The following is a 144,179-nucleotide window of genomic DNA, read 5'->3' as shown; positions in this document are numbered from 1 at the left end:
TGTTTCAGGAACATACAAACACACACATTAAAAACAAAACAAAACAGCATAAAACTTTATATTAAGAATATTTTAGCATGTATGCAAAATCAAATGAAACTTTGGCATCTTATGTAAATTGAACTCCATTTTCCTATTGCCATGACTAGTGAAACAAATAAAATCAAATAGCTGTTGAAAATCCAGTCCATCTTATACATATAATAGAATTTATACTAAATGCTCAAGTTGATTAGGGGAATTTCAGGGCAGACTCTGCTTCCATCTGCTGTAAACAAAGAAACAGATTGCCAACAAATGATTTAGCCCTAGGTTTCCCCTGATCTTGCTGTGTACTATATGAACTACTGTCCGCCTACCACAGTTGTGATGTGAGCAGAACCATCTCAATACACACACAATAACTGCCTTATCATTCAAGAAAGCCAGTCCCCTAAATATATACCTTTGTATTTGAAGGTAGCTTGTGAAACAGAAACATTAGGACACACACAGATAAAGAGTGCCCGGAAATTAGCTGCTCTTCATCATTTTGGATCTATTTGGTAGCGTCTGAGAAATGTGATGTCACTGTAAACTTTAGTGAAGACCAGTATCAACCAATTGCATAAAAGGCTGAATAAAATCGTATTTTTCTTCATTGCAACCCACTAACCAATTTCTGCAAATGAAGTAAGACTGTGCTTTAGATAAGTAAACCTTCTGTTATAGAATTGATACATTTCAAACTATTCTTTTTTTTTGAAAATGATTTCAGAATTGAAATAGATTAGTTTTTCCCTTAGACTCTTCAGGATAACAATCAGGGGTATACAGATATTTATAGTTTTCCTCATATAAAAGGGACTTGTATCAAATGATTTGCTGAATTTTCTTCCCTAGGCGTGTGTCTATAATGAAACCCAGGCATTCTGAATTACATTTCCTACAGCACATATGTTATTCTGTCAGTCTTTTCGGTTATTTTTGAGAAATATCTATATTTCTTTTCTCCAATTTATGAGCCTGTAAGCCTAGAAATGACTGGGTGTTTTGGGCAGATGACAACAGCCAAGGCCTTGAGTGACTAGGGGGTGGATTGCCATTGCTGGCTGAGCTCATGCCCAGGCATGAAACGGGAACAATATGCACAGATAGTGCTGCTAGAGGATAACTGAGTGGTAGCATCCGGACTGGGCCCACCAGTCATTCTTTCAAATGCTCTGGTGTACCCTTCCTTCCCAGTGACCACTTACAGTTTCATTATGATTGTATCATTTGTTTACTGTGACAATGACATGGTACCAAGTGATAGTATCCACACAAATTCTGGGGCCACAACAACACCATCTTTTTGGAGTATCCTCGGAAAGACATATTTTGAGCCTTTTCCATTTCCCTACTAATTTGGATTCCCTGTTCATGTTAAGACATAACAATGCTTTTGATAATTAATGTTAATGATTTTCTTCTCAAAGTCATTTATTTAACTGTGAGTTTTTGGCAAAGAGCTTTTTAGTAAATCTGAACGGCATTTTTAAACTTAGCAAACTGGCAGATGGCACATCATTTCTCCACCACCCACAACCACTCAAAAGCAAAACTAGTTTCAGTGCACAGTTGTTACGTACACAATATATCTGTACAATACAAGTAGCAATTTCAGTATAGCTCAAGGGATTCAACATGAATTCTTATGAAAGAATTGAGAGATCTCATTTGACCACAAAAACTCTAGCCAGACTTGTAGTTAACCCTATTTAAAACAAAAGGCAAATGAGACTCTAACATAATGTGGAGAAAACAAATGTTTCAAGGGACAATACACAATATAACATTATGAGTGAACTAACATTACAAAGATTAATTACACAATGTATATAAATGTTTCCTACTAATTTTCATATATATGTTTTATATGTATAAAGAGTGATCATTTATATTATTCTTGTCAGTAGTAGCAAAACAATTTGTTGATTTTTTTATTCACATAATTGAGCTGGCTAGAGATAATTTACACATTTTCTAAACAACTTCACCACTGAAAAATACGAAAAACATACATGAATTTTAAAGGCAAAATTCAGGCTTAATATCACTAATGGTTCAAAATCATCACATTGCTAACTTATCCTGATGTTCAAGCTTTTTCTCTCTTTCAAGAGTTAGTATAATAAAGTGGCACAAGCAACATCAAACCTGTGAGTTTCTCTACAACTCTGACCTCTCTGACCTGCCCATGAGACTTCCCTAACCTTATAGTTCAAACTGATAATTTGGAAGTTGACTAGAATCTGAGATATAGACATTTATATATTATTGGAAAAAGATATAATGGTAATTTTTTGGAGGTTGACAAGTTGGCACATATGTTGAAGTCTTTAACTGAATAAATATTTGACATAGAAATTCCACTTCTAGTAATGTCTAAAACAAAAATATTTGTAAGTGAACAGAAAGAAGTAAAGTGAAATATCTCCAGTATAGTATTGATAACAGCAGAAAACTGGTAATCATCATCCAGAGATGTGTGGTTTAATAATAAACATGGAATTTTAGTCCTAAGGAATACTAAATACCTCTTCAAAGGTAAGATGAGGCAGCTATATGTGTACTAGCCAAGAACATTCTCTAATACATATAATTAGTAGGAAAAAAAGAAGTCATAATACTGAATGTCAAACCATTCACTTCCAAATATTGCATAGATTAATTCATGGAGGAATTCATACATATACAACCCTCTATTAACAGTAATTAGTTTAGGGATGTAATTTTTAAATGAGATGAAAAAAGAATGTTTTTTGCTTTTACTGCATTCTCTATATAATTTCTTTAGATATATGTATATTTAAAAACATAATTCATGTGCTATTGTTTTTATGTCAACATAAGTAATGATATTAAATGAATATAAACCTTTCCTTTTTATCATATTGCAATTGGTGATGTGAAGAATACTGGCATTCTTTTTAACTAAAGTGGCACATGTCTGTAATCCCAGCTACTCAGGTGTCTAAGTCATGAGAATCACTTGAATCCAGGAGGCGGAGGTTGCAGTGAACAAATATCACACCATTGCACTCCAACCTGGGCGACGAAGCAAGACTCTGCCTCGGAAAAAAATAAATAAATAAAACAAATCTCTATGTCCACATACATTTTGTCTGATTCATTCATTGGCAGTTATTCACAGTATATTTCATTATTGCTTGTTTTTTACTTTTTTATTTTTTTTATCTTGGCTCTTAATATGAACTAGCTGTGTGAATGTACAAGTGCCCTTTAAAAGAATCTAGTTTTGGATAGAATGTTTTATTAATATAATATATTTAAGTACATTGTGGTTTATAGCATAATTCAGGTTTTCTATATTCTACTAATATTTTAAATTTGCTCTGTATGTCTTTTCAGTTCTATCAATTTTTGCTTCAAGAAGTTTGACACTCTTTTGGCAGATGTGTACACATTTATGATTTTGTGTTCTCATGGAGAATTGACTCCTTGATGATAATGTAATTTAGTGCTTTTTTTCTGGCAATATTGCTTATTCTCAATATACACTGTCCTGATATAATGACTCAAGGTTTCCTTTGGATAAGTGCTTGCAATGAATACCTTTGACATCCATTTACTTTATGTATAAATTTTAAATGCATTTTTGAAGAGAGTATATTGTTTGTTTATTTTTAATTTTGTTTTATATCCAGATAATATGTGCCTTGAAATTTGAGGGTTTAGACAATCTACATTACATGTGATTATTCATATGGCTGGATTAAATTCTAAACCTTACTAGCTGGTTTGTGTATGTTTCATTTGATTTTTTGCTGTTTTTCTACTTTATTTCAGGCTAAATAAGCTATTATGATTCAATTTTATCCTCATTGTTTATTTATTACTTACACCACCTTTGTAATGGTTTATTGTTTCCCTAACAATTGCAATGCACACTTTCACTTAAACAGATTTTGCTTTTAAATAATATTATACTGCTTTATGTGTAGAATAGCTACACAAAAACATATTCCCAATTTCTTGCTCTCAATCTTTGCACTATTGCTGGACACAATAGTGCTGTTTATACTTACATATTCTAAAAAAACATGCAAGTCATATGTACTACTTTTTTTCATTGGACAGTAGTCTTTTAGAGCCATTAAATTTTTTTTATTTTATTTTTACTTTCATTTATTCATTCCATTCTAGCACTCTTTCGTTATACATATATATATACACACACATTATACATATATCATTTCTATCTCGCATTATAGTCTTTGTATTTATAAAAACAATTCTTTAAAATGTATGTGCTATGGCTCTGGTAGAATGAATTTTTAAAATTTTTAGTTTTCTGAGAAAGTTGTTACATGTTCCTTGTGTTTGGAAGATATTTTCACTATGTAGAAATATCTACATTGGTGGAATTTAAACAATACACTATTTAAAGTTATTGTTTCATTGTCTTTTACATATTTCTGATGAAAAGGCTGATATATTTCTTTTATCTGTTCCTATCTGTATTATAATGTTTTCTTTCATTCCAGCTGACTTAAGTTTTTTCATCTTTCTTTGCTTCTTAGAATTTTCAGTATAATATATATGTCTCTGTGTGTGTGTGTGTGTGTGTGTGTGTGTGTGTACATCTCTGACATTATGTCAGTTGACATTCTGTGAGCTTTGTGAATCATGTCTGCCATTAATTTTAGAAAATTTGTATTTCCTTTCTTCAAATATTAATTTTTTCTCACTCTCCTTCAGGAATCCCAGTTATATGTACTGGGATCATCATTTGCTCCCCATTCCTAAGCCCCACTCACCACCTATTTGTGTTTCAGATTGAGTATTATTTTACCAACTTTTTCCAAGTTCACAGATTATTTCCTTGCTGAATTCGTTGAAGTAATTATTTCTGATGTTTGTATTTTCTTTTTTAACATTTCCTTATAATTCTCACTTGTCTGCCACCATTACCCATTTACCCTTTTATGTCATCCACCTTTTCCAGTAGAGCTGTTAACAAAATATTCGTAGGCATTTTAACTTTCATAACATCTGTGAATTTTTTAAAATCTGGTTCTGTTAATTTATTTGTCTGTTATCCATGCGTTTTTGTTTTACTGTTTATTTTTATCTCACTCTTTTGCATATCTTGCAATTTGGTGTCTTTTTTAGGACAGTAGATACTGAGGTAAGTAGATTTTATGTCTGAAATTTTGTACATCTTTTCTCCTGATAGATTTTAGATGTGAGGTTCAGAGGGATTCGTATTTGAGCTTAGTTTTGGTCTATTGTTAGTTCTTCTCTATGCACTGTGCCTAAGAGGATATCTCTCCATAGTGTGTTAATATTCTCAGGAGTGTTTCACTGTTTCTATATGTTTGAAGTCTGTTAGCATGCTGGTGAGAAGTCAATGCTCTTTCCATATCTGCACCTGCCAAGTGGACACCAGATGTCTCAACAGCTCACTTGAAACGTGTACCATCATATCACACTAATGCCTCTATAAATAAGGCCCACTTTTTTGTTTGTTTGTTTTGTTTTTGTTTTTTGTTTTCTGGGAAATGCTTTGAGTTTATAAGTGTGGATTTGGATAGATGCAGTTTTGCAAAAGAAGTAGATACTATGAATGTCTGGAGCACATGATCATGTAGTTTCTCAACTCTTCTGGACCTGTTCAGGTGCATCATCACGGAAATACATTAATCAAAAAACGGTCTGCAGCTACATAAACCTCACCATTTGACTCAGGCAACTTAAGTTGTATAGCCATGTAAGAACAATTTGTGAATATTCTGCTTCTACCAAGACTCAATAACAAGCCGTCATTTTTGTTGATGTTGTTCCCCAAACAGAATGAATTTCTTGGAACTGGTTACTCCAGAATCATAATGGAGTTTTTCTCAAATTCCAGTTTGACTTGGTAGAAATTCTGGCCACATCTTTCCTCATTACCGTTACTTCTAACTCATCTTATCCAGGGAATCATATGGCCCAGTGGCAGAGCACTTTCCATCCGACCTTTAATGCAGAGCTCTTAGCCTCTGGTATGCATATAAAACCGTCAGCCTTTAAATATATCATTGGTAGTAAGACAGTTTCCCTACTCTATATTTTATCCTTAAATGTAGTTACACAACTGAGCATATTTACATTTTATTAGTGGAGGAGATATGAAATGCAACAGTGTGTTCTTTAGCTCAAAGCAGATGTTCATAATGCTGCAAAGCATTATACCTTTAAAATCTTTGCTAACATAAAAGTAGCCTGAGTGTTCATGGGGTTTATCTCCAATCCTCCAATATGCATGCGCCTTATGAAGACATTTATATCACTTGTCATGCACTGAAATCTGTTTCAATATGCTGTCCTGCCCTGTTGACTCTTTTATGACAGAGCACAGGAGAATTTAAAGAGTAATAAAGTAAAACAGGAAATATGTATAATTATCACTGTTCTTCCTGTGTAAGGAAGCCATACTTTTCTTCTTTCTTATTGATTGAAGATTGAGAAGAAAGCTTTCATAAAAGCATTGGCAAGTGATAATTCCCAGAGGCTAGGATAATCTTACCGTTTAAACATACCATATTGAGAAGAGTGGCTACTGTTGGGGCAAAATATGATTAAATATATGACAGTGTACTGGCATCTGCCATAGGCATGGCAGATGTCCTTCTGGTTTTTGCAGAGAACAGATAAGGTGAGTTGAATGCAGATATAGTGAGGCCACTCCTACTGCATTCTTCAGATGTATGATAGTGGTGTTTATATTTACAGTTTTTCATAAAGGCAGTGGATGTTTTTGATCCTGATTAATTTTCTTAGCTAGACTTGAAGGAGAAATTTTATGGGCTCCCACTTAACACTATCACAATACTCATACTGGGTTTTGGGAAATCAATGTGAAACTTCTGGCACATGCTCAGTCATCTAAAATTGCTATATGTACTTGCAATTCATCAAAATTCCTATAGATACGTTCTTTTGTTTGAAAACCTAAGGCTCTCTGCTATGATTAGCAGTTCATGACTTTGTGTGGCTCCATTGCATGTTACAATCTGTTACACACACTTTGAAAATCATCAGAACCTCTCACACATGATGGCCAAGTTATTACTTTCACTGAGGCTTGAATGAATCAGAAGAAAACTTCTTTGCTTTATTTAAAATTTTGAGTCTGTTGAGAGTCAGAGTAGCATAGCCAAATTTGTTATGCATTTTCACAGTATTAGTCAAAGCTTAAAGAACATTTTACATTTTTCTTAGAAGCACTGAGTGCAAGGCAGGGCAATGCAGCTTTTATTTTGCAGGGGATACACTGATATACCTCCAAACCTTGGGTCAGCAAAAGCTTCACTAGAGATAGAGCCCCCATATTTTGGAGCACATTATCTCTTGTCTCATGCCACAGATATGTCTCAACAAATCATCTTGAGTGACTGTAACTTCCTGCTCCCCAGTACCCATGATCCACCCGCCTCAGCCTCCCAAAGGCTTTTTTTGGCCTCCCCAAAAAAGCCAATCAGTAGCCTATTGTTTAACTTGTTGATATCAATAGGCTGGAACAGTGTGATGTCCACTAGGATAGTGAGACAGACAAGTTTGTTGCAGACTGATTTGTGGCATAGAGCAGATGAAGGCAACTAGCCTTGAAAAAGACTCTTTCATTGTGGTATTCAGTTTTTATCAGAACAGAAAAAAAATAGTTGAGAAATCAACAACTACACAGCAGCATGGAAGATGCTGATATTTTTTAGGAAACAGACCATAAAGGATGTGGCATCAATCAATATACTAATTGATTGTAATTCTCTAAGATTAATCTATCTTTACAAGCAGGTGAGTTAAATGTGGATATTATGGGACTCACTATATTTTTACATCATTGAGAGTGCCATTGATCTCTGTAATTCTTCTTGAAGATGTGATTTTCTTTTTATTTGTGTTTTTAGAATGCCATACTGGCTAGGTTGTCTGCTTGCTATCCTACAATATTAGTTTATTTTTTAAATATATATTTTTTCAAGAGCCAGTTCTGGAATTTCTTTTGTTCTATGCTATCTGTTTCAATTATACACTGAGTCTAAATTTTCATGTGTAAACTCAAATCAATGGTTGTATTGATCATACAACAGCCAAAAGACTGCCCTTTGACCAGAAGACCAGAGTAACCCCTGAGCAGAAGACCAGAGAGACGTCCTTCCTATGAGTTATCTTTAGTTTAAGGTCAGTGTTCATTAATCTCTCAGATACTTAGGACATTTGCATTTTCTGTTGTACAGTTTCCATACTAACAGCCAAGATATTGGCATCTAGTTACTCAGCCAATGCTGAGTAAACAATGCTCTTTATCTTTGGGATTGACTGAAGTTATAATTTTAAGAATACAACTCTTCCTTACTTTTATTTAGGTCAATCTGGTAACCAGATAGTTTTTTGTTTTGATATGCTATTACATGTAAGTAGAACTTGACAGCCTGTCTATACATTTCCATGCTGGAGACATGGATGACTAACCCTAGATAACCTTTAATTCAAATCACCTCATTCATACTATGGCTGAACGACCTATGTGGAAAGCATGACCATACGACCGTAATAGTGGATGCTGCTACTCGGCCTGTTTCTTAGCAGTCTTACAGATACAATCTAAAGTCAAACAGATTTATTCTTAAGCAAGAGACTTGGAAGGAGATGGTATTCCAAAAGGAATTAAGTTTAACTTTTTTCGGGTAGAATATATTACTCCTTATGTTATTTAAAAATTTAGTAAATAAATTTGGTACAGGTTCTAGGTTTTACATGTGAAAATGAAGAGTTGACAAACATATAGGCCATATTTACAGTCTTCATTATAATCATTATTTAGTACAGGTAAATTACTTTGTATTTATGAATGTGTGATGTGGTGGTAAATTCTAGTGCTCAGTGTCTGGTTTCTCTCTTCTTTCAGGCACTTGAGAGTCCAATGTCTAGCCCCTTTGAGTTAAGTGGGACTTTGGAGTCCAGTTCTGGCCTTTGGGCTTTGAGTAACACAGACAATTTCCTGAAGTACTTGATTTTGGGAGACTTCTTGCCCCACCTGGACAATCCCCGAAGCCTTTTATTGAAATAGTGGCATTTTAAGAAGGTAGAGCCTTCATTAGCTTATGATCTTTTGTCATGAGCAGAAGCCCTGCTCTGCCTTGAAACATAATATGCACCAGACAGAAAAGTTTCTGAAATTTTCTATACATTTTATCACAGCATAGCCTGACCACCCTAGTTAATCAAAAATTGAGGTTAATTGGTAGCCATCTGCAGAAAATCATGCTAGATATATAAGGTAAAATTGGATTTTAAATGAATTAATGGAAGGCCAGGTAACAGGATCAAGAAAGGGTATGAATTGTAAAAATTCCAGAGGGCACTGAACATAGAAGCAAAAACACCTTATAGCACTAATAGGCTGAATGTGCATTATCTTAAAAGTAATAAAGTATTGTTTCTTTATTTCTTAAAATATTCTTTCACAATGCTTTTCACGGAGTTTGGAATAAAATATCCCACTATTTTATCTTTCTTGGCTTCTTGAAGGTGGCAGGACTTACTTTCCCAACAAGACAAAAATTGGAACGAGGTGGATGATTATGTAAAAAAAAATAACATGTTATTAGAAAGAAAGAACTGACAGATGCTTGAGGGGTGGGGGTGGGTGGAATTTAACAGAAGTCCACAATATACAGTCTGTATTTGGAAATTGGGAATAGGTGACTCCAAAGCCATCAGCACAGAATGGTGCACATATGGCATTAGACATGAACTTGCTAAACTCAATGTAAAGTAAAGAGACTTTTCTGATATATTTACAAGTTTTTTCTTCAGTACATAATATTGTTAAAATATTTATGACATTTTTTAAATGGTATTAATTAGATTAGCAGGACAATAAACTACTTCCAAGACAATTTCTTTTAAAAATGATTCGAATTATATAGGTTTATTTTCTCTTCAAGATTTGTTATTTTTGCAAGCATTTGTATTTTTCATTGGTAAATTGACTAAAATTAAATATCAATTTTAGAATTTATGGGTGCAATAATATCAAAGTACACAGTGGTGTACTTTGATAAGGCCCAAATATTGAGTGCCATCATTATTAAAATATTTTTTGTAATGGTTTTCTCTGTATTATATTTCAAGAGGGTTAGTGTTCTTGCTAATCATTATGAATTGAGGTTGTTTGCATTGTCTTATGTACTTCTCACCATTTTTATGTCCCTCACTTTTTTAAGAGTTTACAATATGAAAAATGGAAATACTGAAAGTAGATGTAATAAATTGTTAAAAAAATATTCTAGGTTTATGTTTTCAACATTTAATACCCAAAGTATAATACAAACAACCTAATAAAACTTTGAGCATACTGCATCAGAAATAAAGTAACTTAACTGAGTGGATTAACTTATTCCTTAGATAAATTTACATTTAGTCTCACTGTGACTCCTTAACTGCCCATCCTCTCTGTTTAAAAGGTATCTGAATAGACAAGTCACTCTTTTTCATAATGTATGTGGAGTTTTATTCTGTTCCATGGTGGAGGGGACCCTTATTCTAGTGTAATTTCTAAAGTCATTTAGACTTTACCAAAATGTTGCCTGAATTTAAAAATCTGTAAGATGACCCCTAGTTTTTCTAATTTTCCATTTATGGTTTAGAGTTATAGGTGTTATTTATTTATAGTGAATTTGATTACTTATTGCCCATTGTGAAAACGAGATGACAAATAATTAGAAAAATTGCACGATAGATCTTGTTCCTGAAGGAAGCTGATAAATACAAAGTAAAAGGATTGTAATAATACATGATTGGACTAATGGAGAAAAATGTATTTCATATAGCCTTAAAATTATACTGCTGCATTTTGTTCTGGCATCTAGAACACTATACGAAGTTTACACTACCAATAAGAATCTACTGACCGTAAGAGACAACTATAGGAAAATTATATTGTAGGTTTCTTTGAAGCCTATGAAGTTGCCTGGAAATGGATCTTGTCTTAGACTTACAGGTTACTCACTTAGGCTTACACATTAGAGACATTGTTTACGTTAATCCCGTATGGCAAGGCATGTTATAAAATAGGTGCCACCTCTCTGTGGTAGCTAAATATAAAATGTGCTGATTTCTACAGTAATGTACTTATTTTTACAACTATTACTTAGCCTTAATTTACATTCTATTCAATAACATTTCTTGAGAATATAGAATATTGCACCATTGTTATTTTCTAGCTGTCATTTTGTTCCCTACAGTTTTGGTCTTATCCAAAATATTGCATTAGATTTACGATTTCAAACTAATACTTCATTGTCCATACACTAAGTTGCCAACAACAGTAAAATTGTTGTTTTCAGGTCTGAATTACTGGTTATCTCCTGAAATATGTTTTTTTTTTAATTTAATTTTAAGTATATAGCATGTTGCTTGTCTACCTATTTTCTAGTTTTTCTCTCAATCCCTTCAAATTTCACTTTAACCTGTTTGTGATCAGGGCAAAATAATATCTTTAGTATATGCTTTGATGTTATATACAAATGCTACCATCATAGTTTCTCATTCTACTTTTCACAAATCTGTTATTTGGCATTGTTTGTGTAGCCCTTCTTTGTAGTTATGCGAACATGCACACACATAGGCAAACACACATTCATACATACTCACATAGATACACATATACACAAACATAATCTAAACCCTCATATTTCTTAAACAAATATTTATTCCCTAAAGTCACACATTTGGTTACTTCCTTTTTTTTTTTTTTTTTTTTTTTTTAGTTTGTTTTAGTTTTAGGGTTTTTTTAGTTTTTTTTTTTTTTTTTTTAGCTAGATAGAGTCTTGCTGTGTTGCCCAGGCTGGAGTGCAGTAGTGCAATCAAAGCTTTCTTTAATCTCTATCTTTGGAGCCCAAGTGATCCTCTCACTTCAATCTCCAAATTAGCTATGACTACAAGTGCAGGCCACGAGGCCTGGAAAATTTTTTTGTAGATATAGGGTCTCTCCCTGTAGTGCTCAGGTTGTTTTCAAACTCTTGGCCTCAAGCGATCCTCCCACTTTGACTTCTCAAAGTGAGGTAATATTTTTTTCTTAGGTAATAGGCAAAGTTGAGCAATATAGCCAGTGATTTGGCTGAAATAGACTTTCCAACCATGGCCTACTAAGTTTTCAAAAAACATACAACATCTTCCAACCACGCATGCTCAAATTGTATTGCATTTTATACTCTGTGAAAGATTGTCAATACCACCTTAAATGTGATTTTTTTTCTATGTATAGTGAGAATAATCAGATTTTTTAAAATTTCAGTTATGAGTTTGCTATTTCCCCATTGAACAAAGTATTCCTTATTCCTTAGATAAATTTGTATTTAGGTTCACTATGACTACTTAGCTTCCCATCCTCTCTGTTGAAATACTTCAACAAATATTGAATAAATAGGCTTACCATGAAAACCAATTGCTATTCTATGTGTTATTACGCTGGGCAATAAATACACATATAAATGTATGTTGAGAGGGTATATATGCCATGTAAACAAATAGAGCAGATTAAGGGGTATTAGAAAGGCAGAGGTCTTGCTGGGTAAAAGTTTAATTCAAGTGGTCAGAGTTGGACTTAGTAAAAAGGTAAAATCTGAATAAGGACTTGAAGTGAGAGCCACTAGTAAAGCAGTGTTTTTCTATAGCAAATTCGACAATGTTATTTACCTTAGTATTTCAAGCCTTTTATGACAAATTTCCAATTATTTTGACTGGCACAAAAAATTGTTTATGACCAGGTTCATGTGTAGCCCATCTTTTGTCATTTCTGTGCAATGCCCCTATTGACTGTGACTTGGATGTCAAATCCTATTGTAAACCTCTGTACCTGGCTAGATGCTTTCTCATTTGTTCGGGAACATTTTCCACTCTCACCAAGTTTTCATTATGAGAACTCCTGTACAACTGTGCATGCACTCAGGTCTTTGGAAAGACATCCTACATCTGACAATCTAAATTTTCTTCTGAACTATCATGTGAGTCAATCCAACTCTTCATCTTGAAGCTTATGATATGACATAGTAATTACAAATAATTTAAACACTTATCTTGAACTTGTAAGTTCATTTAAGGCAAAGGCTAAGTTTTCATTTTCATAGTTCCAGTATTTTTTCGTAAATTTCTCAAAAAAAGCCCAACTACATTCTTTGGTATGTCTTTCACATCCAAAATTTTTTAATGTTTCCATGATATTTTATTTCTTTACATGGTTTGACAATCATCTCAGGTATGGTACACAATATAATATTGCTGGTAGTCACATTAACTCTCTGAATTTTGCCTTGTTTCCACTCACTCAAATTACTTTTCAGTCAAATTATTTTAATAATCTGTTGACTACTAACTGGTCAGCTGACTTACAAATAATGCCCATTTTTTTTCCAGTATTTAAAATCACACCCTCAAACTGGCATATGTTGTCAAAATTCTATTTTTTTTTCCTATTTCTACATAAGAAAACACTTAACTCAAACTCCATTAAGTTAATGCATAAGTCGATCAGTAAATTTATACTCTATGTTCAGATGATCATCCTTATTGGGTATCCCATGTACGTCTCCATCTACTTTTATTCCCACTATATTACAAAATATCATGACATTCCTTCCTGAAAACTTTTTTGAGTCCTGTAGTAGAGGATTATATTATCCATGAAAAGCTAGTAGAGAAAAAAATGCCTCGATATCATATGTGTATATGTGTGTGCATATTGCAGAGATTTTAAATTGAGTTTGTAGGACATTCAGAGTGAATCTTGCATATGTCATTCAATAGGTCATTTATTGTACAAATCCAAAGTCAGTTCAACTGAAATCCTATGTAGTTATCTTTGTGATTGCAGTTATAAGCTCAGGTTACTGCCTTTGTTTGCAACTAAAATCCTATGTAGTTCTCTCTGTAAGTCCCGTTATAAGCTCAGTTTCATAACTTTGTCTGCAATGCTCATGGAAATTATCACTGAAGTAAATATTTAGATTTGAGTTCAAAAATTATGTTACCTTGTCATCCTGCTTGAAGCATTTAATACACACACACACACACACACACACACACACACACAGTATTTAGAAGTATCATTATTTATCATTGATATTTAAATTATTTTCTAAAACCAATACTTTGATCACCTTTCTGCTCTCCTCCATCTCTCCTGTCAGGATATCGGTTTCTAGTTTGGATATATAAATGGTTAAAATTCATATGGACTGCTCCAAAGTGTCACATTACCATGTAGAGTTGGACCAATTGCTACCACTTCCATAATTAATATAGCAATGTGATGTAGAGTTGCTTTTTTATACTTTTTGTAAAAGCCCATTTTGAAGAGATTTATAGTTTCGTACTGGAAGTGAATTTATTTCCATAGATGCAAGAGTTCTGCTGCTGCTTTTGACAGTAAATATAGATGACTCTCATCCAACTTACTAACCCAGTGCAAGCTTGCTTATATGTCACAGATGACATTACTGTTCAAAGATGAAAGCAAAATTGATGGCTGGGTACTAAGTGATGAGGTACATAATCCACTTACCAAGAAAGATATTTAAATTTGAAACATTAAATGGATTTTACTTCAAAGCCATCAATTGTGTATATATTAATTCAATTTTGGAGCATCACTTCTGAAACTAACAGCTTTTTTTTCCCAAAACAATAAGCTTTAACACTATGTTATTATATAAACAGCCCAAACTGGGTTATTGAAAACCCAGAACTCTAAAGAGTTCTTGAAACTTAGAAAAAAAAAGAAAAGGAGAAACTAATTATATTCCATATCAAGTACAACTTTAGTTAAAAAATATCTAAAATAAATATTTATTTTTAGTTCTAAGGTTAGATACAAAGTTCGAATATAGAATTGTGATATTCTTAGCATTAAAATTACTTCTATAGTTCTACGAAAGGAGGACTGTCATGTAGAGAGAATTTCATAATTAATGTTTTTTATTCTTTTGAAAAAGAAATACTACACTAATGTATGATTAGAGGCTAATAGATTTTATTTATAATAGAAAATATCTTGGAAGTTAGTACACAACAGTGTTCTAATAAAGGCAAGAGTCTTGATAGATCAAAAACCATGAAGGAAACTTTGCCAATTTAAAACAAGATGGCATCAGATCAAAAAAGAAAAACAAACTTCAGGACAAATGAGAGGACTGCCATCAAATGTGGGAGAAATACAGAGAAGACATCAATCCCGGGGGAGGTGAAAGTCAGGGGCAAATGAATGGTAAGAGTGGAAGTGATACTTTAAAATAAAAAGAATGTATATTTGCAGAAAGCTAGGTGAAATACACCTATAAAACAAAAATAAGTTGATATTGACAGGTAGATAGAAATTTTATTTTAAAATAAAATTTCATCAGTTCTCTGGATAGCAATATGAAGATTTTATAGGAAAAACCAGTGAACTGGTAAATGGTGGTTCAAGAATATCCACCAAAATATAAACAAATAATTTATAGTATAAAAAAAAGTAAGCATAGGGAGTAAAGGGAGAAATCCCCAATTTGTATAAAAGAATTTCCGGAAATAAGGTTCAGAGAGATTGTGTGGGATGTAAAATTTGGAAAATTTAGAACTGTTATTGTGATTTCTCAATATTACAGTACACTGACTTCTGAATCAGAAACTTGGTTTAACAGCAGCATCTATACACATGGCATTGGAATTTCTGCACATTAGGGAAAAAATATAAAATTCCAAAAGTAGCAGAGAAAGAAGAAAATAAGGAAGAAAACAGATTGAGAAAAATAAATAAAAATATTTATATTGGCACAATATTTTCTATAAGCAACATTAGATGCAAGAGAACATCAGAGCAATAGCTACAGAATACTAAGAAAAACTCTTGTACTGAGAATATAAAAATAACATATTTCAACTCTAATTGTGTTATGAAAATGAAGATATTTTCAGTCATATAATATTTAAATATTGTAGGCATTAAACTCATAAGAGCTATAAATATTTACTTCTATAAAAACAGTTCTTTTTAAGTAATGGGATGCAGAAAGCAGTGGAAAACAGACATCACTGTATCTTTATGTTTGATCAAAAAAAATCAAAGTAAAGTTTATTATAACTAGATAGCTAAAATTGCAGATGTTAGAACCATGATAGTTGTTTAGTCTTAGTAAAACAGATTAAGGATCTGCTTATTATGGATGTATAGTTGACACTATACTTTTTTTTTAAACAAAAGCTAAATACAAAATTCTAATATTAAGGGAACCACTAAACAAATATGAATAGAAGATATTATTCTCCAACTAATAAAGGTAAAAAGCAACAAACAAATGACTAAACAAAACAATCAAACCAAAAACCAAAAAGCAGTATATGAGACAAATAAATGCAAGGCAAATTGAAGAAGTAAAAAACATTGTAAATATATATCATATAATTACAATATTAATGGTAATCATAATTCAAAGATAGAAATTAAGAAAGTATAAGAAAAATATATATTCTATACAAAAGAAAAAAATTAAATAATATAGAAATGTGGGAATAAAATGATAGAATAAATAAATAAAAATAAAGGAGACAATTTGCAAATGATCATGTAACAGGTAACATATCTTGTGAAAGAACTTGAAAAGATGAAATAATGTTGATGAAAAGAAAAATTCACCAAGAAGACATAGCAGTCCCAAATTTGTATTAACCCAGTATAATAGCTTTAAATATGTAATAGAAAGCACCAAAAAATTAAAGTATTTGTTGAAGATTGGCATTATACTACTAGAAATCAAGATACAAGCTGGAAAAAAGATTTCCAAATCTTTACTAGATAAAAGATTAAAACTAAATGAACATAGCTTTTCACTGAAGTGATCACAAATGATATTATTAACATAAATAAAATGTAAGGTATAAAATGTTACAGAATAATCAGAAATTTAGTAACACCAAAATAGTCCATCAAATAAGACAGGAACCATAATTAGAGTGAACTAAATTAAAAATAATACAGTAGTATGAAATAATAGATTCAAATGTACACAATTATGTGACTAAAATGGAAAAATTTTTGAAAGCTTATCAAAAAACAAAATTGGCTCCAGGAATTACAGAAAAATCTTAATAAACCAAAAATAAGATGAAACACTAAGGATGAAGAATGTAGGTATTGTAAAAATTGTTCAAAGTACAGAAAACCTGGCAAGCTACCTAATCTAATGCATTTGAACCTGTTTATGTAACTCAGTTATGTAACTCAAAATGAGACAAGGCCAGACCAAGAAAATTTATACACACATACACACACATTCATACACTTTCACTAATTTAATATCATTAATAGTATCAATTTAAAATAATACTATTTTCTAATAAGCAATCACAATATGTCAATGACAAAAAGCAATAAACCTTTATTTCCAATAAATCTGTAAGTTGTCTGGTCAATTCTTCTGAACTGGCAAAGGCTTTTAAGCTCAGCTTTTTCAATTAGTTGATGAGGCTCATTTGTAAAGATAGCCTTACCTGAGCATGCTTGGGCACTGTAGGTGGCCTCAAATTCCAGCAGGCTACTTCAAGGATGTCCCTGTATTAGTCTTTTTTTCACATTATGGATAAAAGCATACCCAAGAGCAGGCAATTTACAAAAGAAAAAGGTTTAGTAGACTCATAGTTCTGCATGGCTGGGGAAACCTCATGATTATGGCGGAAGGTGAAAGGCACATCTCACATGGCGGCAGACAAGAGAGCTTGTGCAAGGAAACTTCCCTTTATAAAACTATCAGATCTTGTGAGACTTATTCACTTTCACAAGGATAGCACAGGAAAGACCTGCCCCATGATTCAATTACTTCTCACTGGGTCCCTCCCACAACACATGGGAATTGTGGGAGCTACAACTGAAGAGGAAATTTGGGTGGGAACACAGCCAAACCATATTGGTACCCATGATGAAAATCCTAACAGGAAGAAAAAAAGATAGTATAATACCTTTTTATAGTGTTTTATTAAAATACATCAAAATATCATATAAAATATAATATTATATAATATTTTATAGTACTTTATTAAAATACATCAAAGATTTTACCAATTAAATGTTGTCCTTCCTATGGGTTTTGTCTTAGTTATGGGTTTTGTCCATTGATAGGAAAAAATTTAATAGGTAAAATCTTTAATGTATTTTAATAAAAAGCAGATAGGATTTATTTATGTTGTTAATGCAAGATATCAGGGAAAATATAAATGAAAGTTTAATCTCAAGCTTTTGGCTTCAGAAAACAGATATTGACAAACTTGCAGAAGAGTAGGAGAAAAACAACTTTGGTGATGGCAAAAGTGAGATTTCTATTTTACAAATGTTAAGTGAATATATTAATAAGCCAGTTCATTATATGATACTAGAAATCAAAGTTAATCTTTAATGAATTCGTGTGAGAATCAGTCTATTTTCATATTAAATAGAAACTAAAATTTAAATAAAAAGTTTAATTTTTGGTCAGTTTCTTTAGATTTGTAAAATAAGAAATTTGCAAAAATTCAAAGTAAAAGGAGGTGTCACTACATTCTTATTGTCATCATAGTTTTGAAGATAGAAATAATTACTGAATGTGAGTGGAAAATAACTATAAAACTATGTTAACACAAAAGTTATTTCTCCAGTTGAGTTCAATTGAATTGGATCTCTATAGTATTCATATAAGAATTCATATTTATTGAAACCTTGAAACACAAAGAATCTTAACAAAAAGCAAGAGTTTATTTTTAATTTTATTATTTTATTTTTTTAGAGACAGAGTATCACTCTGTTGCCCAGGCTGGAGTAAAATGGTGCAGTCTTGGCTCACTGCAACCTCCATCTCCTGGGTTCAAGTGATTCTCCTGTCTCAGTTATCAAGTAGCTGGGACTACAGGTTTGCACCATCCACCCCACTAATTTTTGTATTTTTTAGTAGAGATGGGGTTTCACTATTGAAACCCCAGGCTGGTCTGAAACTCTTAACCTCAGGTGATCCACCTGCCTTGGCATCCCAAAGTGCTGGTTACAGGCATGAACCACAGCACCTGGCCAAGAGTTGGTTTTTAGAGAAAGCCTAAGTGCTGGTCTAGTCTAGAACTAATACAGTAATCACAAATAATATTATGCTTGAAATAATAAGTGCCCAAACAGCATTAAATGGCATCCTTAGACAACTAAAAATATTCTGGATCACATCAACCTATGCCAGCAAAGAATTTTTGCCTTTCTTATAGGCAGTGTGATATATTGGGAAAAATAATTACCATGTAGAGTTATATAGCAGTGACATTTTTAAACTTAGGCTTCACAGCTTTGAGCATGTTACTGAATTTTTCTGAACATCAATTAAAGCATGCACATTGCTAACACTGGGAGAAACAATAGTTGTTTAACCTATTAAGGTTTTTTTTTTAGCTGCTTAATGTTTTAATCTTCCATATTGTAATATAAAAGCACCTAGAGAAAATAAACACACAACAATATCTAACAAAAACATAAGATTCTTTCCAATTAGAATTACAAGGCTTAAACTTCTTTAAGACAACTAGCTAGAGAAGAATTTATTCAGTTATTAGGGCAACTCAATTGCAAAAATATGCTTGATTTGGTCTCCTTCTGGCAACTAGATTCTGTGGGTTTGTTCTCCTGTTTTGCAAGAATAAAGTAGAATACTGAATACAGAAAACACTAAGAAAAAACATTTAAAAATATTCTGCAACTTTATCCATAAGGGTTATAGACAGAACTGAGTTACAGAATGTAGAAGGTTACTCTAAACCAATGAGAGCTGTAATCAAGAAACAATTTCCAGGTATCTGCAGCAAGGATGACACAATAATCTTTCCACCATGTTTTTGTAAATAAAATATGATCACTATCCCTGGAAGTGAAAAACAGTTTGGGGGAGGAAGTAGACTAAATTATATTTTGAAAAAAAGCATGGGCATATTTTTTAATGATTTATTGCCACCATACAGATGGTCTGAGATGAATCATGGTTAAAAAAAATTATAGGATACTCCTGAAGTCTCAGCTATTTTCTCCCATTTTGATAATTAATTGTTCATGTTCTTCATAAAAAATAAATACAAAAATTCAAATAATATTTCCATCAATAGCATGAAAATCTTTACAATATTGTTATATTTGTTTCAATTGCCTTTGTCTGAAAGTCAAAGTGAATAAAAATAAAGCATGCTTAATAAAAAAATTAAAATTGGCGTTTTAGTATTGTATAAATAATATTTCAAATGAAATGATATTAAATAAATATATTCACAATATTAAATAAATAATAAATACTTGTAGAAACAAACATAGGTGTCTATATGTATAAGCACATATAGGCTTATATACATACATAAGCATGTGTGTTTACTGTATATATACACATATACACACATATATAAAATTTCCAACTAACTTTATACAAACTGAGAGCAAGGGATATAGACAGAACTGATTCACAATATGTGTGAAGGTTACTCTAAACCAATGAGTGCTGTCATCAAGAAACCATTTCCAGGTATCTGCTTTCTTTCTTTTTTTTTTTTTTTTTTTTTTGATGGAGGGAGGGGGATGTAGTAATGTTGGTACTATAATTAGTGTTTTCTTTTCAAAAAAAAATAAAGCTAAGAATAATGTAAATTACTAAGATAACAGAAATAAGTGGCTATATAACTTATCCTAAACATTTTCTTCTGAAACTGAGGCAGGAGAATGGAGCATGGAGGCAGGGAACAGAGGATGATCCATGCTGACTTCCTGGAACTAAATCAAATGAAAGCACTTCAGCAATGACAGGAATGTGAATGGCTTTGTAACTTCCCATTCGTCCTCTCTATTGACATAGATCACATACACCAAGTAACGCTCTCCTTTTACAATAGGGTGCATTCCGAGTAAATGGCTCTGTGGCTTCACTTCATTCTCTTCATTTATGTAGAATATATGCCAAGTAACCAATGGGATATTTCTAGAGTATTGAAAGCCCAGAAAATTCTGTCAGCGGGGCTCTTGAGACCTTCACTTGGGACAGCTCCCACATTGTAGTGTGTACTTTCATTCTCAATTAATATCTGCTTTTATTTCCTCGCTTTGTTTGCGAATTTGTCCATTTTTTTGTTCAAGATGCCAAGAACCTGGAAACCTTCTACTGGTAACAAAACTACTAATGAGAACAGAAAAGTGTTATATTGGTTTTTACTATAAATACAGAATATATTAAATTGAAGTGAATAAACTCTTGTGTAAATAAACCAGTATGAATGGTAAAGAGGTAGTTTCTTAAATAATATTGTTTTAATGGCGAGAGTTATATTACTGGGATTCCTTTGTAAATTAGTGACTTAAAATTTGTATGACTCTCATATTTTTAGAGAAAATAATTAATGGACATTATCTTAATTTTCTTCTGGATACTTTCCGCTTGATAGTTTTTATATACGCTCTCTTGGTCTTGTCACAAAGTGATGTGTCTAATATTTTCTAATTTCTTTAATTTTTTTTCTTTTTTTTTTAAATGGAGTTTCACTCTTGTTACCCAGGCTGGAGTGCAATGGTGCAATCTTGGCTCACCACAACCTCCGCCTCCTGGGTTCAAGCAATTCTCTTGCCTCAGCCTCCCAAGTAGCTGGGACTACAGGTGTGCTCCGCCATGCCCAGCTAATTTTAATATTTTTAGTAGAGACAGGGTTTCACCATGTTGACCAGTATGGTCTCGATCTCTTGACCTCGTGATTCATGCGCGTCGGCCTCCCAAAGTGCTGGGATTATAGGCGTGAGCCATCATGCTCGGCCTTCTTTAATTTTTTATTGAAATTTTATTGTCTCATATATGCATGCATTTTTAGCACAAAATCATGTTGAAAAGATGCTTTGTCATATGGTCCTGAATGTTCTAGTTCAGGGATTCCCAAAACCCAGGCCACAGACTGGACTGGTATGGGTCTGTGGCCTGTTGGTAACCAGGCTGCATGGCAGGATGTGAGCTGTGGGTCAGTGAGCAAAGCTTTGTCTGTATTTAAGACTGCTTCCCATCACTCACCTTACTGCCTGAGCTCCTCTCCCATCGGATCAGCCGTGACGTTAGATAATTAATCGTAGCAGCACAAACCCTACTGTAAAATGCACATGCAAGGGATCGGGTTTGCTTGCTTCTTATGAGAATCTAATGCCTGATGATCTGCACCCCCAGATGGGATATTCTACTTAAAATTGTAAATCCTAAAAATCTGAGACAGGTCTCAGTTAATTTAGAAAGTTTATTTTGCTAAGGCTCAGCATACACACCGGTGACACAGCCTCAGGAGGTACTGACAATATGTGCCCAAGATGGTCAGAGCACAGTTTGGTTTTATGCATTCTAGGGAGACAGGAGACATCAATCAACATATGAAGATAAACACTGGTTCAGTCTTGAAAGGTGAGACAACTGAAAAGAAAGGTGGGGAGAATTGAAGCAGGGCAGGGGCTTACAGGTCATACATAGACAAGAGACAAATGGTTGCATTCTCTTGAGTTTCTTATTAGTCTCTCCAAATGAGGCAATCAGATACGCATTTATCTCAGTGAACAGAGAGGTGACTTTGAATAGAATGAGAGGCAGGTTTGTTCTAAGCAATTCCCAGCTTACTTTTCCCTTTAGCTAAGTGATTTGGGGGCCCCAAAATTCATTTTCCTTTCACACAGAAAAACATGCTCAGAACTCTCATTGATTCTAAGTTATAGAGAGTCATATAATTGTTTATTTATTGCAATGTAATAACAATAGAAATAAAGTACACAATAAACATAATGTACTTAAATAATCCTGAGTCTTCTCCAACCAAGTTCTATGGAAAAACTGTCTTCCATGAAACTGGTCCCTGCTGCCAAAATGTTTAGGAAATGCTGTTTTCATTAAATAAAATGACTTATTCTAACTAACTCATTTAAGTAATATTTTTAATTACAAAAAAAGGGTAAAAACCTTGAAATCATGTCAATTGGTTGAGAAGCCAATTCCTTGAGGGAAAATCAAGGTAATAGAGGCTGTGCTAGTACTGAAATGCACAGCTAACCACTCTCTGTTTTCATCCAGCTACACACAGGAAACAACACAAGGCACAGAAGCAGGAAGGCTAAGTCATGTCGAAGCTTAAATTAATGACGTATACCCTTAAGCTTCTTTCACAAGACAGAATTAAAGTTGTTTGTTGTACAACTAATAAGGATGCATAAAAAAATTAATCTTAAATGAATCAATTATAACACTTTTGGACATTTTGAAGAGTAATGATAAGAACTATTCATTATCCAATTTTCCCCTCATTTTATGTTATATATTTTTTTGGAGTGGTAGAAACTGTGTTTTTATTGTGTTATAATACAAATAACATAAAATTGACCATTTAATCATGTTTAAATATACAGTTCTGTGACGTAAGTATAATCATATTGTTTTTTTTAATTGCATTTTAGGTTTTGGGGTACATGTGAAGAACATGTAAGATTGTTGCATAGGTACACACATGTCAGTGTGGTTTGCTGCTTTCCTCCCCATCACCTATATCTGGCATTTCTCCCCATGCTTTCTCTCCCCAACTCCCCACTCCCCACTGTTCCTCCCCTATTTACCCCCTACAGACCCCAGTGTGTGATGCTCCCCTCCCTGTGTCCATGTGTTCTCATTGCTCAACACTCGCCTGTGAGTGAGAACATGTGGTGTTTGATTTTCTGTTCTTATGTCAGTTTGCTGAGAATGATGGTTTCCAGGTTCATTCATGTCCCTACAAAGGACATAAACTCATTGTTTTTGATGGCTGCATAATATTACAGGGAGTATATGTGCCACATTTTCCCAGTCCAGTCTATCATAAATGGACATTTGGGTTGGTTCCAGGTCTTTGCTATTGTAAACAGTGCTACAGTGAACATTTGGGTACATGTATCCTTATAGTAGAATGATATATAGTCCTCTGGATATATACCCAGTAATGGGATTGCCGGGTAAAATGGAATTTCTATTTCTAGGTCCTTGAGGAATCTCCACACTGTCTTCCACAATGGTTGAACTAATTTACACTCCCATCAACAGTGTAAAAGTGTTCCTATTTCTCCACATTCTCTCCAGCATCTGTTGTCTCCAGATTTTTTAATGATCGCCGTTCTAACCAGCATGAGATGGTATCTCAATGTAGTTTTGATTTGTATTTCTCTAATGACCAGTGATAATGAGCATTTTTTTCATATGTTTGTTGGCCTCATGTATGTCTTCTTTTGTAAAATGTCTGTTCATATCCTACGCCCACTTTTGAATGGGCTTGTTTGTTTTTTTTCTCGTAAATCTGTTTGAGTTCTTTGAAAATTCTGGATATTAGCCCTTTGTCAGATGGGTAAACTGCAAAAATTTTTTCCCATTCTGTTGGTTGCCGATTCACTCTAATGACTGTTTGTTTTGCCGTGCAGAATCTGTGGAGTTTGATTAGGTCCCCTTTGTCTATTTTGGCTTTTGTTGCCAATGCTTTTGGTGTTTTGGTCATGAAGTCCTTGCCTACGCTTATGTCCTGAATGGTTTTGCCTAGATTTTCTTCTAGGATTTTTATGGCAGTAGGTCTTATGTTTAAGTCTTTAATCCATCTGGAGTTAATTTTAGTGAAAGGTGTCAGGAAGGGGTCCAGCTTCTGCTTTCTGCACATGGCTAGCCAGTTTTCCCAACATCATTTATTAAATAGGGAATCCTTTCCCCATTGCTTGTTTTTGTCAGGATTGTCAAAGACCGAATGGTTGTAGATACGTTGTGTTGCCTCTGAGGCCTCTGTTTGTTATGTAACCATCACCAGAGTCCATCTCCATATCTTTTATATCCCAAACTAAAACTTGTACATATTAAACATCAACTCCCCATTTGCCTCTGTTCATCCCCTGGAAACTATTATTTTACTTCCTTCTAATACAGCAATCTTATTATGTATACATCACCTACAAAGATAAACACACACACAGATACACACATTCCTACATAGATGCATAAATCTATTGTTTTCCTGCACCTCTGCTTTAATTTTCCATAAGCTATTCAACCACAACATATTTGAATGAATTTTATTATCCATGCTGTTTATCTTATATATGTATTTCTTGTCTTGGAAAAGTACATTGATACCTAATTAGGTGTCGAAACATTGTTCTTGATGTCTTCTGAGCTTCACACATATAGACAGACTCCTTCTCCCTCCCCAAATAATATGTTAAAAGCCTAACTTCTAGAATCTCAGAATATGACTATTTTTGAAGGAAGGACCTTTAAAGTGGTGACTAAGTTAAAAAGGACCTTTAGGGTGTGACCAAATCCAGTCTGACTGGTGATCTTATATGAAGACAAACTTTGTATGCTAAAAGTGACATTAGTGTTGTGCATGCATACAGAGAAAAGGTCATCTGAGCACACGGCAAGAATGTGGCTATCTGTAAGCCAAAGAGAGAGGCCTAAGAAGATACCAAACCAGTTGATAGCCTGATCTTGAATTTTCAGCCTCCAGGACTAGGAGACAATAAACTTCTGTTATTTAAGCCATACAGTCCATGGTATTTTGTTATGGCAGCTCTAGCAATCCAATACAGTAGATTACTTTTATCCCTAATAATCAGCAAGTAAGGCTATTTCCTCATGCCTTTCAATCTATCTTCCTGTGAAGGTGCCACAATAACTGCACTACTAAAGGATTATTCACTGAACATCTGAAAAACAGGTGCCATTTGTTGGCTTTCTTGCCTCTAGTATCGACCACCATTTGTCACATTGCTGCAAGAGTTCTCTTTCAAATGGTACATGTTTGCTCATTCATGTCTAATAGAATATTTCAACAATTCTTTGTCTACCGTGGAAACTAAGTATCTTAGCATGGCAGGAGAGCCTCTTACACTTATTGTCAGTCAGGAGGCACCTCTAACCTTGAATTAAGCTTCAACTATAATCATCTGATTATACCAATTACACCAATCATCTGAGATGCTTATTAAAAACAGAATTCCCATGCCTCTTCCCTGGAGATTCAGCTTCATTAAATCTGAGTTGTGTATTGGGAATCTGTATTATTAGCTAACTTCCCAGTTGATTTGTATTATCAGTCAAGTTTATAAGCCATAAAGTATAATATATTCTTGTAGTACATTTCAAAATATATTATTTCACTGAGAATTATGTAACTTTACATTTTCTAAATCTGATTGGCCCTTATTGAGGAATGAAATATTTTCTTTTTTGAAAACCAAAGATAACTTAATACACTTACCTAGATATAACATAAATAACATTAATAAGACACAAGCAAACTACATTAAAATTGCTAAATATTAGAGTTGATGTGTAAATGGCCTGTTCAATTTGATTTGAAGGGCTCTGCTTAGTAAGATGATTAGTTAGCACGGGCACTGCATACAAGTCAAATAAAAAGAGAATGGAGAGTTCTCTAGACTCTATTACAATAGTAAAACTCTTTAAGATTAAAATATTTCAAAAACTCTTAAGTGTAAGTAGTGTTTTCTCCAGTTAAAATTGAAATATGGCTGAAGGAAATGAGTGTGTGTGTGTGCATGCCTTGTATTAAGGTGAAACTTAGATGTTTTCCAATTCTATCAAATCAAATTAAATTCAAAATACAAACTACATTCTGAGTAAGTATTTTCCAATATTATAAATTGGTGAAACTTGTTTTAAATCTATTGCAAAGTAATAAACTCATATTTATGAGACTGCCTGTTATTTTATCTTATCTTTAAAAAATAATAAAAAGAGGATAATATAGTAAAAGTTTCTCTACTATAGATTCTTCTTTTCGAAGGGAATATTGGTTACATTTTATCTTCTTATATTAAACCTAGAAAAGTTATTGTCACACCTAAAATGTTAGAAAAGTTTCAGGAAATGCAATGATTATATTAATATCTTAAAAAGTCACAGAAATCCAATTCATTAAGAAAATTAAAATGAAATGCACATTCTCAAACTACAAAAAGTAATGATACAAAAATTATGCAAGTAAAAATGGGTGTAACAATCAACATAATATAATATTAATTAAAGCACTGACTGCTCTAAAACATTAAAGATCATCATGAAAATGTATATTACAGCAAAAGGAAAAGTGAATACAATGTATTTATACAATTATTACATATTTAATGTTATTTTTAAAAACTGATGATCAAGTTACTTAAAATTCTGAGTCTTTGTGTTAGTCTGTTTTGTGCTGTTACAACAAAATACTACAGAATGTGGCATTTATAATGAACAGAAATGTATTGGGAAGTGCAAGATCAAGGGTCTGGCAACTCATGAGGACAAGCTTGTTCTATAGTCACATGACAGATGGGCAAATAGAGGGCCAGAGAGAGCAACACGGGGCCAATCGTACCTTCTTATATTGGCATCAAGCCATCCATGAGGATGTACCCCTCGGGAACTAATCACTTATTAAAAGTCCCACCTCTTAATACTGCTATGATGACAATAATTTCAACATGAGTTCTGGAGGGAACAAACATTCAAACAATTGCAGTTGCGCATATTGAAATGTCCGTACAACTGGAAAGTAGGTTGTAAATTTGGAATTCAAAGTTCTTGTTTAATATTTCTATTTATTACCTACATCTGGAGGCATATAGCCTTAATCCTTTAAATCTGGAATTGTTCAAAATCATTTGATGGGCTCATATAAATATAGACGCTCAAGTTGTATTGTTAGGTAGTTAGATAGACATTAGCAGCTACAGCGGGGTAGGTGAAGAGAGCAGAAAGGGTCACTAAGAAAGTCCCTGGCGGGCCGGGCGCGGTGGCTCAAGCCTGTAATCCCAGCACTTTGGGAGGCCGAGGTGGGTGGATCACGAGGTCAACAGATCGAGACCATCCTGGTCAACATGGTGAAACCCCGTCTCTACTAAAAATACAAAAAATTAGCTGGGCATGGTGGCACATGCCTGTAATCCCAGCTACTCAGGAGGCTGAGGCAGGAGAATTGCCTGAACCCAGGAGGCGGAGGTTGCGGTGAGCCGAGATCACACCATTGCACTCCAGTCTGCGTAACAAGAGCGAAACTCCGTCTCAAAAAAAAAAAAAAAAAAGTCCCTGGCCCATCTAAGTTCAGCTCCAGAACCACCCTAACTCCATCCTGACTGATGGAGTTTGTGGTAAGGTCTGTGGCCAGCATATTCTGTAGAAGGAGAAATGAGGGTATAGATGGGCATTCCTTAATCGGCCAGTGCCCAGTAACCTAAAACTGTATTTCAAGTTAACCCGAAGCTCATTATACCATTATTATAATGAACTTTACACATAGTTTTGCTCCGAGTGGGCTTTTCTTAATAAATTATGTGTAAAAACATGTGCAGTTTAACTTTAGTTGTATAACCATAAACTGCCAATTAAAGAACATCAAACTGTCTTCAGAAACTGCCCGAATTTTAATTTCTCCCAACAAATCCCATAAAAGCACTTTGAGTTCTGTAGATTGGTGCTGATTTCACCTCATGGAAATCAGCCCGTTCTCCCTATGAGAGTGCATTACTGTGCTTCAGTAAACTTTGCTATGAATTTGCACTTTGGTGTTCAGCAGCAATTTTTTGCTCACTGTCACAAAAACTGAGATTACTGGTCCAGAGCGCCAGCTCTGCTCATCTCCTTGGTTAAAACATCCATTCCAACGCAGAATTCCCAGTAACAGTGTCACTACAATTAGTTAAATACAAATTTATATCTAAGTTTATTTTTAAAAGAGGTTTCTCATTAATCGTGAAGAACAATATTTTAAGCGATGGTTTTCTTGGTACATATTATCTGTCATTTAGTGTCTATTAACCAATAATATATCTAAATGAATCTGATATAGCAAAATATGCAATTCACTTGAGCGATTTTCACCACCTGCAGTAGCTAAATTTTATATAATAGATATTTTTTAAAATCTTATGTATTTAATAATTTTTTAAATCTGTTACCACATCCTAGCAAGATGTATGAAAGTGTCAATACAATTGATTACTTGGTGGTTTATTCTTAGGAACTCTATCCTTTTTCTAGAAAAATTTCTCATTCGAATATAATATGCAATGGGTCTCATTATTACTATGAGTATTCAAATTTTAGTATAAGGCAACAGGGTAAATTACATGTAACTATCATAAATTGGAACTTTTTAGAATTTATGGTTATTAATACAACAAACAAATCATTATTATCAGTTTGGTTGTAGGTATCAAAAGCTCATCTCTAATGTTTAAAAATATCCTTTGGTGATATAAACTATCATGGCAGCTAAATAAATAAATAAATAAATAAAGGCCAAGGAATAAATCCTCAGTTACAGCTAGACATAGAAAACATTACCTGGGAGTTTCCATTCTTGGCCCTACCTTAGTTGTGTTTACTTTATTATCAGGAGGCCAAGTTAACCATCCATTACTCCATATGTCTATCTTACCTTCCCATAATAGTACAACATTATATAGTGTAATAGTGTAAACACAGTCTTCAGTAACATTTTTACCCCTAAAATACATCATTTACTGAGATTAGTTACTGAAATACTGAGGAAATTTTCAATAGAAATAGGCAGATTCGGGCAAAGTTATATGCTCATGGCTGACTTAGAAATGTAAAACAAACTTTTAATATGCAGTCTTGAATATTGTAATAATAATGCCACAAAAACGTGAGAAGTGAACTTTTGTGAACAGCCCCATAGGTATATTCACCAGTGTGTTTTCTGTGATTCCTTATAAACTATATGCCTTCCAAGGAGATTAAGTGATTTCATCATAGATTATTACCTAATGCAGACCCTTCAGTCTTCTCAGCTGATGAACGGTGGTCAGATAAGGTTTGTATTTCTGAAGAATAAGGGTGTATTAAAGTTGGTATAGTATAGTCACTTTGGGTTAATACATTTTTCCAAAATGGCCTATAAATCAAGACAGGTCAGCACATATGAAGCAATCGAACTACACAGTTCCTCTGTTTGTCTCAAACTGCTAGTCCGTGGAGTGGTAATTTTTATTTGCACCAAGAGTGTTTGGGGAACGATGATTTTGGTCATTGAATGAGTATTCCTTTGCTGATCTATTTGTCTAGAAGAACTCTGTGTGTATGTGGGAGTAAAAAATTCAATGTTTCCAGAAAAATTGGTGTAAGACAGTCATACATTTGAACCCATTCCTCCCTTCTTGGAAGACTGGGTGAGCACTGTGATTAGAGTGGTCAGGGTGCAGATTAGTTATAGCTATGAACAGAATATAGATGTTGTAGGGGAGTGACTGTATTTATTTCAAGATGAGTGCCCACTGCCCATAAACAACCATCTATTCCATTCATGCTGTTATGAAAGGAGGAAAATCTCATGCCCTGCCTTCCGCTCCCCACTTCCACAATAAGGATATGGTAGGAAGAGTGTAGTAAGCAATGAGGAAAGATACAAGAAAGACCGTATTTTCCTAGATTGTAGGTTGGGCCACAGGACAGCCCCTCCCTTCTGTGATCCAGCAGCCTCAGCCTCCATCGAGTCTCTCCTCTTCATCACTGTGAAGAGCTAAGTTCTCTAACAGAATTTCTGTGATCATGTTCTCTTCTATACATAGACAACAGGTCACCAAAATGCCAGTGTTGCAGTACCAGTTGAATTGGATATGAGTCTCAAGTCTGCTCTTCTGCTATAGACTGAATGTTGGTGTCCTTCCAAAATTTTTGTGTTGAAATCATAAACCCCAATGTGCTGGTATGAGGAGATGAAATGAGATATTTAGTAGGTGATTAGATGAGAAGGGGAAAGCCCTTGTGAACGAAATTAGTTTCCTTATTAAAAAACATTCCAAGGAGAGCTCTGTCATTCTTTCCAGTGTGTAATGGCACAATGAGAAGACGACCACCTATGAACCTATAAGCCTGCCTTCCCTAGATCCCAACTCTGCTGATGCCTTAATCTTGAAGTTCCCAGCCTCTGGAACTATAAGAAACAAAGTTCTGTTATTTATAACCTACCTAGTGTATGTTAATCTGTTCTACCCTCCTGAATGAACTAGGACATCTACAAAAATGAGTGTTGCTGGGAAAATCACATTTCCTATTTAAGCCTTAGTTTCCATTTGTGTACCATAGAATAACCATGGTGATTTTTGCAAAAGAGTGTTTGCAAAATGAATGATCAAATGTATATATGCTCTTCTAAAATCTCCTGTACACATCTAAGCTAGGACATTTCTGTCATGTGTGATTTATTAAATCATTATTGTCAATTCTTCAGTCTGCTCTAAACTACGCCTTCATATTTTTAATGTGGTCTATGGAATGTGAAGTATATATCCACACCCTGTTGCACGTGGGCTTGAACATGTGACTTCTTTTGGCCAACAGGATATCGATTAGCATTAAATAAGCATACAGTTGAAATATAGTCACCAAGTTGGACTTGCTGTATTATATTTCAGCAACCTGGCATGAGACAAAGGTGCCTCACCCTTGGCCTCAGAATAAGATAATATAAAGCTGGTCATACAGCCCAGATACCTGCCAGTCCAAAAAGCAAACTGCAATCAAACCTGCAGCTTGAAACCTAGAAATTGAAGGTCAGAGATCAGAGGCTGGAGGCTAGCCTAACACAGTTGATTTGAAGCCAACCTACAGATCATTGAGTGATTTTTAAGCCACTGAATGTAGGTCTCTAAATTTTGGCACATCTCTTATGATCGAAATATAATATCTCTCTCTCCCTTCCTTCCTTGCTCTTTCTCTCTTTCCTTCTCTCACTACTTTAATACTTAGTTTAGATTCTTTAGTCTTTACTTGGTATAACTTTTATCAATAAACATGCAAGTAATTATACTGGATGAAAAGATTACTTAAAAACCATGCTAATTCACATTTTAGAAAAATCCTTTGGAGAAACAGTAATTCAAATAATTTTGGGGGAAATAAAAATTCCAAATGCACATACACATGTGCGTTTTTACATGTATGAGTTTATATAAACAAATAAGTATATTATAAATACACATATACAAAACTTATTAAAATATGGGTTAACTTTTTATTTGGCAAAAGAAACAGTTTAAAAAGCATTGAATTATTATTGAGTGGTTAAAACCAAATTAGACATTTTCTATGTGTTTGCTTTGTTTGCTAGGACTTGTATTGTATTGTTTAGGTTTCTCTTAGCAGATATCCATCCATGGCACACATACACACAAAATGCTATAATGCATAGGCTTACCAACTTGTTTTTAAATGAGAATGTCAGTTAAGGCAGTAATTATCAAATTCGAAAGTTTTTGAGAAAGTCTAGGAGTAACTATTCTTATAAAAATGCTGCGACTCTTTTTAAAGTATCTAACCAGTGAGAAGACTTCCCTTTAATTTGGTCAGCGCACTGTAAGAGAGCAGAGCTCCATTTGGGGGTTGTACAGCTCTGACACACATCCTGGTTGTTGGTATAATACTTTGATTTCCTCAGTTAAACAATCATAGTGCATCCAGCAAACAAATGTGGACACTTCTATCACATCTGTTGCAGGTCATATAGTTCCCCAGAGACAAGGCACACTCCTCTAAACTGTTTTGCTTTGATCCTAGGGGTTCAGAGATCAGAGAGAATTGGAGCTGATGCTGCTACCATCTTTTCCTTCTTGGTTAATTATAGGCCATAAGCAGTCCAGGTATTAAAAGCAGCTGAGTGGAATGATACTATATGTAAAGATCGTGAAGGCTTTGGTTAATTTAAGCTGATTTTCTTTGCAAACATACAGATGTTTGCTCGTGAAAACTACTCTTTACACATTTTATTGTACCGGATTTTCTCACAAAAGTTTTGTTTGTTGATTCACATGTGTAAGACTAGGAGATGCAGACTTGATTTGCTGTTTGCATATTTAATTCTATTATGTTTTTAAAATATTATAGCAGTATGCCTTATATATTAAGAAATACACAATGTTGATTATAAAATGCAAGCATTCAAGTACATAATGGATATTCTTCAATGAAAAACTGTATCTGGAACAAAAATTTAAGGTAATTAAGATAACGTCTTAGGTTTCGCATGGTGGTTCACACCTGTAATTCCAGTGCTTTGGGAGGCCTAGGCAGGCATATCACCTGAGGTCAGGAGTTCGAGACCAGTCTGATGAACATAAAGAAACCCCATCTCTTCTAAAAATACAAACTTAGCTGGCCATGGTGGTACATGCCTGTAATCCCAGCTACTCGGGAGGCTGAGGCAGGAGAATCGCTTGAACCCCGGAGGCTGAGGTTGTGGTGAGCCGAGATCACATCATCGCACATCAACCTAGGCAACAAGAACAAAACTCTAGTTCAAAAAAAAAAAAAAAGGTTAATGTCCTTAGACAAGCACATGAAATATTTATTTGTACAATTGGAGCTCTTCAATAACCATGATCTGAGAGATACTCTTAAGTATCATGAAGCCAAATTACTTGAAAGTATACTGAATATTCTTAATATCTTATTTATTTTTAGATTAATTATAAAGTTATACAAATTCTATTTCAACTAAGAATGATACTGAGCAGAGTATTTTTTTATTTCATAGAATTTCTACACATTTGGGGGTCTACAAGGAGAATAACAATCCTTTTGTGTAATTAAGATATTGAAGAGAAAGCATTTTTTTAAAATGTTGTCTTGATATCTGCCAAAACAGATTTCCCCCCTTGTTTTGAATAGATAAATGTACTCACAAAACTGTGAGACCACAGGAAAGTCACCAAATTCTTCAGTAATACTTATTTCATTATTTCAAAAAGTGTTACCACGTGATCTCTAAGATACTTTATGATCTTAAAATTACACTAAGAAGTTGAAAAATCATACATTTTTACAACTTTATCAAACTTATGAATTTAAAAGAGTAATTCTAGGAAGCTATTTCAAAACAGATGCCTTAAAGCATGATGTTATTTATTTGATTTATATAAAAAAGAGAATATATTACCTGATTCAAATCCTTAGGATTATTAAGTATGTACACACAATTATAAAGCAAGTGGCCATTTTAATAATGATGCCAGCTTAGATTATATTTACTACTGTTTCCTGTTTACCAAAGATTTTCCTAAGTGTTTAGAGCTTGTAGAGAGAGACAGAGTATATTGGTGAGTACAGAGTGTATTACCTTGTCTTCTATCACAGGAGACAAGGTAATTTGATTGACCAAATGTACGCATATATAGCTATTATATATATATATATATATATTTGTATAAATTTATGCATAAATGTATTCATGTATGCATATATTTCTAAATATTATTTCTAAGTATTACTTTGTATTTGGGAATTATTTCCTTTTTATTAGCTGACTGCATATTAGCTAGTCTAATTTTGTTTTCTAGCAAGTTTGCCCTCATCATTCAAAACATGATGCATAAAGTTTCTGAATTCATTTTCTATTGCATCATTTGATATATTATTTTGTTTCTTGGACTGTTACAAACGTCTAAAAAATGAAAGCAACCAATCACATAAAGACGGCCTTGATCAAAATGCACAGTTACATATTCTGGTGACTGATGAAGCTGGGAAAACAAATCTAGCTGGCTCTGAATGCAAAGCTGCCAGTGCTCTCAGTTCTAATACTTCTACTTTTAATTTATTTCCTTATTTGATGGTAATGTTGGCTTTGTGTAATTCTTTGCTATAATTCTTTGCTATATATACCAAACATAAGCCTGTTGTAGTAGAGTGTCATTGTATTCATAATTCATATGTAACCACGCTAAAAGTAATATGAACTTGGTGGTCTACTGGTATTCCTACAACTTCCCAAGACGGAATGTTGTATTTTTCCTACTTACAGGAGATTAGCATAGCATTATATGCAGAAATACTGTAAGGAATGAGCAGTCTGCATAAAAAGAGTGATTAAGGAACAGTATAAGATAATTTAATCCCTATGAACTACAGACAGAAACTATGAAAGAATTCAGAAACCATGAAAGAAAATTCAGAAAATATGAAAGAAGTAAAAGAATTTTTTTGGTGAGAGCAAAAACATAGCATATGAAGACATGGAATTTAACACATCACATGTAGAAACAACCTTTATATTGGTCTTCTTCTACCTATTGTATGTTTCATCGTTAGAGGCAATTGAGCTTCTTACTATAATCAAGATTTAGTAACAGGATTTGAATCTTAACTAATGTAAATTTTTAAGATGTAAGATGTTTCGACAATGTTTCAAGCATACAAATTGTAGTTGAAGAACTTGTACATAACCACATTTATAAAATATTAACTTCTATAAAATATCTAAAATTTTAAGTAAATTTTCATTGAAATTACTGTAAACAAATTATCTTAAAGAATTTTGAGAAATATCATATTTGTTTATATTAGTTATTTCAGTAGATATAAAATATATTCAATTCATCTCTGCTTTTTTCAAATTTTATCTTTCCAATAGATTGTGAAATGATAGCTTCCGTTTCAATTTTTGCGCATATATTTTTCATCAGGGATTTAGCTGTTGGTTCATAACTTTCAATAGCCAGTTTGTTCATGTTGTTATCAAAAGCATTAACATTTCATCATACATTCAAGAGAGCAAAAGAAATGCGATGATAAACAAATGTCAAAGATCCCAATGATAGCAACAAAACTCTAGAGTGAGGGGACTTGGATTGATTGGCTGAGCTGAGCTGCACTTGTTGACTCTGGTTCTGATTCATTGTATTTAAGGTTTCATATCAGTAACGTGAATTATTATTATATCTTCCTTGACTGTACATACATATCAAATATATGACATGTAATATCTACTCTATTCATTAAATCTTTCAAAGACAATATATCCCAGAAGCAAGTATTTCTGGAATGGTTTTAAAGTATAATTATATTGTTGATTTTTATTCCTTTTGTGTATATTTCATTATAGAGTCTCTGAATATATTCATGTCTCATTAAATTTCAAAGAAGTCTTTCATCTCTGGTTTTATTTTACAAGAAAGGATGTAAAATTTATATTCAATTAATTACGTCAACTTAATCTTCATAAGCTTTTATTCAGCTCAAGGAGTCAAATTGTGTCTGAAGTCTTTTTCCTGAAAATGATTACATTTACTGACATTTACTTGTTTTCTCCTTTCCCCGCTTGCTGTTCCTTTTCCATAAAGTGAAAAGTCCCCAGTCACTCACAGTTAAATAATTTCCTCCGAAAGTAGTCAGTATCAATCAATTACCATAAATTAAAACTGACAGGGGATAAACCCAGGATGGATACATGAGTGAAATTGAAACAATAAAAAAGAAAGGCTTAAGTGGAAAAGAAGTAGATACAAGCAACAGAAATCAACCAATTATTATAAATGAACACAACTTTTAATATTAAAAATTAGTGTGATTATGTACATACACAAATGCACATGTGCACACACACACACACACACACAGTGATACTTTAAACTCCAAAATATTTACATTTTGCTATTTTTGGTATACTTTGAAAATCAATAGGATGTAAGTTTTGTTTATTTTTCTTTCTTATAAAATGTATCAACTTACTGCACCTACTTTCATCTGTTGCTATGTCATATTCTTATATACTTTCCAAATAACCTTAGTATTTGGATTAACCTCTTGTCTTTTTCTGATGGTTTCTTTTCAATAGGGAATCAGTTATCAAAACATGTTGTACTTTTATGCAAAATATTTCTATTTCCACAGCCAAACATATTTTACAGTCAAATGAACACTGTACTTTTTTCCAGTATGAGAAAAGTATTAAATAAATGAGTCAAAAACTCATCACCTACCTAATGTTTTTTAAAAATGCATTTTAAATATTATTGTACTGTCTTGTTCAAATGATGCAGGTTTAATTGAGTGATGGAAAAGCTGAATAGAACTATAACTGATGGATTTTACACTATGAGTAGTGATAAGCATCAGTGTCAAAAGTTTGTCATTGGTTCTTATCTTAAATTTGTTCCAACAATTATATGAGCATATATAGTACTTGTTCATTGCATATACAGAGTAGGTACTGATAGCCTGGTACCTGCACAGAGGCAATCTGTATAGGAAGATTGTGACACCAAATCATTTTAGCAAGTAAATTAAATATATTTTAGTGACTAATATATTTTAAGGAGATAATTCTGTGAGTACAGAAGAGAGATCTGTGATTTAGTAATGGGCTAAGAAAAACTAAGGGGTTTTAGTAAACATTATGCTAAAAATGAGTCATCAGTGTGATGTTGCTGCACAAATATAATTTCTATTCCTTTTAGCATTAGAAAAAATATTTTAATGATGCCACTAGTTTATATTTTCGTGTTTATGTTTTTAAAAGACTAATTTTATGTATATTCTCTGAGATAATCTTCCTCAAAACACTGTTGGGAATCATCAATCTCCTTTTAAAGATGAGTGAATTGCATCTCAGTAAGTTTATTTGTCTTGCTCTTGATCTCACTGCTAATAGTTTTTTTCTCTCTTAGTTCAATTTATATCACATGCAGTGGCATAAGGCTGCGTTTAATTCTACATGCCACGATTATGGAACGTCACAGAGAAATGGGGAACATTCAGAGGAGAGGGACTGGGGTAGTCAGGAAGACAGGAGTACAGAAAAGCTATGCAATTTAGAAAAAAAGCTTTTTCATTTTTTTCTACCTGGGCATTTAGCCCTTAGCTTTCTTTTCTCAATACAGCTGTGCAACTTTGTTGCTCACTGTCTCCTTGAAGTTCTTTATTTTTTTCTGGTTTATTCTATCCTGCTAGCTATGCCTGTGTCTGCCTGAATATTTCTTCTCTTTCAGTGTATAGCTTCCTGTTCTGTGACCCATATGGATGAGGACATATGAGAAGATTCTAATAAGTTCTGAACTTTGAATCTCTAAATTATCCAGAGCTTTCTTTGTCAGTAAAGCCACCCTTCCTTTTATCTGGGACAATGATCTTCCCTTTCCTGAAGAATTTGTAATAGTCTCCCTTGAAATAGCTGCCTTGCAAGGAACTGCTCCTTCTGGGGACACGCTTCTATCACCTTCCATTGCTCCCAGACCTATACTCAGTTACAAATCTCAGCAAGACCCACAAGGTAAAGAGTGCTATGCATATCAAAAAATTGCAATATTTTACCACTTTATACTGACCAATAGCTAAAAAAACATACATGGCTACAGAGTCTAGAAATGTTGAATCTTGGCAGAAGGAATATGTTGCAGGTCAATTATATTGATATGGATTCACTAATCTAATTCTGGATGTGTTAACTTGAATGGCTGGGGACAACTCTAAATGTTTGATTGATTGCTTGATTGAGACTTATACGTAAAGGAAAACTTAAAGTTGGAATGTCAGAACTTCCTCGATATACTGTAGAGGGAAGAATCCAGAGGTCTGACTTCTGTGCAAGCTGCCTCCACTTCTCCATAAGAACCAGGTGATGGGATTCATGATCAAAGTACAGGTGTCAAATAGGGATGATTTATGAAGACCTTGGCTGACCCTTATTGAAGTATCACAGTCAAACTTTTAGAACTTTAGAAAAATTGCTCTTCGAAGTTCAGATTTCAGTAGTAGAGAATGAATTCTTGAACTGAAGAAAAAGATTTACCATGTGACCTGAGCTGCCCTCATGAAATGAGTGTGGTCTGACTCACCCAACCATACATTTGGGTGCACTCTGCAGCATGCCATTAGCAAAAGGATGTAAAATGCGCGAGAATCCTCTTAAGCACTGCACAAAAAGTATGTGGATTAAGTATGTGGTACAGGGGTTCCTCCTCCTTCTCCTCTATTGCCTCCTGCCTCTTACCTGCTATATAGCCTAGTGTAGAATTCACTAGGACAAATTGACAGAAGCAATTCAATCGGGAATGAAAAATATTTTCAACAAGTAGACAATACAATATCATTTTACAACAAAATGACCCACATCTCATACAATAAGAAATATTAGTTCCAAATGTGTCATAAAGATGGAAGTATAACAATAAAAAAGTAAGAGATCTTTCTGGCCTCTGATGAAGTAGCGTTCTTAGATACTTTGCTGAAAGCATCATCAAGAAAGAGAAACAATTGTAAACTTTCAAAAATTTTTCACCAAATTTAAACCATGACTCTTTCAGAAAATACCAATAACATCATGCAAAGCAAGACACAGACAGGAAGAAGCAATTTGCAAATCATATGTCTAATTAACAAAAAAAAAAACTAGTTTTCTAGATAACTGATACAACTTCATAAAAATAAGACAACCCATTTCAGTTTAGGCAAAATATATATAGACTACAAATTAATATACATGAATGCCTAATAAGCACATGAAATGACACTCAACATCATTGATTATTATGTAAATGTAAAGTAAAACCCTGGCACAGCCACTAGAATGACTATCACAAATGACAAATGGTACTAATTTTTCATGAGATTATGTGAAAGTTGGATCCCTCATGAATTTCTGATGAAATTTAAAGATACACACTTCATGAAGATTAGTCTGTGAGCATCTTAAAAGTTAAACATAAAACTTAGTATATAACCTATCAATCATAATTCTAAGTATTTTCTTAAGAAAAATAAAAACATGTTTATATAACTACTGTATGTGAATATTCAAAGAGACATTATTCATTGCTGAAAGCTGAAAATTATTCAAATGTCCAAGAACCAGTGAATGGATCCACAAAATTTATTTATACATATGATAAAATACTATTCAATACTTAGATTACTCATACACACTGCAACATGAGTGTACCTCAATAAACGAGATGCTAAGTGAGACAAGCTAGACACACAGGATTACCTATTGCATAGTTCTATGTACATAAATTTCCAGAAAAGGCCAAAGGACAGGCCATTGGTTGCCTGGTGCTTGAGGTGGGAGACTTTACCACAAATAAGCATGAGAAACTTCTTTGTGTAGACAAATGCTCTCCATCTGAACTGTGCTGATTGCTGTATAACAGTATACATTTGTTAAAAAGGATTAAATGTTAAAGTTAAAATGGGTGAATTTTAAGGTAAGTAAATTATACCTCAATGAGCTCAAAACGGAATAGTAAACTTACAGTAGTCCTTATTTGCTATCATGATATTTTGTTCAGCATTTCTTCTGACCAAGCCGTTTATTTAATAGCACATGAGGTGCAGCAAGGACTAATGCCTGGGATTTACAGGTGTTTATCAATCTCTGGCATGAGAAAATAGTGGAATTGCCTTTGGAAACATAATTCATAACGCTGGTTGGATTGGATTTGGGAAGAACACATTGTAAGCCTGGATTGTTGCACTTTTGGATGTAGATAACAGTGTTCTTTCTGATAGTCACAATTTACAGTTCCAGTAATCAAAAAAAGAGAAGGACTCTTCTCACCATTAAGGCTGTTGACCTACTAGTATAATATAAACTTTTCTATCCCCACAACTTCAGACTGTCTTGGTTTTCCCTCTTAAAAGAGAAAGTCTTCACCATGAGAAGCAATAACAGTCCTGTCCTCCTGATCACTTCCATCTCCTCATTTCAGTGAATCCATAGAGGTAAAGAAAAAGATAATAGACCTGGTTGCCTGCCTATCAGTGAGAAATAAGATGTTTGCTAAATAATGGATGTGATAGAGAATATATGTAAAATGAAAGATTTCCCTTAGAGAATCTCATAATACTGCCATGTCCTGTTATTGAAGGTAATTACCAAAGGAATATGAAATTGATATTTACAAAATAGTAATTAAAAGTTACAGCTGAAACTACATAAGTTGCAAAAACAAAAATTATAATAGTGATAAGTATTTCTTATTCCATATAAGCATATGTATACTATATATACATATATACACATACACTATATATATATATATAGCATTTTATCCTCTTTTATTCTCCTATTATCCAACATAAGATGCATTAATGGTAGTTAACCTTATATATCAGTATTTACATGTTAGGGATTCAAAGGTGTGAAGAAAAATGAATATCATTCAAAAGTGACTTTGTATTCTTTTTTCAGGAAGAGGGTTAATTTATTTTTGGATGTCTGGAATACGTATGTCTTACCTTGTTATGTGTAGGGAAATTTACTCTTGTCTATACTTGAAGTTAAATACAATAAGGTAGTTGTGCGTAGATGCTAAGCTGACAAGGGGTATTTCCAGGACTGATTTTCTTTGTGTAGTTCCAGGTTGAAACTGGCCAACAGATGAATTTTCAGAGATATCTGAAAGGCAGAAGTAAGGGATAGTTTCTATTTATGCTCTGAAGGACAGTGGACATTACACTGAAGCTACTCACTTGCATTGTTACTGGCGTGCTAGTTTACCTCCCAGGCATGGGGCACACAGTTTAGCTTCTTTTCTGGGCACATCTCCTCCTTTAGCTTTTCAAAGTCCTGTACAAGTGTGTGTAGCTCTGTGATAAATAACACGTGTTTATTCTGCAGGACACCCGAGTCATTGAGTTTGGAGGCAGAGAGGGACAGAGATGATTACCAGTTGTCTTTGTTATCCCAAATTTCATGCTCAGTGTTTGTTTCCCAATTGTTCCAGCTAATTTGTATCAACTTCAGATTCAATGCTAGAGGCAAACACAACAAACTTAGGTTTATTAATATATGTGCAAGACCTTATCTCTATAATAAATTCCTTAATCTAATCCTTTCTTCGTTGTGCTGATTGTGTGATCAGACCCAGAGGAACACACCATGCGTATGTCTTTCAAGAGAAACAGTGGTCATAGAAAAAAAAAAAGAAAAGAAAAAGCAAACGTCTTCGGGTAATCCTTGAGAGGTAGAAAAAAACAGATTATAAGAAGACAAGTTTTTACTAAATAAAAGTTTTCAAACAATGGCAATTAGACTGCTTAAAGAGAGAGTAGATTCCTCTGATGATTAGTGATGTTGAACATTTCCCAGCTAACTCACAATGTTCAGTTGCCAAACATTGAGTTCACCAGGTTTCACGACACACCACACTTTCCAGGGATCCTCTCAGCCTTTAAAAGAACACAGCGAAGAGACCTAGAAATAGAGCTATTCATTCCTGCCCAATGTGGTTTCCTCTAACACACCTTTATCTTGGAATTTACATATTTGTCTGCCCAAGACTTCAAATCTTCTCTGTGATCTGAGGCTCTTTCTATTTAATCCTTCCTTGCCTTTCACCTTTCATAGCCCCTCCCTAATTGCTCCTACTTGTTCCCCTTTTATCCTTTAAGGGAGTATGCTCTATTAAGTCTCTTATTTGTCTCATCCGATCTTACCTAATTCCCAAAAGACATGAACTGACACAAGGGGATGTGATTTGAAAGTCTGTGTAAAGATCAATAACACCTCTCACACTTTTTTATATTATCCCTATAAAAAGAAGAATTGAATTCAGGCATTTAAACATCCTCTTCTCAGCCAAATAAAAAGGAAATAAAAATTCTAATGTGTTTCTAAATGACAAAGGAAAGGAAATCTGGTGTTTAGTGTGTTTCAGATTAATGGTTAGCTCATTTCTAATAGCCCGATATTTAACAAAATGCCTTAATATCTTCTCACTTCTAAACATAAAAAGACAATGAAAAACAACTAGATATTTTAGTTAATCCCCAGATTCCACATAGGTAGTCTGACCAGCTGGACTGAGGCTGGATAGGTAGTCAAGGAAATTACCACGTCCTTGGGATGCAGTGACCTTGGTGAGCAAAGAGCCCACATGACAAGCCTTAGCATTCACATTGTAATTGAGCTCACTCAAACAAACCTATCTTCAGAAGGGACTTTCCCTTCTTAGAAAGCATGGGCATTTTAATCTTGCCTGTCCTCATACTGATTCCTTGTTCATTATAATAGTAAAAAAATAAAAATAAAAACACCCCTGGCTGGAAATTTAAGATGCTAATGAGACATGCAATATGTAAACCAGCAGGTACAGCTACTGTGCATGTGCACGCAGAAGACCAGGCAGAAAACGCTTCCTAGTAATACCTCTCTCCACCTCCTTATGAATAGTAATGTAAAACTCCCATAAAGGGGGTTTCTCCAACAGCAATCAATGCTGTCTCACTCTTACAAGCAGTATGTCCTGAGATATCTCTCAGGATGTACTGTCTATTGTGCACTTAACTTTCAAAATATTCTTTTTCTTTTGCATTAATTACTTTATACTGTATTTCTTTTGCTGTGTGTCTCTTGTTTAAATTTTTTCAAACTAAGAAGACAAGAACCAAGATATCACATCAGTTGTTAATATGACCACTGTGCAGTGAGGAAGTCCAAGGTAGCCACAAGGTCATACATACAATGACCTTGAGGACAGAGAGATACCTGCAGAGACTCAGCAGTTCCAGGCACCTTATCCTAGCTGCCAGCCATATGAGTCAAAACACATCTTGAACATCCTAGCCCAAGCACACCATACCTAAAGAGAAACTGAAAACCCAGGTAACAGTCAGATTCAAGACCCTCGGCTTGTCTGTCAAGCTATCACAAGCATTTCCAGCCATTATAGATGCCTAGCAGGGAACGCATGCTCATAAACAAGAGCTGTCTCTACCATGCCCTACCTTAATTCCTGCCCTATAAAATTACGAGCATGCTGAAACAGCTATTGTTTTATATCCTAAATTGTGGGATGATGTGTTTTGTAGCATATGCCCTTAAGAAGGGGACTACATTAGAAATAGACTCAATGACTCCCACCAACTGAAAGATTATTTGTTCAGCAGAATCTTACGGAACATTCACATCTGTCATTGATGATTATATTAGTCTGTTCTCTTGCTGCTAAAAAAGACATACCAGAGAAGGGGTAATTTATAAAGGAAAGAGGTTTAATTGACTCACAGTTCCACATTGTTGGGGAGGCCTCAGCAAACTTACAATCATAGCCAAAGGGGAAGCAAACATGCTCTTCTTCACAAGATGGCAGAAAGAAGTGCGGAGTAAAGGGAAAAGAGTCTGTGAGGAAACCATCAGATTTCGGGAGAACTCACTCACTATCACTAGAACAGCAGCATGGTAGTAACTTACCCCACGGTTCAATTACCTTCCACCGGGTCTCTCATATGACACATGGGGTCTATGGGAACAATTCAAGATGAGATTTTGGTGGGAACACAGTCAAACCATATCGATGTTTCTGTTGGTTAATATTTAAGAATAGTTCCAACTCTTATATTAACCCCCTGAAGCCTTGGTTTAATGTCCTCAACTTCTCTTTATCTCATATCTAGGTATCTTTAATTATATCAAATAAAGAACAAACTCTTAATGGTGGAATATCTTAATCAAAATACATATTTAATCATCAATTGTTTAATTTTAGCAGGCTTGAGTATATTTTAGTTCATAAGCACCGAAGACTGGAAATAAAAAAAGCAGTCTAAAATAAACATTCAAAGCCCTGAATTACAAATTTGCATTTTAAAACAAATATCCAAAAAAGCTGAAAATTATATAGAAAGAAAAGCCATTACCTACTTCCTTTTCAAAAAATAGAAATGGGTTAATTAATGCCATTTAAAAACTATGTTTCTCAGTTTCTTAAATTTGAGAAATGATTCTTAGAAAATCAAGGACCTCATACTAATATTTGTTATGTTTTCTCAGAGCACTTTAAATAAGTTTAAAATGACATTACAGTAAGGCCAAAAAATATATTGTATTAAAAAAATGGGAAGAGCTCCTTAGAGTTTAGATACTCATTTATTTAAAATGAAAACATATATACACATTTATAATACCCAAACATGTATAATATATAAATATAACATATTTTGAAAAATAATGTAATATAATAAATATATAAATATAATACATACAAATATTATATATACATAAACATATACATATATTTATTATGTATCTTCAATATATCAACATTTTCTAGGTGCCAAAAGTTTTAATCCTCAAAACATTCATATGAAGTAAGTTTTATGATCCTTTTCATTCAAATCAAGGTGTTATTTCAAAGACCTACAGGATTCCACTCACTTCCATCAGCTTCTAAGAAGAAAATAAGTGTTCGGTGTAGATTATCTGCTTTTAAAATTTTAGGACTCTTCTTTCTGAGACACTAGAGCTTTTTTCTATTTAAAAAAAAAAAAACTGTCTTCTAGTTTTTGTCAATTTAACCATTTGCAAAGGTGTTTTCTTCTCTTTTGGGATTGCATCTCATCACTCTCAGCTGTCAACTTAATAACGAGATCATAGGACACAATGGTCAGAGGTATCTTAGGGTCCCCAGGTGGCTGTAAAAGATGTCAGCAACCTGTTAATAGAAAGAGAATATTATCCTCTTGCACAGTCATGACAAAGCTCTGCTTAGGAAGCACAGCCCAAATTATTTACTGGAATAGCTACAATATCCCAAATAACTTACACTTCTGTAATTGACAGAAATCAGTTTTGCATTTATTTCTCCTAGGGTCCAGATGCAATCTGAACCAGAAACAACTATTTAAAAAAGTATCCATACTTTTGTGGCCTCAGTTAAAACTATGATTACTTTGTAAAAATGCTTAAACAAAATTAATAAACCTTTATCGGACACACTCTGGAATTAACTTGACATGATGCAACTAAAGTGATTGAGTTAAAGTTGATTGTTGTCTCAGAATATAAGGTCAGTGTTTAGCACATGTGCAAGATTTTTCAATAGTGTAGCCTGGCATTCTTAACTGAGCACTTTAAATCAGGTTAAAATGGCATTACAGCTCACATATATGACTCACCCTCAAAGTAGCATGAGAAAAATGAAACATAAAAATGGTTAAGCTGAAACTACTCCAGCTAAAAATATTTTAATGAATCTCTTATTTTGTGTAACCTAGCATCAAAGGTTTCAGAATTTTAGTTGGGGCTATTTCCTCCAATTGACTAAAAAAGGAATGCTATTACTTTTTACGACCATTTCCCACCTTTTCAAAGCAAAAGAAGGTGGACATTGGACTTATTACAAGCTCAGTGTCTGTTTTAGAGGTGAGACAATTTAAGAATCACTCCTGATTGGCTTCTGTCTGACAGAATGAAATCAATGCTGAATGACCAACTTACACCAAGCTGGCAGCCACAATCTAGTGGGCTGCGATGGGGACAGCATGAGTTCTTTCAGAACTGTCCTTGCCAGCTGTGAGGAAGCATACTTCCCGTGGTTCACTGTTATCCCTGAAGCCTTTTAAGAGTGTAAATGTAGGACCACAATGAGTTGAAAACTTCTGTTTGAATGGATACCTTGGCAACTTGTCTTCACTAAATCTGGGTCAGACTTCTTCTACCTTTCAAAAGGGGCAAATTAACCAAAGATATTTTATTCTATCCGTGCTATATTGTTGATACTTAGAGTGGTTTGGATTCTCAATACTGGTCACATTTAAGCATCCTTCTCCATATGACTAGAGAGTTATTTTCATCATGGAATATATATTAGAACTTTTCACCCCCTCTCATCTCAGCATCTACTTACTTAAAATTCCAAAATATCTCTGCTGTGACTCATGCCTAACAGAGGTATGAAACAAGAAAATCAAAAGGAGGAAGCTGAGCTGCTACACTAAGTTTCTACACTTTATAGCTTATTTTGCCTAGTGTAGTATTGATATATGATCTGATGTGCATATGCTGTTCCTGGTCTGTACATATTATAAATTTTTTTACCCATTAGCAGGAGAGAAGTTTCACACTGAGTTTTACAAATTCAGGTAATTCCAGTTACACATTTTTTTGTTGTTTTTTTACCATCCCTGATATATCTACAAATAGTTGTGTACAGTTAAAGGCACATCTTTGTTCATCTTTCACTGTGCAAATAGAGAAAATTAGGAAACAAATGTAAGCACAATTTAATCTAAGAACACTTGGGAAAAAATTCTTTACAATACACATAGTTGATTCTGGTGATTTTCATAATGAAGTTATGTTTTTAGCGATAGGTTTGGCATTTGAACCAGGTAATTTGTTTTTATGAAAAAATAATACTGAACTGAAATTTATATATCTACATCCTTGGCTTAAAAATAGTAACATGACACTATAGTTACCCATGAAGCTAATTCATTACTTTCTCCTTTGGGAAATCCATATTATAATTATTGTAACAAGGTCGTAGCTAAAGATTAGACTGTAGCTAAATTATCTTAGTAGGTTGATAAAAGTAATTTTGATTTTGCCATTACTTTCAATAGCAAAAACTGCAATTACTTGTGTACCAACAAAGACAGTTCATTGTTGAATTTTCATTTTTAAAGTTGTGATCATCACACTTAGAATTCCACCTATTAATGGCTTGATGTCAATGAGCAGAATTTGGATTGCCTTTGTGTTTTTTTCCTCAAGAAACTGACAAAAGTATCTAATTTAAGTGCTTTCACCTAATTATAGTCAAAAAGATGGACTAGAGGAGATATAAAGATAACACCAGCGTTACCAGTCTTCCACCAAATAAAGGTCTTCTCAGCTAGCACATTTTATGTCAAAGGTCGTGACTGATGATGCTACTTCATGATTTAAATCATGATAAATGATGCTCTTTTTAACAATTCAGAAAAAAATGTGGTCATTTTGTACAATAAAATGTTTTCAGGAATCTTTACACTGTAATTTAATCAAAGTGCCTTAAACCACTTTGGGAGACTGAGGCGGGTGGATCACCTGAGTCAGGAGTTTGAGACCAGCCTGGCTAACATGGTGAAACCTTGTCTTTATTAAAAATACAAAAATTAGCTGGGCATGGTGGTGTGTGCCTGTAGTCCCAACCACTCGGGAGACTGAGGCAGGAGAATCACTTGAACCCAAGAGGGGAAGTTTGCAGTGAGCCGAGATCATGCCATTGCACTCCAGCCTGGCAACAACAGCAAAACCCTGTCTCAAAAAAAAAAAAAGAAACAGACAAAAAAAAACTTAAAGTGCATTAGACATCATTCTGATTCTTAAAAATCAAATGTTTAAACAATTACTAATATAAAATAGTTTGCATTAATTATATATGGCACTTATATTTTATATCTATGTAGCAATAGCTATTTCTCTTTATACATATATTTATATAGGGCATGATATACATTTTAAAATTAATAGAAACTCTAAAATATTAGAGGAAGAGCTGTCTTAATTGACTAGGTATATCATACCAAATTATGACAAACTTGGTGGCTTACAATAACAAGAATGTATTCTCTCATAGTTCTGGAGGACCAAAGCTGGAAATCAAGGTGTTGTCAGGGTTACTCCATTTCAGGGAATCCTTGGGCTTATCTATTCCACGCTTAGTTCTTGATGACTGTCAGCAATTCCTAGTATTTATTGGTTTATGCATGTGTCATTCTAATCATTATTCCCATCTGCTTCCTGTTTGTATATATCTATGCCTTCTTTTCTGTGTCCCATTAGGATACTTTCACTGAATTTAGAGCCTATTCAAACTTAAAGATGATCTCCTCTAGAGATCCTTAACTTAATCACATCTACAAAGATCTTACCTCCAAATAAGTTCATATATAAGCACCAGGTCTGGGGACTTGAATATGCCACCCGAGGCATCTATTCAATACACTGCAATAGTGCACAGAAGGACAAAATCACTCTTTATAAAAAAACAGCAAATTGGCAGGATGGGCTCACAATACTGAATATCCATGTGTAAATTCTATTTGCCTGCAGAACTGCCTGCATTGTTTTAGAGCAATACTGAAGCAGATTGTGCTTTTTTTCCCTTTATAATCCTGAATTCATTTGCAGAATTCCATAATGTCTGTGTTAGTCCATATATTGCTGTAAAAAGTTAGCTGAAGCTGGGTAATTGATAAAGAGAACAGGTTAATGTAGCTCCTGATTCTGCAGGCTAGATGAGCACTGCACCAGCATCTGTCCAGCTTCTGGTGAGAATTTAGAAGCTTACAATCATGGTAGAAAGCAGAGATGGAGCTGGAACATCACATGGTGAGAGAGGTAGCAAGAGAGAGACGAGGAGGAGATCTCAGACTTCTCAAACAATCAGCTGTTGTGAACTAATAGTGAGAACTCACCCATCACCAAGAGAATGGCACTAAACCATTTATGAAGGATCTTCCCACATGAAAAACACCTCCCAGTAAGCCCCCTCCAACATTGGGAATGACTTTTGAACATGAGAGTTTGGAAGAAACAGAACATCTGAACAATCTCATTGTTGCTTTTGTCATTGTTCCTTACTGCCTTGTCCTTGGACAGTGCTATATATAACATGAAGTCATGTATCCCTAGAACTATACTAAATTAAATAACCCTATAGATAATCTTTTAAGACAATGGTCTTTAAAAATATAAAGGAATATTAACTTGTCTAAGGTAGCACCATTACTAGCAATGGAATCAAGATTTAAATGAGTATCTAATTGGAGACTGAGAGTAATCACTACAGTGTACTAGTAACACTTTGTGTTTACATTTCAGTGACATAAATACCATTTTGACTAAATTTTATGGCCTAAGAAAACAAAAAGTACATCAAGTACATTTTGTCATTAATTCTTTCACTCCTAAGGGGGAAAAAGAAACATTAAGCATAATTAAAATCTTCAAATTATTTATTTTCATATATGCAATCTGTCTAAAGAAACTTTTAAGTTTCCTTAAACCATTATGGACAGTGGTGGTGATACAGTATGTGGGAGAAACTTATTAGAAATGTGTTGAGGAACTGATATGGCTATGCCTGCAAAAACGGTAGAATTAGGGAAAGAGACAAACATAAAGAGATAATTTGGGGTTTTGATGAGATCTCTGCTACCATTAGTCCCTGGAGATCTTTGAGGTCACTGAACTCTAGTGGAGTTCACTGCCCTGCATTCATCTGCTATTGGCTTGCTTGCTGGGGGAGAATGGGATAAAGTAATGTAATAAGTGGTCTTTGCATCTAAAATGCATGATTTTGATTTTTTTTTTATTTACCAGCTAACCTGAAAAGTATTAATATAAAAATATGAAATGTAATTTAATATCCACTATTAGAATGTTGTTCCAGACATTGTTCACTACATTTCACTGCATCTCATTCATAAGGAAGCAGGATGAAAGAACATTTCTTAATCTCATTGTACCATTGTCCTATTATCAAAAACACCTTGAGATCTACTGAACAATAAATACATTTATATATTATTTTTTCTTTCTTTCCTAGAACTTGCACTTCAAGTTTGCAAGTTTTTCCATAATATTATCTCTGGCATGAATAGTTTAAACTGTTCATGTCTGTTTATGCAGTTGACACTGATTTGTTCACACACACATTATTATATTATTTTGCCTTAGTTTCAGTATTAGGCTTAGCCCCAGGAAAGAAGGGCAGGTATCTTGGATCCTGTAGTTCAAAATGCCCCATTCTGGCAATCCCCTCTACTTAAAGGAGGTAATCCAGAGACCTAAGAGGATATGAATACTCACAGCTTGTATTCACCTTTAAAGTTACATTCCACTCACCTGGAACGATGAAATTGTGTTCCCAAATGATCTAAAGTTTATTTCCAAGGCATGTATAGACTTTTTTTCCCTGGTCTACTTAGGGGGGTAATCCACAGAGCTAAGGGGGTATGAACACACACAGCTTGCATTCCCCTGTGGGGGTCCGGCACGTCTGCCGGGGGGGCTTCTGACCAGCGGAGAGCCTCAGCCCCACTCAAGTGTTTTTAACCTGGAAGAGGGAGTGCGCGGAAGAAAAGATAGATAGAGAGCAGGGTCTGGAGGACTGCCAGGCAATGCCGGAGCAAGAAGTGCCAAGACAGCAAGTTTATTTGTGCAAACTACAGGTTATATACCTTTCAGTGTTTGAGGAGTGACATACATTCCATTGTATCTTGAAATAAAATCAAGAACAAAAATCACAAGAAAAGAGGTACAGAAAGTATGACTCTTAATCAAAGGGTGTACAGCAAAGGGACAATAAAGCTTGCAAAAATGGGATCATAAATCTAAACATGTGTTTTTCTAAAATCAGTTAAGCAAGCAAGTAAGATTGTTAACAAGGTATAGCTGGACCTTTCTAAATGTCATTCTAACCTTGCCTATTCATATAGGATCATATGCAAACAATATGATTGAGTTAGCAGAGGTAAATGAAGTCATACAGTTATCGTGCAGAGAAGGAACTAGGAGGCACACAATGTCTACCCATACAATGTCTCATTAGACCATAAGGCCTGAGTTCAGTCATTCTGTTGCTAATGTCAGAGGCAAAGATTGATGTTTATAAAATCAGTGCAACTAGACTTCCTCCTTTCTCGTAGCTCAACAGCCTCCAGGAGAGGAGAAACGTGTATGGGTTCAAGCTCAAGATGGCGAGGGTCCTGTCAAGGGCCCTTCGCAGGAGCGATCCCCACGTTCCCCCTTTTAATTTACATGCCATGTACTTAGAACGAAGAGATTTTCTTCCCAAATGATCTCAAGTTAATTTCCAGGGCACATGTGGACTTTTTCCATGGTCTATCATATGCAATGTGGATTATGCTCCAATGTGTGTGCATCCTTAGACTCAATGGACTGGCAAGCGAGTCACTTATGCAGAAGATTGGACGGAGAGTGAACATCATGTTTGGGTTTTTCACACATGTTTGTGTGAAGCACTTGCTGGTACAGGATATTGCCAGGAGTGGGAGTAAGTGGACAAGTGTTTAGCAAAGAATCTGGTGCCTAAGATTTTTTGGGTTGCCATACCTGAGGGTGGAATGTTGAACAGTCCAAGTGTGCTAATTGAATATTTTCTTAGGTTCATAACTTTTAAATATTAATGCATATGTAATATAGTCATCAATTTGTTCTTCTGGCCTAGTCCCTACAAATGTTAGAGAAGAGTTTGCTTATTATTGTGTGCATATTTTTATTTTCTTATTTATTTTTGAGACAGGGTCTTGCTCTGTCACCAGACTGGAGTACAGTGGAATGATCTCTGCTCACTGCAATCTCCACCTCCTGGGTTCAAGAGATTCTTCTGCCTCAGCCTCCTAAGTAGCTGGCAGTACAGGTGTGTGCCACCATGCTTGGCTAGTTTATGTGTTTTTAAATAGAGACAAGGTTTCACCATGTTGGCCAGGATGGTCTCAATCACCTAACCTTGTGATCCACCCACCTCAGCCTCCCAAAGTGCTGGGATTGCAGGAGTGATCCACCGCTCCCACCCTTTGTGCATATTTTTATGAACTTTATTTATTCCATAGAATAAATAAATAATTAAAATAGAAAATTTCCTCTGAGAATGTTCTTAGAAATAAAATCTTACAATGCATTCTTTACTATATGACATTCCCAAATTAATTCTACTTTGCATTACTTCTGAGTAATTATGTGATCTCACAACTTCAAGAATAGGAAATGTTATAAATCTATTTATGTGTCTTGCCTCTATCTAATAATCCATTTATTTATCATTGTTGTGTTATCAAATGATCGGTTAATTTATAAACTTATCTAGGACAACAAAATATCTTCTTGATCTTTCTGAGACTTATATAAATTGATAATGTAACTTTATTAAGATTTTCTTTAATACAAGTTTGAATCTCACCTGTATGTTTTTTCACAACAAATTGAAGAATCTAGCATATAGAACCAGTAAAACTTGATGGCAAATTTTAAAACACATTTGCCTCTCAGTTGGAAACACTGAATTTAGTAGTTAAATGACCTCTTTCTATCACCAAAAGATTACACTTTGAGAGTGGGGTTCCTGCAGTTTTAATATTGTGACCAATGGAAATTTCCTACTACACACTCTTCTGTCTGTTTCCAAACAGGTTTTTCTACTTTGTACAGAAAACATTTTCTGAGCCATTGTTTATTTTTAATCTGGAAATATGGTTTTAAACTAGAAGGTTGTTAATTTTGGTATGTTGTTTCTTCATGTGTTATATAACTGAATGGTTAAAGCAGAATAATTTCATAAAATGTTGGTAGTATATTTCCAATTTAATATTCAAAAGGTATTTTACTAAGGAGGAATTTTCTTGACTATTTTTGCTTTTGCATGACATCACAAAATCTACCAGAAATTGGGATTTTAAAACCACACATTATCTAATAAATAATTCTATATTACTGAAAGATTGTTGAAATTTTACTTGAGAAAGAATGCTAGTTTAATTTTTTTATTGTAGATAGAAAATAGAACAAAATTTAGGCAAATCATGCTTTAAGCTACCACTAATCCAAATCATACCAGAAAATATAGCATGTCTAAACATTTCTCAAAAAATCAAATATTAAATATCATATGACTTTAATATAGTTGAAAAATCAGGAAAGTCAATAGTGTTTCTCTAAATTAATCAATGGTTTAGTCTTCAGTACTTTGCTACTGGAAGATGACAATGCTGTGATATGTCTGACCAAACAAATCTTATTGATTTGAGCTCTAACAAATTGAATTCGAAAATCATTTAATATGATATCTTATAATTCAAATAAAAGGAGAAGCTGATGCATTAAACTTATTAACATATATATACGTTTAAAATGAAGTAAATGTGATATTTGAAGTACATATGTGCACATATGTATATGTATATATGCACACAAATATACTTTATGTATATATAGGTACATATATTTGCATATACAGGCATAGCTATATAGCTTTATAGAAATATAGAAAAATCACAGATTCTCACAGTTGAAAAGAATTGTGAAAATAAGGCATTTATATTTGTCATTTAATATTTAAAAGATATTAGGTCAATATTCCTAATCTAGGAAAATCCTATGAAATGTATCACTAGTCAAAATTTTACTAAATTTTTTACTGGGTTTTATGGAATATAAAATACTATGTATTTCAAACATTGTATTAAAAAATCACAAGCAATCTGGCAATTTTATATATATAGGCTGATTTTTAGGTCTTAGCTATCTTAATGCAACTATACACAATGAACATATGAGTAGCTCTGTAAATTCATTGGTATTATGTACATTCAATTCATTTATTTATTCATTTAGCTGTACATTTGATAAGTAACTTTAAATATACCTCTAAATTACATGTAATTATAGCTAGCAAAGATGCAGATAGGATTAGAATATGACTTGTGAAGAAATTTAAGAAATAAATAAATAATTTTATTGAGTATAATTATTCCATGTTTAAAGATATTTAAATATCATATTTACCAAACTGACAACCCTAGGACATAATGGCTTAGGGCTAACTATTATTGTTTTCTAACTAAAATAATGAGAGAATTTAAGATTCTTGTCTAGTGAATTATGCTGCAGTACCTGCAAAATAGAATAGGCGCAGTCCTAGCACTTTGGGAAGCCGAGGTGGGTGGATCACCTGAGGTCAGGAGTTCAAGACCAGCCTGGCCAACATGATGAAACCCCATCTTAAAAAAATAAAAATAAAATAAAATAAAAAAATCTATTTCAGGGGGTCATGCACTTGCCAGAGATGAGTTTCAATTCAGTCCTTAGCTTTCCAGATGCAAGAGAGAAGTGAACAAACTGGTGTGTGTAACAAAATTCAGTGTCTATAAGAGTAAAGCAAATCTACTTGCTCAGGAGAAATAGGAGAAATCCCAACAAAAAATAAATAAAATTTTAAAACCAGAAATAAGTCTCTTCAAATAAAATATCCTTGTTGCATTCTAATCATAAATAAAGTTTTTTGGCTGTTTCTTTTAATAGCAATGAATTTACACAAACTCCTAATTCAATAGCTGTAATTATTTGGGGAGAAATCAGAAAAAAAAAAAAAACATGATATGATGCAATTTCTCACTTTTGTGATTGTTTGAACTGTTGAACAGCAGATTTCAGATTATGTGGAGGAGCTGATAAACAGACCTGCCTTGGAGAAATGCACCACAAATAGACTTCTGTCAGAAGGGCCTTAGATGGATAGATAGTGGGCAGGAGGGAATTTAAGATTGTATTCCCTGGTAAGTAATTGGAATAAAGCAATTCTATGCTGGCAGATAAATATTGACCTAAATGCACTAACAGACAGTCAAGCTCAGAGTAGAGTTGACCTTCTCTTATGGAAATTAAATAGTCTAGCCAAGATGTGTGCCTGAAAGAAAAGCTATCTGACACTAGTTTAGTGGTTATTGGAGTGAATGCCTGCAAGCAGGACCAAAATCTCCTGAACATTCCTTCTAATCAACCACATTGCACAGATGAATGAGGGACTGAGCATTCAAAGGTTTTCTATAGATACCATAATCACAACCATTTTAACTAAAAAAGTTTTTTTTTTTTTGAGACGGAGTTTCGCTCTTGTTACCCAGGCTGGAGTGCAATGGCGCGATCTCGGCTCACTGCAATCTCTGCCTCCTGGGTTCAGGCAATTCTCCTGCCTCAGCCTCCTGAGTAGCTGGGATTACAGGCACGTACCACCGTGCCCAGCTAATTTTTTGTAATTTTAGTAGAGACAGGGTTTCACCATGTTGACCAAGATGGTCTCGATCTGTTGGCCTCGTGATCCACCCGCCTCGGCCTCCCAAAGTGACTAAAAAAGTTTTAAGCCACTTGCAATCATATAGCTACTACCTTGGCCACTAAAAATAAAATAAAAAGTGTATGTGCCCACTTAGTGTTTATGATTGAAAAATATTCTTCTTATGCTATAACTTATTATCTAATATAAGACATCACAGATGTTTATTTCATTTTATTTTGTTTTACCACACCTTTCTATTGCAAATGTCATACCAAGTTATAGGTACAGACCGAATTACCACATGCGTGTGTGTGATTATAAAGATTGGCAGCAGTCTTAACAAATAAGTGCAAACTAATGATTTAGAGTAGTTTATTTGAAGTCCTATTATGATAAGATAGGTATGCAAGCTCTCAGTTAAATATATTTCTTGAGTCATCAAAATATTTTAGATTAATATCAGATATTTGTGTTTTCTCTGTAGCCTCAGCACACGTAGACCATATACTTAAAATGCCATTTAACCACTTAGGAAACCTTTCTTTAAAGCCAACTTTAGAGAATATCCTTCCCACCATTTACTTAACAGTAGATTTCACTAACCATCTCTTTCTGTAGTAATAAAATAAATAGCTTCTGACAGAATTGATAATAATGAAGTCACAGAGAGAGAGTAAATCAGGCTATATATATAGCTTATGTTCAATTCAAAATATTTATTTGGGTACACCTAGAAATACTGTTAAATTTACATATAATAAAATTATAGAAAAATGAAAAGTAGGTAAATCTCATTCACTGAAAAAATTATTTAAAGGGCCTTCAAGACTATAAAATATTTAAGAAATATCTTAACATGTATTTTATAGTGTACCAGCAACTGCAGAATGTGCGTAGTATTGAAGGTCACATTGAATATTTGTCAAAATTGAAAATATGATTTACTGTAAGACCAAAACACCATTCAAAGGATTGAACATCTTATAAAACATCTTCTCTAATCACAATGGAATTAAGATCAAAATTCAAAACTAGGCAATTAAATACTACCTTCTTAACAACCACTTAATCAAAGAGAAAATCTCAAATAAATGTAGAAAATAGGTTAGGTAAATAATAATAAAAATATAACATGGCCAGGTGCAGTGGCTCATGCCTGTAATCCAAGCACTTTGGAGGCCAAGGTGGGCAGATCACCTGAGGCTGGGAGTTCAATACCAGCCTGACCAACATGGTGAAACCCCATCTTTAAAAAAAAATATATATATATATACACACACACACACACATATAAAATACACCAAAGGATGTAAAAGACACAAAGTCCCATAAGTAGTTTTCCAAAATATTAATAAGAAATTTCAACAAAATTGTACAAGAAAATAGAAACCTACATTAATTTGATGAACTATATGAATATACACATACGAGAATTTCAAGAATCTCTTACAACTCAAAAACAAAAGAAAAAAAACATCCAATTACAAACCTTGGCCAGAAAAAGATCGTTCTCCATAAAAGATATATGAATGGACAATAGGCACATGGAAAGCTCTTCAGTTTCAGTAGTCCTTAGAGCAAGGCTAATCAAAACCACTCTATCCCCACTAAGATGACCACAGTTACACATTGAAAAACAAAAAAGACAGTAAGAGTTGGTGTAAGTATTGAAAAATTGGACCCACCTCACATGGCTGGTGAGAATGTGAAATGGTACAGCCATTTTGGAAAACAGATTGGTTGCTCCTCAATAAAGTTAAAATAAAATTACCATATGGTCTAGCAATTCCTCTTGTAGGTAAGCCCAAATGAATTGAAAACAGTTGCTTAAACACAAACTTGCACTTGAATACTTACAGCAGCACTATTCATAATAGCTAAAAGGTAGAAACAACTCAAATGTTCATCAATTGGTGAATGGATAAACCAAATGTGCTATATCTATGTACTAGAATGGTATTCAACTCTCAAATAAGAATGAAATACATATACATAATACAACATAGATAATCCTGAAAAACATTGTGTTAAATTAAATCTACTAGAAAAAAAAATCCTGACATAATGACGCTATAATTTATAGAAAATATTCCCCAAAGGCAAACTCATAGACAGAGAGAGCAGATTAGTGACTGCCAGAGGCTTAGGGAGGAGCAAATGGGAAGTAACAGCTGAATGGGTGCTGGGGGTTTTTTTTGGAGGGGTGATTAAAATGCCTGGACCTAGATAGTGATAATTGTTGAAAGACATTGGGAATGTACTTAATGCCACTGAATTGTAAACTTTAAAATTCTTAAAATGGTAACTTTTATGTAATGTGTATTTCACCACAATAAAAAAGTTTGAATACTCCTATATTTGTCACAAATCTTTCCTCAAAGAAAATCCAACCCATAACAGATCCAGTGGTGAATTCTTCCAAATATTTGATGCGTTCATTGGAAAAAAGATAGGGTACTCTTTACAGCTTATTTTGGAGGCCAACATAACTTTTGTAGACAAACACTAGAAAGTTATTCCAGGAAACTAAAATTATGAAACAATGTACTTACATTAATGTATGTGCAGCATAAGTGAAATAATATATATCTTTAAAAACATAATACCAAAAGATCAGTTTACATTTATTCCATGAAATCAAGGTGGAGTTACAGTTTAAAAATCATCACATTAACAACAACAACAACAACAACCACAAAGGTCAAAATGTGATTATATCAACAAGGAAAACATTTGGATAGAGTTTAACAGGCATTCACTTAAGATTAAAAACAGGAAACAAAACAAAACTTGGATGGAGCTGGAGGCCATTATCCCTAGCTAACTAACACAGAAAGAGGAAACCAAACACTGCATGTTCTCACTTTAAAGTGGGAGCTAAATGATGAGAACTCATGAACACCTAGAGGAGAATAATACACACTGGGGCCTCTTGGATGGTGGAAGGTGGAAGGAAGGAGATGATCAGAAAAAGTAACTAATTGGTACTAGACTTCATACCTGGGCGAATGCAATAATATGTACAACAAATGTCCATGACACAAATTTACCTGTGTAACAAACCTGCACTTGTACCCCAAACTTAAAATAAAACTATTTAAAGAAAGAAAAAAGGAATAGAGTAGTAGTATTTGATTCAAATAAAGGGTTGTTTACCAAAGTCTACAGGAAACATAAGCAATGGAAAAATAAAATCTTCCTCCTGAGATCTGGAATGAGACCAAGATGCTCTCTAGAACCATTTCTCCTCACAAATATAATGGAGAACTTACCCAAGCTAATCACAAAATAACAAGCAATTGTAGCTTATAAAATGGAATAAGGAAATAAAATTGGCATTAGTTGCAAAGAAAATGACTATATATTTTGAAAACCCCAAAATCTGCAGATAAACTATTAGAATTGACAAGGAAATTTAGCATCCTATGAAGCTGATATACAAACATCAATTGTTTATTAACATAAGAGCAACAAAGAAACAGGAAGTGAAAATTATTAAATGGTACGATTCACAACATTATACACAAAATCAAATAACTGTAACAATGTAAGAAATCCACAGACACATATACACAAAATAATCATTGAGAAAACTTTAAGATTTATATCCTTTATCATTTTTTTTTTTTTTTTGAGACGGAGTTTCGCTCTTGTTACCCAGGCTGGAGTGCAATGGCGCGATCTCGGCTCACTGCAACCTCCGCCTCCTGGGTTCAGGCAATTCTCCTGCCTCAGCCTCCTGAGTAGCTGCGATTACAGGAACGCACCACCATGCCCAGCTAATTTTTTGTATTTTTAGTGGAGACGGGGTTTCACCATGTTGACCAGAATCGTCTCCATCTCTTGACTTCGTGATCCACCCGCCTTGGCCTCCCAAAGTGCTGGGATTACAGGCGTGAGCCACCGCGCCCGGCCTTTTTTTTTTTTAATTTTTATTTTTATTGCATTTTAGGTTTTGGGGTACATGTGCAGAACATGCAAGATAGTTGCATAGGTACACACATGGCAGTGTTATTTGCTGCCTTCCTCCCCTTCATCCACATCTGGCATTTCTCCCCAGGCTATCCTTCCCCAGCTTCCCCCCTCACTGTCCCTCCCCTATTCCCCCCAATAGACCCCAGTGTGTAGTGCTCCCCTCCCTGTGTCCATGTGTTCTCATTGTTCATCACCAGCCTATGAGTGAGAATATGTGGTATTTCATTTTCTGTTCTTGTGTCAGTTTGCTGAGAATGATGTTTTCCAGATTCATCCATGTCCCTACAGAGGACAGAAACTCATCATTTTTGATGCTACATAATATTCCATGGTGAATATGTGCCACATTTTCCCAGTCCAGTCTATCATTGATGGGCATTTGTGTTGGTTCCAGGTCTTTGCTATTGTAAATAGTGCTGCAATGAACATTCGTGTGCATGTGTTCTTATAGTCCTTGAGGAATCACCACACTGTCTTCCACAATGGTTGAACTAATTTACACTCCCACTAGCAGTGTAAAAGTGTTCTATTTCTCCACATCCTCACCAGCATCTGCTGCCTCCAGATTTTTTAATGATCGCCATTCTAACTGGCGTGAGATGGTATCTCAATGTCGTTTTGATGTGCATTTCTCTAATGACCAGTGATGATGAGCATTTTTTCATATGTTTGTTGGCCTCATGTATGTCTTCTTTTGTAAAGTGTCTGTTCATATCCTTTGCCCATTTTTGAATGGGCTTGTTTGTTTTTTTCTTGTAAATCTGTTTGAGTTCTTTGTAAATTCTGGATATCAGCCCTTTGTCAGATGGGTAAACTGCAAAAATTTTTTCTCATTCTGTTGGTTGCCGATTCACTGTAATGACTGTTTCTTTTGCTGTGCAGACGCTGTGGAGTTTGTTTAGGTCCCCTGTGTCTATTTTGGCTTTTGTTGCCAATGCTTTTGGTTTTGGTCATGAAGTCCCTGCCTACCCCTATGTCCTGAATGGTTTTGCCTAGATTTTCTTCTAGGGTTTTTATGGTGCCAGGTTTAAGTCTTTAATCCATCTGGAGTTAATTTTAGTGTAAGGTGTCAGGAAGGGGTCCAGTTTCTGCTGTCTGCATTTATATATTTTCATCATTGAGTCTTCCAACGTAAGAACAGAGAATATCCTTAATCTTATAATGGGATATTCTCTGTTCTTACGTTGGAAGACTCAATGATTTAAATATATAAATTATTGCTATATTAATGCTAGATAAAAATTAAACTTAATCATGATAACAGCAGCTTCATGTATGTGGTGCATATATGTGTGTGTATGAGAGAAAGAGAGAGAGACAGAGAGAATTTGTAGTGTGATTTAAAATATATTTTGTATAAAGACCTGAGGACAAAAACATTATTTAAGCTAGAACAAATTTGAAAGAATAATCTGATGAGATATTAAGAATTATTATGAAGCTACCATACATTTGACATCATACAGACACAAGAATAAAATCTAATGAAATAGCATAAACAATTTAGAAATATTTTCTTTCTATATGGACATTTACTTTATAACAGGTAACACCATTGAAACAGTCAGGGAAGAACTAGCTTTTACAATCAATGGTGTTGAGACCAACTAGAAACCTAAATGAAAAAAATGTGAAACTTTATCTCTACCTCATATGGTAATCGTCCTTATGTGTGGCTTCCTACTCTAGAATTTCAGATCTCCATGATCAAACGTCAGTAAAAAATATTCAATGGAAACTTCCAAAAATAAACAATTCATAAATTTTAAATAGCATGCTGTTCTGGGTAGCATGATGAAATCTCATGCTGTTCCTCCCAGGATGTGAATACTCCCTTTGTCTGGTGGATCCACAATTTAGACACTCCCTGTCTATGAGTCACTTGGTAGCTGACTCAGTTGTCAGGGTGACTGTAATGGAACATCACAGTGCTTATCTTCAAGGAGTCATTATTTTCATTTTATAACGGCCTGAAAATCCAAAATTAGAGATTCTGGCAATTTGGATACTGCAAAGAGAAAGTGCAAAGTGTTTTCTTGAAGTAAAAAGGTGAAAGTTCTGACTTAACGAAAGAAAACAAATGTATGCAGAGGTTGCTAAAACCTATGGTAAGAATTAATCTTCTATTTGTAAATGTTTGAAGAAGAAAAATGAAATTTGTGTATTGTATATGAAGGGCTCAGTACCATCCATGATTTTAGGCATCCCATGAGGGTCTTGGAATATATTCCCTGCAGGTAAGGGTGGACTACTGTACCATACATAAAAATGAATTCAACATCACTGTTTTTTGAAATATAAAAAATAATACATCAGAAGCTAATAGAAAAATATTGTTACAAGTTTGTGGGGAGTCAATATTTTGTAAAATAGGCCACAAAATTATTTTAATTATAGTACAAAGCAGTACAGAATAAATTACATTAAATTAAGACTATTTGTTAATCCAAAGGGATCATCAAGAGAGTGAAACTATCTATCTTAATATGAGATAAGTATTCAAAATACACATAATTGACAGGGTTTTCATACGCAGAAAACATACAGAACTTCTTCAAATCACAGCAAAACCAAACAACCAATAAAAGAATTGTGGAGGAAAGACAATTTGAATGAATATTTCACAATATTTGAATAATCAAAATGGAAATGGCCAGTTACTTATCTTCATTTGTATACTGATATGGTTTGGCTCTGTGTCTCTACCCAAATCACATCTTGAATTGTAATCCTCATGTATGTTAAGGCAGAGACCTAGTGGGAGGTGAATGGATCATGAGGTGATTTCGTCCATGCTGTTCTTGTGATAGTGAGTGAGTTCCCATAAGATCTGATGGTTTAAAAGTGTGGCACATCCCCCCGTTGCTTTCCTTCTCTCTCTCATGCCACCACCTAAGATGTGCCTTGCTTCCCCTTCACCTACTGCCATGATCGTAAGTTTTTTGAGGCCTCACAAACCAAGTAGAACTGTGAGTTAACTAAACCTCTTTTCTTCGTAAATTGCCTAGCTTTAGGTAGTTCCTTACAGCAGTGTGCAAACAGACTAATACAGAAATTGGTACTAGAGTAGTGGAATATTGCAATGAATATACATGAAAATGTGAAAGCTACTTTACACCTGAGTAATAGGCAGAGGTTGGAACAGTCTGGAGAACTCAGAAGAAGTCAGAAAGATGTGAAAAAGTTTGGAAGTTCCTAGAGCCTTGATGAATAGATTTGATCAAAATGTTGATCGTGATATGGACAATGAAGTCCAGGCTGAGGCAGTCACGGATGGAGATGAAGAACATATTGGGAACTAGAGTAAAGGTTACTCTTGCTATGCTTTAGCATGATGACTGGCAGCATTTTGCCCCTGCCTTAGAGATCTACAGATATTTGAACATGAGAGAGATAATTGAGGGTATCTGGCAGACGAAATTTCTAAGCAGCAAAGCATTCGAGATGTAACCTGGCTTTTTCTGAAAGCATAGTCATAGACATTCACAAAAAAATGGTCTGAAATTGGAACTTATGCTTAAAAGGAAAGCAGAGCATAAAAGTTTGAAAAACTTGCAGGAGAAGTTTAATCCACCAGCTGCAGAAATTTGCGTAAGTAAAGAGAAGCCAAATGTTAATAGCCAATACAATGGGGAAATGTCTCCAGGACACTTCAGACATCTTTACAGCAGCCCCTCTCATTATAGGCCTGGAGGCCTAGGAGGGAAAAATGGTTTTGTGGGCCAGGCCGTTTCTTGGGATATGGTGTCCCTAGTCTCAGACACTTCAGCTACAGCCATAGCTGAAAGGGGCCAAGGTACAACTTGAGCCATTGCTTCAGAAAGTGCAAGCCCCAAATCTTGGTAGCTTCCACGTGGTGTTGGGCCTGCTGATACACAGAAGACAAGAGTTGAGCTTTGGGAGCCCTGGAGTAGATTTCAGTGGTTGTATGGACATGCCTGGGTGTCCAGACAATAGCCTGCTGCAGGGATTGAGCCCTCATGGAGAAACACTCCTAGGGCAATGCAGAGGGAAAATGTGGGGTTGGAGGTCCCACAGAGAATCCCCACTGAGGCACTGCCTAGTGAAGCTGTGAGAAGAGGGCTACTGCCCTCCAGACCCCAGAATAAGAGATCAACTGACAGCTTGCATCAAGCACCAGGAAAAACATCAGGCTTTCAACACCAGCTCGTGAAAACAGAGCCTGTACCCTCCAGAGCCACAGGGGTAGAACTTCTCAATGCCTTGTGAGACTACCTCTTGCATCAGCATTCCCTGGATGTGAGACATGGAGTCAAAGGAGACTATTTTGGAGCTTAATGTGTAATGATTGCCCTGCTGGATTTCAGACTTGCACGGGGTCTGTAGCCCCTTTGTTTTGACCACTTTCTCCCATTTGGAATGGAAGCATTTACCCAATGCCTGTAACCCCATTGCATATTGAAAGCAATCAACTTGCTTTTGATTTTACAGGCTCATAGGTAGAAGGGACTTGCTTTGCCTGAGATGAGACTTCAGACTTTGACATTTGCATTAATGCTGGAATGAGTTCAGAATTTCAGGGACAGTTGGGAATGCATCCTTGTGTTTTGAAACGTGAGAATGACATGAGATTGGGATGGGCCAGGGCAGAATAATATGGTTTGTCTCTGTGTCCTCATCCCCATCCAAATTTCATCTCAAATTGTAGTCCCCATGTGGGACTGGCTGGAGAAGACTGGATCATGGGGGCAGTGTCCCTCATGCTGTTCTTGTGCTAGTGAGGGAGTTCTCATAAGATCTGATGGTTTAAATGTGTGGTACTTACCACCTCACTCTCAACTCCTTCTTCAATGCAAGACGCTCCTTGCTTCCACTTTGCTTTCCACCATGATTGTAAGTTTCCTGAGACCTCCCCAGCCCTGTAGAACTGTGAGTAAATTAAACCTTTGTTCCTTATTAATTACCCAGTCTCACATAGTATTTCTCTAAATTTCAGTCATTCTAGTAGAAGGATTTCACCATGAATTTTTTTTTTTAATTTAGTCATGGTGAAATGCTTCTACCACAATGACTACAATTTAAAAAGATGGAAAGTAACAATTTTGAATGAAGAAGGAGAGAACAAGAGATCATACACAGGTGATATCACACATTAATAAAAACACTTTAAAAACTCCATAAAAATTTCACATAATAAAATTGTGTAAATACTGCTAGATACATAAAGGTATACTCTGTATGACTCCATTTATATAAATAAAATAACAAAAATTAATCTGTTTTGATGACAATCAGAAACGTGCTTGTTATTGGAATTTTAAGTAAGTGTTTGGAGAAAGAATCATTAGTGTCTGTGGTTCTGGTAATTTCTAATTTTTTTATCTACATAATAGTGTATTTACTTTATGACAATTCATCAGTCTGTACATATGTTGTATGTACTTTTCATAACACATATTCTAGTTTAATTAAAAGTTTTCTAAACAAATGGAAATAAAGAGACAATAAATCAAATATATTTCTTGCAAGCAAAATTATTGCTATTTATTATTAGAATACTGTTAGCATTTTCTCTCTAGGACCTTAAATAGGCAAAAAGAACCACAAAAATTATTATTCTACAACAATAAAAATTTTAATTCACTTCCCACCAGTAATATGCTCCTTCCATGATAAAAATGAAATGTATAGATCAAGTTAAGTAAAATTAGGCATATATTTTGAGTATATGGTTAACCACATTATATGTGTTTATTAAAAGAAAGGTATTATAAATTTATTGTTCAATGTAAGCTCTAAAATGCAATATTGATGTGAAATCATGTTTATTAAAATGCCCTTAGAATTGTCAAAAATACCTGTTGCTTCATTCTTAACTGCAGCTATATTAACACCATAATAACTGGTATCATCCATCTTTAAGTAAATTAAAATTATCTCTGCTTTAATTATTGTATATGAAATCAAACTTTGTAGATCACTATTTGTTCACATTAACATGAGTGGATATTTTATAGACAAGTAACTTTCTAGGGGAATAAATATACTTTTGAAATAGAAAATTTAAATCATCCATAAATTAAACAGTTCTTTAGGGTGGAAAACATATTCAATTATGGATTCTGTCCTCCTGTCTTAGATTCTTTGTTTAGATTTCTATGTCAAAGCAAGTATTGTCTTTTCATATAACAAACTCTTAAGAAGTTTCTTTCTTATATGCACTGCTCTTTTACTAATACTATCTCATCACGTAATACGTGTGGTTTAATTCTTCTGGTAAGATGCCTTGCTGCACAATTGAGCTTGCTTGCTTGCTTTTACCATATCTTGTTATAATCCAGAGTTGGCCTCCTAAAACTCTGCTCTACTATATATATATAATTTTGCTTTCTTTGAATCAGATATTTAGTAGGTTCTTGACTGAGGAAGGAAGAAAAACAGAAAAAAGGGAAGATAGTAAAGAAGCAGAGAAGATATTAAGAAGATATCTTTTTGTCCTTGTCAATATTGATATAAAAATGTTTTCTTGTTTTTTGTCCCGTCTTTCCACTGATGTGAATATGCCATTCCTTTAACACTTTGTAAGGATTGGAGTTTGTTGCAGTTATTCTTCATTTTTATTTTATTTGAACATTACCTTAAAATTAATTATAGAGATTTGATGTAATACCATAAACATAAAGTGGAAAATCTGGGTGGAACTACCCTACAAGTTTCAATATGAAATAAGTTCTAGTGGGCAATAGAATAAAAATGGAAATAGGGCTGATCCTCCCTAGCTACTCATTAAATTTCCTTCAGTCTTGTCTAGTAAGAATAAATCCAACTCAATTCTTTTATTCCCCCTGTAGGCTTGTGGCTTATGCTCCAAAATCCCCCAAGAATTATCTAGTGCTGTAGAACATATTAGGAAAATTGTTAGTACAGATAATATTGCTTTAGCTATTTAAAAGATAGTCAGGTAAAATACATCTCTTAGAAAATTTTACATGGTTTGGTCTTAATTCCTACATATCCTTTTTTTTGTAGGGAAAAGCTTTTCTGATATTTTTCTTAGAGTAAGGAAGAAGCTTATGAAATTATTTTTAAACTAGAATTTTAAATACTCAAAGCGTTAGTGGCATGTTTACAATCACTCTTCCATAACCTATTCATAAAATTAAAGTTTATTAAGAATTTCTAATAAATCAAATGCCTATGTTGTTTTCAATCCAAGATATTCAGAGTCATAAATTAAATCAATGACTAATACTCCTAAGCAGTTTTAAGGAAGACTATCAGGAAAGGATCTCCAGTATGAAGGGTAGAATCTCCTAGGAGATATGAGAAAGAATGAAAAGAATTGGTAGATATTGATCTGACTAGAGATAATAATAACAAATATAATTATAGTGCTAGTAAAAATATTATCTAAGCAAATGCAAATTAAGAGTACACACAACACATGGACACCAGAGGGAACATTACACACTGGGGTCTGTTGAGGGTCGGGGGTTAAAGGAGGGATAGCAGAGAGTGGGGAGATTGGGGAGGAATAACATTAGGAAAAATACTTAATGTAGGTGAGTGGGGGATGGATGCAGCAAACCAACCATGGCATGTGTATACATATGTAACAATCTTGCAAGATCTTCATGTGTATCCCAGAACTTAAAGTAAAATCAATAAAGAATACATACAAGTGGTGTCTAAGTGTCTTAGTAGGCCAAGTTTAAGAGGCGAATGCGAATATCATGAATTTAGGTTCCCAGCAGACATTCAGGTGGAGGAAATGCAGAGTCTGAGAGTGGACACTGGTGAGAGCTGTGATGAAGGGGTAAATAGATTTTAGAGTGATGACATTGTGTTCAAAATAGTTTCAAGAGTGCTGAAAATAAAATTTGTTCATGAGATGGTATTTTTAAGAAATACATGAGATGGCAAAAATCACACCTAAGAAAGGAAGAAAGTTCTAAGTCTTATTAAATTAGGAAATACATTATTTTATATTATTTTAAGACTTTGAAGTTAGGTTTAATGAATCTGGCTTGCCTTCTTTTACAGAATTGCATATGGCAAATAATCTAAGTCTTTAATTAATGTTGTTTAATAATAATAGTTATGAGTTACAGCAATAATAATTAAAGCTGATATGTAAAGATTAGTATACAGACTAGATTCTTTGCCAAGTTCATTGCCACATAGCTTTTATAAGATCATGTAAATTGATCAGTGAGAATTTTATAATATTGCTTTAGCTATTTAAAAGATAGGTAAAATACGTCTCTTAGAAAATTTTACTTGGTTTGGTCTTAATTCTTACATATCCTTTTTTTTGTAGGAAAAAGCTTTTCTGACATTTTTCTCAGAGTAAGGAAGAAGCTTATGAAATTATTTTTAAATTAGAATTTTTAATACTCAAAACATTAGTGGCATGTTTACAATGACTCCTTCATAACCTGTTTATGAACTTAAAGTTTATTGAGAATTTCTAATAAATCAAATGCCTATGTTGTTTTCAATCCAAGATATTCAGAGTCATAAATTAAATCAATGATTAATACTCCTAAACAGCTTTAAGGAAGACTATCAGGAAAGGATCTCCAGTGTCAAGGGTAGAATCTCCTAGGAGATATGAGAGAATGAAAAGAATTGGTAGATATTGGTCTACCAATATGCTTTCTCTTATGAAAGCATCTCTTATTAAGTTATAGAGCACTGTTTCTATTTGTTTAGTCATATGTTTCTATATTTATTATTACTGTCCTGGTCTAAGGAACTGAACATGCCTCTGAAATACTCATGCTGCTATGGTGGAACATTTCCCTTATAATGCAAATGCTTGGTATTTTTTCTGCAACGTTGCGTTTCCAGACTGAAAGCACTTATAATTGTACACTGTTTATTTCATTCATATATTTTTCCTCTAATTCAAATTTGGCTATGTGCCAAAAAGTTGGGTGATTGACACAGATTAGTTGCAAAAATATTACTCATTTTGGTCATACACATATATGTGTGTACTCACAAATGCAACACGTGTAAAGTGGACATTTAATGATTGTATCTCAATAACTTTGTAAAATACATGCCAGTTAGATACATTAATTTCAGGCACATATTGCAGAAGTTAATTTCTTTAACATTAGTGTGTGTTTATTTAATTTTCAGATATATGCTATTTTCAAAGAGTGGATGACAGTTATTCATTTTTCTAACAATGTATGTTTAAACAGTGTGCAATTTTGAAATCTTTTTTGTCCACTCACACTAAACCCAATTTCATTCTTCAATATGACAGAGTAGTATATCATTTTAACCATCTATGTACATTAGGAGAAATTGTTAAGAGGCCATGTGTTATATTTGATAATGCCTTTTATGGATCTGTATTGGCTATATTTTTTGTGTCTTAAATACTTCATGGCTTTAAAAGCACCTAAATGTTACAAATGGCTCATGTATACCATTTTATGCACTCTGAATGAATCTTAGTTTATTAGTTTCTTATTGTTACTGTAACAGGTTAGAACAAACAATACAAATTGATTATCTAAATGGTCTGAAGGTCAGATATCTAAAATGAGCCTAGCTGGTCTACATTTAATGCCTAATGAGGGCTGCATTTCCTCCAGAGGTTCTAGAGAATAATCTTTTGTAAATTTTCCAAATTCTAAGGGCCAGTGACATTTTGTTGCTTGTGGTCCCATCCCTTATCTTCAAAGTAAACAGACAGGCAGAGTCCTTCTCATACTGCCAAGCCTCTGACTCTCACAATGTTATCTACAGCCTTACACATTTGTAAGGATGCCTGTGATTACATTGGCATTACCTAGATAATTACCCAATGTAAAGTCAGGTGGTAAACAATCCTAATTCTACCTTCAACCTTAATTCTCTTTTGGTTTGAGACTAGCACATTCACTGGTTCTAGATTTTAAGATGTAAACATGTTGGGAGGTGAGAAAAAGCATTATTTTGTCTCCCATGCCTATGTCTTAAGGGGAATCATTAATATTGTAAATAAATAATTGTCCTTCAAATTATGGTATTGATAGTAAAATTGAAATTTTCACAATATAAAACTTCATATAATATGAAAATAATATATAATTTCATAACACTGTTTTATGCTATTTATTACAAGTTTATTTTTAATGAAAACAGTTGTATACTATTAGATTTAATCTAGTGCTTTACACTGTTGATGGGAATGTAAATTAGTTCGACCATTGTGGAAGACAGTGTGGTGATTCCTCAAAGACCTAGGAGCAGAAATACCATTTTACCCAGCAATACCATTACTGAATATATACCCAAAGAAATATAAATTATTCTATTATAAATATATATACACATGTATGTTCATTTCAGCACTATTCACAATAGCAAAATCATAGAATCAACCTAAATGCCCATCAATGAGAGACTGAATAAAGAAAATGTGGTACATATATACCATGCAATACTATGCAGCCATAAAAAGGAATGAGATTATGTCTTTTGCAGGAATATGGGTGGAGCTGGAAGCTATTATCCTCAGAAAACCAACACAGGAACAGAAAAACAAACCCTGCATATTCTCACTTACAAGTTGGAGCTGAATAATGAGAACACATGGACATACGGAGGGGATAAACACACACTTCAACCTGTTGGGGGAGGGTGGGGTGGGGATAGAGTTAGGAAAAAGACATAATGCATTCTGGGCTCAATACCTAGGTAATGTGTTCATAGGTGCAGAAAATCACATGGCAGACATTTACCTATGTAACAAGCCTGCATGTCCTGCACATGTATCCTGGAAATTAAAATAAAATAAAATATTAGATTCAATCTGAATTATGGAGTTTCAGTGCCTGGGCAGGAAATGGCAGAAATTTTAATAAAATTTCTTATGCAATTTCATCAATGTTTCAATTTTTCCATGGACTAAAATAAATTTTATTTTGGTTTTGTGTGCCTGATCAGCAACTAATATTTGAAGATTTTTAATATATCTTTTATTTATATTTTTCTAGCCACATACGCATGCACACATATCTAAAAAATCCTTACCATCTCTGAATTAATCACACACTATACCAATGATAAGTTCAAACATTTGACAGGATCAAGATAATTTAGTTAATGTAAAAGTATGTTACTTTTACATTTGAGAAGCAATTTCTCAACAACTGTTGGGAAACAATTTGTATCAGCCCATGTTCAATGAGGATAATTGAGCCCTCTACTTATTTTATAGTAAAGAGAAACTGGTTACTGAAAATCTCACAAGAATTTAAGAAGCATAGCTTAAAGAAATCATGTGTGAAGAAAATATATCATTTTTTGAATTAAGAAAAATCACAGAAGCAGCAACCTCCAGATCATGGAACTAGATTTTGAAAGTCTCAAACTGAATTACTGCTTTTCAGAAAATAATAAAATTTTCAAGAATAAGAAAACTCTCATTCGTCTGTAGCACCAAATGAAAGGTGCTCAAATATACACGAAGTCTCTGTGAAATTTCAAATTTTCCCATACCTAGCTGCAAGTACCTCAGAAAATAATAACTGTACCTCTTGTTTATCTTTCCAATTTCCCATGACTTTCTTTTCTCATTGCCAGACTCTAACCTGAAAACACAGAGACAGAAATTCTGGGAAATGGAATTATCATGTATTAATGTAAAGTGACTGAAAAAGATCTGGTGATGGCCCCAGGTGATGGTACCAAGTAAACTACCGATAATTCAGAGCATGGTTATATTTTAGGTATTGAGACAGTGCTAGGGACATAAGCATGCATTTATAAATTTCTTTGGGCAGTATGGTCATTTCGATGATATTGATTCTTCCTACCTATGAACATGGAATGTTTTTCCATTTGTTTGTGTTCTCTGTTATTTCCTTGAGCAGTGATTTGTAGTTCTCCTTGAAGAGCTTCTTCACTTCCCTTATTAGCTGTATTCTTGGGTATTTTATTCTCTTTGTAGAAACTGTGAATGGGAGATAATTCAGGAATTGGTTCTTAGTTTTCTGCTTGCCTGTTGTTGATGTCTAGAAATGCTTGTGAATTTTGCACATTGATTTTTGTATCCTGAGACTTTGCTAAAGTTGCTTATCAGTTAAGAAGCTTTTGAGCTGAGGCAGTGGAGTTTACCAGATATAGGATCATGCCATCTGCAAACAAAGGCAATTTGACTTCCTCTCTTCCTTTTTGAACATCATTTATTCCTTTCTCTTGCCTGATTGTCCTGGCCAGAATCTTCAATACTGTACTGAATAGGAGTGGTGAGAGAGGGAATCCTCGTCTTGTACTGGTTTTCAAGGGGAATGCTTCCAGCTTTTGCCAGTTTAGTATGATATTGGCTGTGGGTTTGTCACTAATGGTGCTTATTATTTTGGGATATGTCCCTTCCTTTCCTGCTTTATTGAGAGTTTTTAATATGAAGGAATATTGAATTTTATTGAAGGCCTTTTCTGCATATATTGAGATAATCATGTGTTTTTTGTCTTTAGTTCTGTTTACGTGATGAATTATGTTTATTCAGTTTTGTATGTTGAACTAGCCTTGCATCCTGGGGATAAAGCAGCTGAGTTGATCATAGTGAGTAAGGTTTTTGATGTACTGCTGTATTTGGTTTGCCAGTATTTTATTTTGTAGTTTTGCACGGATGTTTATCAGGAATATTGGCCTGAAGTTTTCTTTTTTGTTGTATCTCTGCCAAATTTTGGTATCAGGATGAAGCTGGCCTAACAGAATGAGTTGGGGAGGAGTCCCTTCTTTTCAATTGTTTGGAATAGTTTCAGAAGAAAGAGTATTAGCTCCTCTTTATACTTCTTGTAGATTTCAGCTATAAATCCATCTGGTTCTAGGTTTTTTTGGTCCGTAGGCTATTTATTACTGCCTCAATTTCAGAACTTGTTATTGGTCTATTCAGGGATTCAACTTCTTGCTGGTTTAATCTTAGGAAGGGGTATGTGTCCAAGAATTTATCCATTTCTTCTAGATTTTCTACTTTATTTGCATAGAGATGTTTATAGTATTCTCCTATAGTTGTTTGCATTTCTGTGGGGTGAGTGGTGATATCCACTTTATCATTTTTGTTGTGTGTCTATTTGATTCTTCTCTCTTTTCTTCTTTATTAGTCTAGCTAATGACCTATTTTATTAATTTAAAAAATCGTCTCTTGGACTTATTGGTTTTTGAAGGTCATTTTTTGCCTGATCTTCTTCAGTTCCCAGTTTGGTTATTTCTTGACTTCTGCTTGCTTTGGGTTTCATTTGCTACTGGTTCTCTACTTCCTTTAGTTGTGATGTTAGAGTGTCAATTTGAAATCTTTCTTGCTTTCTAATGTGGGCATTTTAGCGCTATAAATTTCCCTCTTAACACTGCATTAGCCACATTCCGGAGATTTTGGTATAGTGTCTCTTGGTCTCATGGTTTCAAAGAACTTTTTGATTTCTGCTTTAATTTCATTATTTATGCAGGAGTCATTCAGGAGCTGGTTGTTCAATGTTCATGTAATTGAGTGGTTTTAACTGAGTTTCTTAATCTTGAATTCCAATTTGATTGTGCTGTGGTTTGAGAGACTGTTATGATTTCATTGTTTTTGAATTTGCTGAAGAATGATTTATTTCCAATTATGTAATCACTTTTAGAGTGCCATGTGGCAACAATAATAATGTATATTCTGTTGTCCTGGGGTGGAGAGTTCTGTAGATATCTATTGGGTCCACTTGATCCAGAGCTGAGTTCAAGTTCTGAACATCTTTGTTAATTTTCTTAAAATGTTTAAGTCTCTGACTATTGTTCAGTGGGAGTCTAAGTCTCTTCATAGGTCTCTAAGAACTTATTTTATGAATGTGGGTGCTCCTGTATTGGGCCTTTCTTTATAGGTGACCTGTTCTTTCTCTCTAGCTGCCCTTAAAATATTTTCCTTCATTTCAACCTTAAAGAATCTAATAATTATATGTCTTGGGGTTGATATTGTGGAGTATCTGACTGGGATTCTCTGGATTTTCTGAATTTGAATGTTGGCCTGTCTTGCATACATATTTAGGATAGTTAGCTCTTCTTGTTGAATTGAACCCTTTACTATTATGCAATGCCCTTATTTGTCTTTTCTGATTTTCATTGGTCTAAAGTTTGTTTATTCAGAACCCAGGATTGCAACTCCTGCCTTTTTCTGTTTTCCAATTGCTTGGTAAATTTTTTCTATCCTTTTGTTTTGAGTGTATGTGTGTCTTTGCACATGAGATGGGCCTCTTGAATACAGTGTACTAATAGATCTTGACTCTTTTTTCCAGCTTGCCATTCTGGTTTTTTTTTAATTGGAGCATTTGGCCCATTTACTTTTAAGGTATATATTGTTATGTGTGAATTTCATCCTGTGATGATGCTAGCTGGTTATTTTGCAGACTTGCTTTCTTTCTGTTTATGTAGTTGCTTCATAGTGTCGTTGGTTTGTGTACTTCAGTGTGTTTTTGTTCTGGCTGGTAACAGTTTTTTCTTCCCATATTTAGTTCTTACTTCAAAATCTCTTTCAAGGCGGGTCTGGTGCTGACAAATTGCTTGTCCGAAAAACATTTTATTTCTCCTTTGCTCTTGAAACCTGATTTGACCAGACATGAAATACTAGGTTGAATTTTTTTTTTTTTAGAATGTTCAATATTGACCCCCAATCAATTCTGGCTTGTACAGTTTCCACTAAAATGTCTGCTGTTAGTCTAATGGACTTTCTTTCTTTTTTTTTTTTTTTTTTTTTTGTTTTTTAGTAGAGACGGGGTTTCACTGCGTTACCCAGGCTGGTCTCAAACTCCTGAGCTCAGGCAATCCACCTGCCTCGGCCTCCCAAAGTGCTAGGATTACAGGCAAGAGCCTCTGCGCCCAGCCTTAGTCTGATGGACCTTCTTTATAGGTGATCTGATCTTTCTCTATGGCTATCTTTAAAATATTTTTCTTCATTTTGATCTTAGAGAATCTAATGATTATGTGTTTTGGCTTTGATATTAAAATACGATAAGGATATAAATGAAACATTTTCCAGAGAGATAGATATAATTAAGAAAAACGAATCAAAACTTTTGTAAATAAAAAATACACTTAGGAAAATTCAGTGTAAAGTTTCAATGATAGACTAGAAAAAGTAGAAGAAAGAATTTCACAGATTGTTGACAAGGCTTTTGAATTAATCTAATTAAAGATAAAATGAAAAAGCATCAAAATAAATAAACAAAGGCTCCAAGAAACATGGGATGATGTAAAACAGCCAACGCTTCTTTCCAGAGAGAGAAAAGAAAGCCAAAATTTTTGAAAATATATTTGAAAGAATAATTGAGAAAATATTGCCTGGCCTTGCTAGAGACTTAGATATTGAAATACAAGAAACTCAAAGAACTCCTAGGTAATTTATTTTCAAAAGATTATCAAGGCAGATAGTTATAAGGCTATGTAAACTCAACACAAAGGAAAGAATTCTAAGAGCTGTGAGACAAAAGCATCAAATTAAAAAAAAATACAAAATACAAAACCTGTTCCACTAAAGCTGACTTCTCAGCAGAAACTTTATAAGCTAGAAGGAATTGGAGTCCTATATTTAGTTTACTCAAACAGAATAATTGTCAGCCATATATTTTGTATCCAGCAAAACTAAGCCTCATCAATAAAGAAGAAACTCTTTTTTTTTTCACACAAACAAATGCTGAGATAATTTGCCACAACCAAACTAGCACTCCAAGAAATACTAAAAGTAGTTCAAAATCTTGAAACAAATGCTCAATATATACCAAAATAAGTCAGTATCTCACATGTCAATATTTATATTGAATGTAAATGTATTATCGTTTTATTGTTTCAGGACCTCCTGAAAGCATAAAACTCACAGGGCCTATAAAACAGTAATACAAAAACAAAAAAGTATCTAATTACCAACTAATGTGATGAATAGAACTGTACCTCACATGTCAATATTTATATTGAATGTAAATGGCACGAATGCTCCACTTAAAAGATAGAGAATGGCAGAATGGATAAAATATCATAAACCAAATATATGCTGTCTTCAAGAAACTCACCCAACATGTAAGAATTCATAAAAATTCAAGATCAAGAGGTGGAAAAAGGTATTTCATGCAAATAAAACTAAAAACAAGCAGGGGTAGCTATTCTCATATTGGGGAAAAGAAAAACCAGACTACGAAGCAACCACTGTAAAGGAAGAGACAGAGAAGGGCATTATATAATGATAAAAGGATCAATCCAACAGTAAGCTATAACAGTTCTAAATTTCTATACCCCTAGCACAGGAGCTGCCAGATTTATAAAATAATTACTACTAGAATGAAGAAATGAGATAAATAGCAACCCAGTAACAGTGGGCAAATTCAATCCTCCACTGACAGCACTGGACAGATCATCAAGACAGAAAGTCAACAAAGGAACAATGGACATAAACTATACTGTAAAACAAATGGATGTAATAGACATTTAGAGAACATTTTTTCCTCATACTGCAGAATTTACATGCTTCTTATCAGCATGTGGAATATTATCCAAGACAGACCATGCAATAGGCCACAAAACATATCTTAGTAAATTTAAGAAAAAAGCATATCAAGCATCTTCTAGGACCATAGTGGAATAAAACTGGAAATAAACTCCAAAAGGAAAGCTTAAAACTAACAAATACATGGAAATTCAATAATCTGATCCTGAATGATTTTGGGGTTAACAAATAATCAGAATGGAAATTTAAAAATTCTTTGAAATCAATGATAATATTGACACAAGTTATCAAAACCTCTGGGATACAGCAGTGCTAAGAGGAAAGTTTATAACATTAAATGCCTACATCAAATAGTCAGAAAGAGCACAAATTGATAATGTGTTATACCTCAATGAACTAGAGAAGCAGAAACAAATGAAACCCAAAGCCAGCAGAATAAAACAAATAATGATTAGAGAAGAATGAAATTGAAACAAAAAAATGCAAAATTTCAAAAAGTTGGTTATTTGAAAAGATAAACAAAATTGACAAACTAGTAGTGTGATTTACCAAGAAGAGAGAAAATTCAAATAAGGTAAATTAGAAATGAAACTAGAGACATTACAATCAATACTGCCGAAATGCAAAGATCTTTCAAGACTGCTATGAACATCTTTATGCACACAAACTCAAAAATCTAGAGAAAATTGATAAATTCTTGGAAATATATAACCATACTAGATTAAATCAGGAAGAAATATACAACCTCACCAAACAAATAACAAGCAGCAAGATTGAATCAATAACTTAAAAAAATGCCAACCAAAAATAGTACAGGACCAGATGGAGTCACGATTGAATTCTGCCAGATATTCAAAGAAGGGTAACTTTTCTACTGAAACTATTCCAAAAGACAGAATAAAAGCAGATCATCCCCAAATCATTCTATGAAGCCATTATCACCCTAATACTCAAAGGATAATTCACAACTGAATTCTGCCAGATATTCATTGAATAATTGGTAACTATTCTACTAAAATTATTTCAAAAAACAGAGTATAAACAAGTTCTTCCCAAATCATTCTATGAATCCAGTATTACCCTAATACCAAAACCTGGAAGGAGCATAACAAAAAAAGAAAACTACAGAACAATATCCCTGATGAACATAGGTGCAAAAATCCTCAAAAGCATACTAGCTAACTAAATCAAACATCTCATCAAAAGGATGATCACACTGTGATCAAGTGAGTTCATCCTACGGATGCAGGGATGGTTTAACATATGCAATAATATGCAACACATATGCAACACATCAATAAATGTGATGTATTACATAAACAGAATTAAATACAAAATCATGATGAATGGGGAAAAGTTGAAAGCATTCTCCTGAGAACTAGAACAAGTCAAGGATGCCCACTTTTAGCACTTCTATTTAACATACTGCTAGAAGCTGTAGCCAGAGCAATCAGGCAAGAGAAGGAAATGAAGTGCAAACAAATTGGGAAAGAGAAAGTCAAATTATCATTATTTACTGACAATATAATTGAATACTTTGAATACTCCAAGACTCACCCCAAAATCTCCTAGATTTGATAATTAAGAATATAGTTGGAATACTATTTCTTTTATTTGGTCTGGTTTAACAGAACATTATATACAAAATACATAATTTTATTTTTTTAAATATATAATAAAACATACTTATTTATGTTTCATAAGTATAACATATTATAAACCTATAACATGTTTTATAATATAATCTATAAATTATAAAACATATAACATATGTGATATAAAACATACAACATATGTTTTATAATTTTTTTTAAGTATGGGTATGGCCATTCTTGCAGGAGTAAGGTGGTATCTCACTGTAATTTTAATTTGCATTTCCCTGATGATTAGTGATTTTGACCATTTTTTCATATGTATCTTGGATGTTTATATATCTTCTTTAGAGGAATGTCTGTTCACATTGTTTGCCATATTTTTGATGAAATTATTTGTTTTTTACTTGCTGTTCTGTTTGAGTTCCTTGTAGATTCCAGATACTAGCCCTTTGTCAGATGCATAGTTTGCAGATATTTTCTCTCACTCTGTGGGTTGCCTGCTTATTCTGAAGATTATTCATTTTGCTGTAAAGAAGATTTTTAGTTTAATTAGTCTCATTTATATCTGTTTCTGTTGCATTTGCTTTTGGAGTCTTGGTCATAAATTCCTTGCATTGGCCAATGTCCAGAAAAGTTTTCCAATGTCATATTCTATAAGTTTTAGGTTTTCAGGTCTTAGATTTAATAATTTGATCCTTTTTTTTTCTTTTTTTTTTTTTTTGAGACGGAGTTTTGCTCTTGTTACCCAGGCTAGAGTACAATGGCATGATCTCGGCTCACCACAACCTCCATCTCCTGGGTTCAGGCAATTCTCCTGCCTCAGCCTCCCGAGTAGCTGGGATTACAGCCCAGCATATTTTTCGTATTTTTAGTAGAGACGGAATTTTACCACATTGACCAGGATGGTCTCGATCTCTTGACCTTGTGATCCACCCGCCTTGGTCTCCCAAAGTGCTGGGATTACAGGCGTGAGTACTTGATCCTTTTTTAGTTGATTTTTATATAAGGTAAGAGACAGGGATCCAGTTTCATTTCTTTACATGTGACTTATCAAGTTGTTTTTAGCACGATTTTTGAAATAAGGTGTCCTTTCCGCAATTTATGATTTTGTATACTTTGAAATTTTAATTGATTTTTCTCTATCATCTTTCAGTTCCTGAAGAAATTATAGAAATCTATGGTAGGAATAATAATAATAGCCAATATTTACTAAGCATTTAATCTGGGCCTACCCTATTCTGAAGTATTTGCTTATATAAAGTATTTGATTTCCAAAACTATACCATGACGTAGTTCCTAACATTTTCTCATTTTGTGAATGAGGAAATGGCAGACACCTTATAGTGGCTTACCTATGTTCACAGATTTTACCAATGACAAACAGTTCCAATTCAGAGAATCCAGGATTCAGATTCCAGAATCTTCACCATTTCATTACTCTGTCACTTTAATGTAAAGAATGTGTAAGTAATGCTGTATATGCAAGAATATCACTTTGTATACATGCATACATATCTCAATTTTTTTTCTACGAAGGGAAGAATGAATATTGTTAACTTTTTGTGGAAAAAAATAGTTATTTTAAAGAATTAGCTAAATGAAAAACAAATGAAAAAAGAGGAAATAAATAAAACAAAAATACATGTACATGCACATGTGTACAGAGGACATGAATTCACAAGATTTGGGAGCAATTTTCTTTAGGGAAAAACTAAAATTGGTAAGATTTTCATGTTTTTGCAATTGTAATGTCATAATTTATAAATAATAGGAATTTTCAAATATAGCATTTACAGTTGTAATGTGAAGGAACAACTACCACAAGATATTGAGATACTAATTTTTAAATACTGTGGAACATGGAAGGAAGGCTAAAAAGTAAGAGGAAAGAAATAGTAGAGATTATAGGTTGCTTTTTATAATTTTATTATTTATTCTTAAGCATGCACATGCATTTTTTATATTATTAAAATTACCATTTGCACAGCAATGTGAAAGTGTGTCACTGAACTTTACACTTAAAACAGCCAATGACAAATTTTTATGTGTATATTTACAATTTTTTAAAAAATAAAAGCAATAAAAACATGGTTAAAATAATCTTGTTTTAATTAGATTTTTCCATCCATCTATCTGTATATGTGTATCAGAACAATCTAGAAAAAATGTCGTTTAATTTTTTATGAGTTACTTATGAGCAGTATAATTTTGGATTTTATTTTTACATTTTTGTTTGGTTGTGTTGTTCTTTCTTCTTTATGCTTTTCCATATTCTTTGAAAAGTTTATGATGAGCATATATAATTTTAAATAATTATTGAAACATGAACAAAAAAGTAAATAAATTATCTCAAAGGCTAACCTAAGAAAAGACTAACAGCCATATACAAAAATAAAAGAATTATCAAAAAAAAAGAAAAACATATTTTAAATGTTGCTTTTTTTGTTCATGTCACTACACCTAAAAGTAGAATGAGTTTTTCTTTTTTTCTCTTCTAAGATAATTGAAGAAAAAAGATGCCAAATTCCTAAAGCTTTGGATGTGAAAGCTAAAATATTCAATATAGTTTCAGCTTCTTGATTGCAATAAATTTGGCCAAATACTTTCGTCATAAAATACCATCAGTTTTGTTATTTTTTCTTTCCATTTCTATGGAAAAATATCCAGGCTGGGTATTTTTTTTTTTTTTTTTTTTTGTCTTTTGTAGTCTAACAGGTATCTAATCATCTGCCAGCAGAAAAATAATAATAATAATAATAATGTCACTGATGATGAAACCTAAATGGCACTTTGTTGCCTTCAGTCTAAAATCTAATGTGTTCTCATTATAATGTTGCTTTTTCACAATTTTTAAGACATATTTTGATTTTTCTCAAAATGTCCATTTCACTCCAATGAATATCAATTGCTTTTGAAATATTCTTCAGATACATGCTAATTAAATTCCTTTTCTTCTCCCCAAACCACAATTTACCTCTCCCTCACCTTTCATTTTTATTCTGTACCAATTAGGAAGACTAGAGTCAAAAATGAAATTTAAATAAGATCTTCTCTGCCTGCTATTAAAATAGTTCCTCCTTCTTTATGTATATCCTCTGATTGCATTTTTCACCATAGTAATGTTTAATACAGGGTCTGCTTATGTACTTATCTTTTCTTCACTATCTACACTGTCCTTTAGTTCCCTAAGGAGAATACAATCTGAGAGCAAGGGTTGTGATGTATACTTACTTATTTTCCACAACAGATAGTATAGTGTTTGTTATATAGAACTCAATACTTCATTTCTTAAAAAAATACGTCTTTATAATGTAAATCACATCTAATTTACTTTTCTTGTACATTAATTTCATCTACTTGATGAGTGAAATGGAAATCAGCTTTTTCCATTAATATATCTGTTCTCGAACTCTTGCAAATCTTAGTAAAAGAAAAGAGAAAAAAAACTTATCTCCAGTTTCAGACAAAATGCAACTGGAGAAAAAAATTAAATGCTATTAAATCAAAGAGGTGTGTAGATATGTTTATTAAATATAAAATATGTCAGGTACACTGGCTCATGCCTGTAATCCCAACATTTTCTGAGGCCTATATGGGAGAATTGCATGAGCCCAAGAGTTAGAGACCAGCCTGGACAGTACAGCAAGACCCCTCTCTACTAAAAATAAAAAAGTTAGCCAACCATGGTGGCATACACTGGAAGTTCCAGCTACTCAAGAGACTGAGGAAGGAGGATCACTTCAATTCAGAAGTTCAAGACTGCTGTGAGCTACGATCATTCCAATGCACTCTGGCCTGGGAGATACAGCAATACCCGCATCACTTAAAAAATAAATAAATAAAATAAACAAAAAAGTAAAGGAGAAAATTGTCTTTTACTATCACACAACAAATATTTATTGAACATAAAATTGTCAAATGATAAATATTCATATGTATATTTTATTACAAGAAAAGCAATAAAAACGTGGTTAACATAATCTTGTTGTAATTAGATTTTTCCATCCATCTGTCTGTATATGTGCATCACATACAGATTTGATACATATGTATATGCTGGAGAGCCTATTAGATGCTGGAGAGACTAAGTACAACAAGTTAGGCATGACCACGAATACACTGTATAGAGCTTACTATGAAGTGAAGAGCTCTACAGGCAATTGCCCTGAAGTGTGCGACTAGTGCTATCTAACAATAAGTACAAGAAGTTATGAAAGCAAACCTGGTGCTTCCCAGAGAACTTGTGATTGAGGTCAACAGTTTTGAGCATCCAAACAGAGGGAATGAGAGAAGTGAAGGGAAGTTTTAGGTAGTTTTTCATGACTGCAAGATAAATTGATTGAAGAGAGAGTGAGGTGATGATGGCAAGAGATTGGGCTGACCTATCAAAATTTTATAAAAAATATATCTGCCGCTACTCTGGTCCATGGCATCATGATCTTTTCCATATATCTATGGATAAAACATTTATGTATGTTATCCCTATACATATATTGGATAATAATTCATTTATAAAAGTTGTCTAGTATTTTTACATAAATTATGAAAGCTAATTTGGGCCCTGTCTCCCAATGTCACATCTTTCCAGTCATTGTACATATTGTATGTAAGCCATAGTGATTTTTCAACTTCCCAAAATCAATGAGGTCTTTTATTTATTTAATTAATTATTGATATTTTGAGATGGAGTCTTGCGCTATTGCCCAGGCTGGAGTAGAGTGGCACAATTTTGGCTCACTGCAATGAGGTCTTTCTCTTGTAAGAGACTTCATATTTACTTTTTCTGCATCCCAAATCCTACTTCTGTCTCTTCATCACTTTGCTAACATATATTCATTCTTTTATTTTAAGCCTCAATATTTTACTTCTAATAGTGTCATGCGTGGTGACCCAATGTAATGTACCTTAATAATTTTGTTCATTGCCACATTATTATCATACAGAATAATGGCTGGCACATGTCGTAGGTACTCAGTAAATACTTGTTGAAGTGGATGACTGAAGGAAAGCTAGATAATGCTAATGGCTAGATAAGAAACGCAGGACTGTAAACTTACTTGGCTGACTCTTGTCAGTTGATATGGTTTGTCTGTGTCCGCACCCAAATCTCATCTTGAATTGTAAATCCCACAATTCCACATGCCGTGGGAGCAACCCAGGCAGGTCTTTCCTGTGCTGTCATGATAGTGAATCAGTCTCATGAGATCTGATGGTTTTTAAAATGGGAATTTTCCTGCACAACCTCTCTCTCTTTGCCTGTCGCCATGCACATAAGACATGTCTTGCTCCTTCTTCCTTCTGCCATGATTATGAGGCCTCCCTAGCCATGTGGAACTGAAGTTTATTAAACTAATTTTCTTCCCAGTCTTGGATGTGTGTTTATCAGCAGTGTGAAAATGGACTAATACATAAGTGGATTGGAGAGTCTTATACTAAAACAGAAAAAAGTAACTTGGAGACAGAGTAATTTCACTGAGTGAGAAATTGATACTGGTAGTAAAGTTCAACAAAATGGAAAATTGGGGGAAAGTATATGGTTTGGACATATATTCTAGACATATAAATAATTGTACCTTTAAAACAATTTGTTCTTAATAAGTGGGTCATAGACATGAGATTCGTGAGGATTTTCAAACTTTTGCCTTAAAAACAAGGAAGATTGCATCATTTTTGAGGAAAAAAACACATACATATAAAACAAACCAATGTTAAAGAAAGATACTGTGAACAACTCTATTTTACATACTTACTGGATATTTATATGAAATGTCCAGATAACAGTAATATGTGAGGATATGCTGCTCAGAACAATGTACATCAGAGCGATGGGACTGACAGTCATCTTCTGTGGTTGGTAACTGGAAGCATGCTGAATGAGCTTTCTTGTAGACAAATCTGAGGAGAAAGAAAATAAGAGTCCTAAAACAGTTAAATATGAAAAAGAAAGAAAGTAGAGACAGCCAAGGAGACTAGAACTGGATTTTGATGAAACTACGAATATTTGATGTCATGAGTTGCTGCACGGGATGAGAATGCTTGAAGTCTGCCGACATGGTAAACAGATTTCAGTAATGTTGAGTTGGATCAAATGATGTTCATTCAATTTTTCACCAGGATAGTTGGCAAGACATTTTAAAGTTATTCTAGGGGAGGTGGCCAAAATGTACTTGGTTTAAGAGTGAGCAGAATTAGGAAACAATAGAATAAAGAAAAGTTTTTCAGTAAGTCTACCTATAAGAAAGGAGAGAGAAAAATGCATAGTAGAAAAAAAGGACTCTATGTTCAAAGTACTTTTGAAGAGGAAAAGATTTGTGTAGTGTATTTTATTTTTATGGAAAGAATCTAATTAGAAAGGAGAGGCAGAAGAAAATTGATCATTGAAAAAGGGACATCCCACTGCTGAAGAAGCAGGAATGTATGAAAATCATAATGCAGACAGAAACCTTAGGTTTAGGAACTAGAGAGAGAGAGAGAGAGGGGTGTGGGGAGGGAATCAGGAAAATGTATAAGCTTGGTGGAAAGAAAATGTTTCTATTTATAGCTAGTGTCTGAGAATTGGGCATTAATGTCACCATCTGAGAATGAGACAATGTTGGGTTAGTCAAAGATGATGGAAGACTTAAGTTTTGAAATGACTATATGTTATTACAGTAGCTGAGTGGAATTGGTTAGATTTATTTTTTTAATGTTCACTGTATTTAGCTGCTTATGATTTATATTTCCATCAAAATCAAAATGTTTAAAATGTTTCTTTTGTGTAAATTCACATATACTGTGATAACTGCATAACGCAGACGAAATGGGTAGTAGTATTACACATACCTCATCTTCCTTATACCCAAATGAAATATCTAGTAGGATAGTGTAAAACAGCAGTTCTCAAGTGGGAAGGGTTACTTACAATAGAAAGAGGCAGGCTGCTGTATTCTGATGACCAGTTTTGAAGAAGCAGGTTTTTACACTAAAATGAAGCTGATGTGTATACTTAAATAAACACTGTCAGGTAAAATTGAATGGTTCAGCTTCTCTCCTATCCACTAACACCCACGTAACTATTTTTATAAATTTAAAGGCATAAATTAAAATTGTTGACTTAAATACTTCCAGATTACATTAATATTTCAGTAACATTTTAATACATTCCTTAAAAGATAATTTAATAACTTCAATTTTGAAATAAAAAAGGTTTTGAAAACATTTTTAACTTTGCAATTTTGCCTACAGATAGCTTATTCCCTGCTAGATCAAGATGGTCAGAGAGCTGTTATTGTTAGAGATCTATTCTTACCAAAATGAATAAATGAGAAATTATTGCATTCAAAGACAGTGCCATCATTATAGAATACAAAAAATTAGCAAATAAATTCCAAACTCTTCAATACCAGCTTTTTATAGTTGGTATGAGAAACCCTGATGGAAATAAAATACATCGAAGTGTGTTGTATTGCTTTTGTTATGTTTCTATATCAACCTCCAGAGAAAGTATTATTATTAATAGTAGTTATTGCTATTGAAACTATATTGCCTTTCCAATAAAATATAATCCAGAAGTTTTGAACTTTTTTAAAACTAGCCAGGAACAGATGGAATTACCTATGGTTTCCTATCCAAAAATCATAAAAGTAATTACAGGGATTACTTCTCTTGTTAAATTCCCCTGATGATTTTACTGAATAATATTTTTCTTTTCTTTCCCACATCACAGAATGGTGTTACATTTATACAGCTTATAGGAAGGTATGAATTACTCTTTGCTTTTAACAGATAAGGACCCATTTCTTGAAAGATTTTGAAGGGTAGGATTCTCTGTGGACACAGATAATGGCTTACAGTATATGCTTTCATGATTATTTGAAAATATACACTCTAGATTTGCTCAATTGTTGGATTATACCAAAAAGACACTGTTCAGTAGACAAAGTATTTAAAATTAGGGAATGTTGGTTTGGAAGGAACACATATTAGTGTGTAAAGGAACAGAGTCAGGTAATGAGAAAACAGCCTTCTTAAATTTCGTAACTGTATTTTACTGACTTACCTTTTCTAAAATTTATAATATTTTAGTAATATAGAACAATATTTACAGTTAAACTTGAAAGCTTAACACTTAATTAAGATATATCAATATGGCCGGCACGGTGGCTCAAGCCTGTAATCCCAGCACTTTGGGAGGCCGAGGCGTGTGGATCATGAGGTCGGCAAATCGAGACCATCCTGGTCAACATGGTGAAACCCCGTCTCTACTAAAAATTAAAAAAATTAGCTGGGCACGGTGGCGTGTGCCTGTAATCCCAGCTACTCAGGAGGCTGAGGCAGGAGAATTGCCTGAACCCAGGAGGCGGAGGTTGAGGTGAGCCGAGATCGCGCCATTGCACTCCAGCCTGCGTAACAAGAGCGAAACTCCGTCTCAAAAAAAAAAAAGATATATCAATATATCTATGGCTATATATCCCTGACCTCACAGAAGTTACAGACTACTCAGTCCACCAGGAGGAAAAGAGATTTTTTGAAATGCTGGACTATATTTTACATGCTACATGAGGGAACAACAGGGATGAAATGTGAGGGAACATTTAGACATCTGTTGAGATTTTTAGGCAATTTTCCCAGCTTATAACTTTCATTAATAAATTAATGAATTTAGGAAAATTGCCTAAAATTATTTAAAACTTAAATTGCCAACATTTTAGAATTGATATTTAAGAAGCAAGTGTGCATTTCTGGACTTATTTGAAAAGCTGGAAGATGTAACAATATTTGACAAACATTCATGTGTCATTGACCTACTGGGTCGGAGAGCAGTCAGTCCTTTTAGACAAAGGTTGCGTTAGTCTGGATCTATACTCACAACCATCCTATCCTGTGTTTACATATTGATACTGAGGTTAACAGTTGATATTTGCATGCAATATCTAAGCAGCAAAAAACATATATATATATATATATATATATATATATATATATACATATATACATTACACATAGAAACAAGAACAATAACAAAGGTAATATTATTAGTTTTCTTAAATACAAGCCCTTGTATGTATGTGTAGTCCTTTCTAGGTCAAATGATTTAAAACTTTTTGAATGAAATGACATAGAAACTGAAATCTGAAAGATGAACCAGGAAGTAATGAGGGAAAGTTTAGTAGTCATTTATTCTCCCAGATAATAAATGCTCACTGGATATCTAATATGTGGTGGGAATTGTGGTACATTGGTTTAGGAATACCCCTAATCCCTATTCTAATGGAGTTCACAGTGCACTGTGAGATATGTATGTGCCAAAATTCAGTATTTGGCAGAGCATGAAATAAGGAAGTTGAATAAGTTTACTATGATTGAAGGTGAAGTTTGAGAGTAAGAATGTTGATACATTATTTTGAAGCAAAGACAAAATCTAAATTTATAAAGTCCTTATGAACAATGACGTTAAGAAAATCTCATTTTATTACAAACATAGTCATAAATGGAAGTCCCCAGACTTTTAGGGCACTTTTATAATTGTGTTTGTGCATTTGCCTGTGCTTGATAAAGACCATTTTGATTGCACATGGGAGAATTAATTAAAGAGTTGAAGCATAAAGGTCTTACTCTTCTTAACATACTATATCAGTAAAGAAAGGGAGAGATGATGGCACCCGGGAATAGTGATCATGAGGTCGGTAAAGAATGAACTGAATATAGAGTTCCATGGTTCTTAAATAAGCATGAATGTGAAGACTTCCACCCATTTTCCTCAATGTCTGACACATTCCCTAAAATAAATTGCTTTGTTACAGTCTTGTTTGTTACATATTGTGCCTGACTTACAATAAGTCCTCAATAAATATTACCTATACAATAGGGAGAAAGGGTGTTTATTCGAAGATCCTCTTTTTATTCATTGTATAATATAGAGATACATAATTTTATTGTGCCTCAGTTTTCACATACCTAAAATGAGGCAAAGATGAAATGTGATAATGCATGTAAACCGACTTAGACCTGCCCTTAGCTTATACAGAGAGATCAAAATTCCAAGATCTAGGCTTATAAGTGAGATGGGCAGTTGCTCTTCAATTCTTTTCTATAATAATACTTTATTCAAATTTATACTGCCAGTCTTCTTCAGCAACCTCAGAGAAAATTTCTAAGTGTCAAAAAATAGCCGTGTGTAAAAAATAAAAAAGCAATAGTAAGGCAAAATGGACTCTGGGAGATGTAGTTTCCATGAAGACATTTGCAGTTCTAAGCCTAGTTGACACACACAGAAGAAAATGGATAAATATACCGGCTGAACTGTAGTTTCTCATGAACTACAGAGTATCAGAGAAATATAAAGATCCAGAGAAGTGAGACAATCTTAATCGTTAAAGGTTTAAATAGAGCACAGCTACAAAAGAGAAAAACGACTAAAGGAGAGAAATAAGAGAGCTACTCATGCTAATTTGTCCTTTCTTTCAGACCTGAAAGGCAATTTAACCAGCAAGCCAGTTAATTAAAGTGCATAAGTGCAGCTCATTTTGTTTGTGGTTAGTCACTTGGTCTGAATAGATGTTATTATACCTTATGTAATAATGAGTAACATTTATCAAGATGCAGCAAGCTAACCAAGAAACATTAGTAAAATGTAGGTGACCAAATATTTCTGAATAGAACTACTTTTAGTTTTTTTCCATAAAAACCTTGTAAAGTATGACTTTATTTTGGCCCATGATCATCCACTCTATACTCACCCCAAACTCAAAGTAGAACCCGAATCAGAGATTTGAATGCAGTTAGCTTATTTCCAAAGTTGTGCTAGGAAGCAAGAATGAGGGATGCAGAAATGAAACAGGGAGAAACAAAAAATCAATGTAATAATGAGCTCTTGAGGACCATGTTATAGTCGGAATATTTGTGTCCCTCCAATAGTCGTATGTTGCAACTTAATATCCAGTGTGGCGCAGTCAAGAGATGGGACTTTGGGAGGTAATTAGATCATGTGTACTCTGCCCTCAAGAAAGATATTAGTGCCCTTAGAAAATGGGCCTGAGGGAGCTTTGTTTGGCCTTTCTGTCAGGTGACAATACAGCTGGAAGACGCTGCCTTTGAAGCCAAGAATGAGCCCTCACTAGACATCAAATCTAGCACTTTGATCTGGGACTTCTCAGCCCCCAGAACTGTGAGCAATACATTTTTGTTCTTCATAAGTTACAAGTCAAGGGTATTTTGCTATAGAGCAGTGTAAGTAAATTAAGAGAAAAGACTTAGGAAGAAGTTGATCTCCAACTTGGCAACTGGTGTTTTAATCCTGTGAGACATACTGTGGAGCATTTGGAAATGAATCTCAGAAGTGTGCATGGCAGTGGGGGTTTAAAGAGAGCACTTATGCATTGTCGAGCATCCTTAGTTGATCACAAGGGGCATTAAAGGGTATGTGTGTGAAAGGCGATTGTCCCACATGAAAGAGTCGCAAGGCTGTAAGCAAAGGCCCTGAGGCTAGAAGCTGAAAAGGTGACCTTATGAAGTGGTTCAGAACTAGTCAGTTTAACAGTGGCTGCTGAAGCCGAGGAAATTTGAGTGGTATCCTAGAGGTGTCCAATACAGTCAGCTCCATAGAACTATTGGGGCAAAATACTGTACCATAAGAATGAAGAACATATCCTATAAGTTTTCAGTGATAGAGATTTTCTTCAATTAATTCAAAATTTGCCTGCCTCCAACATATAAACAATAATATATTAATATCTCAGTAATGAAAAGAGTTTTTACTCTATTTTTTTTTGGAAAATGTTATCAAACAATTATTTTATTCCCAGCAAGTTCATAAAGCTTGTTTTTGTTGTAATAATTGCTGTTCTTTTTAGAAAGCAGATAGAAAGGTATTCTTAAATGTGAAAGAGCCCATACGTCATTGTGGAAAACTAAAGTTATTTTCTAGCCAAGCGAAGTAGAATACAAAAAGGAGCTAAAACAATGAGGAATAGAAGTTATACAAAAACCTGTCAACACCATAAATAGTGACCAAGAGAGCCCTATAGAATCTTACATTTTCGTTTTATCAAGATAGAGTACTACCGCCCCACTCTTTATTTTCTAACACAGTCTGTTAATTTCTTTTCTAATACTATTTTAAAAAAATATTTATAAAAGTTAATTATTCTTATTCTCCACTAAATTGTAATGACAGTGAAGATGAAAAGTATACATTTTCTTTACTATTCTATAGTCAAAGCCATGTTCATTGCGTCAAATAGTATGCACCCATTATATGCTTATTAAACTAATTCATTTATTAACTTACAACCAAAGGCAAGGGAGGGTAAACTGTATTCCTAAAGAGCATAAAAAAAGTTCCATTATCCCAAAATTTGTTTGAATTTGCTTAATTTGTTTTAGAAATTCAAGTACATTTAGAGTTTTATTGCCGACTATATCCACGTTTATAATGATTAATCAAAATAATGGTTTAACGTGTTTATCTGGAATAGCAAATACTCACTCTTGCTCTAGAGAGATGGCAAATGTTTACCAAACAAGACTTTCACTCCTCCAATCTCTGTGTTTCTTTTAAAAAAATGAATGTTTAAAAATATAACATGAACTTAATGCTTTACCACACAAATTAACACTTCTGAATAACTGATACATTATTAGCAAGACTTTCAAATAGAGTTTTGAAGTTTGATAAATCAAAATTTCAAGGTCCACTCTATCTTCCCCTGTAGCATATGATGAGATATGCTCTCTCACACTTAAGAGTTATGAGGTCCTAATCCCTTGCCTCACCATAAGAAAACATTTTGATAGATTTTAGCTTTTAGTTATATGTAAAAGACTTCAATTTTGAATTTTTAAAGTTCGAACTTGAAGTGTAAGAGTCACCAATTTCTGGCTATTGTAGATGGATAGATTCTTAATGAAGCCTAATTTAAGTTCTGAATGTTAGCATACCGTCACATATCACCCCTCATTAAAACCTACATACTTAGCAGGGTGTGGTGGTGCATGCCTGTAGCCCCAGCTGCTCAGAAAGCTGAGGCAGGAGGATCACTGGAGTCTAGGAGTTAGAGACAAAGTCTGAGCAACACAGAGAGACCCTGTCTCTAAAACAAATCATACACACACACACACGCACACACACACACACACACACACCTGAAATACCTAATCATCCAAATAACTTAATAATTATAAAGTATTGCATGACTTCGACCAAAGATATACCTGCTACCCCTATGTAACACACCAGCCTTTCCAAATACACCATCATATACTGATATAATGGAATTAAAACAAGCCATCTCTTCTCCACTTCATATCCTCCATAAAAAGGACTCATGTAAACTCTATCCTTACTCCTCCTGTCTCCTTACTCCCCCCAAAACAGGGAATTCGTCCTCATTTTTTTCCTGTTTTTAATAATCAATTTATCCTTGCTTTACATGGATTTTTCTTTTTCTATTTTATGATCGTTTAAGAACATAGGGACCACTAATTGTTTCCTCAAGATCATTTTCTAACTTAAGAAAATTATATTATTATTATGATAAGCAACATGAATTTAACTGTATTTTGTTAAGCAATGAAAATCTCATGAATCAGTGTTTCAAAATAATTAAATTTAACAAAATTGCATTTTACCTTTATTGGTTTATGGCAAACTTTAAAAAGTAGTATGGATCTCATTACCATTTGTACATATGTTGTGTACTGTCTGTAGGAGCACATTTTTCTTGGTTTAATCAGATTATTATAATTAATTTTTTTGTATTTTTCTACAACCAACATGTATGAATTTGATATAAAAAATGGTTATTATGTCACTAAACGTAAAATCCCGTGTCCTCATAAGAAACAATTACAATCACTCAATATCTCTATTGCATATGTATGTATATGTGTAAGTTTATGTAGTCATCACCTCATACCTACTATGAAGTTAAACTTGTTGTTACTAAATTTTCCCAAATACTGAATAAAGTCACATGTGGATGACTTCTTCATGACTGATGCTTATAACTACTTGCAAAAAATTGAAGGGACATATAGACTCCTTTCAAGAACTTTTGTGTAGTGATTCCATTTGTAATCTGATCCCCATATGGTAAGTGATAACTTTAGAGAAGATATTGTGCTGGATAAATTATTCTCTGGCGACTTATGTACTTTGCAACTTTCAGTAATTTGTGTAGACAAAAAGAATAAATGAATTTCTTAAATCCAATTATAACATTAATTGCCATACAGACAAAATGCTGAATGTGTTGGCGTAAACTGATCCTAGATTATAGCACTGTAAAATGTTCATAGGATAGACTTTCATTTTCATTATCTAAAAAAAGCAGACATTTGCTTTTGACAAGTTAAGATAATTATTGGAATCCTAAAACAGATACAACATTATTTCAAGACAGATAAATGGGAGGCCGAGGTAGACAGATCATGAGGTCAGGAGTTCAAGACCAGCCTGGCCAACATGGTGAAACCCCGTCTCTATTAAAAATGCAAAAATTAGCTGGTCATGGTGGGGCATGCCTGTAATTCCAGTAACTTGGGAGGCTGAGGCAGGAGAATTGCTTGAATCAGGACCCTAGAGGCCCAGGTTTCAGTGAACCCAGGTTGTGCCACTGCACTCTAGCCTGGGCTACAGAACTAGACTAGGTGTCAAAAAAAAAAAAAAAAGACAAATATACATGGTGCAGGCAGATAGATACACATGGTGGCAAGGTAGTGATTATAAACCCCAGGTAACAGAAGTGTAAGTAGGTGCCAAAAGGTAGGTAATTGGTCTAATTTGTATAAATGCATTCAGGAACAGAGCAGAACTAATATGTTTGTTGCCCCAACTCCATTGCCATATTCTCTTTTTTACAAGAGTCCTTTGTCATCATTGTGCAACATCGACACGTAATATGAGTACTATAGTTCTCTGTTGGTTATTATACAAAATATTTGACAGACATAATTTTGAATTTAGCTTACACAGCAAGAAAGAAAAAACACACCACTGCATATTTAATGTAATTATTATAGCAATAAAATGTATAATATACAAATTTGAAGGGAAGTAATATGTATCTTATGAAAAGATATTTTTTGGTATGTCATAAAGATTACATTAACAGATATTTAGAAATTGGGTGTCTAGCTATTTAGTTCCATTATAGGTACAACAGTAAAGAAGCAATAGCATAGAAAGTAATTTACTGATGATAATAATACCATTTTGAAAATGCATAAAAGCATTTTAAAATTTGTTACTTAATTAATTTCTACACTATAGGAGGTCCAGAGGAACCTAATTAATTACTCCTTCTCTCTAATGAATTCTATCTAATTAGAATTTCATTTAATAGGCATATTACTCAAGTGGGAATAAAAATATCTTATATCTACTATAGCTGGAGAGGGGAACTTGTTTCCTATGTAGGGATAAAAATTATTTAAAAATCTATATTGTGGGATAAAAGAATCCTTATTCTGTTTGTCAACACTTATAACAGATAAACAGCTGAAGAATAAGCCCCCGGTGGCTCAATGTTGGGCTTCATGCTGGCAGTAAGTAGGAAGGTAGTAGAAATACCTGCCTCAGAGACCTTAAATATCAATAAAGAAGAAAGAATGGTTTCAAAGCTCCATCACAGACATATTAGAAACAATCAGCACTGCCCACTTGCAAAAGTCAATGCTATCAAATCTTCTCCTGAAATATCTCGTTCAGAGTAGAATTGCTTCAAACGAACCAACTGAGGTGCTTGAACTAGGAAATGTACCCAAGGTAACCATATCAGATCATTTTCTGACAGTTTGGTAAATATCAACGGAATTTACTGAGAAACCAGAAGAAAATGAAATTGGTGGGTTTTGATAAGCCTTAGAATGAGAAGTTTAAATTTCATCAGACATTTTGCCTTTTTTATGTAATTAAAAAACTACAATGAACCCTTGGCTGCTTGCTAAGGACTAAGAATATTTAATTTTTATAGCAGCTCTATAAGCTAGATACTACTGGTGTCTCGTTTTTCAAAATTAAAAATCAGGAGTTTGGAGGGGTTAAACTCCTTGTCCAAAGTCTTTAGAGTAATTAATATTGATGAAGCTTTTATTACAATTCAAGCCAACTGATTTAGGGATCATGATGTTCATTGTCATGTAATATAATTATTAAGATCCAATACATTATTGAGTAATGTATTGAGATTTAATATATTTATTCAAAAAATTGTCTAATAATGTAATTACTTCTAAGACGGTATTTGAAATAATGAGATAATAAGAGTTCCATTTACATTCAATCTCATGCTAAGGATCTAATAGTTAAGGCATTATGATTTCTCACAATTTTGAACTTGGTATTAGCAGGACTTCTCATGAGAATAAGTTGCTTAAATTCACATTCCTGAGGATCATTTGATTAACATATGTTAGAAGTACTGTATAATTATATTTTTTACCTGCTGTTAGAAGCAATATACTTGTCTGTGTATTAGTATCACACCATTATTTATTTCTCCAATGTGGGATAAAAGGAAATGTACCCTGAGTATATCTATGATAAAATCATAACAGTGTATTAGCAAAGAGTGTGTAAAATCAACGTATGTAATCATAATTTAATGACTGAAATAAATGATAATCAGTGTAGTAAATCTGCTAGCTTAAAAAGTATTCTGTTAAAAATAGATGAGCATATTTTTAAATAGCATGCAAACTATGTTTGCATGCAATACCAAAATGATGATTTAACATCTTAACAAACAATAACAAAACAGAACTTACATATTTTGAATGTGGTTATTTTGAAGAAAACTACAAAGGATACATATGAATATAAATAACTACTTTATTATAAACTGAGCCATAGGTCTTCATATTCTCACATTATTAATTACATCATGTCACAGTTACACTGGTATAATTATTAGTAGTACTAAACTTATACTCTTCAGAGTGCTGCAAAAATGCAACAAACTTTTGAAAAGCAGATAATTTCAATGACCTGAAACTATTCCAGAGCAGAGAAAAAGAACGGAAATCTCTACATTTGTTTTATGACAGTATAAAATTGTTTTCCAAAATTTATAAAAAGTACCCTCAAATCAAAAACATACCAAATTTATTTATGAACTTTAATTTAAAAATATTAAGTAAATAACAGAGAAGGAAGATAGCCCAAAGAACAAATAAATTTTTTAAAATTCTGACTTTCTACCAACTAAAAATTCCAAAGTTTCAATACTATTAACAATTTTAATGAAATTGATCATAATAATATAAGAAAAGAGCACATGATAATTTTCCAAATTATAAAAAAATAGAAAATATCAATTTACACACTAAAATTATTAGTTGATGAAATGTTATACTTTCGACCAATATCTTCCATCTTATTTTATGGAGACACAAAAAGCTTTCCTGCTAAAGTCAGATATAAAATGCTCTTTCTTTATACTAGTATTTAAAATAATGTGGAAGACATTACTCAATGAAATTAGATAAAAATATTAGGGAACAGAATTGAATGAAATTAAGAATTGGAGACAATAAGATATAATTTCATATCTGAAAATTTTACATAAGTCAGTGGACAAAATACCATGAAAAACAGGAAAGCTTACTGAACCATAGCAATAAAACACACATAAAAATAGTCTACATACATGAAAACAAAGACTATAAGGAATGCAATTATCGGGAAAGCCCTCATTTACAATAAAAATAATAAATAATTTGACTGGTAGAAAAAGTAGAAATAAATAAATTTAAAGTAAATGTAAATGTCTGTAGAACTCTTGAATCACAAAAAAGTAGAAAAAATGAGAAAAACACATAGCATGTTTGGATAAAAGTAATTAGTACAATAAATATGGCATTTTTTCTAAGTTAATTTATAAATTTAAGCAATTCTAAATAAAAGGCATTCATTTTTCTTTCTCTCCTGCAGTTATTAAAATTAATTACAAAATTCATTTGGAGTCACATATAAGCAAAGCTAGCCTAAAAGCTGGGAAAAAATAGAAATAAGAGGCATTACTTCTCTAAGACATAACATATACCATCAAGACTCTATAATTCAAATAATTTGGTATTGTCACATATGTAGAAACACATTACAACCAAAGTAAGTAGAAAATCCAGGAAAGGACAGCATTATACTCCAGTCTATTGTTACATACAATATTTTAAATATAATGTAAACTGACATAACAGCAGTTTCACTCTGACGTGTAAAAAGCCTGAAAGTCGTCACTTCCACACTCATGAAAAGTCTGAAAACTTAAAATAAGCAAAGACATTCATCAGAGTATTTAGGTCACAGGGCAAACTGGCACCCAGAAAATTTGAGAGACGGGCAAACATAGAAAAATCATAATTTATCAGGAGCAGAATCTGCAGGAGCCAGTAAATGTTAGGAATACTTAAACAGATATGAATAAATTGCTATAAGCCAAGTGTGCAGAAGCTAGAGAGTTAAACTCCTATAAGCCAGTCTAAGGGGAGCCCTGAGAGTTTCAGTAGTTTTCCCTATAGAAATGCTACATGGTTCTCACTGTGAAGATCAGAAAAACACTCTCCCTAGTTCCCTACTCTCCTGCCCCTGTACTTAGGAGCAGGTAAAGAGAAAATGTACCATTCTATAAAATTCCCCATTGGAAAGTAATCATTTTGAAATTCACCATATCCAACTATACATAAACACTTAAAACTCAGCAATAAGAAAACCGACAGTTCACTTAATAAAGTGGGCAAAATGTTTGAACCAACAACTCACTAAAATCTACAGATGACAAGAAATATAAAAAGATGGTCATTATGTTCCCTTAAGCAACTATGTATTGGGAATTTTACTGTTCACTCCAGCAGTTTCGAAGTCACCATGCCATCCTATCTACAAACAGAAGACCCAGCAAGTTAAAAAAAATTAACAGCTCTTTTTATATTGCTCAAATACATGAGGTCACAGGAAAGAAAAATGGAGAGACAGGAAGATACAGAAAATCACAATTTTCAGAGCATAAATCAGTTAATAAAAACTGCAGGAACCAGCATCCAGGTGGAAAACATGAACTATAATTGACGAATTGCTGGAAGCAGAGTTTGAATAAGTTTGAGTTAAAAACTTCAGGGCAGGAGTGGCAGTGTGGGGTAGGGGTTAGGGACAAGCACGCTTTTATGAGTTTTGCCTTCTGGAGCTCTACTAGGTTCTCACAGTGGATGTCGGTGAAACATCCCTAGCAGAGAAAGGGGAAAATAATCATCTTGAAATATGCCACATCATTTTGTTCTTAACTAGACTTGGCTTCAAAAGAAACTATTTTATTAGAGCCTAGAGAGATTTTTTCAAAGCCAAATTGGCTTGGGGGAAGAGATATATCCATCTCCAGCTTCCTCTAATCACCTTGCCTCACCTAAAAGCGGGTTCTAATAAGCACTTGTGCAGATCACAGCTCAGAAGCATAGACTCACTAAGTGACGAAGATCTAATCAAAGAAATTTAGAATGCTTCCTCTCCCACACCTTACCACCACATTACTAAGGTCTATTTATTAGTGTTTCTTTCACCCAGAAACTCTAGGTGTAAAGTTTCTTTCAACTCTGTTTATCAGAGTTTCTTTCACCATGTCTGGCTTTCAACGAAAAAATTACAAGGCATATTAAAAGGCAAATCACAGTGTGAAAATAATGAGAAAGAACAAAATCAGATTCAGATATGGCAGGACTGCTGGTATTTTCAGACCTTGAATTTAAAGAAACTGTAATTAATATGTGTCCTGGTGCCTTGCCTCAAGCCTGTAATCTCAGAACTTTGGGAGGCTAAGCCAGGTGGATCATGAGGTCAGGAGTTCGAGACCAGCCTGGCCAAAATGGTGAAACCCTGTCTCTACTAAAAATACAAAAATTAGCCAGGCATGCTGGCGAGAATCTGTAATCCCAGTTACCAGGAGTGCCACTGCACTCCAGCTTGAATGACAGAGAAAGACTCCATCTCTCTCTCTCTCTCTCTCTCTCCATATATATATATATATATACATATATATATATATATATATATATACACACACATATATATATATATGTGCAAAACATGCAGGCACAAATGGGTAATGTCTTAGTCCATTCTCTGCTGTATTTATCTCAGGATAACTAACCTACTCAAAAGATGACAGCATTAATTCATTCATAAGAGCAGAGCTCTTATAACCTAATAGCCTGTTAAAAGCTCCAGGTATTGATATCATCACAATGGCAATTAAATTTCCACATGAGTTTTGGAGGTGACAGTTTTCAAGCAGCGAAATTAAATTCTAAGAATGAAGCAAAAAGAAATTCTAAAGTTCTAAAACACTGTAATAGAAATTAAGAGTACTTTTAATGGATATATTAGGAGACTGGATATGGATGAAGAAAGAATTTCTGAGTTTGAGAAAAAGTCAATGTAATGTCCAACATTGAAAAGCAAAAAAAAAAAAAAAGTGACACTGGAAAAAAACAGAACAGAATATTCAATAACTGTGGAACATTTGCTAAAGATATATGCATGATGGCGCTATCAGAAGAAGTAGAAGAGGAAACAACAAAATAAATATTTGAGGCAATATTGACTGAGATTTTTCCCAGATTAATGTTAAACAGCAAACGACACATCCAGAAAGCTCCAGGAATCAGGGAACACCACAGACTCTGGAAATTCTTTGGTGAGCCAGGAAACACTAGTAGGCAGGATAAACACTTAAAGAAAAACCACCTAGATATAATATATTCCAGCTGCAGAAAATTAAAGAACAAAATCTTGCAGGTAACTAAAAATTGAACAACAAGATATCATTTCATATACATTATAACCCAAAACCAAACAAAGACCTGACAATACCAAACTCTGGCAAAATTGTGGAGCAATGGGAGGTCTCATTTATTGCTGGTGTGAATGCAAAATGGTACAGCTGCTGACATGGTTTCCCTGTGTCTCCACCCAAATCTCATGAATTGTAACTCTCACAATTGCCATGTGTCATGGGAGGAACCCTGTGAGAGGTAACTGAATCATGGGAGATGGAGCAAAGATGACTCTTGTTATGTTTTAGAAAAGAGACTGGTGGTATTTTGCCCCTGCCCTGAAGATTTGTGGAACTTTGAACTTGAGAAAGATGATTTAGGGTATCTGGTGGAAGAAATTTCTAAACAGGAAGCATCAAGAGGTAACTTGGGTGCTATTAAAGGCATTCACTTTTATAAGGGAAACAGAGCATAAAAGTTCAGAAAATTTGCAACCTGGCAACGTGGCAGAAAAGAAATCCCATTTTCTGAGAAGAAATTCAAGCCAGCTGCATAAATTTGCATAATCAATGAGGAGATGAATATTAATTCCCAAGAGAATGGGAAAACTGTCTCCTGGGCATGTCACAGCCTCTGCAATCACAGGCCCAGAGGCCTATGAGAAAAAAAAAAAACGGTTTCATGGGTGAGGCCCAGGGTTCCTGTGCTGTGTGCTATCTAGGGACTTGCTGTCCTTTATCCTAGCTGCTCCAGCAGTGGCTAAATGGGACCAAGCTAAAGTTCAGGCCATGGCTACAGAGGGTGCAAGCCTGAATCCTTGGCAGCTTTCACATGGTGTTGAGCCTGCAGGTACACAGAAGTCAAGTATTGAGGTTTGAAACATCCAACCTGATTTCAGAGGATGTATGAAAACACCTGGATATCCAAGTAGAAGTTTGCTGTAGGGGTGTGGCCCAGATGGAGAACCTCTGGTAAGGCAGTGCAGATGGGACATGTGGGGTCAGAGCTCTCACACAGAGTCCCTACTACGGTACCACCTAGTGAAGCTATGAGAAGAGGGGCACCTCTCCTTCAGATCACAGAATGGTAGATCCACTGACAGTTTGCACAATGCATCTGGGAAAGCCATAGACACTCAATGTCAGCCCATGAAAGCAGCCAGGAGGGAGGCTGCACCCTGCAAAGCCACAGAGGCAGAGTGTCCAAGTTGATGGGAACCCACCTCTTTCATCAATGTGACCTGTATGTGAAACATAGAGTCAAAAGAGATCATTTTGGAGCTTTCAGATTTGACTGCCCCACTGGATTTTGGACTTGCAAGGGGTCTGTAGACCCCTTCTTTGGCCAGTTTCTCCCTTTTGGAACAGTATTTACCCAATGTCCACACCCCCGTTGTATCTAACTTGCTTTCAATTTTGCAGGCTCATAGGCAGAAGGGACTTGCCTTATCTCAGATGAGACTTTTTACTGTAGACTTTTGAGTTAATGCTGAAATGAGTTGAGAATTTGGAGGACTGGTGGGAAGGCAACATCAGTTTTGAAATGTGAGGACATGAGATTTGGGAGGGGCTGGGGCAGAATGATAAGGTTTGACTGTGTCTCCATCCAATTCTCATCTTGAATTATAGCTCCCACAATTCCCACTTTTTGTGGAAGGAACCTGGTGAGAGTTATTGAATCATGGGGGTTGGTCTTTCTCATGTTGTCATGAGATTGAATGAGTCCCATGTGATATGATGGTTTTAAAAATAGGAGTTTCCCTGCACAAGCTCTCTCTTTGCCTGCCGCCATCCTTGTAAGATGTGCCTTGCTCCCCTATGCCTTATTCTATGATTGTGAGGCTTCCCCAGCCACATGGAACTGTAAGTTGATTAAACTTCTTCTTCTTCCCAGTATGACTTTATCAGCAGCATGAAAATGGTCTAATACATCTGCTTTACAAGACAGTTTGTTAAAAATCTAACTGTAGCCATATCCAACTTTCACAACTCTCAATATTTATCCAAATATAAAAATAATATTCCCATAGAAACCTGATGCACTTGAATATTGAGAATGAGTTTATACATATTTCTTCTAACTAAAAGCACCTGATATGTGTCTCAGTTGATGAATGGATCAGAAAACTGTGGTACATTCATATATGCATAAGCATGTATATAAATACTGATCCTTAAAATATATTGCTAAATAAAGAAACCCAGCCTAACAAGACTACATACTGTCTAATTCCAACTCTGTAACATTCTGAAAAAGGAAAAACTAGGAGGATAGTAAGATCAGCAGATCTTGGTAAGACTTCAGTGAGTGGAGGGAGGAATAAGTAAAGCATAGAGAAATTTGGGCATAATTAAACTATTCTGTTTAACGTTGTAATGAAGGATACGTAGTATTATGCATTTTCCAAAAAACATTAAACTTTAAAACAGAAAGAGTAAACCATGCTAAAGTATGGTCTAGTTGCTCAGAATAAATGAATTAAAAAATATATAAAACATGCCAAGAAACCAGAAAATGTGGCACATAACAGACAAAACAGGTAGTCAATTCAAGCAGATTCACTGATATACCATACATTAGCATTAACTAACAAATAGGTAACATGATATATTATAAATATGTGAAAGACATTGCAGGGAATTTTGGAAAGTATTGTGGGGAGATGTATATTTAAGGAATAATGTCACGTCTTTACAAATAGTCAAAGTATAGAACTAAAAACTAGAAATTTGCATGTGTGTATACATAAACATATATATGTATACATACACGCATTTACAAAATCTACAAAAATAACTGAACACTGAGATAAAAAGTATGAATTTATATTTATAGATGTCAATAGAAAGTATTTAATTTGCAACAGAGAGATAAATAATAAAATGTGGCATAGAGAAGTAACAGTTATCTGAGGTATAACATCAAGGTATTGAAGTCCAGCAGTGAGACAAAAGAAAGAACATAGTTTAAAATATTTGAAGCAATAATGGCTGAATTTTGTCCAAATATGGTTTTGAAATACCTTTAAATTAACATGCTCAACAAATGAACAGTAGGTGAATAGAAATACAAAGCAGCCACACCTGGGCATATTGTAGTTACTCATTTGGAAAACAAAGATACATTCTTAAAAGAGGCTAGAATAAAAAGACATTAGAGGGAAACAATGTGCAAGCCAAAAACAATGGAAATACATAAAGAAAAGACTGTCCACCAATCAGCTGTATCTAACAAAGGGAAAAATAAATTTTCAGATAAATAAAGACAGTGATAATTCATAGCCATTTAATTAGCTCTACAACATACATTAATAAAAGTTCTTTGAACTAGGAAAAAATATGAGATATAAAATATATACAATTTTAATTTGTGTCAGATACACAAGATATTGAAATTAGTTATATATTTAATTTCTTTAAAACACCATTGATAGTTTAAATGACAGAGTAAAATGTATTCTGTAGCTATGACTTGTACTGATAAAATATATTAATAGGATATTACAAAGTACAGGGGAAATTAAATGTGAGCTTGCTGCGTAAATTTATATTATACATAAAGCAGTATAATAATAATCCATGGTAAGTAGTAATTTATAATAAGTAATGCGTGCATGCTATAATCCCTAGAGCATTTTGTAAAATGTTGTCTAGACAAAAATCAACATGATGGATAAATTAAAAGACTAAACAATACTCAATCCAAATAATGGAAAGAAAGAAAAAAAACTGAGTGAAGAAGAGATCTGAAAAATAAAAAGCAAATATTAAGATGATATACTTAAATTTATTCATATGAATGAGTGCATGAAATATAAATAAACTCAACACTCCAACAAAAGACAAAATGGATAAAATTGGAAAATCTAACTAGAAAGAAGTTTCCATGATGTACACCCATGGTTCCCAGCCTTTTGGCACCTAGAATTAGTTTTGTGGACGACAGTTTTTCCCTATACTGGGGTTGGGGAGGAGGGAATCGTTTTGAGATGTGTCCAGAACATTACATTAGCCATGCACTTTATTTCTATTATTGCTACACCATAACATATAATGAAATGGCCAACTCACCATAATGTAGAATTAATAGGAGACTTGAGCTTGTTTTCCTACAACTTGAGAGCCCCATCTGTGGGTGATGGGAGACAGTGACAGACCACCAGGCATGAGATTCTCATAAGGAGCAGGAAACCTAGATCCCTCGCATGCATAGTTCATAGTCAGGTTTGTGTTCCTAGGAGAATTAATTGCTGCAGCTCATCTGTCAAGAGGCAAAGATTAGGCAGTAATGTGAGTAATGCGGAGTGGCTGTAAATACAGGGGAAGCTTAGCTTGCTGGCCCACCAGTCACCTCTTGCTCTGTGCCTGGTTCCAATGGACCGCGGACCCAGTGACAGTACAGCAGGGGGTTGGGAACCCCTGGGGCACACTTTAAATACAAGTATATCGATAGGCTAAAAGTAACATGATTTTTAGATATCCCAAGCAAATACTGCTTACAGTAAAGCTAGAATGTCTATATTAATGCCAGGAAAATCAGACTTCAAAGTGAGGGCATTTTCAGAGAAAAAAAGAAAACTTGTAATAATAAAAGTAGGTTAATCCTTCAAAAGACTTAGGCATAATGATACGTGTAGGCATAATGGAAGTTTTACAACACATGACGCAAAAGTCATGAGAACTGAAAGTGCAAATAGACAAATTTAAAATTACAGCTTAGATTTTTGATAACATGCATAAACAAATAATCAATACCAATAAACTTGACCTCATAGAAATTGAAAACACTGGTCTAACAATTATTCTCAAGTACCTAATATCTTACATTGTTTTGTCTTGCTTTTTAGCACATATTTGATGCTTATTAATGTAGGAATTAAAAAATTTAAAAGATTAAAACTTTGCAAGGAATATGTCACCACGTGGATTATATTACAAATCCATCATCTCTCTCTATATATATATATATTCCACAAATGTGTTGAAATTAAACAACAAAATTCTAAGTTAATTCAAATGCATAAAAAGAGAATAAAAAGAAATATATAGATATTTCAAACTGGATGACAATAATACATGATATCAATTTTGTAGATCGCAGCTTCAGTAACGTTAAGAGGGAAAGTTATTGCCCTAAATGACTATATTAGAATAAAACAATAGCTTAAATTACTGATAAGAAGTTTCATTTTAGGAATCTTGACAAGAACAAATAATTCTAGAATACATATGTTTAATGGAATAATATAGACTAGTGTTTCAGTTATTAATTGCTGCATGACAAACTTTTTCACAACTTAGTGCCTTTAAACAAATCATTATTATATCTCATGTTTCTGTGTATTTTCTGGGCTTACCTGAATGGTTCTTCATATATACCTTACATGTTTGCAGTACCTCAGATGTTTGCAGTGAGAGATTAACTAGGCTAAAGTCAACTGAAGTCTCACTTTAAGACTTGTGAGGAGGGCCTTCTCCCTAGCATGTTTCAGATCTTAGTTCAGTTCCATGTGTCATATTTCTCTCCAGCAGAGCAACTCAGACTTCTTAGCTGCGAGTTTATAGTACCAATTGTTGCAGGAAATGGGTCACTGGGAAAAATAATCTGAGGCAAAGAATTTCATGCAGAAAAGTTAGTCTGGAGAGCTCTTGTGATCAACATTTCTACAGAGGTAGAGAAAACAAGATTGTCTTAGAGATAAGTCAAAATATGTTACAATCACAATAAAAAATTTTGCTTATCATAGGAGGTGCTCTGTAACCAGGACATCCCTTCGGAGTTACCACAGTAAGATAGCAAGAGCATGACATGACCACACCAACTAGTTATTTGATGAGAGCTCCCTACCTACCTAAGAGCCTGATTTGAACAAAACAGCTAGTTTCATCTGAGGGCAATATCCAGAAAAGGAATGGGCTTGATACTGCAAGCTACTAAGAGCTGGAGCTGGAGAAATGAAGGATTCGATTCTAAAAAGGAGGTAAAAGGGGAGTCATTGTAATACAACATGGCACCCACTAGGATTATACAACTTTATAATAAAAAAGCAACCCCAAATATGATCAAACGACTTGAAAAGAAAGTTTACAACAAGTATACACATGGGCAATAATCACATAAATATGAACTCCATAGCCTCAACATCAAGAAACTGCACATTGAAACTCACATATTACATCAGATCTAATAAAAGTGCTAAAATTTCAAAAACTGGGAACGCACATGTTGGTAATTATTTGTAAGTACTGCAATTCTCCTCATCCATTACTAGTGAGAGTATACAATGAGGCAACTAATTTGGGAAATCTAATTCATGTAGAAATCTATTTATTTGTAAGGTTAAAAGAACACTTATCCTATAAAAGAATAATTCTTTTCCTAGGTATCACTCAAGAGGTGTGAAAACATATATCCAAAAGTACCTGGCATAATAGCCCCAAATTGGAAACAACCTAGTTGTTCATTAACAGATGAATAAGCAAATTATAGTGCATTAATATACTACTATTCAATAATACTTTTTAAGAAGTTACAGATACATGCAACAATATGGGTGAATCTTATTATATTGAAGAGCATATTTCAGATATAAATCCTACATGTTTTGTAATGTTAATATGTAAAGCAAAAAAACAAAAGCAAAACTAATTTACAATTAGAGAATCAGAAATATGATTTGTGGTTGCTTCTGAGAGAGAACATTGCCCTGAAGGTGTAATAACTTTTCTGAGATAAAGGATATGGCATGAATAACAACTGCGATATATAAATAAATATATAATTTATACACACACACATCCATATACACATATACACATACAAAAACTTAGCAAAAGTATACATGAGATGTGTGAAATTCATTACAGACAAATTATACTTCAAAATAAAAGAAAAAGAAAAAAGTTTCTAAGAAAAGGTATTTGAGTTGGTCATTTGATTATATTCATAAATTGATTTGTCTTAAAACTGTTCAATACGGAAAATTACTCTGTTGCTAATATTGAAGGCATTTCTTTTGATTGTTATATGAGGCTACATTTTATGTTTCAAAAATCAATTATCTTTTAAAGATATACAATGGCGTATTTTGAAATAAACATTATTATTTTTTTTTAATCTGAGACAGGGTCTTACTCTGTCGCTCCTCCTGGATTGCAGTAGCATGTTCAGTGCTCACTGTAGCAACCTCAACCTCAACCTCATGGGCTCAATTGATCCTCTCACCTCAGCCTCCCTAGTAGCTGGGACTGTATGTGTGCAACACCATGCCCAGATAATTTTTTTATTATTTTCAGAGACAGAACCTTGCCGTGTTGCCCAGGATGATCTCAAATCTATTTGGAATTTGATCTCAAATCCTGGACTCAAGTGATTCATTTGCCTTGGTCTTACAAAGTGCTGTGATTCTAAGTATGAGCCACTGTGCCCTGCCTAAATGGATTCTTTCACTGGCATTCACTTCACATGAATTGAGTTACGGGGAATTGGGTAGCATTATAGATGAAACAATATTGAACACGTATTGATAATTGTTGAAGATGGACTATAGTATTCTTTTTCTACATTGTGTTTATTTGAAAATGTTTCTTCAAGGAGAATCAACATTTTTTTCTCATTCTGGATCATGAATATCTTGTCATCATATGCTTACTATTTTATATCTGCCATCTTAAACCAAACAAGTTGTAGAGAAAAAAAATTTATTTATTTGTTTGTTTGTTTGTTCGTTTATTTATATTTTTTGAGAAAGAGTGTCGCTCTGTCGACAGGTGCCAGGCTGGAGTGCAGTGGCACAGTCTCAGCTCACTGCAACCTCTGCCTGCTGCATTCAAGCAATTCACTTGCCTCAGCTTCCCTAGTAGCTGGGACTACAGGCCTTCACCACCACGCCCAGCTAACTTTTTTGTATTTTTAGTAGAGATGGGGTTTCACTATGTTGGCCAGGATGGTCTTGATCCCTTGACCTCGTGATCTGCTCATCTCAGCCTCCCAAAGTGCTGGGACTACAGGAGCGAGCCACAGCACCTGGCCGAGAAAAAATATTTATAATGTATTACTTATATCCTATGTCTTGGCTATATCTAACCACTGTAATTCGACTTAGCATTCTAATTACACATGTAATTAGACCCTTCAACTGCATCTGTCCTAAGATCATAGTTGCCACAAGCAAGAACAGTAAATCCCTAATCTTCATAGGACTCCTGCAAGATAGATATGAACTTCACTTTTATCAATGTAGTACTGTAGTATAAAGCCCTATGAAGTTCCTACAGTTATTAATTTGCATTTGATCTTGAATTAGAAAAAACAGTTGCCTGACCACAAACTAGTTCAACGACTGAAGCATATTCTTTGTATCATGGTCTCTCACATTTTAACAGTATTTCTTTAAAATCTCAGTAACTAGACCCTTGCTTTATTACTTAGTCAAAAAGTAATAAAGTTATTGATTACCATCCTTGATTTAATACTTGCATGGAAATATACTTGACTATATTGCTTAATAAATAGAATTTCATTAAATCTCACTTAATCGGGCTGGTGTGGTGGCTCACACCTGTAATCTCAGCAATTTGGAGGGCGGAGGCGGGTGCATCACCCGGGGTCAGGAGTTCAAGACCAATCTGACCAATACAGTGAAACCGCGTCTCTACTAAAATACAAAAATTAGCTGGGCATGGTGGCATGCGCCTGTAGTACCAGCTACTCGGGAGAATGAGATGGGAATCGCTTGAACCAGGGAAGCAGAAATTGCAGTGAGCTGGGGTGGTGCCACTGCACTCCAGCCTGGGCAGCAGAGCAAGACTTCATCTCAAAAAAAAAAAAAGAAAGAAATCTAAATTAATCTTCCCTCCACTTGAAATTATTTGAATTTTTCCTCAATGATATTTAATTTTTAAACTCTAGTTCCTCAAACTAAAACTAAGCTGGGATTCTATAGATCCATAAACTGTTTTATTTATTTATTTATTTTTGCATTTGTTTCATTTTGTTTATCCAATTCAGAATATTTCTATCTGGTATCTTCTGGAACTTACACATTTCCAACTCAGACAAAGAGTGGGATTTAATAAAGGTTTATTAAAATACATAAATACTCATAGTAATGTTGCCACCCTAGCAGATGTTAGTTTCCATTTACCACTGTATTTTCAGAATAACTATGGCAACATAATTTGAATTTCAATGTTAATAACATAAATGTAAACCAAACATCCTGTGGAGGATATGAACGTAACCATTTTGCTTTAATTCTATGTGGCAAAAGATCTTTACCATGAAGTACATATATTTAGAAAGTAAATGATCAATTTATAAAACGAAGCTGAAAATGATGTGCCTGTCTAGAAAGTACAATAAATACAGATGGACTTTTATGAATTTTAAAGAGCAGTTAAATTGTGCTGATAAAATGTAATGGGAATAAAATGGGGTAGGTGAATTCTTTAATATTAGGCATATGCTAGAGGTATTAAAATTACCATGAGAACAAAAAAAACTTTACTTATTTTTACAATTTTCAAATAGTACTTAAAATCTAGTTTATATCGTCACCTTCATCTAGAATAATAGTGTTTATAGTACTCACAATCTGTTAATGTCAAAATGAAAGATTCATAGTGAACTCTGGGAGGCAATCTAGAATACTTGTTAATGGCACAGGGTTTCAAGTTAGTGTGATGAGACCAGGGGTTCTCAAAATGGGGTAAATCTTCCCCGCTTGCCCTGGGGAATTATAGGCAATATCTGGAGATTTGTTGCCACAACCTGGGCTGGGCATGGAGGGTGGTACTAGCATCTACTGAGTAGAGGCGAGGCCAGGGATTCCACAGTGCATGGGATAGCTCACCACAAAAATTATACAGCCCTACAATGTCAATAGTGCTAAGATTTAGAGACCTTGAATTATAGTGTATTCTGTGCTCTGTCACAAATTGTTCAGGCTACTCAATTTCATTAAGACTAAGCTTCCTAATCTGGGCAAGTCTGATTGAAATAACACTTATCTTAAAGTTTAATTGTGAAGATTAAATAAAATAATCTATCTGTAAGACAATAGCACAATGTATGCATACAACAAAGAACCCAACTAATGTCTGTTATTTGTTATTTTTTTCCCAAATTTGATTCTCACAAGGGTCTAGCTTACTATACCTAAGATTTTCACACTCTTCACAGTCATGCGAAAACAAAACTAGGGCATCATTATCATGGTCTACTTCTTAAAGATCTCAGGAATAAATTATCATTAAATTAAGTCCCTCTGCCTCCTGAAACAACCGTCTCTTTTCCATCCTTACTATATCCTTCTTTATTAAAATAGGAACTTTTATTTACTTGAGCCCATTCTATATCTATCTCTACTCTCATGCCTCTCAAAAGTATTGTTGTTATTGGTCTTATAAAAAGACTTAGAAAACAATCAGTTCAAGTAAGAAGATACATTGAATGGAAACTTATACCATTCAGCTAAACTGGTTGATTTTGAATATTTTGAATTCTGAATTTTAATTAGCCATAAATTAAGGATACAAGAATCAATAATGTGGTGGATGGCAGAGCTGAGTTTTGGAAACACACGTCTATTATGCTGAAAATACCCAAAATATAGCTAAAGAGCTATGTGTGTAATTTTGGCCTCCATGCAGGATGTAGAGAGCTTGAGACAACATCACTCCCACCCTTAAGACAACAATAAAAACAAATAAACATATGAAAAAATTAGATAATCTGCAAATTCACAATTTTCTTAATTACATCAAATAATTGGGGACATAGGTTGTCCAACTAATCAGAAACCTAAGAAAGGACAGACACCTCTAAATAGAGAAGTCATGCTGTTACTAGCTTTCATGGAATATAAGCTGTTGGATGCCAGTAAGACAAATTCAGCAAAAAAGTTTTATTAATCAAGAAGAGAGAGCTAAGGGAAAATTATAGAACACTATTATGCCACATACACTGGAGAAATTTCCTATTTCTCTCAGGAAATTTGAGAAAGCTTCATTGTTACACAGGCTTTGGGGCTGAATGGACTGCAGCCACTGTTGTAAGGGCATTAACAAAGATTGTTCTCCCATAACTCCTTGAACACAAAAGCCTAAAACTGCCAAAAATGACAAATAATTTAGTATAGACAAAACAATATTAAAAAAAGTTGGAAGTTTCACACTGCTCTTACATGTTGCCCAAGCCTACTGTAAATTATTATGACAATGATGTCATGTTGGAAAAAAATACAGGCATATATGATAATAAAAGAGAAGACCAATCCCAGAAGTACTATACATATTTGTCAAAAGATTAAAATACAACAGAATTCAATGCAATGAGGAAAAAAAGTAGTCCTTTCAATATAGTGCTGAAATACCTTGAATATTCAAATGCAGAACAAACAAAAACACAAGCTATACAAAAACTAGCTGAAAATAAGGCATTGTCCTAAATGTAAAACCTAAAACCATAAAATTTCTAGAATAGGCGTGGAACAACGCCTTTGTGCCTTGAAGTTATTCTAAGAATTTCAGATGTCACATTGAAAACAATCATTTAAATCTTAACATATTGGATTTTATCAATTTTAAAATAGTTTGCTCTTCAAAAAGCACTGTTTAGAAAATTAAAAGATAAGTCATGGCATTGGAGAAAATCATTTAAAATTCCAATCCTGTCTGTGAATCCCAGGCAGAACTTTTTTAAAAAGCATATCTCAATCATAAGAAAATAAATAATACTAAAATACTCAAGGCTACTATAAAGGCAGAAAGTATTTTAAAGAAAAAGTGTAGTCCAGATATGGGGACTTTTGAAAGCATCATTTCCCCTGAGTTCCTTGCTGATTTTTATGACCTATGCTTTTGAATTTTAACTAAGCATAAACTGGGGATATAAGAATCAACAATTTGGAGATGGACAACCAAATGTGAGGTTTCATCAGATACCCCTGCATGGATACATCCACCCAAAAGCAACACTTTCAGTGGATAGAATAGCAAATTTACATATAATTTCAGACAGGAAGCAGAAACTTTCATAATAACTACTATTTTCTAGTTATTAAATAGTACTCTTAAATCTCATAAAGAACATGAAATATATAGTATTTAAATTGGGCCAGGCACGGTGGCTCATGCCTGTAATCTCAGCACTTTGGGAGGCCGAGGCGGGCAGATCACCTGAGGTCAGGGGTTCAAGACCAGCCTGGCCAACAGGGTGTAACCCCATCTTTAAAGAAAAAAAAAAAAACAAAAAAGAAAGAAAATACACATTTATAATTAGGAGACAATACAAATTCATGAAGAACATCACAACAATGATAAGAAAAACAACCAATCAACAGAAAGACTACTAATAAATTAATGGAAAATAAGATAATATTTATAAAATCAGCAAACAAAAACATATAAAAATAACAAAAATCATTTTTAGTAGAGTAAAATGTATAATATTCCCATGAGAGATAGAGACATTCTTTCCTTTTCTAAATTTCCAAGCCATATGAAAGGGTCTGGACAATAAAATATAAGCAAAAGTAATGTTTCTCAACTCCAAGAATCAGAAACGCTTCATCATTCACCTCTGCCATTTTTTTCCCTTGCCACTCTGATGGAGGTGATTGCATGCCTCATGTGATGTAATGTAGTTCAAAGATGGCAAACCTCTATGATCTGATATTCTAGAATGGCTGAGTTGCTAATCACCTGCCAACCACATCTGAGTGAATAATAAACTTTGGTTATAGACATCTATTGAGATTGCTGTTGCCATTTTTGTTGTTTCTGCAGTATAAAGTGGTTTGAGCTTACTAACGCAGAACGCTGGCCTCAGGAATTAGGTGTCATTACAAAATACCTAAATGCTTAGCACTGGCTTAGAAAGTGCGTATCGAAAATAAGGTTCTTCGTGTCAGAGACAGAAAAGATGGCACTGTGTGTTATGCAGTGACAAAATTGCTAGAAAGATGAACAGTTTCCCAGAACAAACCACAAATCCTTGATCCTAGGCAAACAGATTAGAAGATCAAACACAGAAGAGAATCGTCAAGGTCATTGTAAGGCTTTATCAAGGTAATACAAGAAGGAAGAGCTCAGAAAAATGACAGCCTCATTTCAAGCAAAAGCAAAAGGAGTAAAAAGAGTCCAGAAATTTAGGCATTGTTGAACGAGTCCAATTTTTTTGTTAATTTTTGTTGAAAGCATAATCTTCCTAGAATTCTCTTGGTTAACATACCTTCAAATATTGGTCAATATGACCATTCATGTCAATGAATTCAAGAAATTGAATTCATTCTTACATGCAACAAGGAAACCAACCATCCCTGAAGCTTATGATTTCACAGTGTGTTGACTAAACAAAATTATCTCACTAAGAAGAACAGTGGAGAGATATGTTTTAAAAAAGTATCTCCCCATGCACATGTATGTTTATTGCAGCACTGTTCACAATAACAAAGTCTTGAAGCCAACCCAGATGTCCCTCAATGATAGAATGGATAAAGAAAATATGGCACATATACACTATGGAATATTATGCAGTCATAAAAAAAGGATGAGTTTATGTCCATTCCAGAGACATGGATGAAGCTGGAAGTCATCATTCTCAGCAAACTAACACAGGAACAGAAAACCAAACATCACATCTTCTCACTCCTAAGAGGAAGTTGAACAATGAGAACACATGGACACAGGGAGGGGAACATCACACACTGGGGCCTGTTAGGGAGTAGGGGGCTAGGGGAGGGATATCATTAGGATAAATACCCAATGTGGATGACAGGTTGATAGGTGCAGAAAACCACCATGGCACGTGTATATCCATGTAACAAACCTGCACGTTCTGCACATGTATCCCAGAACTTAAAGTAGAATACAAAAATAAAATTGAAAAAAACTGTCTCCTAAAGAATACAAAAACTTAACGATGCCTATATATTAACCTTGTCACCTGCAACCTTATTTCCTCTCACAGGTTTACACATAACTTAAAATCTTCCAAGTATAAGGCATTTTGTTTCAAGCCTCTGTAAACTTTGATGCTTCTACATTTCTGATCCCTGACACTCTAAGATCTTGTCTACCAAATCAATGCTGATTTGTCTTATTAGACTCCACTCATTTCTCTGAAAAAGCCTTTCTTAACCTCTCTGAACTTTCTTTTCCATGACTAGTAGAATTTTCCTGTTAATTTTTATGTCATAGTGATGTATTAAATTATGCTTTCTTTAATACTTTACCTCACTTTTCCCATTAGGTTTCTTAATATAACTTATCTTTACCAAATTTTAGGTGTCTTTGAAAGAAGGTTCTGTGTCTTACACATTGTTTGACTCTCAGTACACAACATTTAGTACAGTAAATCAATATTATCAAATAGTTAAATAAAAATAAACAAAAAAGATTTATTTATTGAATTGACTGATAAGATAGTATCACTTTTAACTGGGTGACATTTTGAAATAAAAAAGTAATCAACATATTGTAACCAATGATGTTTCTAATAACGTTTCACTTCATTTGGATTTATTTCTCTACTTGTAGGTTTCTTTCTCTGTGGAAGCTAATTAGTGAGGTGCCAAATTTTCTTCAACAGATTAAAATCTCTTTAATATTCACCCCAATTTGAATAGTTTTTAGTAATAAAAGAACTTTAGTTTTTTTCCCTTGTTATGCTAATGATAGAATTCAACTAATTTTAAAACTGTCTCGTTCTATAAATAGTTACTTTCACAAAATACTACTTGCTCTTTTATATTTTCCAACTGTTCTTCTAAGGATCATTGTGTTAGAATAGTGTATTACTCAGGGTTCTCAGAGAAACGAGACCAAAATAATGCACAGACAGACAGACAGAAAGATAGAGTCATTTACAGCTGTAGATTGATAGTTCTGCTTACAGAGATATGTATTATAAGGAATTGGCTCATGGGATTATGGAGTCTGTCAAGTCTCAAGATCTGCAGGATGTATCAGCAAGTCTTGACACCCAAGCCTTTGAAGAATGAATGGTGTCATTCTAGCCAACAGTTGACAGGCTCAAGACTCAGAAAATCCCAGTTTCAATTTGAATTTGAAGTCAGGGAAAAAAAAAACAAACATCCAGTTCAAAGGCTATCAGGTAAAAATAACTCTCTGTTAGGAGAGGGGGCCAGCCTATTTTATTTCTTTCTTATTCATGCCTTCAACTGGTTTGAATGAGGCCTATCCACATTACTCAGTCCACTAAGAGGCAATCTGCTTTACTCAGTCTGCTAAGGTAAATGCTAATCTCACCTCAAAACACCCTCACAGAAACACCCTAAATAATGTTTACTAAATATTTGGGTCACCTTGTGACCCAATCATGTTGGCACATAAAAATGACCATCACTCACAGTGCCTTTTATTTCATTTGCATTGCACATACAAAGTTTCTGCCTATTCTAAAAATGTTATAATCACTTCAAGTCTCAGGTTCAGGTATTAAAGTTACTTTTAAACATATAGGAGATGTCAATCTCAAGTCCTTTTAAGAATACAGTATTATGACAATAGTTGGAATCAACTGTGGGAAATGTCAGCAAATAATTGAACAACAAATGTCAGTGGATGAGCAGAAATACAGCTCAACCATGAGCCAGAGGAAAAATTAGTTATGCCTCCATGGTCAAAGAGAAGAAAAGAACTAAGTTCTTAGAAAACCTGAGCCTTCTGCTAACTAAAACAGCAGTTCCAACTTGACTTTAATTTGAGTATAATGAAAAGACATTTTTACAAGGACTACAATCCTTGTTGCTGATAAAGTACACCAGCTAAGAAGTCTAAGCCTAAGTTATAAATCTCATCTGCTTTAAAGTTTTTTAAAGTAGCCTAATTTTAAATGTATTTCAGATTTGTTTTTCTTTTAGTCTTCTAGTAGAGTATCAGTTGAATGATTACAAACTGGATTAGCTTTATCCCTTAGATCTGATGAACTATAAGGAGTGGGGAAGATAGAAGGAACACATAATCCCTTGAAGATAAAAATTTTACAGTGACTTAATGTATTATTTATATTAGTAAGAAAAAGATTTACTGTATTTACATAGTAACAACCAAATGCATTGCTTTAATGCAGTAAGAGTTTCTTTCTTTCTTACTCTTGGAAGGCCAAAGTGGGTTTTCCATGTAAGTGACCAGCCTTTGGTATAACCATACAGGAACCCACATCCAATTCCCAATTTTGTTTGCTCTGCCTTAAAAGCCTCTGGAATCCATCAAAAGGGTTAAATAAAGAAGGTGAAGAATCTCTCAGGGGAGGTGATTCTCCCCCAGGAGGTGCCAAAACTGGAAGTGAACATTATGGCTTCTAATGACATTCCCTTTGCTACGGCTCAGTCACATAACCACAACTAACAGAAATGAGACTAGAAAAGTGATATAGACATGCAGAAAATTATAATAAATAGGTTAAGGTTCTCATCAACTATGTAGTATGTAATTCTATTATGTATTTTTTCAACGGAGAAATATTTTATAAAAGTTTGCTAACACATACATGTAAATTGATAAACTAGGATTAAAAAGAACACAAAATAGTTCTAAAGGGATATAATAAACAGTCATGGAATTTTTCCCACTAGTATAAGACAGAATTATAGAGGTAATATTTTTAACCCCAAGTCAACAGCAAAAAAAATGTCACAAGTTAGATTATGATTAAAAAGGAAATTTTCTAAAAATGAGAATAGAGATTTTAGAAAAGATAGTAAAAAATACAAAAAGGCTGACCTCTTTGTCAGTTGGCAGTGAAATTAAAAAAATGATAATTAAACAACCTAATATATTTGACTTTGCTATTAGAATTTAAAAAGAAAATTATGAAAATACACATTGAGCCTGAAGGCCAATTTCAAAAGGCAAATATTAATTCTGAAAATTAAAAGGCAAGGCATTTAGATATGTAGAAAATAGGATAAAAACCATAATCTTCCTCAAATTATTTTTATATATAAAATACATATATTTATATATATGCAATATGTGAGCATATTTGTTAGTTTTTGAAAGAGCTTGTTATATATATTATGTATTATATATAATGACAGAAACATGACTTTAAGCCTTACATTACTAACATTAATGTCAGCTATATATTGGACTACAGTGCATAAACAGCTTGTTAAGTACTAACTAAGCTTAGGATACTATCGCTATGTTATTATTTAATGTAAATGTTCATTTGTTTAAATAATTATTTATATTAAAATATTTTGTTGATTTAGAGAGCTAATGAATATATCATTTAAAAATAAATTGTAGGGACAGTAGGAGAAAATAAAATTGCTATGAGGTTTTAAAACTTCCTCATAGAGTTTACCTTTTCTGAATTACATTTTTCTTTTATCCACTCAATATTTACATACATTTTTTCAAATTAATAAATTCAATGTATAAATTCAGTCTCATTGTAAAAGGACAAACAATTCAAACTTTATTCATATAAAAATCAAATTTTTTTCCAGCTCCATCAACAAATTAACTCAATAAGTTTGCTGGAAAATATAAATTATTATGAATTTTTTGTGAATCTTTCAAGATACATATGAACACTTTTATTTTGATATATTGTATACACAAATTGCACATATTTAATGTACATCATGTGATTAGTTTGGACATATGAAAATATTTTTCATACCATCACCACATAAAGTAATAGACATAAACACACCTTACAAAGTTTAATTATGCCTTTTTAGTTTTATTTGGGTTGTTGTTTATGTTTTTTGTGTGTCTTTATTTTTGTTTCTTTAATAAAACTCTTAATATGCGTTCTGTTCTCTTAAAAAGATTAAGTGCACAATACCATATTGTTAATACAGGCACTATGCTGTACAGAGAATCTCTAGAACTTATGCATTTGGCATAACTGAAAATTTATATCCATTGGCAAGTCCCAATTTTGCCCACTCCCTGCAACCACTATTGTATTCTCTAACTGTATGTTTGTCTGTAATAGATAACTCAAATAAGTAGAATCATGTAGTATTTATCTCTCTGTGATTGGCTTATTTCACTTATCATAATTCCCTGTAGGTTCATTTATGTTATTGAAAATGGTAAGATTTCCTTTTTTTTTAAAGACTGAATAATATTTTATTGTTTGTATATGTAACATTTTAAATCTATTTATCAATGGACACTTAGATTGCTTCCATATCTTGGCTATTATGAATAATGATACAGTGAACATAGGAGTGGAGATATCTCTTCAAGATCGTGATTTTAATTATTTTGTGCTGTGATCTAAATGTGTTCCCTCAAAAATTATATATTGAAACTTAATCACCAATATGATAGTATTAAGAGGCAGAACTTTAAGCTGGTGATTAAGTAATAAAGGAGAAGGCCTCATGCATAGGATAAGTGTCTTTATAAAGTAGGTGCAAGGGAATTGTTCATTCCTTCCACAGTGGAAGAAAGTGGCAAGAGGCACCATCTTGGATGCAGAGGGTAGCCCTCAGCAGGCACTGAATTCACTGGTCCCTGGATTTTGGTCTTCCCAGCCCTCAAAACTGTAACAAAATAAATTGCTATTCTTCATAAATTACCCAGTCTCAGGTGTTATAGCAGCACGAACAAACAAACTTATCTTGGATATGTAACCAGTAAGAATATTGCTAGATAATATGGTTCTATTTTTAAATGTTTTAGGAAACTACATCCTATTTTTCATAACAGCTGCATCATTTTACACCATGACCAGCAGGGTACTGAGGCTCCAATTTCTCCACATACTCACACGTACTTTTGTTTTCTTGATTATAGCCATTCTAACAGGTGTAAATTAGTATTCTATTGTAGCTTTTATTTACATTCTTTGGATAATAAATTACATTGAGCATCTCCTCATATACCTGTTGGCCATTTATATGATTTCTTTGGAGCAATGTCTGTTCAAGATCTTTGTTCACTTTGTAATTGGATTATTTGAAGAGTTTTCTGTTTTTGTTTTGTTTTTTACTATTGAGTTGCTACTGAGTTGTTTATTTGGACTTCTATAACAAAAATGCCATAAGCCAAGTGAAATATAAATAACGGAAATTTATTTTTCATAATTCAGAGGCTGGGAAATACAAGATTAGCGTATCAGCATGGTTGGCTTCTGATGGGGGATTACTCATTGTAAGCTCATATGGCAGAAGGTAGTAGCTGGCTCTCTGGAGTCTTTGTTTTAAGGCACTAGTTCCATTTACAAGGTGAAACCCTCATGACTAAAACAAATCCCAAATGCACACCTCCTAATACCATCCCTTTGGAGATTACATTTCAATGTATGAATTTTGGAGGGAATCAAACATTCCACCCATATCATGTTGTATGAGATGCTTATATATTTTGAAAATTAACCCTTTATCAAATGTATATTTTGCAAATACTTTTTCCCATTTTGTTGGTTGTCTTTTTATTCTATTGATTACTTCCTTTGCTATGTACTACAAGAAAATTGCAAGTCAATATCCCTCAGTAAATTCGATCCAAAAATTATCTACAAAATGATAATATACCAAATTCAGTAGCACCTTATGAGGATCATACACTATAATCAAGTGGGATTTAACCGTGAGATGCGATGATATTTCAATGTATGCAAATCAGTAATTGTAATATAAAACATTAACAGAATGAAGGGTAGAAATCACACAATCATCTCAATAGATGCCAAAATAAAGCATTTTATTAATTTTAATGCCATTTCATAGTAAAAGCACTCAATGAACTAGATATAGAAGAAATGTATCTTAATATATTCAGGTTCATACATGAGAAGTCCATAGCTAACATCACACTCAACAGTGAAAAGCTGTAAGATTTTTATCCAAGATCAGGAACAAGACAAGTCTGCCACTCTTACAACTGCTTTTTAAAAGTGCTGAAAGTCATGATCGGAGCACTTAAGCTAAATAAATTAGAAATGAAATGAACTCCACATCAGAAAGGAAAAGTAAAATTATCTCTGTTTATAAATAACACAATTCTACATGTAGAAAACCTAAAGATTTCCCACATAAAAAAATCAGCAAAACTAATAAATCAGTAAATTTGTAGAGTTTAAAATCAACTACAAAAATCAATTGCATTTCTATACACTAACAAAGAATCATATGGAAAAGAAATTTTTAAAAAAAACCTCACAATAGCATCAAAAATAATAAAATAGGAATATATTTAATCAATAAGATACAAAATTTGTACATTGAAAACTATGTAACATTGATAAAAGAAATTAAATTAGACACAAACAGAAAGGCATTCTGTGTTTATGGATTGCAAGACTTAATATTGTTATAATGAACATACGGCCCAAAGCAATATACAGATTCAATGCTATCTGCATTAAAATTCCAAATATTCATCAGATAAATCTTTTAAATCCTGAAATGTATATAAAACCATAAAAACCCTCAAATAATAAAAGCAATTTTGGGAAGGAAAACAAAGTTAGAAGCCTCACAATTTTTGATTTTAAAATATATTTCAAGTCTATGGTAATTAAAACATGATGATATTGGCAAAAAGACAGATATATAATGCAATGCTCTAGACTGAACAATTTTGTCCCCAAAATGTGTATGTTAAAATTCCAATCCCCAATAGTATAGTACAAGGAGGTAGGGTTTTTGGAGGTGATTTGTTCATGAGGGCTTAACCCTCAAAAATAAAATTAATTCTCTTATAAAAGAGATTCCTTAGAGTTCTCTCTCTCTCTATTCTTTCTCTCTCTCTCTCTCCAACCATATGAGGACAAAACAAGGTGACTGTCAGAAAGTGGACCCCTCCAGATGCCAAATCTGTCAGTGCCTTCATCTTGTATTATATGAACCTGAAGAGACTAGGACAGCAATTGAATAGATTCTAAACCCAGATATAAATTCACAATTACAAACTCAACTTTCAAACACCTCAATAGGGGTGTCAAAAATGCACAATGTGGAAAAGATAGTCTCTTCAACAAATGATGCTGAAAATACTTGTTGTTTACCTGGCAGTAAATGAAATCAGACCTTTATCTTCAACGATACATGATGTAAATATATTAAAGATGTAAATATATGACCTAAACTTTCAAATTATTTGAAGAAAACATAGTAGAAAACTTGCTGATATTTATTTTGCTTGATGCTTTTCTGTGATACAACATATGAATCACATTTTTAAGTCAAAGTGACAGATACAACATATTTTTCCAAAAATTCCAAAAACAAAAAAAAATGTGAACTCTTCTGAAGAGTTAAATTTATTGGAATAGGATAGATCCACGCAAGCATGCAAAGAATTACAACTTTGCCATTGACACATGGTACAAAAATAAATGTGTTGGTATTAGGAAAAAAAAGATTAAACGTAAGCATTGAAACAGACTAGTTAGCCAGTTACAAAAGTAGGATGGGCTCAAGATGATGAGTTTTAATAAACATAGTAAATGGGCTAATAAATGTTCAGGAACAAAATAGAACAAAATTGGCAATTAACTAGGAAATGGATCAGGAAGAGATGAAAGTTGATTAATGTGATTAATTAGTATAGAAATCCAATGAATAATGATGGGATTTCTTTTTAAAAGGCTCAATTTACAGACTCTTTCTCTCTCTCTCTCTCTCTCTCTCTCTCTCTCTCTCTCTCTCTCTCTCTCTTCATATATATGATGTGTCTGTGTAGGTAGATATTATTGTTATATATTATACATATATATCACATATATACATAAACAGATGATAATGGAGCATGCTACTGTAGAAACCCGTTTTTGACACTTAGCTACAAGTTCATAGTAACTTCTAAATGTATTTGGGGAAAACACATCTGCTAACAATGCCAGCAAATTAGTACTTGAGGTGGATTAAAACCATTTTAAGCTTAAACAAATAAGTACACAAACTTCTTGAGCACACTGAATCGTTCACTTTCAAGTGCACTACACAGACCTATAAAGATCTGTGCATCATATTTCCCTGAGCATGGAGAGAAAGAATAGTCACAAATGCCTGTCAAGCTAACATGTTCTAGAACTCTTAAATAATAGGTATTATTAGAAGGAGATCTATTAAATTTAAAGTTGTTATGCTTAAATAGAACGCACTAATGCGGGTTACTTTTCCATCTTTCTTGACCTACATTGTCATCCTCCAAGGTATCACTTCAATTTGCTAAATCCATCTATTTATCTATTTATTATTTTACATTTGAAATGGGGCCTAATATAATTATCATCAAATGAATGGTAATAAAAACAATAATTTCTAATAATATTTGGCAAATAAATAACACATTGAGAGTAAGTATTATTCCTGAATCATTAGTTGTCAACTGCAAATACAGAGTTAACGTAGAAACAAAGAAAGGACAGGCAAAAAGGATGCCATGGTAATAACATATTTTAAAATAATATTGTAATGAATATGCAAAATGTGCTAAAATAGTAAAGTAAAAAATTATTTAAAATGTCATAAAATGAAATGTTTCTAAAATAATAAAATCCTGGACATGTAAGAATTAATATAATTATTTGTAGCTTTTTAAAAATAAAAAGCAAAATAAATTTCAGAATATCTGATTTTACAACTGCCTGAAAGATTTGTCTCTGAAAATCGGTAACACTTTTAAGTCTCTCAAATTATGGCATCAATCAAGTATCATTTATGCAGACATTACTTTCAAACTATCATTTTCTCTTAGAATATCAAATGCTTTGAAGATACACTAAAAATGATTTTAATACATTTAAGTGACATACCAAAAAAAAAAATCTATTTCCAGAGACATTTTTCACTTAGTTTTTAATACTTTTTTGTTTTGGTAGTTATTCATTATTTCAAGATTAATTTAAAAATAATATTTTTTGCTGGAAAAATGTTCATAATTTGGCTATTTTGTGACCCTTATTGACATTCTAATATAGTAAGAAGGTCATGTAATAAAGTACTGGAAATCTATGTTGCTTGAATTGAAGATTTATTGATAAGGCATCTCATTCACAATTTGTAAAATAAAGAGATTCATACTGTAATGAAAATAATTTGTACTCTGTCTTTTAGAAATAATCAGTAGGTAAAATTTGCCAACAATGGGATACAGAAAATTCCTTATTTACATCTAATTTAACTGATCATAACTCAGATCTTATACTAGTCATAATATGTGGCTGCTCTAATATTGAAAGATTATATTTGAATCCAACTTCCTCTTATGATTATAGATTTTCTTTTATCATTTAGAGACAAAAAGAGGCTCCAAGAGTAGCTAAAAATTTTTCAGAGATTCCTCACTAGTCCCAGGGGTTTAAATTAGGGTGAAGATGATCTAACCATAGCTATAGACCAGGCTTTAGGCAAACTGATTTTATAAAGTGCATATTATTCCCTTAAAAATCTACCAGAAATTAAATCATCAATTGATGTGTGAAAGATTATCATTAAAAAGCAAACATAGAAAAGTTATCATTAGATTAACTGACCTTCAAATATTGTGAAATAACCATTTTGTTTTTGTTTCTGTTTTTTTTTTGTTGTTGTTGTTGTTCCTCAGGATATTTTTGTGTGTCAAATCTTTAGCCTGCTATTGTCAGAAACCATTGACAGGCCTCTTTAGAAGTATTAACTTATCAATCACAATACTAGACCTATCCCTGAAGGAAAGGCACATAAAATGTTTCTCCAAAGAGTCACCAAAAAAAGGAGCCACTCTTAAGAATCATTTGTGTTGTGTTCTCTTTTGCTACCTCAGAGTAATGAATTGGATTTGGTTAACAAGGGTGTGTCCTCAGTTGCCCTTTGTGGATAGAATCAGTAGTGTTCACATCAGAGACTCTTTCACCACCAGGTGTAGAGAAAGAACAACAATCTTTGAACAATGAAATGTTATGCTTAATATGAGCTTAAAACTTTTGTTAAGTCCTGTGTTGCTCTTTATTTTCATTGGTAAAATCAAGTACAGTTATCCATAGTTATCGCTGGGGGATCAGATCTAGGACTCCTTTGGATGCCAAAATTTGCAGATGCTCAAGTCCTTTATATAAAATGGCACCTGTGCATATGCTTTTGTATACTTTTATCTCTTGATTACTTATAATACCTACTACAATGCCTACAGATTATTTGTGTGAATTCAACAGAGCACGCAGCACCTGGCAAATTAAATTTGTGCTGTTTTAGGACATTGTGGATACGTTTTTCCAAACATTTTCCGTCTGCAGTTGGCTGAATCCACAGATGGGGAACCCACAGATATACAAAGGGCCAACTGTATATTATTTAGGATTCTGATTGGTCTGTGTTATGTTCCGTGATGGAGTCCAGGCTGTATCATTATTTTCTATTTCTTCCTCATCTTTCTTATTGATGATCTTGATGCTTACACTTAAAGAAAATGGCAAGAAGAATATGATCAATTGACAGCTTGAAACTGCTCCAAAGAATAACAAGTAGAATTTCTGAATGAACTAGTGTGCTTTGAACACAAAGACTTGAGTAATCACTGAAGACCTTGTATGGACTCTTTTCTTGCCTTTCTTTGTTTCCCTGAGAATTGATTTGATTTTTTTTATCTATTGGGAAGTACAGTATATCAGGTTTACAGGTGATGATAGTGCATTTGATCAAAATCTATACATGAAATGCAGAAGAAACATCATTTTTCAACTATCTCAGTTTTCACAGGGTTGTCTCAGTTGAAGTACTCATTCCAATCTGAGCAAACCTATGCTTTATACACACACTCTCATCTTGTCCTATATATTATGTCTAACATAATTGCACATTTTTACTAGAGACAACTTAGCATTGCTGCAGCCACTTTGAGGAAATTTTGATATGACTTAGATAATCTTACAGATGTCTTAAAAAGAAAGTCACAAAATACCTAACATTTAATGTTCAGCCTTTCTTGGTTAGCATGTGGAAAAACCAAAACCTAATGTGACTCCAACATCATTTTGCTAAAATATTTTTTTTCCAGTGCAGACTACTCAAACATGAAAACAGAAAGCAAATAAACAAGCGAATAATGTCGGACAGCTTACACTTAGAATTCTCCATCTCTACAGCATGAGCTTTTCCCCACGTTTACCCTCCTACCTTCAAGACAATTCTATTTCAAAATTACAATTTCCTTTTATCCTTTATTAAACCACTTTAAGGTCTGAAATCTATGGCAGGTGGACTTTAGAGCATTGACCTGGGCAAATTTGAAGTGTATTGTCAAAGACTTCCCCAATCTGTGAGAATAAAGAAAAAAAATGTTTTTTAATTTTTTGAATTCTGAATTTTTTGAGTACTTATAATCTCAGTTTTCTAAATGTATAAATCTTAGTAAACCCATTTATTAAAGATGGTAATTTAGTAGCCAATGCTTGCACAGAGAGAATAAAGGGGGAAGGAGGATCTCCCAGGAAGGATCTAAAGGAACATGGATGCTGAAAGTCTGAGAATGGACTTTAAATAGCCCGGGACATAGTATAAAATCTTGTTAAAGATATTTCACAAACATCGAACACTGATTAAATATTGACCTAAATTTAATCTTAGAAACAGTGAAGGCAAAAGTTAAATTGGAGATTTTGGAGATTACTTGAAAAATACTTTTAATATTGACAAAGTAAGAATTGCCCTGGACAAAATCAAACAGGCCAGGAAGCCTGTAAAATTCAATATTTTTACAGCAGTGGATAACGATAAGGGCTTAAGCTCAACTCCACTAAGATTAAAAGCAAACAAACCAACAACAACACTGAAACGTTTATTAGCTGTGGTGGGGGACATTGGAGGTCACCTGTGTTTGCTAATTGTCTTAACCCAAAGGAAAAGTAAACTTTTGCATATCTTCATGACAGAGGTAGTTTTGCAACTTGGAGCAAAGAGTCAACTGAAGTTGGGCTTCTTCCTTCCCCAAAGAGACTGAGAGTTGTAGGAACTTTCTCCTCCAATGTTGACATTTCAAAGAGAGAGAGAGAGAGAGGGAAAGAGAGATCTCAGGTTCTTGAGAAAGACATTCACTTGATCTTAAAACTGGCAAGGAACTTCAAAGGAGAGTTATATACATTTCAAAGAAAGCTGAGAAAGAATTTGCAATTACAAGTGTTCTAAAATTTATGCTCTATGAAGAGTTTTTATGGGCCTACAGTAAGAAAAAGATCTGTCTAAAGCTTAGTCAAGCTCAGGGGAGCATTAAAACCATCTCAGTCAACATATTTTGGGTATAAGCATAATGCAGATGTTTCCATTGCATGTTCTACATCTTTTTTAGATAAATTTAAACCTGAAATTTTGTGTGTAAGCAAACAAGAAAGGTGGCAAATGTTCTTCTTGACCAATCTATAACATTTAGCTGAATGCTCCACAAACATTCAAAGAAAAAACATAACATTAACAAGATTCAGATTAATTTAATGGCTCTTACTCTAAAAATGAAACAATGCGACAGATGTATTACAGTGACAAAAATGAGAAGATAATCTTTTGTACAAATATTTCCAGACATTGAAAATAAATAGGACTTTAAAAACTTGGACCCCTTCTTGCTACCAAGAGACAGGAGAAAGATGCTTCTGAGTTAGGATGGAGTGCCTCTGAAGGATTGCAATATCCAATTAGCATTGATACCCTAATGGAGAAATGACTCTAAAATATAGAAAGAGAAAGCAGAGCTTTCAAATAGCAAAAACGCTACTTGGTCAACAGTAAATTCTAGTACAATTCCTTTTTTTTCCCTTTGGCCATCTAAGTCTACTTGAGTGGTCCGGGATTTCTGATTCACCCAGGCACTTTTACTCATCCAAATTGTACCTGTTCCCTTTGGGCTTCTAACAAATCAACATTGAATTCCTTCTCTATTTCATCTAACTTAAAAGAAAGGCACGTCCTTTACAAATAAAACTCCCAAACCAAATGCTCATAAAACTGGCTGTTCTTGAAAGAACTGAAGGCTCTGTATTGCTCAACTACACATGGATTTTTGTTTCTCATACTTAAGCCAAATTCAACCATGTGTTTCCTAAGGAGCCAAGGCTTCCACTGGTGCTGGGAGAATAGTGGGGATAGAGTCCATCACAGAAAATATTAATTCACCTCAGTTAATAGCCAAACTTCCCTGATACTCGTTCAAGTCTGAAGCAAAAGTTAAAGCTGAGTCTCATTGTAGAAAGAATTACATAGAGGCTCGTTGTTCTCTGTGCCAGACATTTTTGTTACGTCAAAAAGCTACATGATACGGATTTAGAGTTTTGCAGCATCTGAAAGATACGAGCAAAACTGTGATCTCACAATTTGTGTGTGGGCTTTCATACAGTGTCAAAGGAAAGCTAATCTACCAACAAAAATATTAAAAGCCATTGAAAATGCAGTGATTTTCATGAGAATAGACAGAAAGGTGTTCATGATTATTACTTAACTTAAAAAATTGTTTGATTTGTTTATAATGCATGCGACAGCAATCACTCTTGTTACTATGAATAAAATAAATAACAAGTTTAAATGACATTTTCAATACTTCAAATCTGGAACTATCAGAAAATGTTTTATTACCATTTGGTATATTAACTCACTCAGTTTGTTGCCACAATATTATATCCTGCTGCATTTATTTAATACATATTGTATTTTTGGTCTGTAATCTGGTTTAATTAGAGACCAAATTTTGGAGGAATACTGCACCTGTACTGGCATCATGCTTACGGTGAAAGCCTAGTTAAATTTTGTACCTAAGTTCTGTCATTTCCCTGAGACTCATCCTGGCTGTGGTGCATGTGAGCAAGAACAAATATGACCCTGCAAACACAAGCTGAAGCCCAAGAAGACAGACTGACATTGGTATCAGTTCTGGTTGTTTCTGGCCTTGATTTTGAGATTTTCTTGTATAAGCCTGGATTCTTCATCACAAAGCTAAACATACCCAGACCGAGTCAGAGAAGCTGATGAAGAATCCCCTGAAAGGTGAAATATTTGCAGTGTCAGCCACTATGTCTTACTAATAATGTGAGCAAGCAGAGAAGTGACAAAATAAGTGACCAATAAAATGCCTGTGGCTTTATTTCTGCCTACACAATAATCTATTTTATGACCCTTCCCAACAGAAAACAATCAGGAAAGGATATTCTAGGAAATGTAGTTCCCTAGCCAAGTGAATGCGTTACAAACAAACCCACCTATTAGTGTTCTTATTGAATGTGTTACAATATCTGTAGTGTGTTAATTTTTTATTATTTAATATATCAAACATTCTATAAAAGTATGGATTTGGGGCCGGGTGCGGTGGCTCAAGCCTGTAATCCCAGCACTTTGGAAGGCCGAGGTGGGTGGATCATGAGGTTGGCAGATCGAGACCATCCTGCTCAACATGGTGAAACCCCGTCTCTACTAAAAATACAAAAAATTAGCTGGGCATGGTGGCGCGTGCCTGTAATCCCAGCTACTCGGGAGGCTGAGGCAGGAGAATTGCCTGAACCCAGGAGGCGGAGGTTGCGGTGAGCCTAGATCACGCCATTGCACTCCAGCCTGGGTAACAAGAGAGAAACTCTGTCTCAAGAAAAAAAAAAAAAAAAAGTATGGATTTGGTACAACTTGAAACTGTGGATTATTGTCTGAAAGTAACATAAAAATATTCAGGCCGGGCACAGTGGCTCAAGCCTGTAATCCCAGCACTTTGGGAGGCCGAGGCGGGTGGATCACGAAGTCAACAGATCGAGACCATCCTGGTCAACATGGTGAAACCGCGTCTCTACTAAAAATTACAAAAAAAATTAGCTGGGCATGGTGGCGCGTGCCTGTAATCCCAGCTAATCAGGAGGCTGAGGCAGGAGAATTGCCTGAACCCAGGAGGTGGAGGTTACGGTGAGCAGAGATTTCGCCATTGCACCCAGCCTGGGTAACAAGAGTGAAACTCCGTCTCAAAAATAAAAATAAAAAATATTCAAAGGGAAAATAAAATTGTGAACAAATACCAAAATTTGCCAATCATTCTATTTTATGGAATGATTATGGGTAGGGAAATGCACAATATTTAGGGATTTAAGATACTTTACTGATTAGATTTTATCTAGTTGAATTTACATGCAAGTATTATTTTGGCATTCTAATGTGTTTCTTCAAACAGCAAAATTTTTTTCCAATTGATACTTTCCAATTTTTAAAAATTCCTTCATCTTTGAAAAAATACTGTCAAATTAACAAAAGCAATGAAATATGCTCTTTAACAATATACCATTAAAATTGAGGGACTGTGTTAAGCAAAATTGCCTGTGTTTCAAAGGCAGGAATTTCTCAGCGCCATATCTCCATCCACACCCTCATCCAGGGACCAGAGGTATTTCAAATGTAAAGTTGTTAGTCTAACTTTTCCACACGCAAGCTAGGTAGAAATTCCAGGTGAGATTTCTTTTGTTAAGAAATCTCCTCAAAAGCCTAGGGAGGAGGGGCTCTGTTGTGGGCCCAAGCAACCAATCTGGGATCAGAGTCAAAGATCAATCACTCCACATGAAGTTTGAAAGAACTCCTCTCATTGGACAAGAACAGGAATGAAGCAAGACTAACTCGGGGAGACTAAAATCTCCCTGCCCCTAGCAGGCTCTCGCTCTCTCTCTCTCTCTCTCTCTCTCTCTCTCTCTCTCTCTCTCTCTCTCTCTCTCTCCTCTCTTTCTCCCCCCCCTCCCTCCCTCTCTGTCCCCCCCTAATATAAAATGCTTTCTGCTAAAGTCTTTACGTTCAATAAATACTTGAACTGTAAACACCACCAGGGCCCTTTTCCCAGTCCTGGGGCAAGAGGGCGCAAGAACCTGGACACACCAGGGTCCTTACTTGGCGAGCACTGAGAGGGAGCTGAGCCCCTGTCTTCCCCTGTCCTTGTTACAAAACTATGTTGTTTTCCTAGAACTCATTCTACCTAGTTAATAATCAACATATCCCAGCAACACAATAATTATAATGTTTAAATATGTTAATTTGTAAAAGTGCAAATATAAATCCATATGCTTTCTGGATATACATATCTTTTAATAAAGGCTTATATTTAATTTGCATTACTTCTATGTTTCCGTCTAAACTAGGATCTATACATTTCTGAAAAATTGAATATTTTGTTATATTAAAATATCAAGTATATTTAGACTCTGCTATTAACACCTATTATTATGTAGGCACTCACAAAGCATACAATGATTTCATAATACCATTATGAGTTTCTATGGTGATAAGGAACTTGCATTGATAGACTAAAATAGTTGAATAAATGATGATATCTCCTGTATTATAAAATTTATCATTATCTGTATAACTCTTTCATCTCATACATTGTTCATAAATCTTCTTAAAGTGCATAAAAAGTTAAAATTGACTCTTTTGTGAAACACCATAGGATCTGCAGTTGGGTAATTTGTTCATCTACAGTAGTGCTGAAATAGCCCAATGACACCTAAATGCACTCCCTGGCACACTTGTTAGATTGCTAAGACATCAATTATAGACGTCTCTGTTAAACTTTTCTGGAATTATGTGTCCCAGGGAGCTAATTTATAAGCTTGAAGGCTTTGATATAGGTGTCAATTAAGTTGAATTTGGACTTTTTATAATTGGAAATTGTTAATTGAAACAAATTCTTATTTTTTAGTAAAGCTAATTAAGTTCCAGTCTTTAGAAAATTCATTCAAAAATTTTCCTCATTACATTTCAACATTTCACTGATGACCTTCATATGAATTTGAGTGTGCTATTATCAAGTAAAGATTTTAGTCTGATAGAAGAACACCATAGTAGCTGATACATAGAATAATTTTACTGAAAAGAGAAAAGACATTATGTAATTTGTGTTCCATGTACAATCCTGTTTGATTTTAATCACCTCCCCGCCATTCACAAATTTGCTGGGGGCGTTATGTGATGGGACAATATCTAAAATAAAAAATCTATGGTTTTCTGCTAACCTAGTGGAATGGCTATCTAGACTAGGACACATGGTTATAACTCAAATTTAAATAGTAATTTTCTATTTCCCCCAAAACTATATACATATAAAATTAATGCTTGCTGTTCTATAAAACATTCTCCAAGTTCACTGGCTTAGTAAAACAAATGTTTCATTTTCCAATCTTATCATTATTTAATGTAGAGGAATGTTAGGACAATAATGTTTGCTCAAGGCAGTCATTCAGGTTCCTAGCATCTTTCCATTTTAACATGTGACATGAAATTTTCCCTGACATTATTCAGCCAGGCTATATGAGGAAAGATAAAATAGAGGATCCCATAGGAAGATATTGAGACCAGATCTCCAAATGAATTGTCTTCATTATTTCCATATTTATTCTGTTGTCCCTTCACTCACATGGCTTCTCCCAGTTGCAAGATGGGTGGAAAATGTAATCTAGCAGTTGCATGGAAGAAAAGGAAATGCATTAATATCAGAGGAATATAATTCTCTCCTATGATCCCTTACATCCTATCCTTTACCTTCAATATTCAATACCCTACACTCTTTGCCAGGACCTTTGTTCTTAATGTACAAAGTGCTTTTGCTTTTATTTAATATAGATGAATTTAACTTGTTTTATTTTACAATAAAATGCTTATATGATTTTGTTTAGCATGTTGTTTCACAGAATATTTGTTAACTGTACTGTTACTTGACTGAGGGTATTTAACAATTATTAGAAAGAAGTATCACAGTTAACATGTAATCTGAAAAAATAGATGGAATTTCAAAGTTAATAACAAATAATAGAAATAGTCTTTAGACAGGTAAAAATCCTCATACTGTCAGGTAATGGTGTTTGGACAGCAACACTTTGCCTTACCTTGTCTTAGAGTAATTACTCAGGATGAACTATTAATTGCATCTTCTATTATGGACAAGTGAACATGTGTAGAGTCTCTAGCCCAACGGGAAGAGTGCAAAATAGTCAATAACAACAATAAAACTAAAATAAAATCTATAGAAATAGCTAAGAACTATTTTTCAAGGGGTTGATTGCATCTTCACATAGATGAAACAATAGCATTATCAGTAAGCCAGATTCCTGGACATGTGAAGTGTTAACTACTGCTATACTTCCTGCTTTATGCTAACTTATAGCTAATGAGTTGGGTCTTTCATTTATTGCAAAAAAAAAAAAAGTACTTTGACGGCCTGTTAGTATCTTTTCTCCTATTACATCACATATTCTTTGCCACAATGATGTTTTAACTTCAGCTCATAATTGTGAGGTTTTAATACAGGCTCCAATCCATTGGTATAAATAGTATCCCATAAGAACAATAAAAAAGGAACTACCTGGTCATAAAACGGTCTTCAATGGTTAATCTACTAAGATCTTTCTTTTCTGTATTTATTTCATACAGCTTGGTTACAGTATCTCAAAGAAGATTTTTTAAAACAAAAGTACTCATCTGAATCAGTAATAACATACAGCTTAAACAAAACTTTTATCGGTGCTTTCTGATACCTAGTCAACTCCTGCTACATCTGAACCTTTAATGATATGCTCAGTCTTCTGAGAAAGTATGTAAATTTTATAATATATTACATTCTTGGGATAAATAGAAATGACCAATGTCTCCTGAGGCCTTGAGAAGAAATTAAGTGAATATGATTAATCAATTAATCAATCAATTCAGTCATTATAACTACCATGCAATACTGGCGGTATTGTCATTCTCTTTTCATAGAGAATGGTTAAATAAAATGGTTAATATTGGGTTTGTGCATTTTTCAAATTATTTCTATTCCTTTCTAGAAAGAACAAAATGTAAATTTTAATTATTATTTACTAAGAATTCCTATCAAGATATTCATGTAATGTTGACTCCCAAAAAAGGTCACCAGAAAACTTATTAAGTAAACTAAAGTCTAAGCCAATGCCGGTATGGAAAACACAATTTTTATCACCCCCACCCCAATATTTTTGAAAGAATCTTAGTAAATCTCCAAAGAAATTGACAGAGGATGATATTTGTACGATTATTAGGATCTGGAGGCCAACTGGTTTAAAACAAGTGTTGCAATGTGGAAAATTGTTTGAACTGGGATCATTATTTACATCAAAGATTAGGATAGTTTGCACAGATAATAAATGGTCTTGATAAGTAAACTGTTGTCTCCTAACTAAATTATTTGCCCAGGTGAACAAAATTTTCTTCTGATGAAAACAATACATTTCATCATATATTGGCTAGGATTTTCCTGAATCAAACACAGTATCTATTTAATGGTTTGTAGCCTTAAATTCTTATGCAAGAATATCTAGGGACAAAGTCAATATAAGTTAAAAATGGTAGGAAGAGAAGTGTTCAGTTCCCAGTAGAGATTTTAGACCATGTTAAGTCAAGTTATTTCAATTGTCACCACCATTTCTGGGAAAGAAAATTTCTTATGTTGTATGAACAAACTACACTTTTAAAGATTTGTGAGAAATTTTTGTTAAAATGTGTCAATTTTCTCTAGAGCCTTTACATTCAGAAAGGAAACAGATCATTGATTGTTATCTCAAACTAAAAAGTACCATATCAAACACCACATGTTCTCACTCATAGGCGGGTGTTGAACAGTGAGAACACATGGACACAGGGAGGCAAGCATCACACACTGGGGTCTGTGGTGGGGGAACTAGGGGAGAGAGAGTGGCAGGTGAAGAGTTGGGGAGGGATAACATGGGGAGAAATGTCAGATATAGGTGATGGGGAGGAAGGCAGCACATCACACTGCCATGTGTGTACTTATGCAACAATCCTGCATGTTCTTCACATGTACCCCAAAACTTAAAATGCAATTAAAAAAAAAATATATATATATATAATCAAATAATAAATTCTGTTTCTTTGGTCTTCATCACAGTTATAAATTCCAGCTTGTATACATGTCCTATGTGAAAATAACTGTTAACAGCCTGAGGCTTTCTGTAAAATACAATAGCCACTCACCTCATATCATTATTTAAATTTAAGCTTTAATTATTTGAAAATTAAAAGACAGTTTGTTAGTCATGCTAATCAAATTTCAAGTGCTCAAGAGCCACCTGTCGCTAGTGACTATCATGTTAGACAATACAGAATTATAGGACATTTCTAACATCACAGAAAGTTCTATGGCACAGCATTAATCTTGGAATTCTTTATATTCTGAGAGTTGACTTAAAATATAGTCACCTTTTACAAAGCATAAATATTCTGAACTTTTAGAACAACAGTCTTGTGTATGGATAGAATCCATGCAATAAAACCTCCAAGTAGTAGTATTTCACATTAATTATTATTTTTTATGTGAAATGACAGTGTATTATACGTTCCAATTTTGCATCAAATTCCCATTGGGCTCTTGTGTTTTCATTCCATTATTTTTTGATAAAAAGCTATAAGAGGGAATGAGAAATAAACACTTTTTCTTTTCAAGTTTCACTGAGTGTTCATTAGATATTTATGGGTACACTAAAAAAAAAAGTGCCACTGAGTCATTTCTGGGAAATGTGAAAATACATAAAAGCAATCCCACCATATACTATAAAATTTTAATGTATATTAAAATTAAACACCTATGATTTAAGTTTTGCTGTATTCCACTGCAGGAAAATAAAAGAAATTTATAAATGAAATTAAAATGTACAAGTAGTTGGTTCTACTTGATTAGTTTCATTCAAACACAACAAATTAGTTGAAACTGTGAGAATATTCAATCTATTTGAACCCTTCCTGCGAAATTTTCCACGTGGTGATTATTAACTATACTTAAGCATTTCGGGTTTCTCATGTACTATGTGCACTAGTACGGTTACCACTATCTGATGAAGTCAATAAAGGTGCTTTTTGGTCTTAGAGCAACCAATATATTATCACAAATTCTTTTAAAAAATACTTTGAAATAGTAAATAACCAAAGCTTACCTTTTAAGCATGAATGGATCAAGTATAATAAATTAAGAAGGCAAATTCAATAAGCTATGCATTATCTCGTGTGTGTGGTGTGTGTGTGTGTGTGTGTGTGTGTGTTCATGTACTTTCTTTACCCAGTTGCTAAATGGTTCTTAAGGTTAAGCTCACATAATTATGTTCTTATATGTTGAAAAACATCTTCATAACCTTAATCTCTCAAAATTTAGGGCTAACATTTTCTTTGGGTCTTTAATAACTCTAGAATTTTACTTTACTTGTAGCTTTTTACCTGTATCATCTTTTCAATAGAACACCTGGCTTAAATAGTTAAATCAAGGATACTTTGCTGGCATCACACTGTGTGCATCCAAATGGCAGATCTTTCAAGATTATGCAGATGCACTTATTTTACTCTTTTAAGGTGAGTCCTCCAAGGCCCTATCAACAAACACCAAGCAGAGCAAATTGTTTTTACTTTTTTTCATAAGATGAATGTGTTAGAATAATATCTACCTACTTTTTAATTAAAATTGCTTTAGAATTTCCTACTATGAACCAGACACTCTATTAGGCACTTTGATATGTATTTTACTACTTAATAATCACTAGAATTCAGTGAGAAAAACTGTCAATCTTTGGTTGTAAAATTCAGAATCTCAGTATAATACAACTACTTTCTAAAAAATTCATAGCTAAGCTGGGTGCGGTGGTTCACACCTGTAATTCCATTACTTTGAGAGGTCAAGTGGGGGTAGATAACAAGATCAGGAGTTCAAGACCAGCCTGGGCAACATGGTGAAACCCCGTCTCTACTAAAAACTACAGCCAGATGTGTTGGTGGTGGGCGCCTGTATTCCCAGCTACTTGGGAGGCTGAGGCAGGAGAATTGCTTGAACCCAAGAGGCAGAGGTTGCAGTGAGCTGAGATCTCACCATTGCACTCCAGCCTGGGTGAGAGAGCAAGAATTCATCTTAAAAAAAAAATCATAGCAAATCCATGGTAGAAAAATTTCAAAACTGAGTTTAAATTTAATTCAAATTTAACTCTCTTAATTCCATATAATATTTTTAGTTCCTTAGATCCTAAAACTACTTACATGTAAAAAAATTTGAAGTTTGACTTGTAGTATTCAAGTGTAGAAAATTTAATATCCAAAATGTTTCACAGATTCATCTACTTATCAAAAACTCTTGTTCCTTTCATGGTTAGAGATCTTCTTATCTAGCCATCTACATAGCCTCCTTACTTTAAGTAGATTTGCCTACTTAAAAATCAGTTTCCTATAACTAAATGTGCTGTTTAAGGAGTTCATGTAAATTTTCTTTCTTGTGCCTGCTTCTGCCATGCAACATAATGTTCTTGAGATTCTTCTGTGTTGCTGCATGCATCATCATTGATTGCTTTTTATTGCTTAAAAATCCATTGCATGAATATACCACAATTTGTTATTCAACCTCTTGTCAATGAACATTTGAGTTGTTTTCATATTTGGGCTACTATAAATTATTGATCACCTGTGGCTAAAACTGAGTAAGTTTGATTTTAAAACAGTATGAGGGAACATTTGCAGTGATTAGTTATACAAGTTCATATATTCAGGTATAGTTTAATGTTTCTAAATGATATCTTAATAAATTTTATAAAATATTTATACTTCTCACATAACCAGAATGAGCTGTAACTCACACAAATATGACTCTTTCGCTTCCTTTTCCTGTAAGCACTGTAATAGTTCCCTTATCATTAAAAAAAATAAAACTTCTCAGAATTTATACAAAACCCTTCTCTTATTTGGTTACCAATCCATTACCCAACTTACTAACTACTAATATTTTTAACTTTATCCTCTTACAATACCTTCATGTTTAAATAATTTAAAAATATATTTGATATTTCTGCACATTCTACAAATACACACATTCTAAAAATAATTTGTCTTTACATATTTCTTGAAATTACTATGTTATTATCTTTGCGCAATTTTTGCTACACACCCACACATGCCATTACCATCTTCATGAACATCATCTTCCCTACTATCATCACCATTGCCACAGCCAACAAAACTGACAACTTTAGCCCTCTGCAAAACTGAGTATTTGTAATTCTTACTTCAGATTTAAACCAGGTGTGGTTATATACTATGGTTTATAATTCCTTCTCCACCATTCACAAACTCTGGAACCACAGAAAAGACAACACATTTTTCTTATCCTTATATTCCTCATTACAAAATGACAATATTAAAGAATAGTGATAGTAATGGTAATATTAATATATTCATGTGGAGAGAGATCCAAGATGGCTGATTGCTAACAGCTCAGGATTGTAGCTCCCAGTGAAAGCGCAGAGAACGAGAGGACGCCACACTTTCAGATGAATTTTTGTCACTCATGGACCAGAAGATTCCCAGTGGAGGAGCCACACGAGTCACCAGTGCAACTCTTGTGGCCGGTGCAGCAGTTTTGCCGGTGCCTCAGCACGGTGGCTCTTGGTGCAGAGTAGACAGGACTGGTTCCCCTTCTGACTGACGTTTGGAGCTCCAGGAAGGCAGAGTCACCTGTTACAAACTCAAGAGGAAGCCATACCAGAGATTCCCAGGCAGAAGAGCACCATCAGTCTTAACGTTGCTGTTTTGGCTGGTGTAGTGGGTTGCTCAGATTCCGGCGCTGGGAATCAATAAATTGGACGTCCACTCAGAAAACTAATTAGAAAGGTGATAATTTTAAAGATGATGGATAAATTTATAACGAAGGGAAGAATCCAGCCTAAAAAGGCTGAGAATACCCAAAATCAGAATGCCTCTCCCTCTTCGGGGTATTACAGTTCCTCATCAGCAATAGAACAAGGCCTGATGGAGAAGGACTATGTTCCATTAACAGAAGTAGGCTTCAGAAGGTGGATGATAAGAAACTTCTGGGAGTTAAAAGAACTTGTTGTAACCCAAGTAAAGAAACTAAAAACTCTGAAAAAAGGTTTGATGAAATGCTAACAAGAATAGAAAATATAGAGAGGAATATAAATGAATTAACGAAGTTGAAAAACACAATATGAAAACTTCACGAAATATGCACAAGTTTTAATAGCCAAATTGATCAAGCAGAAGAAAGAATATCAGAGGTCAAAAACCAACTTAATGAAATAAAACGAGAAGGCAAGAATAGAGAAAAAAGGATTAAAAAAAATGAGCAAAGTCTCCAAGAAATATGGGACTACATGAAAAGACCCAATCTACGTTTGATTGGTGTACCTGAATGTGAAGAAGAGAATGAATCCAAGCTGGAAAATACTCTTCAGGATATTATTTGGGAAAACTTTCCCAACCTAGCAAAGCAGGGCAATATTCAACTTCAGGTAATACAGAGAACACCAGAAAGATATTCCTCAAGAAGAGCAACCCCAAGGCACATAATCGTTAGATTAACCAGGGTTGAAATGAAGGAGAAAATACTAAGGGCAGCCAGAGAGAAAGGTTGGGTTACCCACAAAGGGAAGCCTATCAGACTCACAGCAGATCTCTCAGCAGAAACCCTACAAGCCAGAAGGGAGTGGGGGCCAATATTCAACCTCCTTAAAGAAAAGAACTTTCAGCCCAGAATTTCATATCCAGCCAAACTAAGCTTCACAACTGAAGGAAAAATAAAATCTTTTATGAACTAGCAAGTACTCAGAGATTTTATCACCACCAGGCCTGCTTTACAAGAGCTTCCGAAAGAAGCATTACACATAGAAAGGAACAACCAGTATTAGCCTTTCTAAAAATATACCAAAAAGTAAAGAGCATCAACATAATGAAGAATTTACATCAACTAATGGACAAAAAAAGCCAGTTAACATCAAATGGCAGTAATCCAAAATTTAAATCGACAAAATTCCCCAATCAAAAGATACAGCCAACACCCAACAGTATGCTACATCCAGACCCATTTCACATGCAAGGATACATAAAGACTCGAAACAAAGGGATGGAGAAAGATTTATCAACTAAATGGAGAGCAAAAATAAATAAATAAATAAAAAGCAGGAGTTGCAATTCTCGCCTCTGATAAAATAGATTTCAAAGCAACAAAGATACAGTGGTAAAAGGATCAATGCAAAAAAAAAAAAAGAGCTAACGATCCTAACACCCAGATACATAATACCTATAAGGAGACTTAGACTTCCTAGATTCCCACACAATAATAGTGGGAGACTTCAACATCAATATTAGATAGATCAATGAGAGAGAAAATTAATAAGGATATCCAGGACTTGAACTCAGATCCGGAACAAGTAAACTTAATAAACATTTATAGAGCTCTCCACTTTAAATACATAAAATACATATTCTTGTCAGTGCCACATTGCACCTCTCATAGGTTTAAATGAAATATTGATTGAACATTATTAAGCACAATTATTGGCATAAAAGAGGTTTTCAATACCCATTTTTAGAATAAAGCAACATTCCTGTTCTCTCTCCCTCTTTTTTTTCCTCTTTCTTCCTCTCCTTCACTCCTTTTCTTTCTTTCTCTGTTTTCTTTTTTTCAAGAAAAAAATATATATTCATGTGAGGATTCGCATTGAGGATTAAATAAGAAAAGGAATATAGGTAGTTCATCTAAGTATATGGCACAGGACAAACTTACCTATTCAGCATTAAAAACAAAGCTACATGTTGGATGCATTATCTCTCCCTTTGCTGATATATTCCCATCACTTTCCTAAAACTTGTACCACTGGGTATGTTATTTTACTCATAGCTATTGCAAAGAAATTTATTTTCTTGTTTTCTTTTTCACATTACTTGCTGTTGATATTTTGTTTTCTGCAATTCTTACTGAACACCTAAGAAGAACCTTAACCAAAGAAGTAAAAGACCTCTACAATGAAACCAAGAAACATTGATGAATACAATTAAAGAGGACACAAAAGTGGAAAGATATTCTGTGTTCATTAAATGGAAAAATCAGTATTGTTAAAATTTTCATACTATCTAAGGCAATCTATAGGTTCAATGCAGTCTCTATCAAAATACTACTGAGGTTTTTCACAAAAATAGAAAATAAAATCTGAAAATTAATATGGAACCACAAGAAAACCCAGGAGAGCAAAAGTCTTCCTGAGCAATAAGAATAAAACTAGAGTAATTATATTAACTGACTTCAAATTATACTACAGAGCTGTCATAACTCAAACAGCATACTATTGGCATAAAATCAGATGCATAGACACACAGACATAATAGAAAACCTAGAAATAAATCCATACATTTACAGTCAACTCATTTCAACAAAGCTGCCAAGACCATATATTGGATAAAGGAAAGTCTCTCCAATAAATGGAGCTGGGTCAACTAGTTATCTATTTGCAGAAGAAAGAAACGACCTATTCCTCTTGCTCTCTATATAAATCAAATGAACATGGATAAAATACTTAAAATATAAGACCTCAAACTAAAAAAGTAATAAAAGAAAATATTGGGGAAAATCTCTAGGACATTGGTCTGGGCAAATATTTCTCGAATAAGACCTCAAAACAACAGGTAACAAAAGTAAAGATGGACAAACGGGATCACAGTCAGCTATAAAGTTTCTGCACAGCAAAAGAGACACGGACTAGCAGACAGTATTTGCATACTAATAATCTGAAAAGAGATTGATAACCAGAATATGTAAGGAGCACAAATAATTCTATATTACTATTTTCCAAAAACAATTAATCTGATTAAAAATGGGCAAAATATCTGAAGAGATATTTCTCAAAAATGACACACAAATGTCCACAGGTATATTAAAAATGCTCAGTATCTCTAATAATCAGTGACACACAAATCAAAACTACAATGAGGTACCATCATACCACAAATAAAATGACTCAATCCAAAAGATAGGCTATAATGAATGATGGTGAAAATGTGGAGAAAGGAAAAAGATTATACACTACAGTGAGATCTTAAATTATTACAGCCACTAGGGACAATAATACCCAGGCTCCTCAAAAGACTCAATATAGAACTACCACATAATCCAGCAATCTCACTGCTTGGTATATTTCAAAAAGAAAGAAAGTCATTATGTAACATGTGATACCTGCACTTGTGTGTTTATAACAGCACTATTGACAATAGCAAAGACGTGGAATCAACCTAAGCATCCATCAATGGATAAATGGGCTAAAAATGCAGTACATATAGGCAATAGAATATTATTTATTAAAAAAATAAATAAATCCTGTTGAGGGAATGTGTTCTCTTTCTGGGTCCACAAGGAGGTGGGGTTTTAAGGGCAAGAACTCCCCAGTGCCATGCCCCCCTCCCATGTCTCTCCATCCCAGAGATTTAGTGGTTTCTGTTTTCATTTTCATGGGCACTGGAAAGGGTCAAAAGTCAATCACTTCAGCATAAGTTTAAGAGAACTCCTTTCATTGGCCAGGGAACTTGGAGAAGGTGAGAATTCCTCTCAGGTTAAAAGTCCCTGTCTCCCTCATCCGAGTAGATTTCCCCTCTGGGGTCCCCATCCAGCCAGTGTGGAAGCTATCTTTCCTCTCCTGGATTCCATCTTTCTGGATTCTCTCACTCAGTGTGTGAGGAGATTTCCTTCTCTGATTTTCCCCCTCTGGGAACTCTTCTTACTCAGTGTGAGAGCAGCTTTTCTTTCTCCTACTGAGTGTGAGAGCTAGTTGTTTTTCTCTCTTCTTCTCCTTTTTTTCTCTCTACCTAAATAAATCACTTTTCTACAAAAACTTTTTGAGTCCGGTATTTACTTCAGGAGCGCACTGCGCCGTGGTCTCCTCTCCCATTCTTGGGTGAGTGATAGACCAAGAACCCAGGAAAACATCCTCTTGGGGGAACTTTCAGGGCTTCTCTGAACCCCCAAACCCATACACTGTCATTTGCAACAGTATAGATAAATCTGGAAGACATTATGTTAAGTGAAATAAGTCACACACCGAAAAAATAAATATTGCATGTTCTCACTTATATGTGGTAGGTTAAAAAAAAAAGAACTTATAGAAATAGAGAGTGGTTTCCAGAGGCTAAAAAGAGTAACAGAGGGGTGGAGACATAAAGTGTGGTTGGTTAATGAGTACAAATAGAGTCAGACTCAGTAAGATCTAGTATTCAGTAGCATAATAGAATGACTTTAGTTTATAATAATTAATTGTATATTTTAAAATAACTCAAAGAATGGAACTGGAATGTTGCTAACAAAAAGAATCATAAATGGTCAAGGGGATGGATGTGCCTAATACCCTCATTTGATCATTATACATCATATAAACCATCAAATGTACCACATACATGTATACAACTCTTATGTACCCATACTGATTAAAAATAAAACTTACACCACTGCCTTAAAGTTACCTTAATTTTCCCACATGATTATAGTTTTTGCTATACTTAAGCATCTCAAATAGATATAATTTTCTAATATACCAAATAATATTAAGTGTTTGGTAAATAGAAATACCTAAGAATGTATTTGAATTAAATTAAAGTGAAATAAAGAATATGTATCTTAAATACAGTACTTCTCTTAAAGTTAAAATAATTTTAATAAATTTCTGGCTTTATTACACAGTCATATGGGCCAAAATACTTTCCATGCCTGCCTAAACCTTCATTTTCACATCAGATTTTCATATATCGATTTGTCACATTTTTGTGTCATAAATATTTTGGTGGCTAGCTTTTTCTCTTCTAATTAATGGTATTTAAAATAAAACATATTTGCCATTTGCTTTTAAGAAAATCTAACCCCATGTGATAAATTTTTATGAGTCATAAAATTCATATATATATATTTTCCTTAGATTGACTTTAACTATTAACAAAAATAGTCTAATGTGCTTACAATATAGATAACCAAGTGGGTCTGTTTCCTTTTCAAGACTAGAAGAATTAAAGAATTGAATTTAACTGAAGTCAATTGTATATATCACTATAAAGAATTATAGTAAGACTGATTTTTAAAAAGCTGAATTGAGCAAATTATCCTGTCCCCCATAGCTTTACATATTTCAAAGAGAGAAATAATACAAAGCATGATGATAATGAATTGTTGTAATTGTTATACTATTTACTAAACTGTATATATATGCATAATACTATACATAATTAATATAAGTATTTATAAATGAAAAACAAAAATGGGTAATTCAAAGACACATAGACTTCTAAACTTGTGTATAATCTGCATGGAGGTAATTCAACTGATATATAATTTTAATTCACCTTCCTAATAGATATCTTTACATGGAATGAAGAGAGGGATTTTAAAAGCTCCAAGCAAAAATGGTTACATGTATAATAGTTGTTTAGCAAATATTGATTAAATTAATAAATATTTATCTTATCTGGATAGCAATGCTGAATGGATATCCTAATGGATAACACATAAAAACCTGTTTAGGATAGGATCTCAGTTATTTCTCTGTAAATAGTCTCATATTTTTGTTGGTTGTATACATTTATTAAAATGCCTGTAGTAAGTACTCAATAATTGTTAACCACTGCCACAATAACTACTATTACTAATACCACTAATACTAGTGCTAGGTTCTGTTTCTCTCTGTGCCTGTCCTATTCCCTATGTTTGAAGAGAAAGATAGCATGCTTATTTTACAGAATTATTGTGAGTTAATATATGTAAAGATGCAAGCATTTGACATCAAGGAAGTACAGTGAAAATGTTGGAATTTGCTGTGTGTGTGTGTGTGTGTGTGTGTGTAACAATTCTTATATTTTTCCACATCCTTTTTTATCCTCATAAAATACAAGGCAAAATGCATTATTATGCATTATTATTAGGAAGATGTTTACATTTTACATTCCATATATCTGCATTGAGACTTTGTTAAATCTAAGGCTTTATATATCAAGAATTCATAAAGTGTAAACAAAATATGCAGATGTGTATTTATATGTACTTTGCAGTATTTTTAAAAAGAATAAATCAACTTAATACCTTTCCAATAAAGGATTAGAGTATATTAATAATTAAATACTAAGTATCTTTGACCTTTAAAAATTTTGGTAGGTCTACTTGTACTGACAGATAACCAAACTGTATTACTAAATTTAAAAATTGTTAAATGTATATTTTTAGAAAGGCTCATACTGGTTGTTCCTTTCTATGTATAATGCTTCTTTCAGAAGTTCTTGTAAAGCAGGCTTGGTGGTAATAAAATCTCTGAGTACTTGCTTGTTCATAAAAGATTTTATTTTTCCTTCAATTGTGAAGCTTAGTTTGGCAGGATATGAGATTCTAGGCTGAAAGTTCTGTTCTTTAAGTATGTTGAATATTGGCCCCCACTCTCTTCTGGCTTGTAGGGTTTCCTCTGAGAGATCTGCTGTAAGTCTAATAGGCTTCCCTTTATGGGTAACCTGGCCTTTCTCTCTGGCTGCCCTTAGTATTTTCTCCTTCGATTTGATTCTGGTGAATCTAACGATTATGTGCCTTGGGGTTGCTCTTCTTAAGAAGTATCTTTGTGGTGTTCTCTGTATTACCTGGGGTTGAATGGTGTCCTGCTTTGCTAGATTGGGAAAATTCTCCTGGATAATATCCTAAAAAGTATTTTCCAGCTTGAATTCACTCTCTCCATCACATTCAGGTACACCAATCAAACGTAGATTGGGTCTTTTCATGTAGTCCCATATTTCTTGGAGACTTTGCTCATTCCTTTTTATCCTTTTTTCTCTATTCTTATTTTGTCATTTTATTTCATTAAGTTGGTCTTCCACCTCTGATATCCTTTCTTCTGCTTGATCCATTCTGCTATTTAAACTTGTGCATATTTCACTAAGTTCTCGTGTTGTATTTTTCAACTCTGTTAGTTCATTTATATTCCTCTCTATATTGTCTATTCTTTTCAGCATTTCATCAAACCTTTTTTCAAAGTTTTTAGTTTCTTTACATTGGATTAGAACAAGTTCTTTTAATTCCCAGAAGTTTCTTATCATCCACCTTCTGAAGCCTACTTCAGATAATGGAACACAGTTCGTTTCCATCAGGGCTTGTTCCGTTGCTGATGAGGAACTGCAATCCTCTGTAGAGGGAGAGGGGTTTTGATTTTGGGTATGCTCAGCCTTCTTAGGCTGGTTTTTTCCCTTTATTATAAATTTATCCATCTGTCATCTTTACAATTACCGCCTTTCTAATTAGGTTTATGAGTTGACTTGAGTTTATTGATTCCCAGTGCTGGGATTCAAGCAACCCACTGTGCCGGCCAAAATAACAGCGATAAGACTGATGGTGCTCTTCTGCCTGGGAATCTCTGGTCTGGCCTCCTTCTTGAGTCTGCAACAAGCGGCTCTGCCTTCCCGGAGCTCCAAACACCGGTCAGTAAGGGAACCAGTCCCGTTTATTCTGCAGGAAGATCTGTCGCGCCAAGGCACCAGCAAAACCGCTGTGCCGGCCACAGAGTCATGCTGGTGACCCGTGGGGCTCCTCCACTAGAAATCTGCTGGTCGATGAGTGACGAAAATGAGTCTGAAAGTGTGGCGTCCTCTCGTTCTCTGAGCTTTCACTGGGAGCTACAATCCTGAGCAGATAGTGATCAGCCATCTTGGATCTCTCCCCCTAAACCAATCAAATCTCTCCCCCTAAAAATATACCAAAAAGTAAAGAGCATCAACATAAAGAAGAATTTACATCAACGAATGGATAAAATATCCAGTTAACATCAAATGGCAGTAACCCTAAATTTAAATCTACTAAATTTTTCAATCAAAAGATACAGCCAAAACCTAACGGTATATCAAAAGATATACAAAGACTCAAAACAAAGGGTTGGAGAAAAATTTACCAATCAAATGGAGAGCAAAAATAAATAAATAAACAAAAAGCAGGAGTTGCAATTCTCACATTTGATAAAATAGATTTCAAAGCAACAAAGATACAGTGGTAAAAAGGACAATAAGAGATCTTAATACCCAGATACATAAGACCCATCACGAGATTTAGACTCAACGAGACAGAAAATTAATAAGGATATCCAGGACTTCAACTCAGATCCGGAACAAGTAAACTCAATATATATTTATAGAGTTCTCCATTTTAAATACACAAAATATTGATCGGCCATTATTAATACCCATTTTTAGAATGAAGCAATATTCCTGTTCTCTCTTTCTCTTTTTCTTCCTCTTTCTTCCTCT

The sequence above is a fragment of the Callithrix jacchus genome, chromosome 2 (assembly GCF_049354715.1).
Source record: "Callithrix jacchus isolate 240 chromosome 2, calJac240_pri, whole genome shotgun sequence".
Taxonomy (NCBI): Eukaryota; Metazoa; Chordata; class Mammalia; order Primates; family Cebidae; genus Callithrix; species Callithrix jacchus.
The sequence above is the reverse complement of the archived record's forward strand: the minus strand, read 5'-3'. Positions refer to the sequence as shown.